The sequence below is a fragment of the Canis lupus genome, chromosome 15 (genome assembly GCF_011100685.1).
Source record: "Canis lupus familiaris isolate Mischka breed German Shepherd chromosome 15, alternate assembly UU_Cfam_GSD_1.0, whole genome shotgun sequence".
Lineage (NCBI taxonomy): Eukaryota > Metazoa > Chordata > Mammalia > Carnivora > Canidae > Canis > Canis lupus.
In genome coordinates, this window is record NC_049236.1 from 46,151,070 (window position 1) to 46,295,248 (window position 144,179).

The 144,179-nt window shown below is 38.7% G+C and overlaps 1 protein-coding gene across 1 annotated transcript; it reads left to right on the forward strand.

Annotated features, from left to right (window-relative positions):
* The first annotated feature begins 23,964 nt into the window (after nucleotides 1-23,964).
* Nucleotides 23,965-74,747, forward strand: EDNRA (endothelin receptor type A). The gene is given in 7 exon segments (NM_001031632.1): nucleotides 23,965-24,381; nucleotides 50,695-50,822; nucleotides 63,792-63,990; nucleotides 68,056-68,208; nucleotides 72,047-72,180; nucleotides 72,797-72,905; nucleotides 74,607-74,747. Coding segments are annotated over 7 exon segments (1,281 nt in total).
* Nucleotides 74,748-144,179: the final 69,432 nt, after the last annotated feature.

A 144,179-nucleotide genomic window follows, 5' to 3' on the forward strand; every position in this document is an offset into this window, starting at 1 on the left:
AAAGTTCAGGGTCCACTTCTGGGTTCTCTATTCTGTTCCACTGATCTATGTGTCTGTTTTTGTGCCAGTACCACACTGTCTTGATGACCACAGCTTTGTAGTACAACCTGAAATCTGGCATTGTGATGCCCCCAGATATGGTTTTCTTTTTTAAAATTCCCCTGGCTATTCGGGGTCTTTTCTGATTCCACACAAATCTTAAAATAATTTGTTCTAACTCTCTGAAGAAAGTCCATGGTATTTTGATAGGGATTGCATTAAACGTGTATATTGCCCTGGGTAACATTGACATTTTCACAATATTAATTCTGCCAATCCATGAGCATGGAATATTTTTCCACCTCTTTGTGTCTTCCTCAATTTCTTTCAGAAGTGTTCTATAGTTTTGAGGGTATAGATCTTTTACCTCTTTGGTGAGGTTTATTCCTAGGTATCTTATGCTTTTGGGTGCAATTGTAAATGGGATTGACTCCTTAATTTCTCTTTCTTCAGTCTCATTGTTAGTGTATAGAAATGCCATTGATTTCTTGGCATTGATTTTGTATCCTGCCACGCTACCGAATTGCTGTACGAGTTCTAGCAATCTTAGGGTGGAGACTTTGGGTTTTCTATGTAGAGTATCACGTCATCGGCGAAGAGGGAGAGTTTGACTTCTTCTTTGCCAATTTGAATGCCTTTAATGTCTTTTGTTGTCTGATTGCTGAGGCTAGGACTTCCAGTACTATGTTGAACAGCAGTGGTGAGAGTGGACATCCCTGTCTTGTTCCTGATCTTAGGGGAAAGGCTCCCAGTGCTTCCCCATTGAGAATGATATTTGCTGTGGGCTTTTCGTAGATGGCTTTTAAGATGTCGAGGAATGTTCCCTCTATCCCTACACTCTGAAGAGTTTTGATCAGAAATGGATGCTGTATTTTGTCAAATGCTTTCTCTGCATCTAATGAGAGGATCATATGGTTCTTGGTTTTTCTCTTGCTGATATGATGAATCACATTGATTGTTTTACGGGTGTTGAACCAGCCTTGTGTCCCAGGGATAAATCCTACTTGGTCATGGTGAATAATTTTCTTAATGTACTGTTGGATCCTATTGGCCAGTATCTTGTTGAGAATTTCTGCATCCATGTTCATCAGGGATATTGGTCTGTAATTCTCCTTTTTGGTGGAGTCTTTGTCTGGTTTTGGAATTAAGGTGATGCTGGCCTCATAGAACGAATTTGAAAGTACTCCATCTCTTTCTATCTTTCCAAACAGCTTTAGGAGAATAGGTATGGTTTCTTCTTTAAATGTTTGATAAAATTCCCCTGGGAAGCCATCTGGCCCTGGACTCTTGTGTCTTGGGAGGTTTTTGATGACTGCTTCAATTTCCTCCCTGGTTATTGGCCTGTTCAGGTTTTCTATTTCTTCCTGTTCCAGTTTTGGTAGTTTGTGGCTTTCCAGGAATGCGTCCATTTCTTCTAGATTGCCTAATTTATTGGCGTATAGCTGTTCATAATATGTTTTTAAAATCATTTGTATTTCCTTGGTGTTGGTAGTGATCTCTCCTTTCTCATTCATGATTTTATTAATTTGAGTCTTCTCTCTCTTCTTTTTAATAAGGCTGGCTAATGGTTTATCTATCTTATTAATTCTTTCAAAGAACCAACTCCTGGTTCTGTTGATCTGTTCCACAGTTCTTCTGGTCTCAATTTCGTTGAGTTCTGCTCGAATCTTTATTAACTCCCTTCTTCTCTTGGGTGTAGGATCTATTTGCTGTTTTTCTCTAGCTCCTTTATGTGTAAGGTTAGCTTTTGTATTTGAGTTCTTTCCAGTTTTTGAATGGATGCTTGTATTGTGATGTATTTCCGCCTTAGGACTGCTTTTGCTGCATCCCAAAGATTTTGAATGGTTGTATCTTCATTCTCATTAGTTTCCATGAATCTTTTTAATTCTTCCTTAATTTCCTGGTTGACCCTTTCATCCTTTAGCAGGATGGTCCTTAACCTCCATGTGTTTGAGGTCCTTCCAAACTTCTTGTTGTGATTTAGTTCTAATTTCAAGGCATTATGGTCTGAGAATATGCAGGGGACGATCCCAATCTTTTGGTATCGGTTCAGACCCGATTTGTGACCCAATATGTGGTCTATTCTGGAGAAAGTTCCATGTGCGCTTGAGAAGAATGTGTATTCAGTTGAGTTTGGATGTAAAGTTCTGTAAATATCTGTGAAATCCATCTGGTCCAGTGTATCATTTAAAGCTCTCGTTTCTTTGGAGATGTGCTTAGAAGACCTATCGAGTATAGAAAGAGCTAGATTGAAGTCACCAAGTATAAGTGTATTATTATCTAAGTATTTCTTCACTTTGGTTAATAATTGATTGATATATTTGGCTGCTCCCACATTCGGGGCATATATATTCAGGATTGTTAAGTCCTCTTGTTGAATAGATCCTTTAAGTATGATATAGTGTCCCTCTTCATCTCTCACTACAGTCTTCGGGGTAAATTTTAGTTTATCTGATATAAGGATGGCTACCCCTGCTTTCTTTTGAGAACCATTCGAATGGTAAATGGTTCTCCAACCTTTTATTTTCAGGCTGTAGGTGTCCTTCTGTCTAAAATGAGTCTCTTGTAGACAGCTAATAGATGGGTCCTGCTTTTTTATCCAGTCTGAAACCCTGCGCCTTTTGATGGGGTCATTAAGCCCGTTCACATTCAGAGTTACTATTGAGAGATATGAGTTTAGTGTCATCATGATATCTATTCAGTCCTTGTTTTTGTGGACTGTTCCACTGAACTTCTTCTTAAAGGGGAATTTTGAGAGTCCCCCTTAAAATTTCTTGCAGAGCTGGTTTGGAGGTCACATATTCTTTTAGTTGCTGCCTGTCTTGGAAGCTCTTTATTTCTCCTTCCATTTTGAATGGGAGCCTTGCTGGATAAAGTATTCTTGGTTGCATGTTCTTCTCATTTAGGACCCTGAATATATCCTGCCAGCCCTTTCTGGCCTGCCAGGTCTCTGTGGGGAGGTCTGCTGTTACCCTAATACTCCTCCCCATAAAAGTCAGGGATTTCTTGTCTCTTGCTGCTTTAAGGATCTTCTCTTTATCTTTGGAATTTGCAAGCTTCACTATTAAATGTCGAGGTGTTGAACGCTTTTTATTGATTTTAGGGGGGGATCTCTCTATTTCCTGGATCTGAATGCCTGTTTCCCTTCCCAGATTAGGAAAGTTTTCAGCTATGATTTGTTCAAATACATATTCTGGCCCTCTGTCCCTTTCAGCGCCCTCGGGAACACCAATTAAACGTAAGTTTTTCTTCCTCAGGCTGTCGTTTATTTCCCTTAATCTAGCTTCATGGTCTTTTTATTGTTTGTCTCTTTTTTCCTCAGTTTCCCTCTTTGCTATCAACTTGTCTTCTATGTCACTCACTCGTTCTTCTACCTCGTTAACCCTCGTCGTTAGGACTTCTAGTTTGGATTGCATCTCATTCAATTGATTCTTAATTTCTGCCTGATTAGCTCTAAATTCTGCAGTCATAAAGTCTCTTGAGTCCTTTATGCTTTTTTCTAGAGCCCCCAGTAGCTGTATAATAGTGCTTCTGAATTGGCTTTCTGACATTGAATTGTAATCCAGATTTTGTAACTCTGTGGGAGAGAGGACTGTTTCTGATTCTTTCTTTTGAGGTGAGGTTTTCCTTCTAGTCATTTTGCTCAGTGCAGTGTGGCCAAAAGCAAGTTGTATTGGGAAAAGGAGAAAAAGAGAGGAGAGAAAGAAGGAAAGAAAAGAGAAAGAGAAAAAAAAGGAAGAAAAAAAACGAAAAAAAAAGAAAAAGAAAGAAAAAGAAAGAAAGGAGAAAAAAGGGGGGTGGGGGAAGGAAGCAAATCAAAAAGCAAAACAAAACAAAACAAACAAACAAACAAAAGAACCACGGGGGAGTATCTTCTGATTCTGTGTACTTTAAGTCCCTTGACTTCCCCTGGAACTTGTCCGTCTAGCTGGTCTTCTGGGGGAGGGGCCTGTTGTGCTGATTTTCAGGTGTTAGCAGTTGGGGGAGCTGCTGTGCCCCTGCCTGGTGCAGGGCTCAGTGGGGGTTGTTTACCCCGTGAGGCCCCAGGAGGAACAGCCCCAGTGGCGGGGCCAGCTCTGGAGCCCTGGAGTCAGCCCCGCAGTAGCTCCAGAGCTCTCCGTCTGCAGGGCCTGGAGGCTCCCAGGCGGGGCCGCTGCTCTGCTCAGCTCGGGGCAGGGGCGTCCTTGCTGTCCTGGGCCCTCCCGGCCTCTGCCTGTCCGGGGAGGCCGGATCCTGGGCTGTGTCCCGGCGCCCTGTGCTCCGGAGCCTGCGCTGTTGGATTCGCTCCCGCCCCGCAGCCCCCTCCGCGGAGCCGCCGCCCAAGCCCCTCCGAGCTGCTCTGGGTCCCGCTGCGCGCTGCAGCCCTTAGGGAGCTCGGCGCACTCTCCTGGGCGCGCAGTTGCTGTTACTGTCCCAGGGAACCCAAGGGCATCCCCGCCCTCCTGGGTCCTGCTCCACCTCCCTGCGAGCCCCTTTCCGCCCGGGAAGGTCGGTGCAGCTCCTGCGTCTCCGGGACGGGGCTCTCCTGTCCTGGGGACACTCGCCCCGGCCTCAGCCTGGCTCCTCGCGGGGCCCCTCCCCCTTGGAGGCCTTTTGTTTCTTTATTTCTTTTTCCCCGTCTTCCTACCTTGATAGAAGCGCAAACTCTTCTCACTGTAGCATTCCAGGTGTTCTCTCTTTAATTCTCAGGCCGAATTCATAGATTTTCAGGATAATTTGAAGGTTTTCTAGGTAATTTGGTGGAGACAGGTGATTTGGGGACCCTACTCTTCCGCCATCTCGCCCCTCCTCCCTAAATAAATAAAATCTTTAAAAAAATTATTCTGAGTTACTAGATAATGTAATAAGACAAGAAACCAAAGGAAGCATAAATTATTAGAATGAAAATAGACAAATGTATTTTATAATCAATGGAAAATTATCAAAATAATCAACGGAAAATTATATGACTAATGGGTTTTCTGAAAGATCAAGATACAAGGTAAGTATTCCGAAATAATGACATTGCTATAAATCAACAATAACCCATTAAATGCAATAAAAATCATATTTGTAATGATTAAAATTTTATATATTCATATATTTCAGAATAGTCAAACCAGAAAAGTGTAAGAAAAGTATTAAATATTTTAGAAAAAAACTTTTTTAAGCTTGAGTAAATATCAAAATATGTTATTCGTTTTTATATTGGAAGATTCCATTGCTATCAGTTTTTGCCAAGTTGATAGTTTCAAATTGAATATGATTCTGACAAAAATCTAAAGTATCTTCTTTTATTTTTTTAATATTTTTTATTGTAGTTCTCAAAGTATCTTCAATGGAATTTGAAGTTGATTCTAAAGTTTACTTGTAATAGTAAATATGCCCAGAAAAAAAGGGCTTAAAAATTGAAAAATAATGCAGATGGAAATTTTTCCCTTGCAAATATCAAAACAAAGTATAAAGCCATATTAATTAAAACCAAGAATTCACATTAAAATATAGATTTATAGGCATACACAAAGATAGAGATACATATACACATATATACACACACACAACACACCTCCAGGGTACATCCAGAATCAACAAGAATGAAGGAAATATATGAAAGAAGGAAATAAATGAGTGTTCCAGAGTTTTGGATCCTTAGTGCACCACCATGAGCCAGAGTAACCATTAGAAGCTAAATGTCTATTAAAATGTGCAGCTCTGGGCCACCTGGTTGGCTCAGTTGGTTAAGAGTCTGCCTTCTGCTCAGTTCATGATACTGGGGTCCTGGGATTTGAGCACCTCATCAGGCTCCGTGCTCAGCGGGGAGTCTGCTTCTCCCTCTGCCTGCCGTTCTGCCTGTTTGTGTGCTCTCGCTCTCTCTCTCTCTCTCTGTCAAATAAATAAAATCTAAAAAAAAAAAAAAAAAAAAACCAACTGTGCAGTTCACACTTTAAGTGCATTGTATTTATAAAGACTAAATGCCTATAACCTGTAAGTAATTTTACCTATAAACTTAATAGTAATAATCTGGCTAAGGGTGAGCATTTTATTTTTAATCCTGGGTCACAGTTGGCTTTATTCTATAGAAACACAAGGATTATGACCCAGTATCAAGGGTCAAAAAACAGAAAATGCTGGCACTATAAACCTGAACTTCTCATCTGAACTGCTGGAATATGGAAGTGTCTAATCCTCAGCTGTGGGGTATTTCCCTGTGCCCTATCAGATGGTTAGCAGCATCCCTGGCTTCTAGCTAGGCCAGAGTGACATTTTCATAAAGAGATTGGATCATCTCTCCCCCTTATTCAAAATTCTCCAATGACTTCCCAACAACTTACAATGAAATCCATATTCTCTACTATTCTGGCTGCCAGAAGAATGTATCACACAGACCCACGCCCACCCTCCCCCCACACACACCTCATTGGCGATGACCAAAAATGTCTCCAGACACTGCCCCTCTTTGGGGGCGACATTACCTCAGGCTGAGAGCAACTACTATGAACAATTGAGGTCTAGCCTCTGCCTCCTCTGAGCCTAAAGAGTACTCAACAGTGTGCAGCCCCATTTTGATATTGCTAACACAAAGCTCTGACAAGGTTTCTGTATTGCCTTCCATCCTTGCATTACACCCTAGTAGACCACTTCCCAAGAGCCTACGACAAGAGACCATAATTTCAGCCCTTTCCATCAATTCATCCTCAATCCTCACTCTTGTCAACCACCAAGACAAAAGACACAGGCTCTAAAATAAAATATGTGCATTTATTTAGGGTCTTAGAGATTGCAGTTGGGAGACACAGACCCCACCAAAATCAAAAGCATGCTCCAGAGAGACAAGGGAGGTTAGAGCTTTTAAAGAGGAAAGAGAGAATTTACATAAGTTGTTTCACACAAAATGTGATTGGCACTGGTATAGTTATACTAATCTATACATGATTGGATGCTAGGGCTAGTGTTAGGCAGAAAGTTCATTTGTGTCCATTTTAACATATAACAGATGCCTAGGCTTTCAGCTAAGTTCAGCAAAAATTCTGAGAATTTGAGACGAAGACGTGCATAAGCCCTACATGCTCAATGTCCACCCAGCTCCATTTTAAATTAACCCTCTTAAGGAAGCTTACTCCATTTTATTCTCTCTGTTGTTACTTTCAACTAATGGTTTTACTTCCTATTTCACTGAGAAAATAGAAGCAATCTGAAAATAGCTTTCTCACCTTTTTATCACAAATTCTGCCAGTATTCATATGGCACATCATTCCCACTTATTCTTGGGGATGCGTTCAAAGATCCCCCAGTGGCTACCTGAAACCGTGGGTAGCACCAAACCTTGTATATACCAGTTTTTCCTATACATACAAACCTTGATAAAGTTTAACTTATAAATTAGCACAGTAAGAAATTAACAATAACTAAAAATAGAACAATTATAAAAATGTACTATAATAAAACATATGTGAATGTGGTCTCTGTGTCTTTTTCAAAATATCTTATGTACTGTACTCACCCTTTTTTCCTGTGATGATGTGAGATAACAAAATGCCTGAGTGATGAGATGAAGTGAGGTAAAAGGCATAGGCATTTTGACACAGTGTAGCATCAAAGGCTACTAATGACCTTCTGATGATTCTTCGGAAGGATGGTCAGCTGCTTCCAGTTGACCACAGTAAGGGGAAATGCCAATAAATGCCACAGGTGAAGGGGGACTACTGTAACTCTATATTCCACCATTTTTCCTGAACAATGAGCGATCCCTCCCTGCTCCTAGCTATATTCATGGAATGATAATTAATACACACATTAATTTTATAGCCTTTAGTAATTCGTATTTGTCACCATCAAAAGGATATGTAGTTAAATTAAGATCCTATCTTATTCCAGTCATAGCACTACTGTGATATTGTTCCATTTTTAAAATTCTGAGCTTGTAGCCTGGTCACAATATTTATAGGTATCAGTGAGGCAGGAGAATCCTGATATCGAATATCTGTCAACAAAGTATTCAGAAGTCCAATGTCTTTGAAGGAGGGAAGCTTTCAAATATCTAGTATCAAGTAACCATATTCATAATTTTGGGCAAATTGAGGATGTTGAAGAGAGTAAAGATTAATCTTGGTTTTTATTTTTTTAAGAACATTGTCGACGAGAAAAAAAGTGTGAAAAGATTTGTCAGGTTTTTTATTGAACAGCTATTACACTTTTTAGAATAGCTCTAAGATAAGTGAGAGTCTTTAGTAAGGTATGTAACCTCCAAATGTAACATTGTTCCTTTGGGGAAAATGGGATCTCCTTAGAACAATTTACCTTATGATGCAATTTCCAAAGAAACTGGTAAGGAAATGAAATTTGCCTATACCTGCCCTACTTTTTTCACGGGAATACTCTGAAGCTTAAAAAAAATGTTGGCTATAAGTGCAATTTGAAAAAGGTAAGTAAGTTAAATGTAAACTATTATCGAAAAACAAAATCCAGTTCTTTTTTTTTTTAATCCAGTTCTAATCACAGAAATATTCTGTCCTAGGGTGGGCCGCATGATTACTACCCACAGTCATCCTTTTATTTTTGAATTTTGTGGGACTAGGGACTATATCTTTTAAATTCTCTTCCATTACAAAGCCTAAATAAGGACAATTTTAAAAAGAGATAAAATTAAACAAGCATTTAAGGAATCTAAAAGAGAAAATGGATGCATGCTAACCCCTGGAGTAATAAGCTGAGTGGACTCAGCTGGCTGAGTCTGATAAGCTGAGTGATGCACCGGCCAGGTGCATCAGAGGCTCTGATGGAAGGACAATGAGAAGGTATTTCTGAAAAGGAACTGGGAGGGTACTCTGGTCGGAGTGAGTGGCACATATGGAAGGCTTGCTGGCAGAAAGGGTGAAACTGGATAGCACTTGCTTGAGAGTCGTCAAATATATTTGTCTGACTATCCTTGCCTGTATGGATGATAAACACAGACTAGTCAGATTCCATTCATAATGCTGAGGATGGACAGACAAGACACTCTGGAGTTTCAGTTTCCTGTAGTTTGGGTAGAAGACAGTGAAGATCCTTGAAGAACCCTGGGATGGGACCGTAGATGCGAGCAAACAACACATTCTCAGTATTCTAGAACTAGCTCTGAGTAAAGATAGAAAGAGGGGACAAGACAAAGTCTTTCATATGAACTCAAGTTAGCTCCTTACCAGCCACTAAGGATAAAGAAAAGAAATGATCTAGAAAACTATTACCACAGACCAGAAATGGAAAAAAAGAACATTAAAGAATGTCTCCAAGGATTAAAGTAGGTAAGGGCTCAAAGCAAAAGAGCTTAAAATGTTATTAAAAACAATCTCTAAAACTTAATAGATTCAAGGCATGAGTCTATTTTTTTCTAAGTCTCACATAGATAGAAATTACAAAACTATAGCATGAATAAGTTTTACCTGAAATGACTAATATCAACATAGTATTACTAAAGTTAGGAATAATGACACATAACCACTTCCTTGAGACACCTACATCACCATTCCCTAATGTTACGTAACCACAGGACGCTTTATGAATTATGAAATGTTGATAGAATACCAACATTTTGATAGGAGATATTATGCACACTTGATTAAAAGAGAACAGCAAAAAATAAGTGCTTCAGGAAAACATCAAAATTGAATTCGTATGCTTGAGAAGAAATAAACACATAATGAAATCACAAATTCAATAAAAATAAGTATTTAATAAAATCATCAATATATTCAATAGAAAAATCTTCTTATATTTTAGAGATGATCAAATATCTAGAAGCAAATGCTATGATGTCCATAACTTACTTTAAAATACTTCCACAGAAATAAGTACATTTGTAAAGCACATTAAGCAAACTGAACACTTTTTTTAAGTCATGCAAACCCAAAGGTCAGTACATGAAGCGGCAAGTTGGAGCAGAGCTACGGAGCCTGGAGTGTAGTGTATGTGCTCACCATGTCTACAAAATCGAGGCATTTCAAACCATGGGGTGCAAATGTTAGATTCTTCACAGCACAAAACCCATCAACCAGTTTTGGATATCAATTTCAGAATAGCAGTTTTAAAGCTCTGGTTGACAAATTAAAATGAAAAAATTCGAACACTTTGCTACAAAATTAAATCAATAATCATATATGGCAAGCTGGAAGTCTCAATCACTGTTTCCTTAACTCAGAATTCAGATGAGGTCATGAAAAATATCTTAGCAGCATTTTAAAAATATAAATTAAAGAGATTAGGAAGAGGCTTTGCCTCAACGTTCACCTTACATGCCAGCTTCCTTGTCTCTTGTTCACCTCTACCTAAATAATCTAGGTAAAATTATTTCCCCAATAAAATTCTTTTTCCAGACTTACCAAGAAGTCTTGAAAAAAAGCACAATGTAGTATATGCTAATTGTAGATGGTGTTGACTTTTCTTCCACATATTACAAAAGTAAATTTAGCAGAAAGATTTATACTCACTACTTAGCAATGTTCCTGCATATCTTTTTGTGCTGTTTCTAATTACAAAGTTATTTTGAATGTGTGTAAAGCAGGAGTTTGCCTAAAGGCCCAACCTGACATTCTTAGAACAATATCCCCCTTATTGCCCATCTCCCCGTCCCATTCTCAGTCTTCATTCCCTTTGACCTCTTGACCACTCACTCATTGCCATAACTCACTTCTTTCTTCCTGTCACAGATGTGGCCCTTCCCTGGTTCTTTCTCTGATGCTTCTCTCTCTGTTTGACAAGCAGACCTGCTTACCCTAAACTGAATGCTTTGTACAAGGCTCATCCTGGCTTCTTAGCCCTTTCCTTTTTTCACATTCAGTCTCCAAATGAAATGCTTCCAGTTCATGGCTTCAGTTACTGCTTACTACCTTCGTTCATGACCAAAGGCCTCACCTAGGCCCAGGCCTATTGTTCCATACGCCCTTAGATATCCATCACATCTACTTGAATGGATCTGATGCTTAACAGTTTCCAAACTGTTTAAAAACTTAATTCCTCTTCTTCCCACTTATATAAACCTCTCTTGACCCCTCAAAACTGGCTTCCTTTTCCTGGTACCCTAATGGATTCACTGTCCATCTTCCTCATCTGGCCATTTTGCTCACATTCTGAGATAAAAGCAAAGTCCAGTAACTGTCAAAGCCAAAGTATTTACTAGATAACCCTTTACAAAAAATGTTCCCTGAACCGCTAGCTAGCATAGCTCTATCCTAACCCTTGGTGAGCTGTTTTTAAGCTGTTTATATATTTTCCCCCACTCTAGACTTCTTTAGAATAGAGTTACATCTTGTTCGTTTTGTTTTGGGTTTTTTTTTTAAGATTTTATTTATTTATTCATGAGAGACAGAGAGAGGCAGAGACAGAAGCAGGCTCCCTGCAGGAAGCCTGATGTGAGACTTGATCTCAGGTCTGGGATCACACCCTGAGCCACTCAGGCGTCACTGTTGGTTTTTAAAATCTGTCTTCCTAGCACAGAACCTGGTACATAGTTTTAATTAATAAATATTGGTATAGAGTTATTTTTTTTATTCTTCCTGCTTCTTCCTCTAGATCTACTCTGCACTCTTTCCCACAAAATAACTCTTGGTTTAGGGACACCTGGGTGGCTCAGCAGTTTTGAGCCTTTGGCTTGGGGTGTAATCCTGGTCCAGAAATTGAGTCCCTCATTGGGCTCCCTGCGAGGAGCTTATTTATCCCTCTGTCTATCTCTTTGCCTCTGTGTGTGTCTCATAAATAAATAAATAAATAAATAAATAAATAAATAAATAAATAATAAATAAATAAATAAATAATAAATAAATAATTTTTTTTTTTTTTAGCTCTTGGTTTCATTAGATTGTTTGCAAAAATGGCTAAAATAATTCTCTATTTCCATGCTCTTGGTTAGTCTCCTCTAATACTGGCTCTGGCCCTGATCATGTTACTTGCTTTGGCCAATGGGATGACAACAAACATGGTGCAAGATGACACTTGAAGACTACTTGGTTATTGGGGCTTGCCCTTGCTTCTGCACTTGGAACCCTGACACCACCAGATCAATGAGCCAGGCTAGCCTGCTGGATGATGGAAGACACATGGCCCTGAGAATCCCTTGCTCCAGCCAAGAGCCAGATATGTGAGTGAGGCCATCAAATGCTGGCTGACTACACACACATAAGGAAACTCTACTACATAAATGAGCCTGCCCAAGACCAGCAAAAGAACTACCCAGATGAATCTAATCAAAACTGCTGACTTACAATGTCATGAGCTAATAAACTATTGTTGTTTTAATCCAATATGTTCTTTTGGTGGAAGGGTTTGTTATATAGAATATACTTCCTGCTATTTTGGTGTTCTTCATTTTAAATATCTCTAGGATTTGTGCCTTAAACTTGACCACCAAACCAAAGCTGTGTCTACCACCACTTTACTCTCTACACTTATGCTTTATACTAAGGTAACACCATGTAGGAGAGGAAGAAAAAATTTTCCATCTATCTTTCTTCTAAGTTCTCTGGCTGGTTGAATAATCAAATTAACAAATAGATTCTATATGTTGGAAAATTGAATTTAAATTTAAAAACTAAAAAAAATAGAATAACTAGAGAAAACAATTTCAATTATGTTCATATGGGGGCCCCACAAAAACAATGAGACCCCAGGACAAATCAGACAATTGAGGCTTATATGCCATCTTGAGCTAAGGAATGGATAAGGGCCTGGGGCTTCAAGGAGGAGGAGGGTGATTCACAAGAGGATAAGAAAAGCAGATGTTTGGTAATTATGTTCGTCTTGCCATTCAGATAGTTCATTCTGATTTTAAAAAGAAGAAGAAAGCAAGCAAGCAAGCATGCAAGGTATCTCTTGGTAGTAGCTCTGTTTCTTGGTCAGCCCCTCAACTAAAATTTTTTAGGCAGTTTGAGGGAGAGGTAATAGTTTCTCTTGAATCTGTTGAGTCTTAATTGCCTTCAGCTGAAAGTAGTCTACCTGCCAAAGTGGCACATTTGGGGGAGACTTGTTCCTACCTCCTTCAACACTAACCTGTCTTCCTGCTTCTAGTTTCTAGTTTCTAGTTTTTAGATATGTAAATTATAAGCTCCAGAAGAAATTCATCACAGATCCATATATCCCTTGATATCCTTTGATATCCTAAAGATGATGTGATCTTAACAATTTCCTCTTATATACAAGCAAATTGTCTATTCTATGTATGTCCCACCATTATATTTTGGAGGCACAGTTTTTACAGGTTCACGGCTGGAGATGAATTTTGCCTTAGGGATGAATCATACCGCCAGTCTCACTCATATCTGATTTAGATGATATTTAGATGAGACTTTGGACCTTTGACTTTAGAGTTAATGTTGGAATGAGTTAAGACTTTTGGGGGCTGTTGGGCTAGAATGAATGAATTTTTCATGCAAGAAAGACATGAATTTAAGAAATGTAGGGACAAAAAAAAAAAAGAAATGTAGGGACAAAATGTTATAAACTGAATGTTTTCCTCTCAAATTCATATATTGAAACCTATATTGTGATTTATAAGGAATATATATTTGGTCATTCTAATGAACAGAGTATATGTCTCACATGTATTTCATCTTCATCAACAATTCCTGGGTCACAGATCCCAACACTCTTGGAATCTCCTGAGCAATAAGAGTATCTTTGGTTAAAATATTTAGTCTCTTGACCTCAGTGCAGAAAAAACACTTCAGAACCATAAAGGTGAAGTGAATGTCTTATTCATGACAAGCCCCTTTCCAACACAACGGGACTATGTTAATGAGATGACTTCTGGAAAGCAAGTAAGGATGGGGGCTAACTGTCAGGGGAACCAACCATGAATAGAGGGTTGGAACTTTCAATCTCATGCCCTGATTTCTTGAGACTGTATCAATGATCAATGGCCAATGATTTAATCAATGATGCCTATGTAATGAAGCCTCCATCAAAAAACAAAAAAGAGAGGGTTTGGAGAGCTTTCAGTTTGGGGAACCAGATGGCTTCCATGTACCACCATGCCAGGCCCCAAACTCCACAAAGACAAAAGCTAATTTGTTCAGGACCTCACCCTGTGTATCTTTTTACTGGGCTATTGGTTAGTATCCCTTGATACCCTTTGTCATAAATCAGTAATCCAGTGAGTAAACAACTTTCCTGAGTTCTGTGAGCCACTCTAGCAAATTAATCAAACCCAAGGAGGAGGGTGTATGAACCTCTGATTTACAGCCAGTCAGTCAGAAGCACAGACAACAACCTGGGTTTGTGATTGGCATCTTAAATGGAGTGCCATCTCTTGGGACCAAGCCCTTCACTTGGAGAATCTGATGCTATTTCTGGAAAGATAGTGTCAGAATTAAGTTGAATTGTAAACATCTAGCTGGTGTTAGAGAACTGGTTGGTGGTGTGGAAAACTGCCCCCCTCAAATATGCCCCTCCACACATTAGAACTGTTGATCAGAACCCATTAAGTCTTAACATCCTATGTGATGGTATTTGGAGATGGGGCCTTGGGATATAACTAGGACTTGATGAGGTCATGACAGTGGTGACTTCATGATGGGAATAGTACCCTTATAAAAAGAGATACCAGGGTACATATCTTTTCTCTCTCTCTCACTTTCTTTCCCTTTGCCATGTGAGGACCCAGCAAGAAGCCAGGAAGAGAGAGAGTTCTCACCAGAATCTGAGCATGCTGGTGCCCAGATATTGGACTTCCAGCCTCCAGAACTATGAGAAAATAAATATCTGTTGTTTGAACTATCTAGTCTGTGGTATTTTACTATGGCAGTTTGAGCTAAGACAAGTGGTCAATATCCACAAGGCAAGAATCTCTTGCATCTCTACCAATCGAAATTGTTATTTCTATGTTCAAGAATCTCTTGTATTGCTACCAGTTTTCTGCAACCTACAGAGTTGTAAAAGAGCTCAAAGTTGATGGAAGGCACAGATAACAGAAAAATGCACTAGACAGGACACCTAGTGATCTTCCCTGCCAATTTCAAGTTTTCCTGACATATCTAAAGCAGAGACTGTAAGCTATTGGTCCTTACCTCTACTCGTCCGAACTTATTCCATGGAACACCTGCTGTCACCTCTTTCAATTAATTCTGTTTATTCAAGCTCATGCATATTTTGTTTGTCATCTTATATTACGAGTGCAACCTGCAGCTCCCAAGCCCATACCAACCTAAAGGAACATTCAAAAGTCAGAGTCACAGTGATGTCCTCATAGCACCCATCCTGGCCTCTAGTCCTCACCAGCAAAATCTTGAACCCTCAGACCCCTCCTGTGTCATTAAAGGGATCCCTGGGGCCATGTTGCATAAACTCTGCTATGGATAATTGTTCTCCTTACAGCCACTTCAAGACACCAGATAACCTTCCAGCTTTTAAGTTCTAGCTCCTTAGATGCCATTGATCACCTTGGCCTTCATCACTGCTACTATGTCACTTTCCTAAGGTCACTCAAGGTGCCATGTGAAGCTGCTTATTCTGTTCTACCATTCTCCTCATGGACAACTAAGAAAGGAACAAATGAAAATAAAAAGAGTTAAGGCTTATTGAGCTCTTATTATGTGCCAAGCCCAGGTACTTTACATTCTTTTCTTTTTCTTAACTCATATCATTTTTGTTTCTGCTTTGGTAGTTAAAGGTAAATTATATATCCCCGAAATAGCATTTCTAAAATATAAGACTGTTCTCCTATATGCCAAAAGAATCGCATTTAATTAAGTTCATTTCACATTTGATAAATTTAGTAAATCCTTCACTGCATCCAATATCCAATCCAAATCTAAATTTTCCCAGTTGTCCAAAAATGTTCCCCACAGTTGGTTTCTCCAAACCAGAACCCAATCCAGGACAGTGCATCTGGTGGTCGTGCTCCTTTATGTCTCTTTTAATCTAGAAAAATACCCATTTTTCATCGACTGACTTGTTAAGGAGCCGGGGCCAATTGTCCTGTAAAATGTCACACTTTCTGGATTTGTCTATTTGTTTCCTCATAGCATGTGTTTAACTTGTATGTCTGTCTCCTATCTTTCCTGGAAACTTGTATAGCTAAAGCCTTAAGTTAAACATCTGTGGCCAGATAGAATATGTCATCAGAGGACAACTAATATCTGCTTGCCTAACCATTAGTGATGCTAAGATAGAACAGTTTCTCAGCCCTCCAGTGAGATTACCAGTGGTCTACAAAACATTGGGCTACATTAGGCCTTAAGTAGGTTTCAATGAGGTAACCTGCAGTCTTGACCACCATGAGCAACATTATTGCAGTGAAAAAACACTTTAGAATCCTTAGCAACCCATCACAGGCTAACATTTGGAAACATTTTCTTTTAAAAACAAACTGCCTGTAGTGAATTTCAATTAAAAATGGAACTTAAGAGCACCTGGGTGGCTCAGCGGTTGAGTATCTGCCTTTGGCTCAGATCATGATCCCAGGGTCCTGGGATCAAGTCCCACATCGGGCTCCCCACAGGGAGCCTGCTTTCCCTCTGCCTGTCTCTGCCTCTCTCTTTCTGTGTATCTCATGAATAAATAAGTTTTAAAAACTTTAAAAAAATGGAACTTAAACTCAATGGGCTTGCTTTTTCTTCTCCAGGCCTGTGATGTATGTTGTCAACAGCAAGTCCTGACCATGGCACTGCCCAGTATGAAGGCTACGGTGACAGGTCCAGGTCTCTGATGTGCAAGTCCCCAGTTTCTCCCCTTCTCCAAGGGTTCCTCTCTGACCCCTTCATGTTTCCTATCCCCCAGGGGGCCCTGAAGTGAACACAACATTTTTAGCAAATGCTGTGAGACACAAATCCTTTATTGCACTTCAGGTTTGAGGATCTTAAGAATTAGCAATTGTGAAATGGATTTGCAAATTTGAATCAAAAATCTTAAATTCATAAGAACTTTTATCTGAAAGACACATGAGAACTGGGCTTTTAAGTGCTATCTTGAGTACTTCTTGATCTTCAGCAATTATTCAGGAAATCAATAATGATAATATGATGCTGAGAAAAATCAGTGTAACTACCATTATAGTAATGCTCCACTTATGAGCTGCTTGAACCAGAAGTCAAGTGTGGTTAAGAAAGTCTGGAAATTCCAAAGACCCGAAAATCTGCTTTCAACCTACCTTCCAGGGGAAAGAAATAATCCTTGGAAGTAGAATTGAGAAACTTAGTTAATATACTGATTATATTTTCATTAAAAGTACAAAGCAGTGGCGGACACCTGGGTGGCTCAGTCCGTTGAGCATCTGACTCCTGGTTTCAGCTCAGGTCATGATCTCAGGGTCGTGAGATGGAGTCTCACATCAGGCTCCATGCTCAGCAGGGCGTCCGCTTGAGATTCTTTCTCTCTCTCTCTCTCTCCCTCTTTCTACCCCTACCCTTGCCCCCAATCTCTCTCTAAAATAAATAAATAAATAAATCTTTTTAAAAACTTAAAAAGTACGAAGCAAAAAAAAAAAGTACAAAACAGGGAATATAGAAATGGAGTAAGTATATAAAGTCCTGTATATGGGGAGAGGGGTTAGTGGAAGTAGTTAATTTAAATGAAAACAGATTTAAATCTATTGAAGTCATTTTTTCCCAAAGCAGAGAAGACAAGAATATAAATCTCTAAAAACTAAGGAAAGTTTGTGTTGTTCTCACCTAAAACGAGTAAGGCAATCCCAATCCCTTACAAAGGCAGATCTATGCTGGTGATCCACATAAAAAGATCTTTGTTAGAAGAAGCAGTAAATTTATTTTATGAACGTGTAGGGTAGATAAACAGGTAATATATAGAGGCAGATTTCATATCAATGTCAGGAAGAATTTTTTGTATGGCAAACTATATATAATATAAATTTATCACTTTAACCATTTTTAAGCATACAGCTGTGGCATTAAGTACATTCACATTGTTGTGCAACCATCACCACCACCACCATTTACCTCTAGAACATTTCCATCCCAAACTGACACTCTGAAACACATTAAATAGTACATCCTCAGGTCTCCCCCAAGACCAGTCCATGGCTACCACCGTACCATTTACTGTGTCTGATTTTGACTACTACTCTAAAGCACTTCATATAAGGAAAATCACACAATAGCTGTCCTTTTGCATCTGGCATGGTTCACTTAACATAATGTCTTCAAGTTTCATCCACATTGTAGCATGTATCAGAATTTTACTTTTTTAAGACTGAATAATATTTCATTTTATGCATGTGTGTATGCTACATTTTGTTTATCCATTCATCCATAGATGGACATTTGGGTTATTTCCATCTTTTGACTATTGTGAATAATGCTGCTATGAACATAGGTATACACATACCTGGTTTTATTCACATTGGGTATATACCCAGAAATAGAATTTGTTGGATCATACAATACATCATACATACATCATACATACGTACATCATTAATACAGTAATTTTATGTTTAATTGTTTGAGGAACTGCCATACTGTTTTCCAAGCTACTGCACTATTTTCCATTCCCTGAGCTGAAGGTAGATGCTTAACCAACTGAACCACAGCCAGAGAAGGAAATTTTAATAACTAGACCTGTGCCACCATGGGATGAGCTGTTCCCAGGATGTAGGGACTGATTAATGTGCTCTACCAAAGACTGGATAGACTAACATGTTCAGTTACGCAAGTTGTGCACTGTCCAAGTGTGTCTGGTTGCAGGGTGAGTAGGGACTAAAATCCAGCACATGTTTCATATTCCAAGGTGTGAACCCTGGTGTAGAACTGCCTCTTCTGGAAGGAAGCAATAATTTTTTCCTTCTCTGGAAATATTGCCAGCTTGCCAAGCCATATGCTTGAAAGGGTACCTTTTTTTCCATGAAAACTAAGGCATCCATTTATGGAAGCTATCAGTTATCTTGACTGACTGACCCTCTGTCATGAGAAAGCTGTAGATAGAATAGATTAATGCACAGGATAATACCTAGTCCAGTTGGACTACATGACTGTTAAGGCCTCATTCAATGATGATATTCTGTGCATCTCTCTGATTATTTTACATGATGCCCTCTTAAACTTCTTTGCATGCCTTGCATTGACAGGTGGAAGCAATATCCCCTCACCTTGAATCTGGGACCAGTGACTGCTTCATAATAGAGTTCTACAGAAGTGACACTGTACCAATTTCCAGGCCAGACCTTAAGAAACTGGCAGCTTCACGTCCCAACTCTTTGGACACTCCTTCTTGGAACCGGGCCACCATGCTGTGAGGAAGCCTAAACCACTTTGTAGAGAGACAAACATGGAGGGAAACCAACACTCATCACCAAGTGAGTGAACTGCCTTGCAAGTTGGAGCCTCCAGCCCCAGCAAAGATGAGCTGTCCCTGCCAAGCCCTGCTCAAATTGCAGAATGATGAGTAAAGTAAATGACTGCTGTTGTTTGAAGCCACTACTGTCTTGGGGTGATTTTCTTTAGCTGTAATAGATGAGCAGAACAGTCTGTATATCATGTTACCAGCACTCCAAACTCACGTTTCCATAATATGTCTCATACCAGCAGCACATTAAGTGACTCCAAGGGAGAACTTTCTCTAAGGAGCCCTCAAGTTTTTCTCGAATGTCACGGGCAATGGCCTTTGTCCCTCACGTCCTCTCCCGCTCTGCAATTTAGGATAAAACTCTCTATTACAGAAAGATTCTGAGAGCTACCTTCTGCAGTGTCTGCACCCCTCAGTGCTTGGATTTCTTGAGGAATCCAAAGTGTCTCTGAGCCACACACTGGACCCTTCCACAGACTCTCCTGCCTTGCCCTGGAGTGGTGTGGAGCCTTGGGGTGCAGGCTTCTAGGAATGAGATCAAAGCAACACTTGATCAGTCCACCGCTAGGTTGGCTCTTTCACTTGCCACAAGCTTAAGAAGGGGGGCAGACAAGGCAAGCCAAGAGGCGGGGACGTGGAGCCCCCCCCCCCCAGCAGCACCCTTCCGCTCGGGCTCCATCTGTAGTCCTTCCCTCTCGGATCGAACCCGCCTGCGCCCGCAGCGAAGGGAGCGGGTTTTCAGCAGGGCCTCCCTCGGTTCTGGGGCTTGCTGTTGCCGAACCCCCTTCACTTCGGGAGCGAAAGAGTTAAGACTCTCGCCCCCGGGGCCTGGGGGGGCGGCGGCCGGGTGCGGTCTAGGGGGCAGGCGGGGGGGGCGGGGGGCGCTCCTGCGGCCCCGGGGCCGGGCGGGCGGTCGGGGAGCGCGGCGCGCAGGGGGCCGGCCGCGCGGGGGCGTGTCCCCTCGAGTCTCCCGCGAGCTCGGCGCGCGCGCAGTCGTCCCCGTGGTCCGGCGGCCGCGCACAGCGGGCGAGAGGCTCGGTCCGCCGGCGGCCGCTGCGGCTCCGGGAGCTCCCGCGGGAGCGGGGCGGCGTGGGAGCCGGGCCTGCAGCACCGGCGCTCGGCTGCGCTTCCTCGGGCGGCGCGCGGACCGGGCGGCCGTCGCCCCGCCGAGCTCCACGGTCGGTGCACCTCTTCCCGTCGGGGGGCGGGGGGGGGGGCCTGCAGCCTGGCGCCCCCGCCCGGGGCTGCCCCCCACCTGCCCGGGGCGCCCCAGGCGGGATTCGGCCTCCGGGCTCTGCCTGGGGCTCCCTGTCCCCGACGCTGCGAGAGCGTGGAGGAACCTCACGCCCTCGGCGGCGGCCCCGCGGCGGCTGGTGAGGTTCCCTCGCAGCCTTTGCTCGCTCCGCGCGCCCGGGCCGCGCCGAGGGCAGGAGGGCAGGAGGGCAGGCGGGCAGGAGGGCGCGGGGCCGCGGGGAGGGCGCGGGGAGGGCAGGGGGGCGCGGGGAGGGCGCGGGGAGGGCAGGCGGGCGCGGGGAGGGCAGGCGGGGGCAGGCGGGGGCAGGCGGGCAGGAGGGCGCGGGGAGGGGCGCGCCGAGGTCGGGGAAGCCCGGGCGCCCCCGGAGCCCCGGCTCGGACGCCCGCAGGCCGAGGTCGGGGGCCGCTCTCCTTCAAAGGGCACTTGTTGCGTTTCACGTGCGGAAAACCCGGGCTGTGTGTAGATCACCAGCCCCTGCTGACACCACCCTGGGGGAGTTCCCGGACAGAGTTGTTGGCCGGCGGGGTGGGGGCACATCAAAGTCGGGCGTCGTCAGGAAGAACCGAGCAGAGCCCGCGGCAAACTAGTAAAAAGTTCCTAGTTTATTTGTTTGGCTCCCCCCCCCCCCCCCCCGCCCCTCCTCGGTTGCTGTTCGCGGCTTTCCCCCCACCTCGTAGCCCCCCCCCCCCGCCCCGGGGTTAACTATGGAGAAACACCTTGGCAATCATTTCAGTAAATTACCTGCTTTAAATTTATGCCATTTCGGTAAGATTGGAATTTCCAAATTACTAATTACAGGCGAACTTTAATCCTAAAAATCCAAGATGGTAAATGCTTACAGTGTAGGCCTAAGGATTCAGTCCTCTTCCTCAGTAACAGCTTTTGAACTCCACCAAATTCTTAGCCCCCAGATATGAAGAAGGCTGAATCTACAGCCCTTGGGCTGAACCTAAGAAGCTTCACTGGAGCTGGGTCTAGTGACTGAGGGTTTCAAGCACAGCATGACTTAGATCCATGGATTGGGCTACAGATTCATCCCTGGAGTAACATGTATATGAGAGGCCTTTTTTGTTGTTTATTTTATTGTATTTTTCACCCAATGATAACATGATACCCATGCATCTTTGCCAAGTATCCCTTAGCCCTGCTGCTTAATACACGTAGAGGGGAATCCCTGGGTGGCGCAGCGGTTTAGCGCCTGCCTTTGGCCCAGGGCACAATCCTGGAGTCCCGGGATCGAGTCTCGCGTTGGGCTCCCAGCATGGAGCCTGCTTGTCCCTCCGCTTGTCCCTCCGCTTGTCCCTCCGCCTCTCTCCTCTCTCTCTATCATAAAATAAAATAAATACACGTAGAGAGCTGATGGAGATGTCATCAGAAATGATGTGCTCCCAGAGGAAGGAAAGTGGTTTTGATGGTTTTGATGGTCACTAGCTCACCTCACACCTTGATAAGAACCCACAGCCTTGGCCTCCTTAGCTCCTACATCAACAGCCGACCAAGCAAACCAGCATGCTAATGTTCAACCACTAGTAGTACCTTTCCCCAGTGTCATAACCCCATGATAGCCAGATCAGTTCACTAAATACTCTCCTAGTGGACTCTGCTGGGCAAAGAGCCACTTCGTTTCCAGGAAAGGCTTTCTTTCTCTTATTTTTTAAGGAAACATTGCTGAAGGGTCCATTCCAACCTGGAAACTGGGAGACTTTAGCCATCAAATAGCACAAGGTATTGAAGGATTTCTTTTCTCCCATATCTGTGATCTGAAACGGAGAATGATGATCTGCTTTGTTCATAGAGTCCTGGTCTCCACTGTGGAATGCAAGTAGTGGCACTTCGTAGGTCTGTCAACATTCAGTCAGATATTTACTCCAAACTGTAAAAAGCAGGAAACAACTGCAAACTACTTATAATTAGGCAGAGCAAAGAGAGGCATTATACCTGTCCTGCCACTTCTTGATCACGAAGCCTTAACTTCTTCAAGACTCATTTTCCTCACAGTTAAAATGGGAATATTGCCCCTGCCTACCTAGAGTTGTAAAGCTCAGGTCAGATAACAGATGCATACATAATAAGCTATTAATATACATACGATGTCATTAATGTTTCAGGTTCCTGTGAAAAACCTCAGGGGAAGGCAAAAAGTATATGGTATTTGCACCTTGTACTTACTTCAGACCTTCCGTACAACCTGAATAAATCTTATTTCATCTACTTATTGTCGAAACCTAAGCTCTGTTGGTTTCCCAAGATAACTGTCCAAATTCTTAAAAGTGGTCAATACCAACCATAAATAGATAAAAAAAACAATGGGACACAACTTTTAAAAATTAAGTTATGAACTGGGCATATAAATCATAGACACATGCCATTGCATTAATGATCTTATGGTCTTCATTTAAAGAATCATTAAAAACTCACAGAGAAGAAAATTCACAAAATATTTAAAGGGGAAGAGCCATTTTTTTTAATTTACCTTTGATTGCTATGTGACCAGCAACTCCCTCAATTACCCCAGCATCTTTACTTTAAGGATTGAAGTAGAAATCTATGGGATCCCTGGGTGGCGCAGCAGTTTGGCGCCTGCCTTTGGCCCAGGGCGCGATCCTGGAGACCCGGGATCGAATCCCACATCGGGCTCCTGGTGCATGGAGCCTGCTTCTCCCTCTGCCTGTGTCTCTGCCTCTCTCTCTCTCTCTCTCTATCATAATAAATAAATAAATAAATAAATGAAGGTATTGATGGAGTTAACCAGAGTTCTGATCTTTAAAAGAGCATTTTATAACACTTTAAACTTGGCTACGTGTGCTACATTTTATTCTCATGTTCATTATCATGTGCCAAACGGAACACATTTTGGAATATTAAATTGTTAATTACAGAATTGATTAATTTTTAGTCTTAATACCATGTGCCTTCTACTTGTCAAATAATGCCTTTTCTCTTCCATTAATAAGTGACATTTTGTAACTCTTGAAGATTTTTGTGACTCAGGTTCTTACCAGCCTAGTTGAAACAGAGAGAAAAAAGTAACTTTTATCTACTAAAGGAAAAACTGGCATATCCTCATCCATATCATAATCTAGATAAAAGTATAGCTATGGATGGAGATGAGGGAGGGAAAGAGGAGAAGGCAGAGAGGCAGAGGGACAGAGACTGAGATAGAGAATTTGCCATAATGGAGCTTTTGTCTTCTCTCTCTTTTTTTTTTTTTCCCTGCCATGAGATAACCTGACACAGATTATTTTATCTAATTACCAAATATATACTACTTTTTACTGGAAGTGGTAAATAATCATTGACTATAATTTTATTGGCAGCTGGATTTTGTAACCAAGATTATTTTTCCTCCTTTCTTTTCCAGGTGAAAAAAAAAAAGTGTGGGTATAAAGACAACGCAATAAGAACCCTTTCCTCAGATTCGCATCACGATGGAAACCTTTTGCCTCAAGGTGACCTTTTGGGTAGCGCTGGTTGGATATGTAATCGGTGATCATCCTGAGAGCTACAGCACAAACCTAAGCACTCCAGTGGATTTCACCACTTTTCATGGAACAGAACTCAGCTTCCTGGTCACCACTCATCGACCCACTAATTTGGCCCTACCTAGCAATGGCTCAATGCACAGCTATTGCCCACAGCAGACTAAGATTACTTCAGCTTTCAAATACATTAACACTGTGATATCTTGTACTATTTTCATCGTGGGAATGGTGGGGAATGCAACTCTGCTCAGGATCATTTACCAGAACAAGTGTATGAGGAATGGCCCCAACGCACTGATAGCCAGCCTTGCCCTTGGAGACCTTATCTATGTGGTCATTGATCTCCCTATCAATGTGTTTAAGGTAGGAAGTAACCATGAATATATTTGCAGGTTTGAACATATGCTCTGATTCCACAGTAAGAGAGTTGCTGCAGACCTTTGGAATTTTAGTCCATGTTTTTACTGAAAGTGATTTCTGCAACCTTCTAACTCTGTGGCATTTAAAATTTTTATTATTAGTTAAATGTTACATTCACCTGGTAACTCAGTTGTTAACAAAATCAGATTTCTGGGATGACTATTCAAAGTCATGGTCTTTAACGAAGCAGATTCTTATGCCAGCCCTCAGCCTGCTGAGTGGATGGGCAATCTTGGGAAGCAACTGGATTTTTCTGAGATTTGGTTTGCAGGGTGAGATCTACTGAGCCCAAGGAGTACTTACAATGAGTATCTCTTCAGTTGTCATTACCTTTGTAAGGTGCTGCCGTTCAGCAGCCAAATATCCATGGTACATCTTGAAGTGAAAAGTACCTATTTTCTTTTGACTATCTGGATTGATGATGGAAGCCAAAGGGCATGCTAGCTTACCTCAGTGACCTGGGTGACTTAGAGACGACGGGGTCCACGTGATCGCGGGCTAGTGCTAACCTTGTTGAACAGTGTCACTAAAGCTCTTTAAAACAGGCATCTGTTTATTGTCACCCCCTTTGTTTTCTTTGGTATATGCAGTTTTTATGAAGGAACCACTGTGTGTCCAACCCTGAGTGAGGAAGGAAGGATTCTGAGACAAATAAGACAAGGTTGGGGCTTCTGCGGGAGAGGTAGATAACCCACTGTCGCTGTGATCACCTCACTTCAGCGACTGCTTAGTATCAAAAAAAAACTCAAGCCAGAAGGAGTTAGGTATTTCATATTTGGTCTAGCGGTTATGAGGGAAAATGGTTGTAGGAATCCAAATAACCTAAAATTCAAGTGAAATCATGTGGTCTGTGCCAGATGTTACAAAATGTCTTTATTCTAAGCCCAGCCTTTATTTTTTTTTCTTCTCATGTATTATCCATAAGAACAAAGCTATTCTGAGCAATAATATTCTGCAATATGACTTTAAATGGCAAATTTTGTCTGAAGACCTGATAAATTTTAAGTAAGTCTTGCAGTTTCCAATAGTTACACTTAAATGGCAAAATTATACTTGCCTGCCTATCAGGAAAAGCAGCCACACAGTGAAGTCCTAACAATATAGCCGAAAACAGTGATTACAATCTTGAATATTACAAATAAAAAACATTCCAGAATTACTCCAATATACTGTTTGCAAAATTGGGGAAGTTAGACAAAAATGATTTTTAAAAATATACCGTATCTTTTCACAGAATAGCATGAAAACATGTTTTGTTTCCTTTTTTTTAAGATTGTTTTTATTTATTCATGAGAGATGCAGAAAGAGCAAGAGACACAGGCAGAGGGAGAGGCAGGCTCCCTGTGGGGAACCCAAGGTGGGACTCAATCCCAGGACCCTGGGATCACAACCTGAACCAAAGGCAGATGCTCAACCACTGAGCCACCCAGGTGCCCCAAAAACATACATTTTCTATTTGAACTTAAAATGGGATTTTAGAACTGAACTATGATGCAAAATGAAAATGTGTAAGTAACTTAAAATGTTTAGCACATGCTACAGAACTTTAATTTTTGAAGGTTATTCATTTTTTCTTTATGAAATATTACATGTAAATACTTGACTTTCTCATGACATCTTTCTTTAATAATAGATTTAAATCTTTATATGACTCTTATTCAAAATTTGGCTCCAGTCAAAAATATAAAATGCAAAAAATACAAAAATACAAAAAATACAGTGTAGAGTATTAAATGTTGATTATTCACACATATACACTAGTTATCCAACCCAGCAGGGCTCAGGAGAATAATTAACTATCTCTGAATTAACTATTCCCATTTGACCATTTGCAAAGAAACTTTTTGGAAAGTCATTATCTACAACTGCTGGGCAGGAGACTTCCTTATCTCTTTGAGGTGCCACCTGCCAATCACTAGACTAAATGTCATTTGTATTCCATAGCAACATTTGAAATCAGATCATCTGGAATATCTCCAATTGGTGAAAAAATCAAATAAAACTTTGTTTTACCTTCATATAACAATGGATAATAACTTAGACGTCCTCATTTGACCATATGATTCTTCCCTCTTGGGAAGCCAATGCATAATATATTTTATTGTAGTTCTAAATAATGTGGACACTTTGACAGTTTTTACACCACAGGAGTAACTTTGTGTAGTTTCTGGTTTTCTAAAACTCATGTAATGAGTCATTTAACCAATATTCATTTTAGGAAGTAAATCTTTTGAGTTAAAAAATATATATAAGCTTTAGTTATTTTAATCTTCCAGAGGAAAAGAAGAAAACATGCGAGTAAGCTAGAAAGCCTCACAGTATTGGGGAGTTATTCCTACTCATTCTGTCAGTCTCTTCTCTAAGTTAGGAGACCATAAAATGATGCAGTTTCCCTGATTTCTGCCCAGGACAGTCCAGGGAAATCCTTCCAAGCAATGTGAGCTCTGGGCCCTCATGCCTTTTGTCGGCAGCTGCTCCTGCTTTAAGATTCTAGTGCTTTGGAGCCTCACGTATCAGACCTGTGGATTCCTCTGACCATGGCAAGCTGCCCTGTGTTGCAGGACAAAGTAGCAGCTGTCCATCTCACTTTACCATTTTGTTTGGTACTGAGTGGCTCTTGATGGTCTGTGAACAGGGAAGAAGGGGTCATTCTACACCTGATTTCCAAAAGTTTCCTAATTGATCTATCTTCAGACCAGCCTCTACTGGTCTTCACTTCCACCTACTGAGTGTTGCTTTAATTAAAAACACCCAAAAGTTCACATGTATGGTATTCAAGATCTTCCCTACTCCGACTACACTTCACCTACTTCTTACCAGCTCCCAATATGTATACACAGCTCTGGTCAAAAATGCCATCACTACCCCAAAGTAAATAACATTCTCAGAAAGGCTACATCTAGTAACTGAATGACTGCTGCTGAAGTTTATATAGATCCTAAATGGGAAAAAAAAAATGAGCCTGGAGATATATATGTTGCAGAGAGAAGAAATAAGCCAAAGAGTAGAGAGAGACTCCTCTGGCCCTGGCTTATACCTGCACACACAGGTAAGCTCCCAGGTAATACAATCAGAAAGTCTGAGACAATAAAATGTAAAGCAGAAGGAATCGAAGGAAGCAAATAAATGTCACTTACCTTGTTGGTTTTGGAGCATTCAAGGGCCTTCCAAATGGCAGCGTTGAAGAAAAGATTGCTAAGTTTATCAAAGGATTAACTCTAATTTTTAGTTATGCAAAAAAGCAGAACATCAGTAATTACATGAGAAGACTAACAAAAACAGGAGAGAGGAGGGAGTTACAGACTCCTTCAAATATACACACTTGTAACCTAAACTGATGATGGATTTGATTTGTCAAGAAATTGAATTATCTCATACGTGAATTTTCAAGAAATGCACAAACTTAGCCAGTAAATTAATCTGTATATAAGTTGTTTACATTCACTATAATGGCAAAAACAATTTAAACATTGTATCTGTGTTTAGGGTCTCAACCTCCAATTACTAAATGCCAAAATATATTAGAAGTACAGAATCCAATAACTGTACTCTTTAATGATTCATGAGATTCTGTTAATGCCCTGGAGTGTTATCTATAGGAAGATGGATTATAATTTTGAATACAATGAAAACCCTAAAAATGATGTTTGTGCATGGGTAAGCCAAAGTTTTCCATCATGTACTTTTAGGATAACAGTTCACGCATACGTGCACATGGATATGCCCATAAACCACTGTACCTCAGCCCAATCAGTAGAAACAGGATGTGGGGAAACATGTTTATGACAGAAGTAGATTGTAGAGGGTTAGAATGATGGCCCATGAAAGAGGGAAGAAGGTAAGCCCAAAGGCTAGCATAGAAATCTCTGATGTGCATATCTGGGAGTTGAAACCAGTGATGTCGTAGATAATACTGTAGGTGAATGAGGTCTCCATTCAGTATGTGGGGTAAAAGCTAACTAGCCAGTGACAGACTCCAATAACTGATTGTTGGTTGCTAATTTGGTCCACTCTAAGAATCTACCTCTTATTGAGGACAACAATGAAAAATAAACAAATACAATTTCTGTTTGAAATTATCAGGAATATTTTGCAATGGAAAATCAAGACTCAATATGTTGCTCTGGCAGAGGATCTGAGCAATGTGGAAACCAGAGATGTTCACTTGGAGCCAGTTATCTCCATGTTCACACAGCCTTTGACATCTTGTGCAACTGGAATCCATTCTTTTTTGGGGCAGCCATACAAAAGTTGTTTCTTGACACATCAGATCACCAAGGCAACTCCTGTCTCAAAAATAAATGGCCACAACTTATGGATTGTGTGTCTCAAACAAAGTAGTTAGTTGTTCATTAAGTGCTTATTGATATGATTTGATTTATTAGGGTCTTTACTGTTAAAATTAACTTCTAATCAGATTTCTCAGAGATCTTCAAGTTAAAATATTGATGGTGATGACGATGATGATGACAATTTGTCACAGGAAATCTCCATTTATGTACAAGATACAGGATATTACCCATGGTAATATTCGCCCAAATTGATGAAATTACTCACCAAATTATTGCATATATGATAACAGTGGTGTTTTCCTTTTACTCCTTATCAAACAAATAAAAGCAGATCTTTCTCATGCACTCCAGTAATAGTGCTATAACCATAAAATTAGGAATAAAAACTGTATTCCCTGAATTTTGCAAAAGAAAAATGTGTCCCTTGACTAAGATCTCTGCCCGTTGCTGGTGCATTCCATCCCAGCTAAACATTTCCTATGGGGTGGCTCTGACCCTGCCTTCCCTCCTAGCACTTCTCTGCACACTTTCCCTCCATTCACTCTAGCTTAACCTCGCCTGTCTGAGAATAAATACCAAGATGATCTTTCTACCTGGCATATTTTTCCTCATGCTGCTTCCAACTTATTCCACTTGATTCTTCAGATCTCCACCTAAACGTTTATCTCTTTGTCTGGCAAGTATCTATGACCCAAACTGTGTTATTGCCTTTCTGACGTGCTCCCATGACACCCTCTATTAACTCTGAAAGAGCATTTAACATATATTTCACTGTCTTTGCCAGTTCACTTGCCTGTCTGCCCCACTAGACTGCAAGACTGTTGAGGCAAGCTGCCATCATTCTCATTTATCATTGTATCTCCTGTATCCAGCATTGTACCCAACTTAAAAAGTATTTGATGAATGAGTAAAATAAGAAAATGTACTACTTGCTTCTCTGAGAATGTTTTTCCTCCCATACAATTCCAGATCTAAAAGCTGACTAGCTTTAATTTATTGAATTTCTACTTTTTTCCTACAAACCAGGAATGTCTCAGAGTCCATAAATCTGAGAGAAATGTGTGCAAAGCAGAGCAGCATATAACAACAGGATCATTTTCCCACTTTGCCTTTGTCCGGACATTGTGTTGTTTACCTTCCACTGTCTGGCCCATACAATCAATTGAATTCTTTTTTCAAGGTTTCTGAGCAATATGCATTCTTTGAGCACACTTGGATTTGTGATTTGGATTGAAATATTAAACCTACAAGTGATTTGGAATATCAAAATGAGCATTCATATTACGCTTTTTAGAGAACAGGAAATAGGTTGAGTTTATAGCATTGCTAAGACACATGTGCATTGCAAAAGTTCGTTATGCTAACTAGCTGATTTTAGAGTATCTGTACACATAAAATGACAGAGTGATAAATTTATTACCCAATTTTCTGTTTGTTACAAGGAAGTTGCTTGTCTGGAAAGGCTTCAGAGCCCTCTCCAACTCTACCTCCCATTCTGACTTTTCGTTTCCTGTGTCTGGGAACCTCATTGCTTTCTCTCATGATCATATTAAGTAATTATTCTCATGTGAGGTTACCCTGCTAACCCTCAGCATTTGGCTCACAGCACAGTTATTCCTACTTTAGGGGGATGGGAGATGGAAACCATCCATAACTGCAAGATTGTTCCCATGGCTAAGGAGGGAGAGATGGTTTCAGTCCTGTTCTCATTAGGAAGGTGGTGAGATGTAAAGCATCATGGCCAATGATATTCCTCCATCAAACACTTCAGCTCATAGAAGAGGCTGCTGTGTTCTAAATTTAACATAAAATAGGGAGGCATGAAAGTTTTACTTTTGAGAAACAATTTTCACATGATAAACTATGTGTATCTGTGTGTATGTGTAAATGTTGCACAGCTTCAAGCACTGGGATCGATAAAAGATATTTGGGTGATTTCATTTTGAAATATTTCTATGGTGTCTTCATCTCATGGGTTGCTAGGATATGAATGTTATTTCTTTATTATCATACAAGCTTATATAGTTGGTAGAAACAGTGTGGGCACTAAAATGAGAGGATGGGGAATCAACATTACTGTTTCTGAAGTTGATTCTAAGACTAGAGTGTTTAAGTAAGGACTGTTCTAAGAAATTCTGTCAAAATAAATTTGATATACTGAAAAAAAAATGTGAAATACTGCCAGAAATTCTACAACTGCTTTCTGGAGCTACCATATTCTCCCGGGAGTTAGAATAACTGCTTTCTATAGCTACAATTTTATTTTTAACTAGCTCTAGCTTTTCTTGGAAAAACTTTACATTATAAAGTTAATGGTTGAAATTGAATTTAGTAAGAAGACTAAATGTAAATATCACTTAGTATTAAATTTTGGTAGCCTTATTTTTAAGCTTGAACATCAAAAATTTTATAAAACCATGTGCTCTGACATGTTTACTTAAATTTGGAAGATTTGAAGTCCCCAGTGTTCCTGGACTCAGGAAGCAAAGATCAAGTGTTCCCTCAGGAAGATTTAATACCATTCTTCTATGTGCAAAAAAAGAAGTTACTTTTAGAGTTTATATCTCTAGGAGTTTCGTTGACAATGTTTGCCATCTCAACTTTTAAGACAATTTACTTATAGAATAGAGCATCAGTAATGGAAGTTGGTCAGATCTCATAACACTAATCCTAAACATAGGATCCCTATTATTTTTTTTATCAAATTTTATACTAGAAGATAATGGTGATGGCAGTGGATTGGCTAGTTGGTTATTCAGTGACATCAGATCTTTCTTCCAAAAAAAAAAAATCTTTCTTCTATAAATGTTCTTCCTTTATTCATTCAATAGATATTTATTGAGTTCCTACTATATACCAGTCATTGAGAAAATAGCAATGAAGAAAATCATCCTTGCCCTCATGGAGCTTACATTCTAATAGAAGAACAAGACAATAAGCAAGTGCAATAAGTAAATATATTGCATATGGGATAACTGCTAGAGAAAATTAAAATAGGAAAGAAAAATAGAAAGAAGGGGGGGAAGATATTAATTTCAGAGTGGGTGGCTAAAGAATGCCTCAATCAAGGTGACAGTTGAATAAAAACCTAAAACTTAAAAGGACCAAACTATGCCGCTGTCTAAGGCAAGGGCATTCCAGCCAGAGGAAATGGCAAGTGCAAAGGCCCAGAGGCAGGAATGTGCCTGGAGGGTTAAAGGCCCAGCAAGGAAGCTATTGTGGTAAGCAGAAGGGAAAAAGTGGTATCATGAGGTCACAGGGATAAGCAGGTAGGGCATGTGATGGGGGGAAGCAGATAACATAGGGCCTAGTAATAAGGTAACCATATATTTTATCCTTCAAACCAGGATACTTTGAGAGTGAAAGGAGATACTGTCAATCATTGCATCTGGACAACAGGCATAAACCCAGATTGTCCTAAAACTACCAGGGAACATGGTCACCCTACCTGTACATCTTTATAAAGCCCTTATCCTTTTCCTCTGAGTGAGATGGAAAGCTTTTAGACAGTTAAGCACAGATGAGTGACATGATTTGGCATTCTGGCTACTGCATGGAATAGCATGTCCTGAATCAACGAGGGAAAAATATAAAATCTTAAAATACATTAGAACATAGGAATAGTGTTACCTGCAGCTTAACTAGTGTTTGCTTTGTGCCAGGCTAACTTATTCGATCCTCACAATAAACCTATGAAGCACTGCTGTGGCCTGAAAAATGAAGAAACTGAGATGTTTAAGGGATTTCCTCAGGGTTACACAGCTGGCAAGTGGCAGAGCCAGGATTTGGATCCACTGTGATCTCAGAGACCATGCTGTTACACAAGCAGCCATACTGCTTCTATCTCATATACCTCATAAGGCAAACTTTGCAGTCATCCAGATGCAATCCCTTGTATAGAACTATGTTTTCAAAGACTGTCTTCAAAGATAGTCAGACCCTTTTCTCTCCCCCATTAAATTCAACGGCTTCTTTAGTTGTTTATTTAAGACAGAAGTAACACATCATAAAGGAAAATGTGTGCAATACAGAGATTGCTCTCCAGAATAGCATTTATGATGTAAATCTTGCAGATTACATTGGCACATCTGGTAAGCAGACTTTTGTATTCTATACTCATTGTCATGTCAGTGAGGTCAACCAACAAAAACGAGCCAGAAAGTAAAATAATAAACTGAAAAGAAAGGTTGAGTTCTTGATGAACTGCTTACCTAGAAACATGCATCTGCTTACCTGCTGAGAGAAACACATTTTACCAAATAGGTGTCGCACTCAGTTATTGCTGGGAAGGCTGGGCAATGTCTTTGTGAACATGAGACAGAAAATGAGTGTCTATGGCTAGCCCATAGTTTTATTTGGTGTTGAAACATCAGATTTTATTGATGAAACTAAATGCTGCATTCCTAGACTTTCCTTCCTAAGTTTAGTGGATGCACAAGAATTAGAAGGGGAGTGTGAAACACAATGGATGACATTTGGGAATATGTCTCAACTGATATTTATTTATTTATTCATGAGAATACACAGAGAGGAGAGATAGATAGATGAGAGAGAGAGAGGCAGAGACACAGGCAGAGGGAGAAGCAGGCTCCATGCAGGGAGCCAGATATGGGACTCGATCCTGGGTCTCCAGGATCATGCCCTGGGCTGAAGGCAGCGCTAAACCACTGAGCCACCTGGGCTGCCCTCAAATGATATTTAAAAAGAAGTCAGAAATCCTCAATTTCAAAAAATTTACATATGAACTATATGTTTTGTGAACTGATGCCATTGACTGTAAAACTATATAGGGGCGCCTGGGTGGGCTCAGTCAACTAAACGTCCAACTCTTGATTTCAGCTCAGATCATGATCTCAGGGTTGTGAGATGGAGCATCACGTGGGACTCCAAGCTGGATGTGGAGCCTGCTAAAAATTCTGTCTCCTCTCCCTCTGCCCCTCCCCACCGCTCTCTCCCTCCCCACCACTCTCTCTTGCTCTCTCTCTCTCAAATAAGTAAATATTTAAGTAAATAATTTTAATACCCCTAATTATAAAAGCAACAAGTAAAGCAAGCAATTATTGAATATGTTAAAAACGTCCACAACCATTACCTGCCAAAGTATGAAAGGTAATGGGCACACATCTCTGCGAAATACCAAACACTGTACTATGTCTTATCCCACATGGGTTTTCTGTCTCATGAAGCAATTCTGCAGAATGTCTGTACCAAGAAAGAAAAAAAAAATCTCTGACTGTTGTGAACCTTTAACTTAATTCCATTAAAAAAGTCTAGAACACTCCAAAATTTCTCCTTTAAAATAATGTAATTTATGTCATAAACACTGTTTTATTTCTGTTGTTTTCCCAGATTTGTTTTTCCTCTGAAAATTAGGAAAACCTAAAACCTAAAACCTATGAAAATTAGGGGAATATTACATAATTTAAGAGCCATAATACTGTGTGAAGTTTTTAAAATTTTTATTGAAACATAATATACATCCAGAAAAATGTACATGTCAGCTCCATGAACTTTCACGAAATGAACACATCTGTATAACCAGAATCAAGAAACAGAAGATTACCTGCTCCCAGAAGTCCCTCAGCCACTGACCACCCTAAATCCCAAGGCAACCATTTTCCTGACTCCTAATAGCATGAATTTGCCTATTTTTGTATTTAACATAAATGGAATCATATGATATATATTCTCCATATGGCTTCTTTTGCTCAACATTATGTTTGTGAGAGTAACTCACATTGTTGTGTTGTACCTTATTCATTCTCATAATTGTGTAGTACTTCCTTGTCTGAATATGCCACAATTTATTATCCACTCTCCTATATGTAGGCACTTAAATAGTTTCTAATTTTGAGCTAATAAGAATAGTGCATGTTCTCATATACATTTTTGTATGCATACAGATGCTGAAATATATATATATACATATATGACCTACATATGTATATAAAATATATGTAATACACATCAACATAGATCTATAAAATATATATTCTAACATGAATATTGATTATAAATCTTTAATATAAATTTTGATCAGTAATTTTGGAGGCATGGCAAGTTACCAAGGCATGGCACAGTATTAGGAATTAAGTACGATTTCCTAAATAGGAATTTTTTTCTAATTCTAAATGCTGTAAAACCTGTGTGGCATTATGTGTGAATTTTGTTCATTGTAATTCTTTGCCTTGTAAGCAAATCTGTTAACTGCTTCCATAATCCCAATGATTCCCAAATCAACTCGTACATTTGCTAAGTGTCTATAGAAAACATGAGTCTAGGATAACCATGACTTTGAGTGGCACACATTCTGTTTGAGAATACAAACATATACAATCAAGTTAGCCCAATGCCAGGGTAATTTTAAACTTTGGTGTTTGTTGCAGTTTTTGAGAGCACCAAACACATACACATGAAAAACATTTTGAATGCGAAACGCCTATTAACATTTTCTTTGAAAACAGAAACACTGTCATTTCTCCTTCTCCCAAAATAATATATGCAGCTAAAGCAAAATTATTCAAATTAATTTCAAGAGCTACATAAATAAAATTAGGTTTCAGCATTTTCCATTTCGGCTATAGTAAATGGTTATTTATTTTAAAATGTTAAAACACGGGATCCCTGGGTGGCGCAGTGGTTTGGCGCATGCCTTTGGCCCAGCGTGTGATCCTGGAGACCCGGGATCGAATCCCACGTCGGGCTCCCGGTGCATGGAGCCTGCTTCTCCCTCTGCCTATGTCTCTGCCTCTCTCTCTCTCTCTCTGTGACTATCATAAATAAATAAATAAAAATTAAAAAAAAATGTTAAAACACACCATGAAACAGAGATTTAAAAACCATGATTGCAGACAGTAAATGTTATGAGAGTTTAAGTTGAATTGATGAAATTCTCCACACAATCTCCCTGAGGTTAATTTTGTTAAATGACATATCTTGTGTTTGTTGCTAGGTAAAACTTGGAGGTTTAATTGTAATCTGGTTACTACATTATATATATACTACATATACTATATATACTACCTTATACTAAAATAAGATTGGTAAGGGAGGGTTGCTGTAGAAATTTACCAAGTTGGTCGCTTCTGAAACAGAATAAAATCCTTCTTAATGTCATCCACAAAATTTGTGGAACATCCCTAAAAAGAAATTTTATTCATCAAAACCACTGGCTCAATTTCAAATGGAACTTACAGTGGTCTTACAATGCATATAATATGTACTCTAAGAAGGTATCAAGAAGTATATGAAATGTGTGAGCGCTGGGTTTTGAAATCTTATGAATATGTATTTAAACTTAGTGATTTGTTGAAACTTTTCCTGCTTTTTGTTCCAAGGAAATAATTATCTTCACAGTAATATTTTCATTGGTGTTATGGAGTGACCTTAAAATTGCCTCCAGCTCCTGGGCCATCATAAAGGAAGGAAAGTGAATCTGGAAGTAGTATACACTGAAAGGGATATTCCAGGGCCTCATCTGCAAGCACTGAGTACTCAAGTCTTCTGCTTTCTACTGATTGTCTGACCCTGGGGTGGGAAAACTACAACCAGTGGGCCAAATCTGACCCAACGCCTTTTTTTAAAAAATGAACTTTTATTGGAACGCAGCCATACCCATTACTTACATAAATAGTTTTGACAGACACCATATGGTCTGCCAAGGCTAAAATATTTGCTATCTGGCCATTTACCAAAAAAGTTTATCAACCCTTGTGGCATCTCACCGACTACCCTGCACCTACTTTTCATCCCTGCCTCTCATTCTCCTTCATTTTGTTCCCTAGTAGTCAAAGCTCAAAACGTGAACTTCAAAAATATTACTGCATCTTCATAATCTTTGCTATTTTAAGTGGCTTAGGCCTCCAACTGCCAAAAAGTAAATGGGCATAATCCCAACAAATCAAAATATGTTTCTTTTTTTTAAATGGTCTGTGACTGATCCTGAAAAAAAAAATCATTTGATCTCTCAAATCATTATTTTTATATGAAAAAATAATGAAGGGCCCTCCAGCTCATGAAGTCTCATTAGGCATAATGATACCTAGTAGGCTTGTTCCTGAGGTGACTACTAACAGAAGAACAGCCAAGGGCTGTTACCGTCTCTGTCTTTGCCATTTAGTTATCACACATCAGAACTTTGGCCTCATTGAGGGTCTTAGTGTCCAGATATTCATAAAATCTATTAGACAAATCTTGCATTTCTGATTAAAATTGAAGAAGTTTTAAATTAGAAATGTTCATAGCATTACAAGAGCGATAAGATGACCAGAACTTTGGGTCACCAATTAAGGTGACCAGATCTTTGGGCAGCCATTCATGTTTCAGTTAAGAAAAAGAAGAAATAAGACTTTTCTATCTATTTCAGGAAAATTTCATACGGGAAAAAAAAAGGGACTGTCTAAAATTCTTAAAGACAAAACCTTTACATATTTGAAATTATTTTATCAGAAAATCACTACACTTTAGATCTTTTCAACAGGCCAATTTAAATTACATGGTCATAATTTAAAATAAATGAATTTTTTATCTCTCTGCTATAAAATTCAAAGAATGTTTCTTTGATAGTGGACCAAAGGGCCATGTCATAGACAAAGGAGAAGTGGGGAAAGGATAAGAAATACTGTGTTCATTTTTTATACACTCTGTGTGTGTGTGTGTTTGTATACATGTAATTGTGTGGCATCAGATATTTTCTGTGTATTTCTCAGTTGTTGAGGGAAAGAAGGAGGTGCTACAGGGGATGGAAAAAAGAAGACAGGGTTGGATGATGCATTCATCCCTGGGACTCAATTCTTAGATACTGTGTAATTCATCAGATACACACAATTCATATATATTTAGGAAGAGAAGAGGTGGAAGGAGGGAGGGAAAGAAGCAGGGAGCATAGACTCTCAGAATATGAGGAGTCAACGTCTTTAGTTCCAATTGTGTGAACCAGAACACTGAGCTATTTATTTTTTTTCTTTATTTTTTTTTTCACTGAGCTATTTATAATCTTACAGAGATGCTAATTCAAATTGGTCCTGCTTTCAGGCTGAAATAATACATGCAATCTCTCAGCTGATAGACCAGGATCCACCTCTACTGTGGTTTTGATATTCTTTACTTGTTTGCAATAACTCTTATAACTCTTAACTCAATAACTCTTAACTCTCATGAAATGATAAATGTTTAATAGGTTGTGGAATTGGTCCAGAAAACAAAGCTGGTACAGAATTGATAACATCTAATAAGTTGTTATTGCTTAGCCAGAAATTTTGGATAAATGAGTGAGTGGAGAAAGTAAGTGCCTTAGGGCTTAATATTTGTCACTTGATCCCTTGTTAGGTTCCTTGATCCTCAATGCCTCCCCTCATTCTGTTGAAACTACCTCTTCTCTGCTAAAGACATCCATGACCCATAACTAATGACCAATTTGGTAAATTTCATCTTATATATATTTTACCACTATTAAAAATAATTTGTTTGAAACTATGGACCTAAATGAAAATGTAAAAGTATAAAACTTTAGGGGCAAAAGAAAGAAAATCTTTGGGATCTAGGACTAAGTAAAGAGTTCTTAGAGTTGGTACCTGAAGGACAATCTATGAAAGAAAAAATTGATAAATATAACTTCATCAAAACTTAAAACTCTTACTCTGCAAAGGACCCTTTTAAGAGGAAGAAAAGAACGCTACAGAACAGAAAAGAATATTTGCAATCAACAAATCCAACAAAGGCTAATATCTAGAATATGTAGAAAACTCTCAAAACTCAACAACAAAAAACAGAAATAGAAAATGGGGAAAAGATATAAACAGAAATTTTACTGAAGAGCATATACGATGACTCAATAAACACATGAAAAGATGTTCAACATCATCAGCCATTAGGGAAATGCAAAATAGAAACCACAGTCAGATACCGCTACACACCTATCAGAATGGCTAAAATAAACATACGTTTCTGGTGAGAATGAAGAATTGTAGAATCACTGTAGCAAGGAGTTTAGATATTTATTATAAAACTAAACATGCAATTACTGTCAGATCCAGCAATTGTACTCTTGGGCACTTTTTCCAAAGAAATGAAAATTATGTTCATGCAATTATTTCATGCATGTTCATAGTAGCTTATTTGTAATAACCAGAACCCACAAACAATTCAGACATAGTTCAGTGGGTGAGTGGTTTAAACAAACTATGGTACATACATTTCATACAGTACTACTCAAAATTAAAAAGGAAAAAAAAAGAAAAAAAGATTTAAAAGGAACAAGTTATTGATATATACAACAACTTGGATAAACTGCAAAGGAACCATTCTGAATGAAAAAAGCCAATCTCAAAAGATTATATACTATATGATTCCATTTATCTAACATTCTTGAAATAGAGGCTGAGGACAGATCAGCGGTAATTAGGAGTTAGGAATGGGGAAGGGGAGGCAAAGGAAGTGTGGTTATAAGAGAATATCATTAGGCATCCTTGTGGTGAAGGACCTGTTCCATATCTTGATTGGTGATGGATACATACACCTACACATCAGAAAATTATGTAGAACTAAATATAAACAAATTACTAACATTGGAGGAATATGAATAATATTTCTGGATCATATTAATATAAAAAATGGTAGTACCAGTTTACAGTCCCACCAGCATTATCTGACAGTTCCAATTCCTCCACATGCTCACCAACACTTATTATCAGTCTTATTCATTATAGCCATTCTATCTCATTGTGGTTTTAATTTCTATTTCCCTAAGAGACTCATAATTATGAGTACTTTCCATTTTAGTTTTCTTAGCTATTTGTATATCTACTTTGGTGAAATGTCTATTTAAATCTCCTACACTCTTAAATTGTTATTTGTCTTTATATTGGTTTAATTGTAGGAGTTTTTTATACACTCTAGACTGAAGACCTTCATCAGATATATGATTTGCAAATATTTTTCCCACTCTCTGGCTTTTCTCTTCATCTTCTTAATGGTGTCTTTTGAGGAACAACATTTTTAATTTTGACTAAATACAATTTATCAAATTGTTCTTTTATGGATCATGTTTGTGGTGTCATATCTATGAAATATTTCCTAAGCCAAGATCCCAAAAAAATTATCCAATGTTTTCTTTAACAGTTTTACATTTTAGCTCTTACATTTAGATGTATGATCGCAATTAATTTTTGTGTAGGATATGAGGTAAGTATATAAGTTCATTTTTTTTTTGCATAGACATATACAATTGTTCCAACACCATTTTTTAAAAGATTACCCTCTCGTCATTGAATTGCATTGGCACCTTTGTCAAAACTCATTTGATGATTGGGATCCCTGGGTGGCGCAGAGGTTTGGCGCCTGCCTTTGGCCCAGGGCGTGATCCTGGAGACCCGGGATCGAATCCCACATCGGGCTCCCGGTGCATGGAGCCTGCTTCTCCCTCTGCCTGTGTCTCTGCGCCTCTCTCTCTCTCTGTGACTATCATAAATAAATAAAAATTTAAAAAAAAAAACTCATTTGATGATCAATGTAAGATATTATTTCTGGACTTTCTTTTCTGTTCCAATGACCTATGTGTCTATTGTTATGCCACTGCCATCCTATCTATATAACTTACTGTAGTTTATAGTAAATTTTTAAACACATGTTGTAAGTCATACTTTGTTCTTTTTTTCAAAATTGTTTTGCTTATTCTAGGTTCTTTACCTTTATATATAAACTTTAGGATGAACTTATTCATTTCCTTGATTTTAGACAGGAATTGTATTGACCCTTTAGATGAATTTGGAGAAAACTGTCATCTTAACAGTATTGATTCTTCCAATCCATAAACATGTATTTAAATACCTGATTTCTCCAATATTTTGTACCTTTCAGTACACATCATACAATTCTTGTGTCAAATGTATTCCTAAATATTTGACACTATTTTGAATAAAATTGTCTCTTCATTTTTGGATTTTTGGATTTTCCATTGCTGATATATTGAAATGCAACTGGTATTTGTATATTGCTCTTGTAGCCTGTGACCCTGCTGAACCCCTCACCATTACTCTTGCAGCAACAATTTTTTTTCTGCTATTGTGTCATGGTAAAGAATACAATGACTATTAAAACAGTTTGGTGCCACTGTTTGATTCATGCCAAGGCACCAGTGGTTTTACCCACCATTGCTTTTGTACAACAGGGCAAAAGGCACTAATCTGCTAGTGTTACCTTGATCTTGCAGGCCTCATGAAAGGTTCTCAGGGATCCTCAGGAGTCACAGACAGCAATTTAAAAAAACCACAGATCTAGAAGATCTCCAAATCTGAAATGATATGATTTTATAAATCTAAAATAAATATTGGTTATCAAACTTGTCTTAATAATATTTGGTTAAATGACTGATTTTCATGGCAGTTAATATTCCTTAGCAAGGACAAGTATCTCTAAGTAATCGAGTGTCTAGAAAAGGAACCCTGGCATCACTGTAGACTAATTATATTAGACTCCAAATTTGTATGTTTTCTGTTCTAGGTTGCACTAAAAATAAGCAAAATGCTTACACTAGAGATGTGGTACATATCAAATATCAAGCTTAGAAGCAAAACTAGGTTGTAACCTATATGTCTTGAGTAGTAGAATTTAATGTTATGCCATTTCCAAATAACCATAAATAAGACAAAGTTATATCAAACTCCTTTTCAAAATCTTTTTAAAAGCCTTAATTTTACACTATCATACTAACAGACTCTTGACTGGAAGCTTAAAATAGCTACTTATCTACTATTTTTTTCCTGCATTTATATATAGTCAGGACTACATTTTAAATATGATACTTTATAACTTACTGGACAAATTTACTAAATATTTTAGCTTTTTCCTAGAGAGTAATAAAATACTGTTGATTCATTCAAGGTAAATTCATAGGCTCAATGCTTCAATCTACAGGATTCCATAGGTTTTGACATCCTTAATCCTTTTGGGTAGAAAAAAGCGCAAAAAAAACCTAAAACAGTCACAGATGGGAAAAAGAAATTGGAAAAAATTAATCATATAAAATGAAGGGAAGAATTGAGGTAAGATTAGGGATAATTGGAGTTGATAATAGTTTCAGAGAAACCAGTTATAGACTGGAGTTCTGATGTGAAAAAAAAAAATCACATAATTTATGAGCTGGCAAAGAATTTAGAGATAAGAAATGCTGGGCCAGAACTAGAGAAGGAAAGCAAGGCCCAAAGATTTCTGATAGGACTGGAGCTGGAGGTCAGGATTTCCAACTTCCCCCTTAAGATGTTCCACTCTTCTCTCTTTCCATTAATTATAACTTCTGTGGTTTTAATACTCTGTATACCATACATAGCACTTCCCCAAAAGATAGCCAGTTTAAAACTTTAATGGTAAATTGTTAAAATGCATGTCATTCTTAGGTGAAGTATCATTACATGACTGGTAATTCAGACATCAGGTCTGTTTATCTATTTCAATTTATGTCTCAACTATTGGAAATCTTGAAGTTTTAGTGTCTAATGACTTTCTATTATTAAATATTCAAAATCCCCTCAACCTTATGTTCTATAATACATCAGCTTCAGCATCAATTATATTCTCCCCTCCCCCACCAAGACACATACAGTCCCATTTCTTTATGCTGCCTACCATTTCTTGGTTGGGTCATTATTTCTTTTTTTTATATATAAATTTATTTTTTATTGGTGTTTAATTTGCCAACATATAGAATAACACCCAGGGCTCATCCCATCAAGTGCCCACCTCAGTGCCCGTCACCCAGTCACCCCCACCCCCCGCCCACCTCCCCTTCCACCACCCCTAGTTTGTTTCCCAGAGTTAGGAGTCTTTCATATTCTGTCTCCCTTTCTGATATTTCCCACTCATTTTTTTTCTCCTTTCCACTTTATTCCCTTTCACTATTTTTTATATAATTACACATAGGATGATTAATTTCCTATGACCTCATGACATACTTCACAGTGAGGAACTAACTCCAGTTCTTAAGATTTTGTGTATTAAATCATTAAATAAGTGGCATGCCTTCTAATATGCTATTGGTTTTCCCTTTTTCCTACTTATCACAATTCTTGATAAGTCTTTTGTAGCTACTCCCTAAATCTATATGTGGGGAATTTCTACCAGTTTGTTTTGTTTTGCTTTGTTCTGCTTTGGTTTTGCCTACAGGTTTCTTTTGAATAAGTACCAGCATTTACTACCATAAACTGCTGATTAAAAGAAACAATAAGACTTTTTCATTAGGTTTTGGGCCTTATTGTGTGTCCAGGTCAGACCACTTATTTTCTCTGATTAACTATGCTTGCACTTTGTTACAAGAAAATATAAGTCTCCAGTCATGACACATATAAAGTCTTTTCTCCATCTGGGAAAAGCCAGGGTTCATTTTTTCCAACATAGATCTTCTCTCTGTTAGGAATGAAATCTTAAAGTATTGACATGTATATTTGGCACTGACCTGGTTATTTTAATATTGAGTCCTTCTAATGTTTCTTCTCCATTCAATGATCCTTTGGTTTCATGCATGCAAAATAAAAAGTCTCGGGTACCCTTCTTCTAGATTGGCATCCTTACAGCAAACAGAGTTACTCCAAAGACACATTTTTTTTCATTCCCAGCCTTCAGGTTAGTGAGACTGTTGAGGATAATAAGCCCGTATCTTGGGTGAACCATGTTTCTTCTAAGGAAGAAACCTTCTTGGCTTTGGATCACTGGTTTCAAAAATTATTTTACTCTTTTTTTCCCCCTGTCCTCCACTTGGTTGTTATTAACAGCTATATATTTCAGATTCTAAAAAAGTTAAGAGCTATGCAAAAACTGAAACACTGAATATTCAAAAGTGTAAGCTACAGACAGCAAGAAGTAGCAACAATCCCATGTTTCCCATGGGAGTGCAGTGCCCCACAGGAGCTAACACTTAGGTCTGTGATGGGCTAGGCCCTGTTCTAAGTGCTTTGCATGGATTAATTCACTTCAGACCCGCATCCACCATATGATATAGAGTCTCTGTTCATCTCCAGTATTCTCTTAGGTACAGCTAACCTGTCTAAGTTATGCCAGTGGACATCTGTGATTCTGGATCCTATGCTCTTTGCCATTGTACCATACCACCCTCTCCTTCTTTTGACTCCCGTGGAACGTTGCTTATAGCTTCTCTAGGAACTGTTCTGTCGTCCATCTTCCAGGTAGCAATTTCCTTGGGAACGAGGCCTTTCATTGTTTGTGCCATCTTCTACTGCCCTGTACCTCCTGACCTGGGGGATCATCCTTCACATTCTCATGGAAAAACAGGACAAAAAGTAGAGACTGATAACAACAGGCTGTACACGTAGCTCACTCTTCCAGATGCTTACTTCTGCTAATCCTTCTGTTTGGAAGGATTATTCTCATCTGTTGCTCTGAGGTAGCTGCCTTCATTTCCTGGAGGAGGGGACTGAAAAGCAATGAGGTTAATCAACATGCCAAGATCACACAGAAACATAGCAGAGCTATTAACTGCCATGCCAAGCCACTTGATTTAATAAAAAGAAGTGCTTCTCCATCCCCCAGGGTCACTGAGGGCACCCAGTACCAGAATTGAGAATATTTATGGGGTTGCTGCTTCTGCTCTGCCTTTTGTCATACACTCCAAATTTGGGGCTGGTCAGGAGACAAGAGGAGCCTGTCGAAGGAAAATGGAGGAGCCTGTCGAAGGAAAATGTGTGTGGCTAGAGTAGAAGCCACGGTTTTTACTTCATTTATCTCTATTAAAACTCTGCCTCAATCCTGAAGCAATTAAAACATAAAAGCAAAATCCATTCTCAGTCACGCACAGTGATTTATTTTATTGTATCCTATCTGAGATCTGCAATAGCCAGAGAGCATGTTCTCATTAACTGCCTGTCCTGGGCATCACAGGCATGATAATTAACTCAATGTGTGCTTTTGGAAGTTGTTCTTGTTTACTACTGATTTGACTATTCAACTTCTACATCCCAGCCCTTCTGCCAGCAAGAAAGAAAATCTTAGAACCCCACTTTTTGAACAGTGGTACCCGTTCCATCATCTTCAATTCCAAATGACACTACCATAATTCATGTTGAGATGAGGAGAACATTTAATCTGAGATTTACAGCTACTATAGACTGTATTCATAAATCCCTCATTCCTGTCTAGGATGGGTGGAGTGGCATGAAGGAAAGAAAAGAATCCCTCAGCCGCACCGGATGGGCTGGAAGGAAAATTAGCACACACAAAAAATGTGCCACTGGTTTTATTTATCCCATTATTAAGATGCCATGACAATAACAAAAGTAATGTCCAAGTAATAGCATTAAATGGCAGAAGATGACATCTGGAATAAAGAGGGATAAATTCATTCCTATTATCTTATTTTCCTTAAGCTGTACATAAATGGTACATTTCCATTTATGACTACAAATTATAGCAGTTCAAAATAACTAATGTTTGTGTGGGACAGATTCAGTGTGCAGAACTCTTTCATATGCATTTTCCTGATTGAACCCCCCAGAATGTCATCATACCATTGTTGGAGGTATGAGAACCACCCCATTTAACAAATAAAGAAATGAGACAGATTTACCCAAGGTTGCATAGTAACAGGTAGATCTTGGACTTCAACCTAAGTCTTCTGAGCTCACAACCTAAGTTGAATTTAGGGAGAAAAACAGCCTTGTTCTGTACTGCCATGCTGGTGAGGCCTAACACATTAGGCTATAACATTTGGGTCTTGCATAACAGCGAAGTCACCCAGTATTTAACTATACTTTTCTGTACTGATGACTTTAGGGACTACTGGGGCGAGGGGGTTGTGGGATGCAGGCCCTAAACTACTATGATTTTTTATTTCATATGTCTATATTTTATACTATTTCTGCTCCTCCTGCACTATCTGGTTGTCAGCTATCATATTTTGTTGATCATGGTGCTTCTAGAGCAGCGGTTCTCCAGGTACAGTTGATGAGCCAGCATTGTCTGCATCACCTGGGAACTCCCTAGAAATGCAAATGTTGTGTGTAAACTCTACTTTGATAAATAAATAAAATTAATACAATAATAAAATAAATTCACAGCCCCCACCTCAGATCTACTAAATCAGAAACTCTGGGAGTGCAGCCCAGCAATCTGGCTCCATGAACCCTCCATGTGATTCTGATGCTGGGAAAGCTTGAGAACCACAACAGTGGAGCAATGATTCTCAACCTTGGCTGTACCTTGGAATCACCTGAGAGCTTTAAAAACTAGTGAGGCTTGGATCCCAGCCCCAAAGATTCTGGCTTATAGGGTTTTCAACCTTAGTGCTATAGACATTCTGGGCTGCTAATTATTCACTGGGGAGGACTGCTCTCTACCCGCAAGACATTAAGAGCTTCTGTCCCCTAACCCAAATGTAATAACCAAAAATGTCTCCAAGCATTGCCAAATGTCCTCTTGGGGGCAAAATTGCCCCAAGATGAAAAGTACTAGTGTAGGGGCATGGCCCAGGGACTGGGATTCTTAAAAGCTCCCTAAATCATTCCAATGTACAGGCAAGACTGAGAGCTATGACTCTGGAGGGTTCCTAGTAACAAGCAGCTTCAGATGTATACCGGGCCAAAAACACAATAAAAGCCCAACTTTATAGCATTGTGTGTAAAGTAAGAGCAAGTCATCCTGCGATGAAGACTAAAGTAATTTGCCCATTAAGTAAAGTACATGAGCTTGGGGGCAGAAATTTTACATCAACGATTGGCTCATTACATTTTTGCTTATTTCTGGTTGTTATGTTCCAGAAAACTGACATAACCAGGTACACTGCACATATATGAAAGGTTCCAAAAAGTAGACATTGCTTTGTACTAAACATAGTGGTGGTCAGAGATCCTGCTTTGGGATCCAGTCATTCTAAACACAGGTTGCTTATGAATGTTCCCTGCAGTACAAAGTCCTTAGGTAACTAACTCTGCTCTTGACAGGTAAAAAAATGCAGCCTGTCAATTTTATATTGGTTTGGACATAATCCAAACCAGCCACACACATACATAATTTCTACATTAATTTCTGCCATTTAGAGGTACCATAGTTTTCAGGTGATGATCAGGAACTATATTTCAACTATAGAAAAATCCCCTAGGCTAGAATCAAGGAAAGTATCCTTCAGTAAAATCCGTACTCTGTAGATCGCCTTCTCCTGCCTCAGCAAGCAGTCTGTGTTGTTCCTTGTAGCCACTTGAGAATGTGATTAGGCCACAGAACATGCATCATGGCCAAGTATCTGCTCTGTGGTTCTTACCAGGCTGGACTGTCTCACAGCAAAGAGTGTGGCATCTCCTCTTTAACCTGACGTCTTAAACAGAACAGTATTCTCTCACTGTGTCAAATGACACAGTGCATGTGCACTGGCAGGTGCATGGTTTCTTTCAACATAGGAAATGGAAATACTGCTCTGGGATACTGATGAACAACTTTTAAATAAGAAGTAAATTACAAGATGAATGTGTTTTCAGGGCAAAATTGGCAGTATATGATTCAAAAGATGAGAATATTTTCCTGAATTAATGAGTTGGGATCATTAATTCTTTCAATACCTACTGTGTACTAGGGACCATGTGATGTCCTTGGAAGTTATAAATATGAGGGTTCATAATAGCATAGGGCCTTCTATGGCAAAAAGAAGCTATGATTACCTGGTGCCTGATTAACCCTTTGAACCATTCCAACTTGTCAGTTTGTCAGAGTAGTTTGGTTTTTCTTTCACTGAATTGATAGTAGCTTGTTAACATTAATGAAATCAACTAGTTCCTTTGCTGTGGTCTAGATTTATCCTGTACAGCTCCTTATTTTTTCCTATCCTAGCCTAAATTCTTTCATTGATGTGCCTTTAAAAATCAAAACCTTTTAATTAGGCATTAGAACTGCTTACCAAAAAAGTACTCTAGGCAAAAAAGATCATAAAAGACTGTTAAAAGGTATTATTTCCATATGTTCCCACTTTTTTAAAGGGCATATGCTTTTATGTACAAAGGAAGTTTTCTGGAAGAAAACATTTAACAATTAACAATGGTTGCCTTTGGGAAGAGAGTTTAGGGGCCTTGATTGGAAGGGAGATTTGCTTTTCATTATATGTTTTTATACAGATTAATTTTTTACCATTTTAAATACTGTTTTCAATTTTAAGTGCTAGTAAAGAACAGAAAGGATGAATTCCCAGTAGTCTTTCAGAAGTTCTAAAATATCTCTTCTAAATAAAAGAAAAACAGAACAACACTCTATGCCTCTTTGATTCCCTCTTTCTTTTGTATATGCTTTATTGCTAAAACAGAGTATGCTGAGACTTGGAATATAAAATTACTCCTACACTGGTTCTATGAAGAAAGAGATTAGCAAGCAGGACCTACCTGAGATTGGATGGGAGCTAGGAAGAAGTTACCCCAGGCAGTGGCCTAATTTCCCCCGGCTGCATTAGGACAGTTACTATCCATATATCCTTTCAAAATAAAGAGGATAGATTGGAAATGTCTCACTGTGATTGTCCAGAAATTTCCTCCAATTATTTCTTTTTTTATTTTTTTAAGATTTACTTGTTTACTTGCAACAGAGAATACAAGCAGTGGGAGGGGCAGAGGGGACAAGGAGAGAGAATCTCAAGTAGACTGTGCTGAGTATGGAGCCCCACTGAGGGCTTTATCTCAAAACCCCAACTGAGCCACCCAGGTACGCCCCTCCAGTGCTTTCTTTCCTTTCCCTTTGTCTTTAATTCCCAAGAAGAATCAATGCTCACTCCTGGGGAAAGGAAAAATAACAAAACTCTACTTATGCCAAAAAATAACAAAACTCTACATAATATCTTTTTGGTGCCCACCAATTCTATATCTTTCCCTTTAGTCCTTCCTCTGCATCTAACCTTAGTTGAAAGCTTTGGCAAGCATGAAAAAGGAAAAAAAAAATTCAATTGCAATTGGAAAGGCCTGAAACAATAGATGCTCAGTTGTGGTTTTTTCTGGATCATTTTTCTTAGCATTTGTCATTTAGACCCTCATAGGACTTCAGAGTCTCCCTTATTAAGCAATAAACATCTTTTTTTCTCATTATTGTATGTGTGAATTAGGAAATCCATCCACGTGGATTTCAGGATCCTCTGTTTCTGAAATGAACCAACTGTAACAGCTCAATCATTCCAAAGCATATCTTGCAACAATCCTTAGGCATTTTATTCACCTCTCTGTGAAACTTACATTTGTGGGACAAAATACTAAATTCTCATTCTATAAAAAGTAGTTTTCAGGTTTTCTTCTCTTTATGGAGGGAGATTCATCTCAGAAATAGTGTTTTATATCTTTACTTGCATCAAGCATTAACAACCAGCAATCAGCAGTGGTATCATTATTTGTTAGTTTCATGAAAATTGTCAGGAGTTTAGTGCAGGGTTCCTGTGAAAAACCCACCAATTGTCCTTGGACAAAAGTTTATGCAGAAATTATGAGGAGATACTAACCAAGACTCGTTAGAGTGCAAGGGAAAAAAAAGAGAGATGAGAGGCAGAATTGGATTCCTCAATTCAAAGGTCCTTTCAGAAAACTATTTAAAAGAATGGGAAATATACAAGAAACAAACTGAAAGCTGCTAAAGGAGAGGTGGGTAAGGGATTGGGTTATTGCCTGATTGGCATTAAAGACAGCACTTGGAATGAGCACTGGATCTTGTCTGCAGCTGATGAATCACTAAATTCTACCCCTGAAATGAATAATACATTATATGTTAATTAAATTGAATTTAAATGTAAACATTTTTTTAAAAAAGAAAGGGAAATATGTCTTAAGACTAAAAAGAGAATTTCTGAAATAAACCATACAAGGTTTTAGCCATAAAAATAGAATTTTAGAGAGCCCTACACTACTAAATTCTCAAAATGAGTATTATGTTGATGACCACATTGGCCATGAAATTAAACCTCACATAATCTTTTAGATAGGTCAGAACAGAAATTCAAAGCTCAACTCAGATCTACTCAGGCAATAGGTACTTTGCAGAAGAAGAAAAAAAAAGACAGGTTCATCAAGTTAGTTGGATAGTGTTTCCTATCGAGTGGAATAGATTTCAATTCGTCACTAAGCAAACCTTAGAAAGGAAATCAATACCATTTTTACTCTTGAAAAGGCATCATGAATTCAGCACGGATGTCCCTTTTAGGTAGCTGAGCTGTTATTTAAGCCCATGCTCCAGGTATAATACCTAATTAGATAAATATCAGCAACTCACAGGGGTCTTTGTGTTCCTGCTACTTACTGGAGCCACTAGAGGGTATCCATCCATTCCTTCCAGTAAAGGTTATAAATTGTCAACATGGAAGACTAGATTTTCCTGCAAATGCTACAAACAGAACACAGTAACCATGTTTCTGTATGATAAAGGGAAGTTTAAGTCTAAATAAAGAAAGGCCACTTAGGACACGCCTGGTGAAGCAGTCAGCCCCATATGCACAGAGGAAAAGCTAAGTTCAAAATTAGGATGTTAAGCACCTAAGTCAGTGCATTCCTAAACCACTTCCTTTTTCCAGGATTCATCATAACCTCGCATTCAGAGCCTGTGCTGCTTGTCAGGAGATAATATAATCCTCTGATGCTACTACTTGAAAGTTAGCTTTATTCATGGTTTAGTAAAAATAGATAAGAGATGACTGCTGTGTCTCTGTCAAGCTGTCACCCCAACCCTAACCTTTTGCTGCTCTCTGAAAAGTAGGCAGTATGACTACTTCACATAAGATCAAAGGTTCATCTCTTCTGTTAGTATATTTATCATTCTTTACATTTTTCCAGATTAAAAAAAATTGCTAAGGCTTTAAAATATTTTTAAAAATGATAATAATGCTGTATTGCTGCCATGCTAACTGGAAAGTATAATGAACAAGTTAGAAGTTCAGAAGATAATTAGAATTTTAAGTGTCCATGTATTCCATGCCAGCTCTGTTGTTTCTTACCACAATGTCTCCTTTTTTCAGCTTCTGGCGGGGCGCTGGCCTTTTGATCACAATGACTTTGGCGTATTTCTTTGCAAACTGTTCCCCTTTTTGCAAAAGTCCTCGGTGGGGATCACCGTCCTCAATCTCTGCGCTCTCAGTGTTGACAGGTAACTCGTGGTTCTTTCCCTCTACTCTTATTAGGTTTAGAAAAGCATTTTTCTCAAAAAGAGAAGTCAAGGAGCCTTGAGAGTTGGTGTCCAGGACAGTTGGTGTCCAGGACAGTTGTTAATTAGTTTCAAGTGAATTAAAATATTAACAATCTAGCCCTACTGTTTAGAATCACTTTACACATTTGCTAATCATCAACCATCTTTTAGCTCAGGTAATTTGTATCTAGAGCATTTTGCCAGTTATAGCCATTTGGCACCCAATGGCAACAAAGGAAAAATGAACATATTAGATGGAAAGAACTTTGGAAAAGGAGATTTTAGGACATGCAAGTCCTATATTTTCAATGATAGATTCCTCATTAGGAAAAAGAAGATACCATTCAATTATATGTATAATACTTGATTACCTGAACTGAGTGTGAATATATAATATTGTTATATTCTTCTCTATGTGTCTTTGAATGCCTGAAACTTTTTATAATTTTTAAAAAGAGGGCAACAACAGAAGCACTCCTTGATCAGATTCTGGAAACCCCATCAAGTATCACTAAGTTTTGGGGCACCTGTGTGGCTCAGTCGGTTAATCGTCTGCCTTTAGCTCAGGTCATGATCCCAGGGTCTTAGGATCGAGCCCTATGTCAGGCTCCCTGCTCAGTGGGAAGCCTGCTTCTGCCACTCCCTCTGCTTGTGCTCTCTCTCTGTCAAATAAATAAAATCTTAAAAAAAAAAAAAGTATCTCTAAGTCTTTCTAGAATTCTCCCCAAACAGGGCTGTCAAGGTCTTCTCTAAAGGAGTCCTTCTAGATGGTATTTTCTGCACCTCCTAACTTTGACAGCAGGAACTATAAAGAATGAAGTTAGGATCTTTATAACACATTCTGTGGTGTTCCTTTATATTGACTATTGTCCTATGCAAATTGTTCTTTAATGTCCTATTTAATTGATTTACTACCCTTTGGAAGAGGTTTCCCTTTTCTCTCTCACACTCTGGCAATCATTCTGTCAAAACACCTGAGTCCCATCATCATAGAAATAAAAGACTCCCTTTCTTAAAGAACATTGAAGTCTTTACAGACATTCTGTTATTTATCATCTGCAAATAATTTGGGGGCCAAATTGTTATTGTTAAAGCATAAAACTATTCATTCCATTAGTAGGTGAAAATTATAATGGCATCCTTGTCATGAATGTATGCCTGTAGTAACTGAAGCATAAAACAAAATGTTTAGCAGTGTTATTAAAAATAAGTGTATTGCAAAAAAAAAAAGTGTATTGCTGAAATGACAACACACAAAAACTTTCTTTAGCAGTTTAAAATGTAGTGATGCCGTTGACAAAAATGCTGCCACTGCAGTGGTAAACACAAAGATCGGAGAGCATTTCCCCCTCAGTAGTAGGATACTCGGTAGTTCCAAGGAAAATCTGCGGTCTGTATACTTTTCTTCTGCATCATATCAGACAGTGAGGGCTGCTGTTTTAACACATTTACTTAGTGTAAGTGGCCACTGTATCATTTCCATTTGATGAAATAATAGACTATGTTACTTGTGGCCATGTCCTAAAAAACTGAGTAAGCATTTATAATCTGAATTTTATTCACTAATGAATTCTCACTCTACTCTTCTTATTCCCAGCATCCCAATAACACCATTTCATCTTGGAAATGTACTCAAGTGTTGTAGTATCTAAAAAAAAAAAAAAAGCATTTAAATTATGTCTGTGACATTACTAATAATGTGTAAAAATTTTTTAGACACTTTTTTTTAAAGATTTTATTATTTATTCGTGAGAGACACAGAGTGAGAGGCAGAGACACAGGCAGAGGAAGAAGCAGGCTCCATGCAGGGAGCCCGATGTGGGACTCAATCCCAGGACCTGGGATCTCTCCCTGGGCCAAAGGTAGGCGCTATACCACTGAGCCACCCAGGCGTCCCATGTGTAAAATTTTTCCTGTATTTATCAAGTTGTATATTTAGAGATGTAGCTATGTATTCTTATTACAATATCCAATTAAATTTTTAATTATAACTCTAAAATCCATGTGGGGAAAATAAATTAAATAATTATGATAGTTAAAAAAATATGTTTCCTAAATGCATACTCTTTCTATATAATAGTGTTAAATATTATAAAGCTATAGTATTTTAAACAGTATGGCACAGGGGTACCTGGGTGGCTCAGTCAGTTACGTGCCTGACTCTGGATTTCAGCTCAGGTCATGATCTCATGGGGTGGAGCCTTGCACTGGGCTCTGCGCTGTGCATGGAGCCTGCTTGGGTTTCTCTCTCCCTCTGCCCCTCTCTCTGTTCCCTCTCCCTCATCTAAAGAAAAAAATATATATATATATATATGGCACATACATATAAATATACTGAGAAATAAATGGGAAAGCCAAAAACAGGTGTTATAGTATATGAGAATGTAATATAGGCACGTCACTTTGACTACAATGGGAAAAGGAAAGATCATCAATAAATAGTGCCATTTAGCCATCTGGGGAAAAAAGCATGTTAAAGTCTTTTCATTTACTATGTATCAATAATAATATTTATAATAATTACCACTCATTGAGTCTTAGTATGTACTGAGCCCTGTTAAAAATATTTTACAGAAGTTATTGTCCTTAGTCCTTATGACACCACCTTGTGATGGTACTGTAATGACCCTCGCTTTACAGATGAGGGAGCCAAGGTTGGAAGAGGATAACCAAGGCCACTTGGCAACCAAATGTCGGAGCCAGTAATCAATTGTAAGTGGTCTGCCTTGTAAACCACTATTCTCCAGCATGTAAAAACTCAAGCCATATAGAAGAAAACAGACTAATATCTCTTTGATCACTTAAAAAGTGATCCTTCAAAAAGATGATAGAAATTCTGAATATAATTATAAAAGGATTTCAGGACATAATATTTTAAAACATGAAGATCAAACATTCATAAATTTAAAAAAACAAATAAAGTAAGAAGCTGGGGGAAATATTTGCAGCAAATACCTGTTACAAAAGCTACAACATGTTAACATTCTTGGTAATTAAAGAGGCCATACAAATAATAATTAAAATCATAAGACTTCCATATAAAAAGAGCATGAATATAAAAATACCAAAGAAGACATTTAAATGACTAATTAACATATGAAGGATGTTCATATAATCAAAGAAATTCTAATTAAGAACATGTTTCTCAATATCTGGTGGGAGTAGAGATTTAAACAGCCCTTCAGGAAGATAAAATGCTACAAATGCTTTTTGCCTTCTGACCCAATAATGACAATTTTTAGGATTGATTCTAGGAAAACAATCCAAAATTTGAACAGAGACTTCATGCACAAAGAGGTGCTTTACAAGATTATTTACAGGAAAATACAGCAATTTTATTGCCCCATATTAGGCCAGTGGATCAGGAGGTTAAATATAGTTGACATGTGTAGGTATATGAATATAAAATTCCTTGAAGGAAACATGACCAATATTAGTAGTAGTTATATCTAGGGATGGGGTGATGGGTGTTTAAAATGTTCTCCTATGAGTAGAAAAAAAAAAAAAACTCTGAAAGTATGTTTCCTTTTTAAGCTACTAACCATTTTCCTTATTCACTCTATGCCGTTTTATAGATTTTATTTTTCTCATTTATGCAGCTTATTCCTATGAGCTGTGTTCCATAGCAAGACTAATTTTCTATGGACAGGATCTCTAAAGCTCAGGCATATACAGGCACATAAACATGAACACAAAAGCTCGTGTACATGGAGAAATACATGTACATGCCCAGCCCAGAGTTACCCTTATCCCTTTTGTTGCCTTTACAATAACACCATCATATTTGAGAAAATACCACTTTATTAAAAAATTAAACTTTGCCCAAAGGCTTTAAAAACCAGGATGATAATAAGCTCTGGGAAAGAGGAACCCAGCATCCTAAAAGAATATTACACCTCTGAGGAAACATCCAGCCAAAAGCCATAAGCCAAGTAAGATCAGGATATGACAAAAAAGAATGAGAAACAGAATGAGACTAGGACAATTCTTGTTCCCTATAAATAATAAAATATTTTTAAGACATTCAAGTATAATTCCCTGAGAGGCATTGATAAAAAGAGAACCCAAAAGAGAAGAAAGAACTCATCATCAGGAAATGCAAATCAAAACCACGATGAAATAACACCTCACTCCTGTCAGGATGGTTAGTATCAAAAAGACAAGAGACAACAGGTATTGGCGAGGATGCAGAAAAAAAGGAACCCTGTGCAGTGTTGGTGGGAATGCAAACTGGTGTAGCCACTGTGGAAAACAGTAGGAAGTTCCTCAAAAAAGTTAAAAATAGATTTACCATATGATCTAATCATTCCACTTCTGGGTATTTATCCAAAGAAAATGAAGACACTAATTTGAAAAGATACATGCAGCCCTATGTTTATTGCCACATTATTCATAATAGCCAAAATGTGGAAAAAACTCAAGTGTCTATCCATGGATGAATGGATAGAGAAGATGTGGTATATATAAACAATGGAATATTATTCAGGTGTAAGAAAGAATGGATCTTGCCATTTGTGACAACATGGATGGTCTTTGAGGACATATGTTAAGTAAGTGAGACAGAGAAAGACAAATACTTATGATCTCATTTATATGTAGAATCTAAATAACAAAACGAGCAAAACAAAGCAAAAAACAAGCTCATAGATACAGATTAGTGGTTGCCAAAAGGCAGGGTGGTGGGGGCAAAATGGCTGTGGGGGAGGTCAAAAGGTACAAACTACCAGTTTTAAAATAAATGTCATGGGATGTGTTGTGCAGCATGATGACTCTAGTTAATACTGTAATACATATTTCAAAATTGCTAAGGAAGTAAATCTCCAAAGTCCTCATCACACACACAATTCTGTAACCATGTGTGGTAAGGGATATTAATGATTATTTTGGTGATCATTTCACAACATACACAAATACTGAATCATTGTGTTGTACACCTGAAACTAATATAATGTTTTGTGTCAATTATACCCCAATAAAAATAAATAAATAAATAAATGCTTTAAAAAGAGAGAAGAAAGAATTTGCTTGGTTTGGTAAGCAATGTAGGCAAATTGTCATCCTTGTGATATATTTTCTTGTTACAAAATTCAGAATATATTTTGTGAATCGTATTATGTGGCCTGGGTATGGTGGTCCCTTTTAATATTTTATAGAAGTCTATGTACTAAATTATTTGCCAAAAAAAATTTTAAGGCACCTATTCCTTAGTAACATACTTCATAATAAATTATCCCTAGATTGAGAAATATAATTCATAATTTAGTTTCACAGGGGTTCAGGCAGGAAGGGGATGATGGACAGATGTTAAGAATTAGGCCTGGCTATTGTCCCTTAGGAGTCTTCACACTTGTGAAGATACCAACCTGAGGACAAGGGAGAAGGAAATACATAATGAGGGTATTTAGGCTACCTATTTAGGGATTCCTAAATAATCTAAATTGTCAAAACCCTCTGCCCTCTCTTTCATCCTTGGAGGAATCTCAATGAACCATTTTGCACAATTTCTCCACAGTAGAAACTCTACCTGTCATGGAGTGGGTTGGGCGTGGAAGGGATGGAGGGATTTGGTCATAGGTTCCCACGTCAGGTGTATGTTCACCTCACCTCATCACCACTCCCCACTCCTGTCTCATGCATGGAGAAAAATGAACTAAATGTTCAATCATGATTTATCAGTTATATATTTGATGAAATGTTCTTCCTTTGAAAAAGGAAAAAATGGCATCAAGTGTCTATTTCATTAAGACTTGGGCTCAGTTTTAGATCAAGATGATGAGCCATTTTAAAATTCTACTCCCACAAAAATTTGCCTTAATTCAGAAGGTTTTCCTTGGTAATAAATTCAACATTCTTTGTTGCCTGGGTCCATTCTCTGTTATTTTTACATTTCAGTTGGTGCTGACTCTAAACTTTGGGACCTGAATGTAGGGAATCTATTTTGACATAGTTCTATTTCAAAAGCTTTCACACTAGAGAATGAATCATTAACACTTAACTCCAGAAGATAAGATACCATTTGCTTTGAGTCTTGGTTTGGTTGCATTATATTCTACTAAAAATAAGACAATCCCTCTTTATTTATTTACTTATTTATTTTAGAAAATCCAGTCTTTAAAAAAATAAAAATAAACAAGAGGGAAATTGGAGCCTGTTACTAAACAATTGCAGTTTGGGAATCCCTGCCTTCCTCTTCTGAGCTGGATGAATCAATACGGTTCAGGAAGAGTTCCCATGATTTTTTTAAAATATATTTTAAATATAATTATCTCTCATTTCAGAGTTGTTACTTTTGAGAGAAACTATATATCCAAGTTCTATATAATTTCTTTATTACTTTATTGGTTATTCAATGAATATGGAATACTGAAAAATGAAACAAAAAATCTAACTGTCCCATTTCAGCTTTTAATCTGAATAAGGTTAACAAGAGAGTAATAGGATGCCCATGACTGTCCTGGAAAAAAGGAGCTTTCATTGTTAAATCAACTATGGACTTGCCTCTGCTCTATCTTCTCACTGATTCCTCCTCAAATCTAACTTTTACTGATTTTTGACTCGGCATCATCACTTAAGGAAAAAGTAAAACAGGGCACCTGGGTGGCTCAGTCAGTTAAGCATCTACCTTCTGCTCAGGTCATGATCCCAGGGTCCTGGGATGGAGCCCTGCATCAGGCTCCCTGCTCCGAGGAGAGTCTGCTTCTCACTCTCCCTCTGCCCCTCCGTGTGTTCTCTCTCTCTCTCTCTCTCTCTCAAATAAATAAAATCTTTAAGAAAGAAAATGATAAAACAGGAATTTCAGAAAAGACTGAGGAAATTTATAAACAATTTTGATCCCTATTCAGTGAAATTTCAGCTTTATCAGTGAAATTTTTTTTAATGCTAAAGCAATACACTTCTAACATAAATAAATTTTTCCCAATAAAATAAGAATAACCCGCTATTACCAACAATTAAAATACTTATTTTTGCATGCCATAAGTGACACACTTCACGTTACTTTAGGTTTTCTTGGGGGGGAAAAAAAAAGAAGGGGCAGAATGGGAGGGGAATTCAGTGCTGTTCTTTGTAAAGTTAACTGTCATGTTTAAAGTGGAAAATGACGGGGTCAGACCAGTAAAAAAACGGTCTGAGTACAGATCTAACTTGTAGTTAAAAACTGCCTGGGGAAGGAGGCTGTAAAAAGATAAAACTCTTTTAACAACTGCTCCAGCAATGATGTATAATCAGATACCTGGAAAAGTTGCAGAGACCCATTAAAAAGACAGTTTTGTTTGATAAGCCTCAGACTCAAAAGCCAGTATCAGTTCATCCCAGCATTTCAAATAATTGCTCAGTGGTCTCTACGATGTTCTCAAAGGTTTATCCTAAATCCAGAGACATGACAGTGGTTTTCTGGAAAACTTCATTTTTAGAGTCAAACTTGGTTTCTCCTTATTCTCCCAGTGTTAGGATTTCCTTTTGCTGCATGACAATAAGGAAGACATGAAAGAATAGCGGAGCCAGAACAGAGAACCCAGGGACAGGACAGAGACAAAGCCAAACCCTGACTGTAAGGCAACTCGGGATCTCATTTGGGGCCTGTGCTCCATTGCACATAGTTACCTGTTCTTTTATCTTAATTCCATTGACAAGATCAAGCGACTGGTTAATTTCGCTACCTTATTTTTCTTTGATACCAATCTACCCCAAAACTTAAAACAACCACCATTTTATTATCTTACCATATGGTAGGGTAGGAATTTGGGCAATTCTTCTGCAGCTTGTCACTTCGAGTGGGTATTTTGGTGGATTTCAGCTTGTGGCTAAGCTTGGCTCTTGAGACCAAGACACATGACTATCCCATTGGCAAGAACAGTGGTAAGTCTGAGCTCTGCGGAGCCTAACTCCCTCTTCTGGAGTTAGCACCTCTCAACATGTTGTCTGAGGCAGGCGTAAGGCTCCAGGGTGGAGCTGCTGCTCTGCTCAGAGGCCAGGACTGAAACCCATAAAGCATCTTTCCAGCTCTACTGAGTCGGTCCAAGTAGTCACAGGCCAGCCCAATTGAAAGACTCAGTTGAAGAAATGTGAAAGAACTCACTACTGTCTTTTAATCCACCATGCCTGCTTTCTCTGTAAAATTCTTCCTGCTGGCATTTTGCCTCCAAACCTCTGTATGGCAGTTGGTTTGTCTATCACATAAAAGACATAAACAAACATTATAAATGATTGCACCTGCTGTTAGTTAAAAATGTGCATAGGTAAGGATACAAGCAGCTTTGCTTAATGGAAATGGCATAAGTGAAGGAAAAATAATAAATTCCAATGTAGGCAAGTATTGGTGGACACTTGATAGAAACTTTTTTAAAGTACTTCAGTTACCTTTTTGTTCTCTTGATTCGATAATCCCACTCAAGATAATTAATCTAGGAAAATCATTCAAAAAAAGAAAAAAATTATGTGTACAAACATATTTATAGATGTGTTATTCACATCCTTGAAACCCTAGAATTGATGTGAATTTAGGAGAAATACTTAAGTTAACTATATCAATATCCAGTTATATTGTGTAGCTATTAAGTTAATAAATGCCATGCTTCTGTAGAAGCATAAGGGCATTTTTTTAAAGGATTTATTTATTTATTTGAGAAGGAGAGAGCATAAGCAGGGGGAGGGACAAAGAGGGAGGGAAAGAATCTCAAGCAGACTCCCTGCTGAGCATGGAGCTGACATGGGGCTGGATCCCAGAACTCTGAGATCATGATCTGAGCCAAAATCAAGAGTCAGATGTTTAACCGACTGCCACCCAGGTGCCCCTAGGGGCATTTTTTACAATGAAAACTGGATAAAACTAAAATTAAAATTGTAATTGATATGATTGTAATATACCTAGATTATGCTTATGAGAATAGAAATGGGTGAAGAAGAAATAAAAATAAACTTTGTTGAAGTAGTATCTTTTGAATTTGTTTTATTTTATGTTGTTTTAAAGCACATTCAGTAATAAATAGTTTAAAATTTAGTGACCCCCTCCTAGACCATACCTCAGAAGTTCAAGAACATGCATTAAATGTCTTTGGCCTTGAAAACATATAAAAATCTATTTATAGACACATACAGTAACAAACATCTTTACATAAATAAAACATGTAATTTATACTTTTATTTTGGCATATCACATGACAGGGTACAAGGTGATGTCATGGGAAAAGACTCCCCTGGGAGCTGGCACAACAGAGCCCTGGTCCAGGCTCCCCACATTCACAGGAGACTGGAGGATATAGTACGACTCCAATCATCAGGCTCCCAACTAGTAGAACATGAAGGGGAGAAAGAGCCACCCAAGGATCCCTCGTGGTTTTTTAATTATTTGATGCCAGGATTCTAAAAGTATTAGCTTTTTATCTGTTGCCTAGTCAGGGATAGCTTGAACTATAAGATAATGCTTGAATGATGCAGGGCCAGGAAGCAGAGACACTTACTTCAACAGATACTGATTTGGCACCTATTGTTCTATGTATTATGACCAACATGTAAAACATCTGCCCTCATGGAGCTTCCATTGTAAAGAAAGGGTGGACATAGGCAATAAACAGAACAAATAAAATATTCTATTGGTCACATGGTAGTAAGTACTATGGAGAAAAATAAATTGGAGTGAGCAGGTCAAAGTAAGAGTGGAGGGGATTCTAGCAATTTCAAACAGCACATTCAGGGAAGACCCTGTGGAAAGATATAACTGAACAAAGAAGGAGACGAGGAAGCAGCTCTGAGGACACCAGCAGGCATCCTCACTGGGGTGGGAAGCCACTGAGATATTTGAACAGAGGGATGACATGATGGACTTAACGAGCTAACAGGCTCACTCTGGCTGCTGTGTTTAGGGTAGAGTACAGTAGGACAACGTGGATGCAGGGAGACCAGTTCGGAAGCTACTATAATAATCCAGGTGGGAGGGTCACAGGAGAGATGGTGAGAGGTGGCTGCATTTGGATGTATGGTGAAAGGAAGAAGTTACAGGGTTTGCTAAAGAATTGGATTTGTGGTAATGAAGAGAAAAAGAGGAGTGAAAGCTAACTTCAAATTCTGGGTCTGAGATGGTAAAGACAGGAGAGACGGTAAGATAGAGGGGGTCATGGAAGAGGACCAGGAGTCTGCCTTGGGTGAGTCCCAATGCCTACTGGATATCAAGTGGCCATCTCAGTTAAGCAGTTGAATAGACAAGTCTGGAACTAGAGATGAGGTTTGAGACTAGAGTTACAAATTTGGGAATTAATTATCAGTATATAGAAATTTTAAATGATATTGAAGCCATGGACTGGATGGATCACTAAAAGAAACTGTGTCAATAGAATGGAAAAGAGATCCAAAGACTAAGAAGGAATCCAATGCTAAGAGTTTGAGACTTGAGCAGGATCCAGCCAAGGAGATGAGATGGAGTGGCCAGTCTTATCAGCTGAAGAAAATCCAGGAGAATGTAGTAGAAGCCAAGTGAAGAAGGCATTTCAAAAAGGAGACATCATTTCTGGAATATCAGTTGTTAGTGGTTGATTCTGCACTTGCAGAATTTCTATGGCAAGTGAGGATGTCATATGTATACACCAACTCCATTGAAGGATATTTCTAATCACACCTAGTAAGGATAACATATTTGCATATATGTATGTTGTATCATAATATTCGAAATAGAAATCATTTTTGGAACATTCCAGTATTTCTTATTTTCCATACATTTCCCCACCTCCATCACCACAAATGATTGTTTCTAATTGCTCTTTTGGTTGTTGTCTCATCTCATGGAAATGTTATCAAAATCAATGTGCTTACAAATGAAAAATAATATAATTCTCGGTCATATGGGTTTGCTATACAACACACTAAAAATCACTTCTATTTATTTAGAAATGTTGAATTTACATTAGATTATAGATGTGTGGTATTCTGGGAAAACTCGTGGCACATTGTAAAATGAAGCTGCTCTGTGAATGTATTCATTATAAGAACATGTTGACCACATTTTCTTACTCAAACCACCTTCTATTCCAGTCCTTCCTAAGAAATCTGGCTTTCTTACTTCCTTAGGAGATAAAGCATTTTATTTAAATCACCTTTCCTAATAGTTGATCTAAGAGAAGAGGGAAAAGAAATAGATATAATTCATTGACAGCCTCAGGATATAGACATCCTGTCTCCATTCCTTTTAGCTTTTACTGGACATCAGGCTGCCATTCTAATAAGGCAACAAAGAAAAGTAAACAGAAATGAAAAGCAAAATAAATAGCAATCTTTATCCCACTGGAAATAACCATAAATCTGCAAATGCAACCTTGGCTATAGTGTGAGAGGATTTTCTTGGTCTGTTTGCATAGCTGTATTTTATTCTATTCTGAACTCATCTGGACTCTTTTTAAAGATTCTTATTGTAAAAAAAAAAAAAAAGATTCTATTGTACAACAATCTTATTTACCCTCAAAATCTTTTGCAAAATACATTTCTCCAGCAAATCATGCTATATCTATGCCCTGTGGCATCATCATGCATACCAAAACTATAGGTTCTAACCTATAGTGAAGAACAAGGTAGCATAATTCCTAAGACTTGTGTTTTAATAGGTTTACTGAGACCGAACACTAAATAGAAGTGATAGGGACAGCTTGTCCTGGCTTTGTCCTGACAAATCTTTGACACTAAGTCACACATCCTACAAACCCATGTGCACCTTTCCCCACTACCTTGGTCTATTTTACAGTCTTCTTCTGGCACTATCTAATGAAAGCTATAAAAGGAGAATGTTTCCTTTCCATTACAACAGCAAAAAACATTCCAAGAATGAAGCCACAAAAATACCATACCACGTCACAGGTCCCATCTTAATAGTAGATCTAAAAGTAGTTAGCACCAGACCATAACATCAGGTCAAAGCAGAATTTCTGAAACCAAACTTTACTTAGACTTAACATCAAAATGTGATTATTATCACAAAAAAATATTGAAGTAAAAAATAAACAATTTGTTAAACCAGTTTGTTTTTTGATTGACCTAATTGTTCTGTTACATTTATGTTTTATATTTTTGTATAAACTGTTCTTTTCTATTAGGTTGTAAACCCCAAAGATTAGGAATCAAAGTATCTTTAACTCCATTTTATCTATTCTAGCACAGGACCATAATGGAAGAGATATAGTCATTCTTTGATATTTACCAGAAATATTTACCTACTAAAACTGTCACCTGGTATAAGCCCACTCTGCCAGGTATACAGTGAGAGTAGAAAAAAAAGAGAAGATGATGGGTTACCAATGGTTACTATACAGTTAAAGATATCTAGATCCACCTCATAGATAATGTTTCAAGTTTTCTTTTTTTTTATTTAAATTCTAGTTAGTTAACGTACATACAGTGCAATGTTGTTTCTGGAGTAGAACTCAGTGGTTCATCACTTACATACAACATCCAGTGCTCATCACAAAAAGTGCCCTTCTTAATACCCATCACCCATCTAGCCCATCCCCCATCTACTTCCCTCAAGTTTCTTTTTGAATATATAAAGGAAGAATAAGATATTACTTTAACAAGTAACAGAAGCTTTCACTACTCTTTCAATCATTCAGTTTTTTTCCCCCAGCTTAAAAAAAAAAAAAAAACATGAGCAAATCTCTCTGATTCTACTACATTATAAACTGTCACCAGATTTTGCTGAACTCCAATTGAAGATCCAAACTTAGGCCTGCTGGGCAACTGATTCTCAAAGGGGTAGAATTCTTAACGGTTCCACTTATTTTTCATATCAGAACTCAAAGAAAGTTCCTAAAAAGCCAATGATTTGCCACTGCCCAAGGGGAAGATCTTCCCAGCATTTCTAGTTTCTTCAATTGAAATAAATTTTAAATTTCCTAATGGCTGTGTTCCACCACCACAATCCTTTTTTTTTTTTTTTTTTTTTTTTTTTTTCAGGTACAGAGCAGTTGCCTCCTGGAGTCGTGTCCAGGGAATTGGGATTCCCTTGATCACTGCTATTGAGATAGTCTCCATCTGGATTCTTTCTTTTATCCTGGCCATCCCTGAAGCTATCGGTTTCGTCATGGTGCCCTTTGAATATAAGGGTGAACAGCACAAAACCTGTATGCTCAATGCCACATCAAAATTCATGGAGGTACGGAAAGTATAAAGGGAATTAAATGGCGGGAAGAGGAGGTCTTCATTTATACTTTACCATCACCAAGACTTGGTATTTCGACAATGCCCAATGGGGTTTACTCCTCTTAATTCAGGCATGTAATCTTTAGCTGCATGAAAAGTACATGTTACAGGAGAGTTTAGCTTCTTGAATAAAACAAGACCCCACTGGGTGGTTCAGTGGTTCGGCATCTGCCTCTGGCTCAGGTTGTCATCCCAGGGTCCCAGGATCGAGTTCTGCATCACACTACCTGCAGAAAGCCTGCTTCTCCCCCTGCCTGTCTCTGCGTCTCTCTGTTTGTCTCTTATGGATAAATAGATAACATCTTAAAAAAAAGAAAACTATTTTTCACTTTTATAGCACAATTGTAGACACAATTGTTGTTCTACATCAAACAACTCAGAATCTGAAACAAGCTACTCAGTGTTCACTTCAATAGCACATATACTGAAACAAACTTACTCAGAAAAAAAGATAGATGTGCTATTTGTTTTTATAATAAATAATACAGGGGATCCCTGGGTGGCTCAGCAGTTTGGCGCCTGCCTTTGGCCCAGGGCACAATCCTGGAGTCCCAGGATCGAGTCACATGTCGGGCTCCTGGCATGGAGCCTGCTTCTCCCTCTGCCTGTGTCTCTGCCTCTCTCTCTCTCTCTCTCTCTCTTTCTCTCTCTCTCTCTTTATGTCTATCATGAATAAATAAAATCTTTAAAAAAAATTTTTAAATAAAATTAAATAATAAATAAATAAATAAATAAATAAATAAATAAATAAATAAATAAATCAAACAGCACAACAATGTCCATCCGGCAGGTATGCTGATATGTATTTTATACTACTTGGTGAAATGCACATTGCTCACATTTTTTAGAAGATAGATTTATTGACTTTAAGTAGGAAGCCATAATTACATGTACTTATAGTAGTACAAATTCTACATGTAATATACAAATAATATAAATTTGCAGAACTTTTTAAAAGGTGTTTTAGTTTAACAAAATCAGCTATTGTTTGGGCAGCCCCGGTGGCACAGCAGTTTAGCGCTGCCTGCAGTCCAGGGCATGATCCAGGAGACCCTGGATCCAGTCCCACGTCAGGCTCTCTGCATGGTGCCTGCTCTCTCTCTCTCTCTCTCTCTCTCTCCCTCTCTCTGTCTCTATGAATAAATTTTAAAAAATCAGTTATTGTTTAATACACCTGATCACCTTAATGTTTCTCTGTAAAGTTTAATTATATAACTAAGTGTATTGGAAAACATGTTGAAAATGCATATTTCCTTTGCCAAACTAGTCAAATGTGGACTGAGGAGAAAAACCAAATGGATAACTACTTCTCTTAAATCAGCATAATTTAGTGCTTTGATGTAGGTTTCATGCAGCTCAGATTCCACATTTAATCATTTACAGACATTTTCAGGTATGTTTTCCTAACTTGGAAAATTCACAAAATTAGTGTTTTTACATTTGACCAGTTTTCCTATTTGGAAATTCGTATTTTAAAATTTAAAGTGCTGGGATGCCTGGGTGGCTTGGTGGCTTAGCAGTTAAGCACATCTGCCTTCAGCTCAGGGCGTGATCCTGGAGTCATGGGGTCGAGTCCCACATCGGGCTTCCTGCATGGAGCCTGCGTCTCCCTCTGCCTGTGTCTCTGCCTCTCTCTCTCTCTCTCTCTCTCTCTTTCTCTCTATCTCATGAATAAATAAATAAAATCTTTTAAAAAATAAAATAAAATAAAATTTAAAGTGCTCATGAAAACTGCCACACTGGCAATGTTAAAATTAAGGTATTCTGTTTATCTACTGACCTTTTTATTAAGTCAATCTCCATAGTGAAAAAACAAAGTAGATAATAGGAGATTATTAGAATTTGGACAGTGAGAATAATCAATCTGGATACTCCTGACTAAATGAAGTGTTGGAGAGAAGAGGCTCAATATGGAAAGGAGCTTACTAATCATTCAAACTAGATGAACTGAAATGGGCTCTTTGGCTAACTGAGTGTCCCTTATAGAGCGGGCAAGCAAAGGCTGGCTGGCTACTGTGGGCGGTTTCAGTAAAAGATGTGAGTTTAAACTGATCACTTTCTATACTCAATTTCAAGTCAGAAATTTTAAGATTCTTTTTCTCCTCCTGTTCTTTTTTTTCCCTCATTTTATTCCCCAGTTTGTGTTCCATTCTTTCCTCCTCAGCTTTGCTCTAGCTTTAGACGAGAGGGCGGTCCCTCCATACCCTGGCTGATGACATTAGTTCAAAAGAAATGTGTGACCCCTTTCTCTACAGGCCTCTGCCATGGAGGGGGCAGGGGACTCCCGCCAGACCCCTCGGGGGTCAGCTTCCAGGCCCTCTGCAGCTGCTTCTGGGGCATTCACACCAGGTCAGCAGTGCATCTGGAAGACAGGGGTACAAGTGAAGGGAGTGCTCAAAGGAGTGTTTGTGTGCACTTAAAGAGTTGGGTTTTTGTCTGTTTTTTGGTTTTTAGTTTTTGACTTCAGTACTAAAATCTTTCTATAGTGTGATGCGGAGAGGGGGAAATTTATATGAACACATCTGAGTAAACCAACTCCCTTAGTAGTCTGCACTAACCTTCGAATAGAATTCAGGGGTCTATGAACTTAAATGGAAAAGAAATTACATATTTATTTTCACTAACTTCTGACTGAAATTTATCATTTCCTCCTATTATGAATGTAGGCAACAAAGCACAATCATATTTAACAGGACCATTTTGTTTCCACTAATAGAAATAATAGACACTTTCATATCACAAAAATCGGATAATCTTGAAATATCATTTATGCTCATCATTGTTTCAACTTATGATGGTTATTAGAACCTCCATTAAATGTTTAATTTAATTTGTTAATAAACACCTATATTACCATATCAGAATTTTCTTTTTAATATTTCAATAGCTGTGTTTCAATGTAATTGGTTACCACTGTAATCTTATTTTATCTTATGCATAGAGAAGTGTTATTCACAGGAAGGATTACAGTCCAGACATCCAAAGGGATCCATGGCATAAGAGCAGTTAAGAACCTCTGCCTAGAACTTTTTTTCTTCAGGAACCATTTATAGATTATTTTAATAGACATGTTACAAATGTAGCCTACTGGGCCTCTTTCTATATTCAGCAACTGTCCAGTTTTTCACAGAGCAGCATGATTATTTTTTACTGTGGGAACTGAGATGATACAGGAGACTGCATTATCCTTCGTAAATAAACAATCTGGAGAAAAAGCATAAGGAAAGCATTTCTAAGTTGGTGATTAATTTAGCAGGAGGAAGAATGTAGATATAATTTCCATTTTTATAGGGCACTAAATTTTCTCCTTTAAAAAGACATAAAACTGAATAATCCTCCTATTTACAAATCCTGCCCACAGGGAGATAATGCTAACTATGCCTGCAGATAAGATACTCTGCTTCAATAGTTTCCAGGTGGTAAGTATTCAAAGAGTGAGAAAGGGCATGGTTATTGATGGCTCAAACTGGCTGGGTGTGAGGTCACATAGCAGGCATACCAGGCAAAGGGTTAACTCCCAGTTACCAAAGCTACACAGATAAGCCATTCATAACCTTCGCTATTGCCAAACAAAATTCACAGAAAGTACGCTTAACCACAAGAGTCCAAAGGAAACCAGGCACTAGCAAAATTTTGAGGCTCATCAATAAGAAAAGATAAATACATATTCTGTGTATCTCAAAATCCTGCTTTATGAGTTTTAGAAGGGAATTCTTTTTCTTGATTAGGGCTCTCCCATTGTATAATTAAAACCAGCTTTGGTTTATAAAAAGTATCTTTGTCGGGATAATTTATTTTTAAGTGCAATGTCTTTGGGTGCTTTTACAAATCCAGGATAATTTTTGGAGCTTCCAGATTAACTGAGTATTGAGCATCACCCACAAGCCCTTTGCCACAACCAGAGAGCGTGAACATAGAAACAGACCCGCAAGCATGAAGATTTTGAAGCTACTAGAGGCACTGCCCAGTAAATTTAGATATAATGCCCCTCTTTTCTCTCCCTTTTCTTCACCTACAGTTTTACCAAGATGTAAAGGACTGGTGGCTCTTTGGGTTCTATTTCTGTATGCCTTTGGTGTGCACTGCAATCTTCTATACCCTTATGACCTGTGAGATGTTAAATAGAAGAAATGGCAGCTTGAGAATTGCACTCAGTGAACACCTTAAACAGGTAAATCTAGTAAGATCGTGAAAATTTGGCCATGACTGATTTGTCCCAGACAACAGAAAGCCCATATTAAATACTGGGTTTGGCAGATTTACTGTGGTTTCCTAAAAATAAAAATAAAAATAAAAATAGTGTCTTATAACCGTTTTCTTTATAGTTATAATATTAGAAATTTATTTTATGAATATGGAGAGCCTGCTTGTATAACAGGTGGCCCTGGAGGCAGGGCTAAATAGAGATCAACTATTCTCTTAGTTTGCCAAGAGTATATTAAACATGTGTGTTTGTGTGTCTGTGAATTGAATTGGGCTTGGAACTGTGCCATAATACAAGGAGGCATATGACTTTCTCCCCAAGCAGGCTTTGCAGTCTTGCTGTGCAAATAAAATACGAACATGAAACAATTGGAAAACAGAATCACAGGGTATGGTAACAGTAGCCTATGTCTTGGAAAACCAAGGAAAATGTAACACAAAGTCACAGAGACACTTGTCAGAGAGACTGAACTGTTCATAAAGGATAAATGGGTTTGATGGGGAAGAAGACAGGGCATTTCAGGTGGACAAGAGTCCAGTTAGGACATGGCATAGGCACCATGCATTTGGGGAGTGGGAAAAAGAGATCAAACTCATTAGAGAAACATCTAAGGTAAGACTTATGATAGGAAATGGGATTGACTACAGAAAAAGAGGTCAAATTTTGGAGAGTCCCCAAATTGTACATATCAGTAGGAAGCTGATCTTGGTTCCCACACCCCCCTCCCAGGTAGCAAACAGAACAGATACACCCATGGCTTTAGAGGAAAAATCTTTACACTTATACGTGCTGGCTCTGTGATGTTGGGCAAATTGCTTAATCTCTCTGAACCTCTAGTTCTTCATAAAACGTCTATAATAATGCCTGCATCTTTCTATACAAATATTGGTTCAATTTTAAGTCTTACAAAATTAAATGTATAAAATAATACATCAAGGCAATTACTTAATGCATGTACAGTGCCTCTAGTGCCTAGATCCCAACTCATAGTAAGTACCCAGAAAATATTTGACATGTATTAATTCAAAGAGTAAAACTAGAACTACAGGTAAGTTCTCAGTCTCAGCAGAGTATATAAGAACACACAACCACACCAAAAGTTAATGAGTTGTTGATGGCACCTGTAAATCTGCCCTATACAGTTGCCATACACAAGCACCATTCTTCATCATGACTCCTTTCAGATACTGTACTAATTTTTCTGAGCTTCAGCTTCTTATCTGTAAATTGGGCATAATAGTATATGAATTGATATTACCACAGAAATAAAGGAATTAAGTGCATATGTGTACTTTGTAAAATCTAACATGCCATACAAATCGTAGCTATTATCTTTTATTAAAATTTAACTGAAAAATCATATTGAGAAAATTTAGTATGACTTTGTCCAGGCATGAATGTTTCAAGTGCTCCAGATGTGAAATATATCAAGCAATTATTGCCTCTCCTACAGGGGAGGTAATTAGTCAGAATAGATTTGCAAAAAATAAAACTAATGTTTTTCAGTGTTGAATTTTTCATTAGTACCATGATTGAGCCTGTTTAAGCTATAAAAGTTACCTGCTCTGAAAATAATTAAATAGGGACTGGTTGCAATAATAACAGGATGCTGCTTCACATTTACAATGTGAAGACAAAAATTTGTCTCTGAAGAGCATATCATCTGCTTATTTGATTCTTCCAAGCACCCTGTCTTATAGACAGGACAGGCGTCCCTATACAGTTGATTATCGAAATGGAGATTAAAACCGAAGTCTTCATCCTATGAGGCATTGCCTAGTGTCATACCCGAAGCTGTAACACATTCTAACAGCAGGAGAGCAAGCCTGGCTGGATGGCCTTCCATTGGGGCTGTGGGGACCTAAGCTCACAGGGAAAGGCCCTGTCACCCTTGGACTATATGGCTCTATATGGACTATATGACTATACAGCTCTATGTGGACTATATATATGGCTCTCCTTTTTGCTTTCTGAGTGGTTTTCTCAAATTTCTCTTCATTATTCTGACAACAACTTTGATCAGTTAGGGTTTGTGTTTGGATACTGGTAGTGGAAAACCCAAAATAACATTGAGTAAAACAAGTAGAGGTTTCTTCTTTCTCTCACAGCAAAAAAAAAAAAAAAAATCAGATGTCACTGGTTCAGTGCTCAAGGGACCCAGAAGCGAGGGCTCTGCTGTTTTGCTGACTTGTCCTTTAATTTTGGAAGACAGAAGCTACAGCTCTACCTTTATATCAGATTTCCAGGCAGCAAAAAGGGAAAGAATATAGAACACATTAGTGTGTGTGCATCAGAGGAATATCCTCCACTGTTTAGTAGCTTTTCCAGAAACCTCACACAACAATTTCTGCTTGATCTCAGTGGTCAGACTGTCAGGTGGCCATGCACAGATGATTAGCCTAAACTCCCCTGCTGCAGTAACAAAATCAAGGATCTGACTGATAGTAAGGAAAACAGGAGAATAGATATTGGTTAGGCAAATACCAGACCACCATGGCAACATATTAATATTACTTTTTGAAGGATCATCCTCTTTGAGGATGTACTCAAGGGGAATCACCTCTCCCCCAGTCCCCTCCTTTTCTCTTTTTCTGGTCATATTGTCTTTTCAGTGTCTTTCAGCACAAAAGGACCCTTTAAAATGATCCTCTGTTCCTACAGATTGGAACTCTTTATTTTCTCAATCATTGCTCAGCTTGTATGTTCTCTGAAGCCATAGCCCAGCTATCCCACCCAATAACTCTGAAAGATTAAAATAAAAAATCCAGTCCTTTGGGCTAGAGCAGCAATTTGTGACAACTGCCTTGAAATCTTTTTAAATGGCTCTATTAATCATGTGGGTTTATTGCAGGCTTCCCATACTTAATGCTATATGCTTTGGGTTGAACCAGCATTTCCCTTCCAAATCCTGTTTTCAATCAATTTTATTTTGACATTAACTGATCCCAGTTACAGATAAGTTGCATTTTATGTTCCTAGTTAGGCTTTCAAATGCATGCATTGTAGTAGTCAAGCATGATGCACACAAATGACTGGTCTGGTTGCAGATAATTCCTAACCTATGATTTTTCTGGTCCTACACAAACTCTCAAGTATGTAAACCTTCAAATAGAAGTCAGTCCAGGGTCAACATGTCCCAGTTCTTCTAATCATCATTGCTGATAATGCTTTACCCTCATCCCTCTGTTTGCAAACAAGATGTCTTTGGAAGCTACATGTCATTAGTAAAGGAATTTTAAAAGCAAAAAACTCCCAATGCTAGCTTTCTTCAACATCAAGAAATGGAGAAAACACATTCTATTGGCTTTTTCTCTTCTATTTTCTACTTCTGTTTTCCAAATACCTTTGTGGATTTGTTCATTATTATGCTAGGTTCAGTCACCTTGACTGCCATGCTGTCATTAATGCTAGTTATGCATTATTGAGGCTTTTAGCTAGCCCTTTCCTCCTTACACACACACACACACACACACACACACATACACACACACAGACACTCAGCCCCAGTGTTGGCTCAGCAACAGCCAGTTCCCATTTTCCTGACTTCGAACTTCTGTCCTGACCCTAATAACCAGCTTGAGGCCACCATCCTTCCTGGCAGCTGCCCAAAAGAATCATTAGCAACTCCTTGATTAGAAAGTTGGACTCCAAATTGTGAAGAGAGGGAGGCACCATGAGGCATGCTGCTCTGGCTCTTTATAAAGTAATTCTTTCTCTGCTATCTACAACTTCCTTTGTATAGTTCTTTCCTCTGGTAGAAAAACACTAAACTTACTGTACTTTTTTCCCTCTCACTTTCCTTTAGCGTCGAGAAGTGGCAAAAACAGTTTTCTGCTTGGTTGTAATTTTTGCTCTTTGCTGGTTCCCGCTTCACTTAAGCCGTATTTTGAAGAAAACCGTGTACGATGAGATGGACAAGAACCGATGTGAATTACTTAGGTACGGTCCTGTATACTTGTTAGGAAGTCAGAGTTTCTCTGATTGTCATACTGATAATACTTTTACAAAACCATCTAAGTCTACAGTCTCGTTAGGCCTGAAAATTAAAACTGCAAAGTTGAGGGATCCCTGGGTGGTGCAGCGGTTTGGCGCCTGCCTTTGGCCCAGGCGCGATCCTGGAGACCCAGGATTGAATCCCACGTCGGGCTCCCGGTGCATGCTTCTCCCTCTGCCTGTGTCTCTGCCTCTCTCTCTCTCTTTCTGTGTGACTATCATAAATAAATAAAATTAAAAAAAAAACTGCAAAGTTGATTATTTTTCTTTAGCTGACATAGCCCGTGACTGATCCTAAAGTTTGTGCAAGCCCTATCTGTAATTTTGTGGCTCCCCTCCTGAGGCTGTGCATGATGGTTTGAGCTAACCAAGTGGCAAGAATATCAGTAAATGTTCTGCAGAAGTGAAACTGCCACTTAAACAAGCACTTTAAAAAAATTCTGACTGCCACCTATAAGAAATGGCTCCCGGGCAAGAAAAATGCTTCTTCTAGGGATAAATGCTAGTTAGCAGATTTAAAAACATTGTCTTCTAATTATTCCACACTTTTCTTTTGTTCTAGTTTCTTGCTGCTCATGGATTACATCGGTATTAACTTGGCAACCATGAATTCATGTATAAACCCAATAGCTCTCTACTTTGTAAGCAAGAAATTTAAAAACTGTTTCCAGGTAAGACTGCTTTGCACATATTTTTTAAGGACAACCAAGTGAATATATTGAGTAGGCAACGAGCATGGCTAATTCTAGTAGAGAAGTGAAAATCATATTTTGTTACCCAGAAAGAGGGTCAGATTGTCAGCATAAAGCTATATTATGAGAAAAAATGTCAGAAAAGCAATACCAATTCAGACAATACAATATTCAGAGGTTCAATAAAAAGAACTATGTTAATTTAGTATGCTGCTTTAAAAAGAAGTGCTCAACTATGGAGTCCAGGCTCCAGAGAATACATACAACCTGGTCATGCCTCACATTATCTTAGACGTTAACCACAGCCTCAACAAAACATAAAGTGTGTCATTAAAAAGAGATCTTGCTAAACAATAGTATATTTAATAATAGCCTCTTCAAGGATAGTAAATGCTGATAGCCCTGGCAATCTGAAATAATGTATTTTCATTTAAAATCAGTTTCCTTCTGTTCTTCAAACTTCCTTACAGCTAAACCAACCCATGTCCTTTAGAAGCTCCATGTACTTCTTCCTGAAGTATCAACTCTCCAGTTCCTGGGATGATTATGGAGTTAATCCTAACTGGATTTTGTTATCTTTGGCCAGGATGTTTCACTTCAATTTACGGCACATAATAGGAATTATAGTATAGAGGTCAAGGATGCAGGATCTAGAAGCAAACAATCTTGATTTACATCACAGCTCTGTACTCACTGCCTAACCCGGGTCCAGTTGGTACCCCTCCAGGCTCCTCAGTTTGATCATCTGTAAGATCAGACAATCACTGTATGTAATAGGTAGGATTCAATGGGTTAATATATGTTAAGCACTTGAGACAATACTAAGCTCTCAGTATGAGTTTACTATTATTATTATGAGGGATAGAGAAGAGAGGAAAAACACAGTGGCTGCCCTCATGGAACTGACTATCTAGAAGGAGACAGTATATTAGCTAAAAAATCTTACAAATCGATGAATCTTGGTATGGAAGTTATAGTTGTTACCCTTTTGAAGTCTACGTGATAATGTTTACAAGTCATGATGTGCTCTAACAAAGATTCTGCCCAAAGAAGGGTTGACTAAAATGCCGGTCATAACTAATACATCATATAATCTGGAGTTAATATCATTTTATTTAATTTACATATTAATTACAGGGGAAGGGAAAATCAAGGTACAAACTCTCAGAAATTAAACATATCTTTTGATCTTCATTCAAAGGCAGCATATGCAGGAGAACAGAGGGAATCTAGAGGGTCCTGGATTCTAATTCCAATTTTGCTTATTTGCCCTCTAAGACTTCCTGTCCTCATTAATAAAATGAGGAAAATAGCACCTACCACCTAAGGCTGTTGGGAGCATCAGAGGAGCTGCCCAATGCAGAGAGCCACATAGTGGCTCACACTGCAGAAATGCCAGGCCCCTCTGGACCCTTCTCCACGCGTGCCCACCCCAAGTTATAGGACATGCTCCCTTGGGCCAACAGTGCCTTCCCTTCTACTTTGATTTGGTGAATAAATTAAACAAGAAATAAGGCATCTATTTCTCATCACTAGAATGGACAGTTTAACTTCTACCTAGAGAATTCAGGCTCCATACTTTAGATTACCATTCAGGTTCACATTCTGTCCTCAGATTTTGTTGGCAGGTGCCACATGGGTTGGTAGGCTCCTTTATTTAGAATCTATTCCTTCTTCCAGTCTTGCCTCTGCTGTTGCTGTTACCAGTCCAAAAGTCTGATGACCTCGGTCCCCATGAATGGAACAAGCATACAATGGAAGAACCATGAACAAAACAACCACAACACAGAGAGGAGCAGCCATAAGGACAGTATAAACTAGACATCTTAAAAAACATTAATCAATATTCCTTCAAATTCTATTGGAGAAAAAAATCACACAGCAACTGTGTTTCCAGAAATCTTTTCTCCCGTCCTCCTGTGACTCAACCCCTACCCCAGAAAAATTCTTTCCAAAACATCGGAGGGTGGACCAGTTTATAGTCACAAATTCAATGAATCTTACTACTTTAATTTATCTAATTTACATAGTCTGCATGTTATATTCAGCACTAAAAAATGGTGGGAGTTGGTAGGGGAAAGAAGACTGGTCGATTAAATCAGAAGGATATTTACTAGTTTTGGATGAAAATAGAGTCTTCCAGTACATAACAGCTTCCATGGCAGTTCTGTAGAATGTTCAACGGGAACTGGTCACCATGAAAATTTAGGGATTATGACAAGGTTTTCTATGTTTTTTTATTGGCCAGACACGGTAGCATGAGCAATTAGGTTAATGTTTTTCATGTCACTTTTTTATTTTTAAAACATCAGTTCTCAAGCTGCAACAAATACAGGAACTTAAAGAACATACTCATATCCACATGTGGCAGTTTAATAGCTGCCATTCAAAGAATTTTTAAGAACCTGTATTTTCTTTTGTAAGAGTGTTTCATTATAGAGATCTGGAACATATTTTTATGTTAAATTTTAAAATAATGCTTGAATCAGATAGTTCTATTTTTCACAAGCCCAATCTTTTTTAATGTAGTTAGATATTTTATGTAAAATCAGTATCAGGCACCAAAATTTAAATGTAAGTATCATTCAACTATACCCAAGACTTCAGTGGAATGTATCAACATGTAACTCACACCTAGTATAAAAAGACTAAATACTTTCTAGATTTGGAAATTTTCATTGAGATTTTTTTTGGTAATACTAACATGTATGTGTGTATATGCATATATATGTACAAATACATGTATGTATATATGTACACACATATATACGATATACATATCATTTCATATTCTTTTGATTTCTCTTAAAATGTTAGCTGTCGTTAAGACTTTTTTGGTCATTTCCTTTTCCATATAAGAAACAATTTCAAAGTGGCCAGCTGAGTTTATCATGTCAGTGAGATAAAATTACTCCCAATGCCACCATGAATTTACAGTTCTTCACTTCTCTGGGTTTCCAGTATGACTCTAAGCACCTCTCCCACCCCCACTCCTCACACGGTCTCCATTTCAAAGGGCCCACAATGACTTTTGCTGGGCATGTTCCAAGATGTTTACAGACTGTGAGTACAGCAGAAAACCTTTAACTGTGTGTGTATAAATATATATAAACAACTGTACATTTCTTTTAGCCAATTTTTCTGTAATTGTCTTTATGGAATGTACCTGTGTGCGTGATAGATGCATGGGTGTGATGGTATGTATGGACTTAATATAATCTAATAATAATGCCCTGTAGTCATACCACAGCATACACTCTAAAGTGGTTGTTTATCATGACAACTGGCCTTAGCCAGTTTTAATCTGTGTTCATAATTCTTGTGAACATGTCACCATTACAAATGGACTATGGGAGGCAGCATGAATGGGATAAGCCATGGGTTAACAATAGTGTTTATTTAGCTGGTTGGTTGGTTGGTCTGATAAAACAGCATTTGGGGTTGTACTTTTTCCTGTGCTAGAGCAAAAGTCATTAAATGTTGAAGTATTATATTGTCCTGGTCCCTCAACTCAATATGCTGACGAGACTGACAAGAGGTCTGATGTTTCCTATCAGACTTCACCAGAAAGATTGCTAATGATACATTAGCTAAGCTGATTTGTTAGGCTATATTTTAGCATGGTCACATATAAGTGATATCAGGTTCCAGTTGATCCAATTGCAGGGCTCCTTTACGTGTTAGCAGTTGAATACCATAACTTAACTGGTGCATCACGTACAATGATATATACCTATAATATTAAGCCATAGTTCACATCATTTTGTTTAGACAATTGTCTTCTTTTTTAAGATAGTTTGTCTCCTGCATATGAAAAAATGCATTTTACAAGTTCAGAAAGCCATAGGTTTCTGAATAACACACAGGCTTCAATGCACATTTTGTTTATGGACCAGTAAGTAGCCATGGTTTATAAAAGGATTATTTCCAATTTCTGCCTTTATCACATCTTTCCAAGTAAATCTGTAGAAGTGAGCCAGAAGCCAAGGCCCCTGCATTGGCAGTGGCCCATAAGTATGAAATAAAAGTTTACAGAAGCCTTGCAAGTGTCTCTTCATTTTTACATAGTTCTACATAGGAAATGTTGATTACGTGATGCCTATTGCTAACCTCTCCCTAGTAAGAGCCCAGCAAGCATTTTACTTTCAGATACTTCCTAACTGTATTCTATTCTCAACCTACTTTGTTATACTGAACACTTAACGCTTTCATTCATTCCTTAATTCACCTTTCCAGTATATTTTACTAAGCATCTGCTTTGCACCATTCTTCTAGGTATTGGGGACACAGCAATGAACAGAACAGGCAAAGTTCCTGCTCTCATGGAGCTGGCAGTCTAGAGGAGGGAGCTGGATAATAAACAATGCATCAGGTGGATACCTGGAGGAAGAGACTCATATATATCCAAGTGCTTATTTGACATCTCCAACTGAATGGCCTACAGACATACTATATCTAAAACTAAGCTACTCATATCTCTCTAACCTGCACTGCCCTACTGTTCCTCTGCTCGTGTATTAGTCAAGGTTCTCCAGAGAAACAGAACCAACAGGATATATAGATAGATAGATGATAGCTAGCTTGCTAGATGGCTAGATAGAAAGAAGAGGAAGTTTATTATGGGAATTGGCTCATATGATTATGGAGGTAAAATATCCCATGAGTTGCCATCTATAAGCTGGAGAACCAGGAAAGACAGTGATATAATTCAGTTCAAGTCCAAAGGCTTGAGAAAAACAGGGGAGCCAATGGTATAACTCCCAGTCTGAAGCCAAAAGCCTGCGAACCATGGAACAGCCTGCTGGTATAAGTCCCAGAGTCCAAAGGCCCAAGAACTAGGAGCACCAAAGTCCAAGGGCAGGAAAAGATGGATGTCACAAGTCAGGAAAAGACAGAGAAGTCACCCTTTCTCCACCCTTTTGTTCTTTTCAGGCCCTCTATAAATAAATGATGCCAAGTAGATTTGCTTTACTCAGCCTCCTGATTCAAATGTTAATCTCTTCTGGAAATACCCTCATAGGCATACCCAGAAGTAATATCTTACTAGCATTCTTTCTGGATGTCTCTTGGGCCAGTCAAGTTGACACATAACGTTAACCATCAAAGTTCAGTTAAAGACAGCTCCATCCTTTGAGCTGTCCAGATGAAAACCTTGAGGGGCACCCAGGTGGTTCAGTGGTTGAACGTCTGCCTTCGGCTCAGGTCATTGTCCCAGGACCTGGGTCCAAGTCTCACATCAGGCTCCCTGTTAGGAGCCTGTTTCTCTCTCTGCCTATGTTTCTGCCTCTCTCTGTGTGTCTCTCATGAATAAATAAAATCTTAAAAAAAAAAAACCCTTGAAGTCATTGTCCATTCTTTCTCTTATATCCTATAATCAATGCCTCAATATATCCTGACAGCCCTGTCTTCAAAATAGATTCCTAATTTTTTTTTTAAGATTTTATTTATTTATTCATGAGAGACACAGAGAGAGAGGCAGAGACATAGGCAGAGGGAGAAGCAGGCTCCACGCAGGGAGCCCGATGCAAGACTCAATCCCGGGACTCCAGGATCACACCCTGAGCCAAAGGCAGATGCTAAACCACTGAGCCACTCAGGGATCCCAAAAATAGATTCCTAATTTGACCATTTCTCTCTCTCTGCCTCTACTTCCCTATTCTGAGCCACCAACACCTCTTGCCAGAATAACCACAATAGGCTTCTATTATGCCTACTTGTTTCCAGCCTTGTAAATACTATACTCTAATTGAAGCCTGTCCCTTGACCCGCATAAATGGTCTAAAGGTATTCACATTTCCAAGCTAGCTTGACCAGCTCTCCTGGGGAGTTTTCCAATAACAACTAAAGTAGGAAAGAGCCCTTTCCCACTGTGGCACACTGGATAGGACATGAGTCTGGGAGCTGTTGGCCACCATGGTTTGGCCACTATGAGTAAAGTAAACCTAGAGTGTTATAAAGATGGAAAAGGGCATATAAGTTCTTGGTGCCAGTTTTCCCTGATGCATTCCCATGGTTTGAGTAAGCGAACTAACATATTTACCTTTCGTCCTATGCTAATTAAACTTGGTTTTTCATTGCTTCCAATACATACATTCTAAGAACATCTCATCTAAACTATCTTGATTTATCTTTCCTTATTGCTTAAATTAAGAGACTTTATGTTTTTTAGAGTTTTAGTTTATTTATTTATTCATGAGAGTTGAGTGGAAAGTACAGAAAATTCCCATATGCCCTCATTTTCCCTTTCCCTACAAAGAGTTCTCCAGGGCTTCTGGGTGGCTCAGTTGATTAAGCATCTGCCTTGAGCTGTGGTCATGATCCCAGGGTCTGGAATGGAGCCCCGCCATTGAGCTCCCTGCTCAATGGGGAGTCTGCTTCTCCCTCTCCCTCTGCCCCTCCCCGCTGTTTGTACCCTCTTGCTCACATTCTTTCTCTTCCTCACACTCTCTCTCTCAAATACATAAATAAAATCTTTAAAAGAGAGAGAGAGTTCTCCCTATTATTTCCCTTTTGTGTTAGTGTGATATACGTGATGAACCAGGATTCATACAGTATTATTAAATAAAGTGCATAGTTTACATTGGGGTTCACTGTGTTGTACATTGTATGGATTTTGATAAATGTATAGTGACAGTTATCCACCATTATAGCATCATTCAGAGTAGTTTCACTGCCCTAAAAATCCCTTGTGCTCTACCTTTTCTTTCCTCCTTCCTTCTCCCTCTTGGTTCATCTCTTCACCCAATATAAATATAGTGAACATGCTCCATTATTACGCTGTGTGAGTTGCTGGGAATACAATACAAGATGTATAAATAAATAAATTCTCTGAAGTGCTTAGTGATGACTCAGTAGATGTCGGCATAGGGGCCAATAAAGGCACAAAGACAAAGTAGTCAAAATTCTTTCAACTTCAGCTGGTGACATTAGTGAACAAACACAGTGTGACGGTTCTTGCTTCTACAATTCTTATTTTAACGCAAAAATATGTCACTGCCTGGAGAATGGCATAATGAAAAGCAATATACTATTGACTCTACCTTATGAACTTGTTTAAGCTGTAAACACATGTTATTCTCCATTCAAAAATAAACCTAATATCAGTGCATTTAAAATTATTAAAGTAATGAAACAAATTGGAGATTAAGCCAGGAAATAGCCAAGACAAATATGAGTCTTTGCTAGCCTATTATCTATATCATTATTTTTAATAATATTACTAGTCTATAATATAGTATTAAACAATATATACCAGTATACAATACTACCAGTATTCCCAAGCCTCTCTAGGCCTGAAATTCTGAAACTACGATTCCTTCATTTGTAACATAATCAAATACAGCACTCTATTTATTGTTATCTCAAAAAAGCAAAGTTAAATCAGGGCACAAGTCCACCATATGCAGTTGTCTCTGAAATTCCAGTGGGGTCTTCATATTGAAAACCATTCCATGTTGTGGTTGTTGTTGTTGTTGTTGTTGCTGTTGTTGTTTTAGTAATCTTACATTTTGGAGAAGCTTCTGTCACACTTTCCTCTAAGTAGTTACAAAGACAAGCTAGTGTCTATATTTGGTCAGCACTGATACTCTGACTTTTTTTGTTTCCAAAACTGAAAGGAGAGGCCACAGTTCCTAGAACCAGGGAATAATCGAGAACCAAAAATAACACTGTAACTGGAAAGCTAGGCTTTCCCCATAAAGCAAACTAGCATGGATCACTTTTGATTTGATGAAGCCAGAAGTCCTAACATTCCATACATTCCCCCCCGCCCCCCGCCCGAGCTTTTAGCATCAATGTTATTTGGTAGATTTCTTTGTTTCTTCCTCATAGGTAATAAATTAGGAACAACGTTGCCAAACCTAGGTATAAGAAGAAGAATCATGGAATCTCCTGAGGGAACATAGAGTATTCCACAAATTTTTCCTTTTTGGCCTTAAACCACAGTCCTTTCTTAAATTATCTACATGGAACTGATCATCTTTCATTTTAACTTGATTCTATGATGGATACAATTGTCTACTTGGTGCTGTGTGACAGATTTGTCCCAGAAGGGAGACAGTATGTAGTAATGTCTGCTGTCCGGACTGCGTAGCAGTCTGATATGGTCAGCCAAATCACAGGCCCCAGTGCCCAAGGGCACAGCTCTGACTTACTCCACTTAGGCAATTTTTACAGAATAAAGCCATTTCTCTATGAACGTCAGCTCTAGTTCTCTCAAAGTGTGACAATTGAGATTAACTACAGTTAAATACTTCTGGGTTTTTTTTATCATCTTGAAATGAGAAAATCTACTGAATATGATCAGGTGAAGGGAACATGTGCGTAAATGTATTTTTTAATGTATAATGAAAAACTGGTCTCTCAGATCCAGTCTTTACTTTATGAAACCTAATGGAGTTAGACCTGGATCACTGCTCTTCATTTACAATCCACACCTGGTTGGGAGGGAGGGATTTTTGCTGACCAGTTCAGGAAAAACAGGGCCAAATGGGCTGGGATGGAGGGTAGGGTAACTTCCCAAAGGAAAACCCACATGGCCTTAGAAAGGGGAAGGGAGAAGAACTACATCACTTCCTTTCTTCATCTTTGAGGATATTGTCCACATATCCTGCTACTCCTTATCTCTGCTGTTTTTTTACATTGTTAGCTTAGTTAATTCTTCAACTTTTAGTACTTTCTTTAAAAAGAATTTTTGCTCTTTAAATTATAAAAATAACATACAAAATAGATCTGTAATATATTTAAAGCCCTCTCAGAACAAAACAATAATTAATGAATAATCCATGTATTCAAGGGCAGGAAATCTTTGTACATGAAACTTTAAATACAATATAAGATATATTTAAATACATTATACTTACATATGTATCTTACATTTATCTAATCCTTGTGCTACAATAAACAAGGCTACATTGTACTTCCTTATACAAGTCTTCATGGAGATTTGTCTGATTTCGCTGGGACAAGTAAAGAGGAGTAGGATTGCTGCTGGATCACAGGGATTTTGCACAGTTAATATCTTTGCATACTGCCAGATTGTCCCCACCAGGTCTGGGTGGAGCCATTATTATTTCAGGGCTTGGGGTGCCTTGCAACTAACTGCTCCACTTTACACTGGCCGGTAGCATATACCTTTCAGCATATGTACAGATGCTGTTAGAGATCTGACCACATCCTCCTGGATCCCTTGTACCAGCTCTGTTCACCCATCCCTAGCTTCGTTGTTTTTGCTACTGTTTGCAACTGCCCTTGGAGCCCCCTAACTTATAAGGAGAAGAGGAAGTGACTGTGAATTTTATGTCCACCTACAACCCCCACCATGACCTGTGAACAACAAATTACTGGTGTGAGAGTACAAAAGTCCAGCTCTTATGCCTCAGGTGGGGCTCGCACCAAGAACCCCAGGAGATGGGGCTGAGTCTACGACTTCTGAAAGCTCATCTTTCACTATGGCCTGGAAACTCTCTGAGCAGTAAGCTTCAGGCAGTTGTAGGGCTTACCTCCTCTGTTTTCCTTCACTTTTCTGAACTACGTTTTCCCAAGTCTGCTTCTAAGCCCATACTGGCTTCTTCTTCAGGGGCTGTGCATTAACAAACCAATTACGCACAAATCCTTGGCTTGAGCACTGCTTCTGGAAGAAGCTAACCAAAGACAGCACATTTTTCATTACACTGCTGAATGTGATTCACAAGTTCTGACAATGAACATGTTAGATTCTTTAGCACACTGAACTGGGGCTCATATTTGAAATTACACTTTTAATTTCTCCTCTGGGACATCTTAGGATGTATGAGCTCTTCCTACTAATTGGTAGTCCAAATTTCCTCATCCTCAACTTTCGTCCCATTTGCTATGAAAGAGCATGGCCTTTCTGTTGGATACTCACACAGACCACTCTAGGAGCTCCATTTCAAGCCCTAGGTTTTTCTGCATATCTAACATTATATCTAATGGAATTTGACTGTACTTACCCTTAGGAGAACATGCCTCTCCCAAGTGTCTGACAGATGAAGGTGTCAGTCAATTATGAAGCTGGAAATCAATGAGAGGTAACAATATTAGTCAGCTGGGGGTTGGGAAGTAAGGTAGCAAGTACAGACCACTCTTTCAAAGGATTGAACAATGAGTGTACCAGAGAAATGGGATGGCAGGTTGAGGAAACAGCAGGGTCAAAGAAAAGGCTGTTGTTCTTTAAGAGAAAAACAACTTCAGCATTTTTAAGAAGGAAGAATTGAGGCCAGTGAAAGGAAAAGATCATGGATGGGTGAAGAAAAGAAAGTAATTGATGGGTCAAGCTCCCAGAGAAGATGAAAAGAGTCAGAAATGGCAGTCTTTAGTAGAAGGAAAGATTTTAAACTAAAAAACTTTGTGTGTCTACTACATGTAAATGAAGGAAAAAGGAAGGAATGGGGGAAGGAAGGGAGGAAAGGAGAAAGGGAGGGAGGGAGTGAAGGGAGGAAGGAAGGAAGGAAAGAAAGAAAAAAAGAAAAAAGAAAGAAAGAAAGAAAAAAGAAAGAAAGAAAAGAAAAGATGGGAAGGAGGAAAATTCTTCCTCACCGACTAATCAATAGCATTTGGTTCTTCAGGCATGTGGTTTCCTATATTTGATATTTAATTTATGCTGTCCTTTGCTACCACAAAGCCACACTGTACATCTTCCAACTCATTGAATGTCCTTTGTCTATGTTTTACACTTACAGAAAAGAACAGAGCCTGTTTGTACTGTAGGTAGAAGAGTGTCATTTTTAAATTAGACCTTACAAGAACATCCTGGAAAGATACCAAGTGCACCTATATGAACGAACTCTTTACTTTGGTCAGTTCCTAGCTAGAGGGACTCAGAGAAGACGACTTCTAGCTAGAGTCAGAGGGATCTCATCCACACTCTTCAGGCTATCTATAGGTGCCAGTGAAAACCATACCTGTACAATTTTTTTTGTAGTGAACATATGTAACTTGCTCTGTAGAAATAGTACATGCATAAAAAGAGAAAACTTATCTTTGATTTTTTTGTGATGATAGTTAAACCTTCTTTAGTTTAACAATTAGTTAATGGGTTCTCCAGAGAAACAGAACCAATAGAAAGCACATATATAGTCATATGTAAGAGATTTATTGCAGGAATTGCTTCACATGATTATGGAGGCTGAGAAGTCCCACAGTCTGCTATCTGCAGACTAGAGAACCAAGAAATGAGATCAGTCACTCCAAGTCAATAGACCCTAGAATCAGGGGGCCAATTGCACTAGTCCTGGTCTGCAGGTGAAGACCTGAGAACCAGAAGTTTTAATGGTCAAGAGCAGAAGATAGATTTCTCAGCTCAAGCAGAGAGAACAAATTCGCCCTTTGTCTACTTTCCACTTTATTTTTCTTTCCAAGCCCTCAACAATTGGGTGATGTTCAACTGCAATGGGGAGAGCAATCTTCTTTATCATTCAAATGCTAATCTGTGGGACACCTGGGTGGCTCAGTGGTGGAGTGTCTGCCTTTGGCTCAGAGCATGATCTGGGGGTCCTGGAATAGAGTCCCTCATCAGGCTCCCTGCAGAGAGCCTGCTTCTCCTTCTGCCTATGTCTCTGCCTCTCTCTTTGTCTCTCATGAATAAATAAATAAAACCTTCTTTTAAAATTGCTAATCTCTTCCAGAATCAGTCTCATAGACACACCCAGAAATGTTTTATCAGCTGAGTATCTCTTAGCCCAGAAAAGTGAAAACAAAATTGACATATAAAATTAATCATCACAGTTATACAATAATTACAGAAGAAAAACCAAAATCAGTTCATTACATGTTTATATTTTCTTAAAGAACCTATGAGGGAAAATAAATTTCCAATAAGCTGGAAGATGCATACCATCTACATAACTATGCCTTAAAGCCTTTATTTTATCTCCCAGTCTCATAGCAGTTCCAGATTAAAGAGTCTTTCTCGCTGTTTCAAATCTCTCAGGCAGGCTAGCTGGTGGAGAGTAAACCCTGAAGCACTCCAACATGTGTCCCTTCCCTTCCTCTGTGTCTCCATAAAGATTCTATAAAATGGTAGACTGTTTCCCAACTCATCCCCTTCCACTGAGTGCTCCATTTCCAAAAATACCTAGGCCTAAAATCTATCAGGAAGAAGGGAGCCTGAGTTCATTACTTCCTCCGTGTTGACCCTCTGTTTCTCAGATTCTACATCATCTGCAGATATTCAGCAATTGCACTACAAATTGCACAACTCCTTGGGCTTGGTTACTGGTATAGTCATCCACTTTTGTCATCATCCCAGCATCCAGAATCTCTTTCAATCAAAAAGTGGAAGGGTCATGGGAACTTAATATGCTACTGCACCACGAATTGGTTCGGGAAAGAAAAAATGGGGTAATTTCTAACCATGCTTGGGATCACATAGCATTCCACCAGGTTGTCCCAGGACTCCAGGGAACAGTGTGTGGTTACGCTCGAGTACTCTCATCTAGGAATTATGTTGCATGATGCACAATCTTACAAGCTCTTGCCTCTGTTGATTACACAGTATGCAACAAGTAAAAGATTGTTACTCTGATTTCAGCTTAAATGTCACATCCTCAGAGAGACCTTTCCTGACCACACAATGTAAATTAGTCACCCAGTCACTCTACCATATCATTCTGTTTTAATTCTCTGCACAACACGTATTACTAAGAGATACTTTTTTTACTTAAGTTTATTTGTCTACTGCCTGCCCCCTCCCATTAGATAAAGGACCTGGTCTATCTTGTTTTTTGTAATATTTCTAGTGCCTGGAATAATGTTGGATGGCACATACTTAGCCCTCAATATGTATATGTTAAATTAATTAATTACATCAAGGCAATACGATAGAAAAAAATGGCTAAGAGGCTACCTTGAAGCTACTTTTAATATAGGATGGTCAAAGAAAGTCTTTCCAGGAGATGATTTTTGAGCCAAAACCTGTATGACAATTAGAAAAGAGTATAAGGTTTTGACTATTACACTGGCCTGAACATTTTTATTGTTGATATGAGACTGTTCTTGTGAAGAAAGGGCTTTATAACTATTGAAGAATGACCCAAAAAAATTATGGTATTGGCCCAAGATTTCAACAGAACAAGTACAGGACTGGACCCACAGAGTGGGTTTAAAAGAAGTAATGAGAAAAATCATTTTCAAAGAGGTAATGAGAGAAATCACTGCTTCCAGAACATGTTCCTTTTCAGTAACCCAGAATTGTTCTTCCTTGAAGCTCCTTCCACTATTAAGGCTTACTAACCTAAGAGAAAAGAATAGCTGATAACAACTAAAATAAAAGTTCCCAGTGAAAACATAAGAGAAGTTCAACCAGATTAGGAAAAATACATGCTTTCCTACTGAGCAGTGGGAAAGCTTAAGAAGGAATAATATGCGCATTTCACCTAGGTTCTCTTGGGCTTTCACTGCCCACACCCTGTACCCCTAAGATTTAGCCAGTGGAAGGGTTGATTGTGGAAACAGAAATCAGGTAGAAAAGAGAGACAAACCTCAGGCTGGTAAACTGTGCCCTGTGTAGAAAAAGGTTTGAACACTGCAGTTTCTATTTGTAACACATGAGCAGACCATCTCACAGAGCATCTGCTGACCTAAACTAATATGGGTGTCTGCAGCTACTGAGAAACAAGAACAAATTGTTAGAGAGGGAGAATTGTATTGGCTATCCTCAAGCCTTCTATACTTTTCCGTGCAATGTGGAAAAAATATAGATGTTCCTACCAGCTCCTGGAGAAGGTCATGGAAGCCAGCCAAGAGTTAAGATCCAGAGAGCTTGCCTTTGGGTTACTACAGAGAAAGGTGAGATGACACCAAAGGCCATAGGCTAGACGGGTAGGGCAGAGAGCCAATCAAGGACAAGACTAGACATTTCAGCAGTGGATGCAGTGAGGACAAAAGTCACTCACTGGAGAGGTGTGAATGTATCCAACTGGTGATCAACAGAAAAACAGAGAATGATATCATCTGGTCAAGAATCCCTTTCCCAAACCTATGAGGATAAATAAGCTTCTCCCTGCACACAGGTGCCATCTTGGGCATAAGGAAAAGGAAGGGAGATATAGAAGAGAAACAACTCTGGTGGGGCTTATCTTATGAATTTTAAATTCCTTGAACATATACAACCATAAAAACGAATCTATACACTAGAATAGATGAAATTACCTTTTAATAATAAGCTTTAAATAATGATTTTCTACAATCACCAGGAATTTTCTACAATCACAAGGAACATGAGGTCAGTTACAGAAATACATACTTAAGATTGTTTCAATTTTGATCCTACTCTGTTTTGTATTACTTAAGTGTCCACTTCTATTGTGTTTGAGATGCTCAAGTACGCTCAGTTCAATTGACAAACCTCCACACTGAGTATCCAAGGATACCTTTGGTCTTATAGTTGTCCTAGAGACAAAGGTAGGGTACAAGTAAGAGAGTACCTTCCTCTATTTGCCTTCGAGCCAAAGAAAAGAAACTTAGGTAGGTATTGCTTCCATACCTACAGTGACTATATGATTTATTGGCAGGACACTTGAAGCTAATAATACAAAACTCCTAGTAAAAACCTGGACAATCAATGATGTGACTTTGAACTTCTCTGGAAGTGATCATTCTCTCTTTGTGTTGACCTCTACATTCTGATATACACTACTTCTCCTGCCCTCTCAACCTCTCCCAATTAAACCTATGTACCTCTTCTGTTGTCACTACCAAAAAAAGTTATATTTTCTATTTTTCTAAGTAGCTGTTAAGAAAAGATGATAGGTAGATTATCCTATCATCCATTAAACCATTATCCCGTGGCATTGGTTCCTTTTCCTCAAGAGCAGGAAAACCTTTCTCCAGAATATATTTCCAGATCTCCCACCCATAGAAGGGAAAAAAGAGCTTTGTTTTCCATGCTGGAGGAGGTTGCCCAAATATTCACTACTACTTTCCTCCTATTCCCAATAAGATAAATGACTTACACAAATGCCAAAAAGAAAAGACAAACCCAAAATGAATTTTGGGGACAAAAGTGACTGACTCAAGTAAAAAAAGGTGGCTAACCAAAAAAAAAAAAAAAAAACAGAAAATGTAGGATCCAATTAAAATGGAGGCTCTAACACAAGAGAGAGGCAAAGAAATTCCCCAGAATAATAAGGAACAGCAGCAGGCCTAGAGCAACCAGTGCAACTAGAAGCAGGAGAAAAGAAAGCTTGAGAAAGAAGAGTTTGTCTGCAGGGGAATATTGAGATAGAATTAGTGGAGTATTTTATACTGTCCAAATTGTGACATTGTTCCAATGGGATAATCAAAGAAGAGAAGATGTCTCTGTGTGTGTGTGTGTGTGTGTGTGTGTGTGTGTGAGAGAGAGAGAGAGAGAGAGAGAGAGAGAGAGAGAGAGAATGAGAAGGAGAGGGAGAGAAAGAGAAGGAGAAAGAGGTAAGACTTTATTTACCCAGAAAAATTAAATACCTAAAAGTTAAAACCTAAAAGTTGAAAGTGCTAGCCTCTGGGGAACAGATATCAGGAAAGGTAAAGGAAAGGGACTTCCTTTTCTCATTATTAGCTATAGTAGATTAAAGATAACCATAAATTCTTTGACACTCTCCCCCACAGAGGCTCTATTTTCCTTGCTCATGAACAAATTTGGGTTGACCTGTAACTGCTCACAAATAATGTACCAGTGGATGTGACATTCTACTACTTCCAGTTCTAGCTTTTTAGAGGATTAGAAGCTTCCACTGTGGTCTCATGAATTCCTGAACCAATATGTAAGAAGACCAACCACCTCCCTTGAGAGACCACATGGCCTTTAGACTGCATTAAAGAGAAATACCAACGGAGACCAACCTTCTAGCCACCTCACCAAGACAGAAGACATGGGAATGTAGCTGTTTTTGAATCATCAGACCAGCCAAATATATCTAGTTAGTGCTGTATGGAACAGAACAATCACCCAGCCAAGCCCTGCTTGAATTCCTGATCTAGAAAATCTTGTGACATAAAATTATTGTTGGTTTAAGCCATCACATATTGGAGTACTTTGTTATACAGCAGTAGATAAGTAGAAACTAAGTCTTTTAGTCTTCAAGAGTAATAAGTCTTTGGTACTAAATTCTTAATATGTATATATATATAATTTTCATAAAAATAAAAATTATTTTAAATAGTTTGACCCACAGTCACCTGGGTGGCTCAGTGGTTGAGTATCTGCCTTTAGCTCAGGTCATAATCCCAGGGTCCTGGCATTGAGTCCTGCATCAGGCTCCCCATGGGGAGCAGGCTTCTCCTCTCTGCCTCTCTCTCTGCATGAATAAATAAATAATACCTTTTTAAAAAATTAAAATAAAATAAAATAATTTGACCTGAAGAAGTTCAATGGATTATTCTGAGGTCAAGTTCATGGTTGCAATATTGCATTATAATTATACAAAATGTTATCCTTGGGCAAAACTGAATAAAGGGCATATGAAGGGGTCTCTCTATATTATTTCTTTTTTTAAGATTTTATTTATTTATTCATGAGAGACACAGAAAGAGAGGCAGAGACACAGGCAGAGGGAGGAGAAGCAGGCTCCATGCAAGGAGCCTGATACAGGACTTGACCTCGGGAATCTGGGATCAGGCCCTGAGCCAAAGGCAGATGCTCAACCACTGAGACACCCAGGTATCCCTCTCTATATTATTTCTTACATGAGACTCCACAGTTATCTAAAAATGAAAAGTTAAAAAAATAATTCAAAACTTGAATGTTTGTAACTTGTCATGCTTATTTATTTTTAACAAAAAAATCTTAATACCTTAGATATTATCCTACATTTTTCCACTTAATATATTTGGTACCTATTTCCAAGTCAGCATTTATAAGTCTAGATTATTAATTTTAATGGCTACATTATATTCTTCTATGTGGATCTGCTATAATTTGTTTAGCTAGCTAGCATCTTACTGATGGATATTTCCCTTTCTAGAGACTATGTACTCTATCAAACCACATTTCTAAATTCCTTTTGAGTAATAAAATTAAAAACTGGGGCAATCTGGCATTATTCTTCTACTATAGACTGATATAATTTATTTCTATCATTCTTATGATAATTCCTTTCCTGTCTTCACATCTTCCATAAGCATTTCTAGAATAGGTAAAACTACTTCTAAATCCAGGAAGTGTCCACAATCTATATATAGCTAACTCAACTTCTGGGTAGCAGACTGCAACTCCAACTGCTAGATGTCAGGGGAAAAAAAAAAAAAAAAAAAAACCCAAAACTAAAAACTCCAGACCTGAGTCATCCAGTTTAAAGGGGTTTCAGAAAAAAATGAAACCAGTAAAGAATACAGAAATATAAGAGAAAGAACTGATCTTCAAAACTAAGTCTCAAACACACAATGCTTCCAAAATCCATCATCCCAAAATAATTCTTTAATCGGACTAGCATTTTCTACATTAATGATATCATTAAGATCAAAAGAAAAAGTAAAAAGGATGTTCTAGGTAGATACACTGAATTTCTGCCCAAGAATAAGTCATTTTATCATCTAGACTCTCTGTACTTTTAAGAAGGTATATCTGAAGTGTATTATTTGCTCATTTGCTCATTCATTCCACAAATATCTAAGTGTCTGCTAGTATGTCAGAAGCAGACAAAGGCACCTCTTGCTCCTTGGAAGAGCTCATACTCTAGTGGAAGGACCAGGAACTAAGTTAGTAAGTATAACAAAGTGGCAGAGGGTAATAAAAATAAGCACATGATAGCACAAGGTTACATAGGAGGACATGCAAGGCTTTATGAAGGAAAATTTTAAAATCTTAACGTAGGGATAAGCAAGCATCATCTGTGGGGAAAAGCAATTATTCCAGGTGGAGAGCAGCATGGACAAAGTCCTAGAAGCAAGGATAGAGTTGAGTGTAGCTTGCAGGAGGGGGTGACTCTACAAGCAGTTACATACGGCCCAAGTATACAATGGAGCATGGGGTTCTATGAGAGGTAGCCTGGGTTCCGATCATATATGGCTGGGCGCCTTTCTGAAGAATTTGACATGTATCCCTCAAGTAAGGGGGATCTAATAAAGAAGAGCTTTGCTTGGGGTGAGCATATTTCCCAGTTTGACCAAGACTATTCCAGTTCATGCTTGTTGTCCCAGTGTGATTATAGTAGTGCTCACTTTCACATTCACATTTCACATTTCACTAGGGTTAAGATGATAACCCTAATTATCACTGTAGTTATGATAGATCTACTTCCAGTTGTACTCAGATCATTGAAAATCTGCTTATGTGAGAAATAAGAGACAAGAGAAAGAAAGAAGGAAGAAAATCTATTCCCCACCCTGGAGAAACACTGATCAGTACTAAATTAAACAGTAGTGAAAGAGTAAATGCAAAATTTTCATTAAGTACATGCAGCAGCAATTTTTGTAGTCTTTTGTGTTGTGAAACCCAAAAATATGTGGTCTGCAACTTGTACTTTTCTTTCTTATACTCATTCTTAGGATTTTCTTTCCTCTGGATATGATACTTGCTGATTTATAAAAGGAGTATATAAATATGATAATAATTATAAAAATGTAAAAGGAAAAATTAAAGTCTATATTCTTTCCCAAACCAAGGCCCAGCACCCAAATGACACCATATGAATTCATCAACTTACTAAATAGAATAAATCTAATTGGGCAAAATAAGAGAATAGTTTTTTTATTCTTCCACTGCCTTCAAACACGTTTGGACTGCCCTTCTCAGGGTTAGCTAATTCCTAAAATAGTCAACTAGTCTGCAAGTGCACTTTTCATAAGCAAACCAACGAATCCATAGCACATACCCCAACTACCTCCTTTATCCAACTGTCACACTTAGGGCCACTATCCCCCTGCCCTAATCACTCCAGGGCCAGGTGCCAAACAATGAGGCACAGTCCCTCCGCCCCAGAGCTTCTCAAAATTATTCAAATTAAGCGTGATACCAGAGAGATAACCAAATAAGACATCCCCACTAGCATCTCCTCAACCTCAACAATCTGGCATCCATACACAGTGTCTATGGCTCCCAAAATTGCCTTTGTGGGAGCTGCAGGACTCAGAACCATATGCTAAGGGATCTAGGAGTCTTGCCACATCCTACACCCAACCCTATGCTATGAGTTGCAGGATACAAAATCAACGTATAGAAATCAATTTTGTTTCTTTATACTTATACTTACAATGAAATATCTGAAAAAGAAATAAAGGAAACAGTCCCATCCACAACAGCACAAAAAAATACTTAATAAATTCAATCAAGAAGATGAAAGACCTGTACACTGAAAACTGTAAAACTTTGACTAGAGAAATTAATGAAGACACAAATAAATGAAAAAATATCTTATGTTCATGAATTAGAAGAATTAATATTGTTAACATGTCCATACTCCCCAAAGCCGCTCTAGATTCAGTATGATCCCTATAATAATTTTAATGGTATTTTTCACAGAAATGGAAAAAAATTTTTTTAAATTTATATGGAACCAAAAAAGGACCCCAAATAGCCAAAACAACCCTGAAGAGAGAAAAAGCTGGAGGCATCACACTTTCTGATTTCAAAGTATATCACAAAGCTATAGTAATTAAAACAGGATGGTAATGGTATAAAAATGAACATATAGACCAAGCGAATAGAATAGAGAACCTAGAAATAAACCCTTACATATATGGTCAACTATTGTTTGACAAAGGAATCAAGTACACTCAATGGCAAAATGATACTCCCTTCAATAAACAGTGTTGGGAAAACTGGTTAATCACATGCAAAAGAATGAAATTGAACCCCAATCTTATATCACTCACAAAAATTAATTTGAAATGAATTAGACTTAAACATAACACCTGAAACCACAAAACTACTAGAAAAAAATTGGAAAAATGTTCTTGATACTGATCTTGGCAATAACTTTTTTGGATATGTCTCCAAAAGCACATACAACAAAAGCAAAAATAAACAAGTGGGACTAGACCAAACTATAAAGCTTCTTGCAGCAAAAGAAATGATCAACAAAATGAAAAGGCAAACTATGAAATGGGAAAACATATTTCCAAGCCATATACCTGTTAAGGGGTTAAAATCCCAAGTACATAAGGAACTCCTACAACTCAATAGCCAAAACCCAAATAGCCCTAATTAAAATAGGGAGGACCCAAATAGACACTTATCCAAAGAAAGCATACAGATGGCCACAGGTACATGAAAATATACTTAACATCGCTAATTATCAGAGAAACAAGATATCCACAATGAGATACTACCTCACATCTGTTAGAATGGCTATTATTAAAAAAGTCAAGAGATTGTGGAGGAATCACAATGTCAAGGATGTGGAGGAAAGGGAACTCTTGTGCATTGTTGATGGGAATGTAAATTGGTACAGTCACTATGAAAACCAGTATGAAGTTTCCTCAAAATAGTAAAAATAGAAATACTGCAAGATCCAGCAATCCCACTTCTGGGAATGTACCCAAAAGAAATGAAATCGGGATCTTGAGGAGATATCTGCACTCCCATATTCACAATAGTCAAAAAAATGGAAACAACCTAAGGGTATATCAACAGATGAGTAGGTTAAGAAGATGCAGTATATATATACATTGGCTTATTATCCAGGCCTGAGGAAGAAGAAAATCCTGCCATTCATGACAATGATGAACCTTGAAGACATTGTGCTAAGTGAAATATCTCAGAAGAAGATAAGTACTATACAACCTCACTCACATGTATAATCTAAAAACATCAAATTTACAGAAACAGCAGGATGGTAGTGACCAGGGGGCCGAAGGCTGGGGGAAATGAGGTGATGTCAGTAAAAGGATACAAACTTCCAGTTATAAGATGAATAAGTTCTGGGGATCAGGTGTACAGCATGGTGACTATAGTTAACAATATTGTATTATATACTTGAAATTTGCTGAGAGTATAGATCTCAAAGGCTCTTACCACAAAAAAAGAAATGTAATTATGTGAAGTGAGTTTGGAAGTATTATTTAACCCTATTGTGGTAACCATTTCAAAATATGTAAGTGTATCAAATCATCACATTTTATACCTTAAACTTACATAATGTGTCAATTATATCTCAATAACTTAAAAATAAAAGAAATTATTTAAACTAGCCAATTCTAAACCTACTTATCACTCCTCCAGGCTGGGGGAAATGAGGTGATGTCAGTAAAAGGATACAAACTTCCAGTTATAAGATGAATAAGTTCTGGGGATCAGGTGTACAGCATGGTGACTATAGTTAACAATATTGTATTATATACTTGAAATTTGCTGAGAGTATAGATCTCAAAGGCTCTTACCACAAAAAAAGAAATGTAATTATGTGAAGTGAGTTTGGAAGTATTATTTAACCCTATTGTGGTAACCATTTCAAAATATGTAAGTGTATCAAATCATCACATTTTATACCTTAAACTTACATAATGTGTCAATTATATCTCAATAACTTAAAAATAAAAGAAATTATTTAAACTAGCCAATTCTAAACCTACTTATCACTCCTCCCCCTTTCCTTCCCACAGACACCACAATAAAGGCTCTGCCCACATTTTCCCCCCTCCCTCTGCCTCCTGATGGATCCTGGGTTCTCTATGTTCTCCCCCACAGTGCTGCAGGGTCTCTCTTCCTCAGGTCTGTAAGTATAACAAACTATCTTTTCAATGGCAATCACCTCTTGATCTGTTTGCCTTGCTATATCTGAATAATAATGAAAGCTACAAGCAATCTAAAAGTATGTTTCATCAGATTTGCCCTCTTCATACTTTAACCAATATCCCAAACGGATCTCATGGCTTTCCAGCCATGTTTATTAGAAAAGCTTTGTTTTCAGATGTTGAAATATTACTCCAGTTTAAACCAAAATTTTCACTCCTCATCCATCTTAAAGTTTTTCCCCCTTCTCCAGTTCAGGCCTGGCTCAGCCCAGAGAGGCAGTGAAGAAAGGCAGAATGATCTTGCTCTTTCACTTATCCTTTCTTCCTGCTGCTGGATCATCTCCTGGGGCAGAGGAAGGGAAAGGAAGTAGTAGAGGAGAAAGGAGCAAAGGAATTCTTGTCTAGACCATATTGCTGGTTTTTGGGCAACACTAGTTGCCATAGCACAGCCTCTGTTGTGGCAGGTGCTCATAGGGAGAATTCATAAGCAAAAACCATACACAAAACTACAAATATCCCCAAACTGTACCATTTCCTGATTTTTTTAAAAGATTTTATTTTTTATTCTTGAGAGACACATAGAGAGAGACAGAGACACAGGCAGCAGGAGAAATAGGCTCCCTGTAGGGAGCCTACTTGTAGGACTTGATCCCAGGACCCCAGGATCACGACCTGACCCAAAGGCCAATGCTCAACCACTGAGCCACCCAGGCGCCCCCACCATTTCCTGATTTAATTTGCCTTTCAGCTGACATCCTATCACCCGCCTCCCCAACTCTCCCCCAGGCATTATAGCCTGTAGCCTCTTTCTTCTGATGCCTGGGCACTCTGGGAGGCAGCTCCTTCAAGATGACTGGAGCTTGGCTACATCCACAGCATCCACAGGACCCACAATAACTCAGATACTTTTGTCCTCTGAATGATGGAAGTGTAGCTTGCTCCCGCTGCTTCAGCCGGCCTCTTTGGGTGTTCAAAATTCTCATTGTAAGAAATGAGTACCCATCTATGGAGTCATCTGTAACCTCAAACTCTGGCAAGCTCTCCCAAGAGAAAACACAGGCAAGCTCTCCCAAGAACTTTCTCAATGCACTGCTCTAATTCCATGGAGCTGACCCAACAGTTGAAAACATCAAAGATGGTTCTAATCTTGATTATGGGAGAGGAAATTCCCATGAGTCATCACAGTCATCCGTACTCTCCCCCAGGTAGCCTTCTCTTACGTAGGCTGCTGGGGGAATGATTACTATACCCCGTCTGGGCAAATTCTTAGCAAATGACAATGTCCCTTATACCTCTCTTTAGAATGCGGAGATTCTTGACTTTTCCTCCACTTTGAGAGTTTAACCAAAATTCTGAGCCACTAAGAAAATTCTCATTCTATATCCTGTTTTAACAGAAATGAGTTACCCACTTTGGAAGCAATCGTAAAAACCGTATAATCGTAAGGAGTAAAAACTGAAGCTCCTGTCCAATCATGAAGACCCAGAGCATGTTTGTACTTTTCTACTCCCAGAAACTAGATGAGATTGGGATGGGGAGGAGGACAAAACAAAGGAAGGGGCCAATCAAAAAGTGGAGGAAGAACAGGACAAAACTCAAAAAGAGGGTGGGGGAAGGTCCTTCCACCTCAATAAAAGAACTCAGATGAATGTGATCCAACCCAAGCTATCACTCACATTATCATCCAAGAAGCATTTGCCACTCTCATTAAGGAGTATCCAGTTTTCAGTAACGCTCATCAATCTCTGGAGACTTTAATTAACCCTTTGTGGGGTGACAGCAACACGAGGGGAAAAAATTTCATGTTCAGGCCAAAATGGGACTAGGTACAACCATCTAGACATGCCCTACAAACCAGAGGAGTGGAACCTGCCTCGGTTTGTATTTGGACTATGTATGCCATACAGCTTCTTACCTTCTCATTGTCTTCTTTTTACTATCTTGACAACTGAAGAGAAATACGCTTTCATGATGCTAAGATGCTCTGTGTTTTTAATCCCACAAGTTATGGAGCAAAATAATTTTCTTTTAAAGATATTCCTGACAGAGCCTCTGTCTTCCTCTCCAATTTGAACTATTCTTTCTGAGCCTCTATGCAACTGTCATCTTGTAATTGCTTTACATTGAACTCCTGGCTTTTTACTGTTTCTGAATTCTGGATGTTCTTCTAAAGTTTTCTTTCTTTCTTTTTTTTTTTTTTTTTTCCTAGTGAATATCCTTGGGTAACTTTTTCAGATGGAAGATGTCTTTCTGTTGCACATACTGGAAATGTATATCTTTCCTTCATACCAGAATGATAATTCTGCTTGTGATAAATTCTAGGTACAAATTCTTTTCCTTCAAAATGTGGATGGTTATGCTTGTGTCATTGGTACCCATACTTGTTGAAGAGATATTTACTAACAGTCAAATGCTTATTCATCTGAGATAACCTGTTCTTTTATTCTCTCTGGTCACATTTAAGATTTTTCTCCTTTTCCTTAGAATTTTGAGGCTGCATGAGATATTTTCACCCATTTATTCATTTAACAAATTCATCCTAAACAAGTAATGTAAGAGCGCAAGTGATGCAGCTGCAAACAAAACAGATTAGAATGTTGTTTTCTCACTTGTTTTTGTTTTGTTTGTTTTCTTTCCTGGACCTCTGTGAGCCCTTCTAGGTCCTTCTGAAAACTAGAGTCTTAAAATTCACAGAAATGGGTTAATTATCATTTTTTAAAATTTTATTTAAGGAAGCAAGGAAAAGATCTCTTTATATTTACCATCTCTCTCTTTTTCTTTTCAGCTCTCAATTCTGATGAGCTAATTTTATCTTTTGATTATGGACTTTATCTTTTTTCCCCATCAATTTTGTAATTCGGCTAGTCCATACATTTTTTTTTTAATTTTGCCATTCTTGTTTTTTTTTTTTTTTTAATTTCTGTGTATTCTTTCTTCAGCTCTGCGTTCTCCTTTTATGGCAGTCCAGTTTTACTTAGTGGATGCAATATTTTCTTAAATATCTCTGGGGATAGTATTTAGAATTTTTAAAATCCTCTTCTGTTCCCTGAATTATGTTTTCTCCAGAATCTATTATTGTTTCAAATTTGATCTTCCATTTCACATGTTTTGCTTTCCCCTGGTGTCTGATGAGCTGTTATCTTTTCATATCTATCAGTGATGGATGATATAAGTTAACACAAGTTGCTGAGACAAGTTTTCTATCTAACTGTGTAAGTTTCAATTCTCCAGTGGTCTCCCCCTTGAAAACTGACAGTAGATAAGTGGACATGGTTGTGTTTCCAGGCAGCCAGTATGGATGATTGACCAAGAACTCTTCCAAATATCAGATTATGAATGACTTTCTAGCGTACTTTTCCCCTGAAAACCCTTCACCTCCACCTCTCCTCCCTTTCCCTTCCTCTTCTTCTTCATTTTGTTTCATTTTAGAAGTCTGGAGTTACCATAAATTCTCTGCGACTTTTTTCTCAGGCATGAGTAATCTCTCTAGGAGCCTCATGCAAGCCTATTGTTGCCTAAAGTAGTTATTAACTTGCACCTAAGGGTAAAAGCAACTGCTCCCATAGTCCCAATTTAGGGCGTGGAAAAATAGTACTAGCAATTAGGAACCAGTATATAATTTGCAGGCCTTGGTGCAAAATGATAATGCTGGGTCCCTTATTTAAAAATTATTAAGAATTTCAAGACAATGATAGAGCATTAAACCAAGTAGAGGCCACTTCTGAGCATGAGGCACTATGCCACTGTACAGGTCACATGCCCATGAGGACAGCTCTGACGTGCCTTTGGAATTTCTCCAAGTTCTACCAATAAATACCCTTAAAGTCCTCGTCATTACCCTTGTTCTGTTTTTCTACTGTTCTGTTTTTTCCATCAGTCGACACGTTTTGCTTTCTACCCGCCAGGAATTCCCCAGATCTTTTGGTGGGCTGATGGTACTTTGTCTCACTTTCCAGTGATTTTTTTTGGGGGGGTGGGGGGGTTATTCTCTTGTAAAGTGTATTCTCTATTATTTTGGAACTTTGAGAAGAAGAGGACGTAGATGTCCATTTAAAACAAAACCTGGGGCAGCTCCAGTGGCACAGCGGTTTAGCGCCGCCTGCAGCTCAGGGTGTGATCCTAGAGACTACTGATCAAGTCCCACAACCGGCTCCCTGCATGAAGCCTGCTTCTCCCTCTGCCAGTGTCTCTGCCTCTCTCTCTCTCTTTCTCTGTGTGTGTGTGTGTGTGTGTGTGTGTGTGTGTGTGTCGCTCATGAATAAATAAAATCTTAAAAAAAAAACCTGGTATCTTTTAATGACAAATAATCAGAAATATATAGGTGATAACTGATTTTAAAACCATCCAGTCCCCTATAATTTATTAACCTAAATCATTAGCTTAAGGATTAACTAGTAGAACCAGAGCCTAAGTTTAGAAGCACTAAAATACTACCTTTCTGGGCATACTTGTGTATTTCTCCTTCAAATGTTTCACATTATTTCCTATACAAATTCATTTTAAAAATAATATTTGAGGACTGCATGGGTGGCTCAGTGGTTGAGCATCTGCTTTCAGCTCAGGTCATGATCCCATGGTCCTGGGATCAAGTCCCACATCAGGATCCCCACAGTGAGCATGCTTCTCCCTCTGCCTATGTCTCTGCCTCTCTCTGTGTGTCTCTCATGAATGAATAAATAAAAATCTTTCTTAAAATACCAACAGCATTTTTAAAAAATAATAATAACCTTTGATATCAATTAACTTGTCAGACTTCAAAGTTGGTAGGAGTTTCCCATTATATAAAGGAACATCATTTTACTGGAAAAGTCAACTATTTTTAAAGACTACTTTTCTTCAGCAAAATGATGTAGTTTATAGACAGAAAGATGAATGAACACTATAAATCCAAGGGAGGAGAAGGAATTTTCTGATTTTAGCTTATTATTTTTTGCTTTTTATACGTATATCTTTACAAACTCCACTCCCATCAAAAGAGAGAAGTTTTAGCTGATACTTTATTACCAGGTAAAGCCTTTGAATGAGAAAAGACCTTCATTTGCCTGTCTAAAGCCTACTACAACTTTATTGAAATGACTTATCACAAAGTGTTCAGAGTCCTAAGATTTCCTTGTACATTAACATAAGGCTTTTTTCTGTGAATTTTCTTTTGTGTGTCTAGCATTTGGCTATTTATAGCTATACTCTGTCAGTTAGGGAGAAGTGGACTTTATTAATGAAACATCATTTGAGAACCACTGCTCCAAGTCACTCATGACTACTACTTCATGACTTTTGAAACAAATTTTCTTGTTTTCACAAAAGTTTTCTCACAACCTATAGAAATGAAAATATACCAGGAAAATGAGACATAAAGATATCATATATTTTCTAGAAATAATACAAATAGACACACTGTTTTCAGTGGATAGATAAGAGCCTCAACCACTACCCACATATTTTGATCCATCAAATCCAATTCAGGAAATCTACTCTGAAAATGATATGAAAATCAGGCTGTATGCTAAAGATGTGAATTTTCAGGGTTTTCTTCATAATAGCAAAAAGTAGTATGTCCTAAGAAGTGTCTGAGTATGGCTTCCCTCTAAAACAGAGCCTAGGACACAGACTTGAGTAGGTAGCTTATTTGATAGGTGACTATGAAATAGTAAAGGAGATGGATGATTAAGATAGAGAAGAAAGAAAAAGCAACAGATAGTCTATTTTGAGCTGCTTACATCTATAGGTAACTGAAGTCTGGTCCTGCTGGGGACCCTCTGAAGAACCTGGCTTTGGGTATCTCAAAGTTCAGGGGCAGAGCCTCAAGCCCACAGGATGATGTCTCCAGCTCTCATTGTATCTGAGCCTTTAATAGGCCATTCCAACATTGTACCAAGCTGTTGTTTCCAAGTAATATGGTATATTGAAGTACTCATGGACTTGTGGTCATGAGTCCACAATAATATATCCTTTGCCCTCAAAATGGGTCACTTGGTCCAAGGAAATGTTACAGAGGATCCATGTCAGTAAGTCAAGTATAGTAGATAATAAGACACTCATGATGGCAGAGGCACTGTGGACAGGGAATATAAACCCATATTCTGTTGCACAAAAGCATGGGCTAGACAAATGAATGATGAGCCTGAGTCTGAACTAAAATAGAGGCCTCACAGAGAAGCAACAATGCACTGAGGTGCCAAATATATGAGTAAAGTCTTCTTGGACCTACAAACCAGACCAGCCCCTAGCTGAGTGTGGCTAAATGAGTGGCTAACTCTATGTAGAGCAGAAGATCCCATCCCAGCCTGGCCCAAATTCTGACCCAGAGAATGATAAGAAATAATACATCATTTTTGTTTTGAGCCACTAAGTTGTGGGATAACTTACTAGCAGCAAGAAGCCAGTAGCTTCTGTTTTCATACTTTTGGAATGCTACCTCTTAGAAGCCAGCTACCATGTAGTGTCTGACTACTCTGAGATGACCATGCTATGAGGAAACCCACGCTAATAAGTAGAAGGACTTTATGGAGGAGCTTCAAGTCTCCCTAGCCAACAGCCCCACTCAGTCAGAATCAAGTAATGCTCCCCACCCGCCACCAAACAAACAGAGTCAACTAATGCAGAACTACCTATGCAATCCACAGAATCATGAGAAATTTAAAAACAAAACAAAAGAATCATTCTTGTTTTAAGTCCCTGAGTTTTGGTATGGTTTGTTATGTTGCAATAGACCATTGAAACATATGGCTAGGGGAGCAGGGCAAGATGGCGGAAGAGTAGGGTCCCTAAGTCACCTGTCCCCACCAACTTACCTAGATAACTTTCAAATCATCTTGAAAACCTACGAATTCAGCCTGAGATTTAAAGAGAGAACAGCTGGAACGCTACAGAGAGAAGGGTTTGCGTTTCTAACAAGTACAACTCATTTTAAGCCACTCAGCACTGAGCAAAATGAATAGAAACAAGAACTCACACAAAAGAAAGAATCAGAAACAGTATTTTCTCCCACAGAGTTACAGAATATGGATTACAATTCGATGTCAGAAAGTCAATTCAGAAGTACAACTATAAAGCTACTGGTGGCTCTGGAAAAAAGCGTAAAGGATTCAAGAGACTTCATGACTGCAGAATTTAGATCTAATCAGGCTGAAATTAAAAATCAATTAAGTGAGATGCAATCCAAACTGGAGGTCCTAATTTTGAGGGTTAATGAGGTAGAAGAAAGAGTGAGTGACATAGAAGACAAGTTGATGGCAAGGAGAAAAACAATTAAAAGATCATGAGGAAAGGTTAAGGGAAATAAATGACAGCCTCAGGAGGAAAAATCTATGTTTAATGGGGGTTCCAGAGGATGCCGAAAGGGACAGAGGACCAGAAAGTGTATTTGAACAAATCATAGCTGAGAACTTCCCTAACCTGGGGATGGAAACAGGCATTCAGACCCAGGAGATAGAGAGATCCCCCCCTAAAATCAATAAAAACCGTTCAACACCTCAACATTTAATAGTGAAAATGCAAATTCCAAATATAAAGACAAAACCCTTAAAGCAGCAAGAGACAAGAGATCCCTAACTTACATGGAGAGAAATATTAGGTTAATAGCAGACCTCTCCACAGAGACCTGGCAGGCCAGAAAGGGCTGGTAGGATATATTCAGGGTCCTAAATGAGAACATGCAGCCAAGAATACTTTATCCAGCAAGGCTCTCATTCAGAATAGAAGGAGAGATAAAGAGCTTCCAAGATAGGCAGAAACTGAAAGAATATGTGACCACCAAACCAGCTATGCAAGAAATATTAAGGGGGACACTGTAAAAGAAAGAGGAAGTCCAAAGAAATAATCCACAAAAACAGGGACTGAATAGGTATCATGATGACACTAAATTCATATCTTTCAATGGTAACTCTGAATGTGAATGGGCTTAATGATCCCATCAAAAGACACAGGGTTTCAGACTGGAAAAAAAGCAAGACCCATCTATTTGGTGTCTACAAGAGACACATTTTAGACATAAGGACACCTACATCCTGAAAATAAAAGATTGGAGAACAATTTACCATTCAAATGGATCTATTCAACAAGAGGACCTAACTAAAAATCATGAATATTTATGCCCCTAATGTGGGAGCTGCCAAGTATATCAATCAATTAATAACCAAAGTTAAGACATACTTAGATAATACATTTATACTGGGAGACTTCAACATGGCGCTTTTTGCAAATGACAGATCTTCTAAGCACAACATCTCCAAAGAAACAAGAGCTTTAAATGATACACTGGGCCAGATGGATTTCACAGATATTTATAGAACTTTACATCCAAACACAACTGAATACACATTCTTCTCAAGTGCACATGGAACTTTCTCCAGAATAGACCACATACTGGGTCACAAATCAGGTCTTAACTGATACCAAAACATTGGGATTGTCCCCTGTGTATTTTCAGACCATAATGCTTTGAAACTTGAACTCAATCACAAGAAGAAATTTGGAAGAAACTCAAAATTAACGTTAAAAATGTTTTAACGTGGAGGTTAAAGACAAGCCTGCTAAAAGATGAAAGGGTCAACCAGAAAATTAGAGAAGAATTTATAAAGATTCATGGAAACTAATGAGAATGAAGTTACAATCATTCAAAATCTTTGGGATACAGCAAAAGCAGTCCTGAGAGGGAAATACATCGCAATACAAGCATCCCTCAAAAAACTGGAAAAAACTCAAATACTCAAGCTAACCTTGCACCTAAAGGAACTGGAAAAAGAACAGCAAATAAAACCTACACCCGGCAGAAGAAGAGAGTTAATAAAGATCCGAGCAGAACTCAATGAAATTGAGACCAGAAGAACTGTAGAACAGATCGACAAAACCAGGAGTTGGTTCTTTGAAAGAATTAATAAGATAGATAAACCATTAGTCAGCCTTATTAAAAACAAAAAAGACTCTAATTAATAAAATCATGAATGAAAAAGGAGAGATCACAACCCATACCAAGGAAATACAAATGATTTTAAAAACATATTATGAGCAGCTATACTCCAATAAATTAGGCAATCTAGAAGAAATGGATGCATTTCTGGAAAACCACAAACTACCAAAACTGGAACAGGAATAAATAGAAGACCTGAACAGGCCGATAACTAGGAAATTGGAGCAGTCATTAAAAACCTCCCAAGACACAAAAGTCCAGGGCCAGATGACTTCCCAGGGGAATTCTATCAAACGTTTAAAGAAGAAACCAAACCTATTCTACTAAAGCTGTTCTGAAAGATAGAAAGGGATGGAGTACTTCCAAACTCATTCTATGAGGCCAGCATCACCTTAATTCCAAAACCAGACAAAGACTCCACCAAAAAGGAGAATTATAGACCAATATCACTGATGAACATAGATGCAAAAATTCTCAACAAGATACTAGCCAATAGGATCCAACAATACATTAAGAAGATTATTCACCATGACCAAGTGGGATTTATCCCCAGGATGCAAGGATTGGTTCAACACTTGTAAAACAATCAATGTGATAGATCATATCAACAAGAGAAAAAACAAGAACCATATGATCTTCTCAATAGATGCAGAGAAAGCATTTGACAAAATACAGCATCCATTCCTGATCACAACGCTTCAGAGTGTAGGGATAGAGGGAACATTCCTCAGCATCTTAAAAGCCATCTACCAAAAGCCCACAGCAAATATCATTCTCAATGGGGAAACACTCGGAGCCTTTCCCCTAAGGAACACAACAGGGATGTTCACTCTCACCACTGCTATTCATCATAGTACTAGAAGTCCTAGCCTCAGCAATCAGGCAACAAAAAGAAATAAAATTGGCATTCAAATTGACAAAGAAGTCAAACTCTCCCTCTTCACAGATGACATGATACTGTACATAGAAAACCCAAAAGACTCCACCCCAAGATTGCTAGAACTAATACAGCAATTCGGCAGTGGGGCAGGATACAAAATCAATGCCCAGAAATCAGTGGCATTTCTATACTGACAATGAGACTGAGAAAGAGAATTAAGAGAAATTAGTCAATCCCATTTACAATTGCACCCAAAATCATAAGATACCTAGGAATAAACCTAACCAAAGAGGTAAAGGATCTATACCCTAAAATCTACAGAATGCTTCTGAAAGAAATTGAGGAAGACACAAAGAGATGGAAAAATATTCCATGCTCATAGATGGGAAGAATTAATATTGTGAAAATGTCAATGTTACCCAGGGCAATTTACACATTTAATGCAAACCCTATCAAAATACCATGGACTTTCTTCAGAGAGTTGGAACAGATAATCTTAAGATTTGTGTGGAATCAGAAAAGACCCCGAATAGCCAGGGGAATATTGAAAAAGAAAACCAGAGCCAGGGGCATCACAATGCCGGATTTCAGGTTGTACTACAAAGCTGTGGTCATCAAGACAGTGTGATACTGGCACAAAAACAGACACATAGATTAATGGAACAGAATAGAGAATCCATAAATGGGCCCTCAACTCTATGGTCAACTAATATTCAACAAAGCAGTAAAGACTATCCACTGGAAAAAGGACAGTCTCTTCAATAAATGGTGCTGGGAAAATTGGACAGCCACATGCAGAAGATTGAAACTGGACCATTCTCTTACACCAGACACAAAGATAAATTCAAAACGGATAAAATATCTAAATGTGAGACAAGAATCCATCCAACTCCTAGAGGAGAACACGGGCAACACCCTTTTATAACTTGGCCACAGCAACTTCTTACAACATACATCTATGAAGACAAGGGAAACAAAAGCAAAAATGAATTATTGGGACTTCAAGATAAAAAGCTTCTGCACAGCAAAAGAAACAGTCAACAAAACTAAAAGACAACCTACAAAATGGGAGAAGATATTTGCAAATGACCTATCAGATAAAGGGCTAGTATCCAAGATCTATAAAGAACTTATTAAACTCAACAGCAAAGAAACAAACAATCCAATCATGAAATGGGCAAAAGACATGAACAGAAATTTCACAGAGGAAGACATAGACATGGCCAACAAGCACATGAGAAAATGATCCGCATCACTTGCCATCAGGGAAATACAAATCAAAACCACAATGAGATACCACCTCACACCAGTGAGAATGGGGAAAATTAACAAGACAGGAAACAACAAATGTTGGAGAGAGGGGAACCCTCTTGCACTGTTGGTGGGAATGTGAACTGGTGCAGCCACTCTGGAAAACTATGTGGAGGTTCCTCAAAGACTTAAATATAGAACTGCCCTATGACCCAGCAATTGCACTGCTGGGGATTTACCCCAAAGATACAGATGCAGTGAAACGCCAGGACATCTGCACCCCAATGTTTATAGCAGCAATGTCCACAATAGCCAGACTGGAAGGAGCCTCGATGTCCATCGAAAGATGAATGGATAAAGAAGCTGTGGTCTATGTGTACAATGGAATATTACTCAGCCATTGGAAACGATGAATACCCACCATTTGCTTCGACGTGGATGGAACTGGAGGGTATTATGCTGAGTGAAGTAAGTCAATCGGAGAAGGACAAACATTATATGTTCTCATTCATTTGGGAAATATAAAAAATAGTGAAAGGGAATAGAGGGGAAAGGAGAAAAAATGAGTGGGAAATATCAGAGAGGGTGACAGAACATGAGAGACTTCTAACTCTGGGAAATGAACAAGGGGTGGTGGAAGGGGAAGTGGGCAGGGGGTGGGAGTGACTGGGTGATGGGCACTGAGGGGCGCACTTGACGGGATGAGCACTGGGTGTTATGCTATATGCTGGCAAATTGAATTCCAATAAATTAATTAATTAATTAATTAATTAAATTTAAAAAGAAACATGGCTACTCCATGCTTGTGCCCATTGTGTAAGCACTGACAGAGGTTGACTAACATCCACCAGATACATTTGTCCATTCTATTGACAAATAACTCCTCTGTCATGGATGCTTCCTAGCAGATACTGTTATAAGCCTAAAGATTTTTATGCCTACACTCAGTTCCATATGCCTTACTCTCTCCAGATCTTTACTAGTTGCCTAATTGCCTACCAGTTAAAAATTTAAACTTCAGTCTTCCCATCTTGTTCTGCTCAGGCCCCTGACCAACAAGCCAAGACATTTGCCAATGCTCAGACTATTTCCGTCATACAAAAATAACAGAAGTGTACTGCTGAAAGCTCCACCCACAAGAAGGACTTCATTTCATTTCTGCCTTATAGGGTATGCTCCAAGGAGGGACCATAGTGTATTAGTAGTAGTCCATCTTCAGATATCACCAGGATATTGAGCCAATCCATCCGTGAACCGGGCTAAATGATTTTTTCCTGTTTTGGTTGGTCACAGGGAACTTCTCAAGAAGCTATGCGGCAGGGGGCAGCCCGGGTGGCTCAGCGGTTTAGCACCGTTTTTGGCCCAGGGCCTGACCCTGGAGACCTGGGATCAAGTCCCACGTCAGGCTCCCTGCACGGAGCCTGCTTCTCCCTCTGCCTGTGTCTCTGCCTCTCTCTCTCTCTCTCTCTCTCTCTCTCTCTGTCTCTCATGAATAACTAAATAAAATATTTTTTATAAAAAGAAGAAGCTATGGGGAGGGTAACTCTGTCAAGACTCCTCTCACTCTTGAGAGCTTTTTCTGTATTCTTGTTTAATAAACCTCATTGCATTACTTACAGAAGAAGGAGAAGAAGAAGAAGAAGAAGAAGAAGAAGAAGAAGAAGAAGAAGAAGAAGAAGAAGAAGCAGCAGCAATGGAGTGAGCTGAAGAAAAGATACAGGTACAAGAGAAGCAGGTAACATCGAGAAAGCAGGGCTAATATCCCTGTAAATTTATACCCTCTGATTAGCTCTCAGATGTTCTATATTATCACACAATAAATATTTCAACTTTCTTTCCAACATTATGATTGGGGGCTCCAACTCACGACAAAGTTCATGATAGGCAGTTTTAATAACATAGTTATTTGATACCCCATTGTCAGGCATTAAATTTCTACTACAGTAGCATTCTAGAAGCTTGTCCTTTCCTGTCCATCATGGTACTCCCTACCAGGCAGTCTTTGCCTTGGACTCCCCATTGGTCTAACAAAGACTTTCTCAGAGACTCTTAATTATTGTAATATTACTACCACCACCAGTAAGGTTTCATTGTCATCTGGTTGTTAAGTGATTTAGTCCTAATAAAAAATCACAGCCTGATTGTCTAGGTTCTAAAAACACCTTTGCACTTCCTGTCTTAGATAGAGACTTGAGTGCAAGTTTATTTGGGAAATGATCCTAGGAAGCAGAGTAAGGGAATGGGAGAGAGAAAGGAAAGGGGAAAAAGTCAAGTAAGGGTAAATTTTTAACTGGTGGGCAATTAGGGCTCAATCTCATTATGGATTCTGAAAGAAATCATGTAAATGCACTTCAGATTATTCTCCCAAAGAATAGGAACTGGAATATGTGCCAGCTCCCACTGGAGCTGTAATATTTAAGTAATATTTATTACGTTCATTCTTCCTGCTCTTAATACTTCTATTGAACATAAGAAACACCTTAAAAACACAAGTTTTTTTCAAGCTCAATACCCTGGCTCCTTATTCAGGGCTTTTCACTACCAGAACCAACCTAATAAAGGGGTAGAGGTAAGTGTCCACTTCTCGCAGGCACTTTCAGAAAGGCATTAGAAAGCCTTCATGACTAAACAATGGACCTGCCCAACAGCTTGGGGATGCTGGAAATGATCTTCACTCAATAGAAATGAGACTTCAAATGCAAGACCTCTTGGAAACGAATCTGACAGAGTCAGCACAAAGCTTGAACAACCTAGCAGAGATCCCTATAGATGGCAGAGGAGGGACTGTATGGAGGAACTGGATGGAAGGGTATCATGGAGAGGACCAAGGAACTAGGAAGAAATTGTTAAAGATTCCCGATTTGTTCCTATGGCTTCTGTAACAAAATATCACAAACTGGGTGGCTTAAAACTACAAACATTTATCTAGATGCTACAAATCCAAAATCAAGATGTTGATAAGGTTGTTTCCTTCTGGAGGCTCTAAAGGAGAAACCGTCCCATGCCTCTCTCCTAGCTTCTGGTGTTTGCAGACAGTACTTGACATTCACTAGTTTGTAAATACATCACTCCATTCTCTGCCTCCGTCTTCACATGGTGTCTTCCCTTCATACGTCTATGTAGCCATGTCCAAATTTCCCTCTGCTTATATGAAAAACAGCTATTTGATTACAGCCTAATTTAATCCAGTATGGTTTCCTTTTCACTTGATTACATCTGCAAAAACATTACATCCAAATAAGGTAACACTCTGAGATCCCTGGTGGACATGGATTTTGGGGGGGACATTATTCAACCAAGTGTAGTCTCCGAAGACAAATAACTAACCACATAGCTCTGTCCTTTTGGCCACAAGGATTTGTGGCTCCAGGAGCCAACAGAGTAGCTATTATTACACACCATGGATCATTGGTTAACTGGACAGTCATTGGATAACTGGACAGTCAAAGTCTTCCTTTTGCATGTGCCAGAGCCAAAGTATAGTGGTAAAGCATGCCAAGAGCATTCACTAGTTCAGTGGCTCCTAAATTCCTTTACCCATAGAACCCTTTGTTCAAATGAAATTTTACAAGAGTGTTCAGAGAAATATAATAGATAAAAGCTGCTCTGATAGAAGTAGGGCTGGCAGGACCAGGGTCTCCCCCTCCTGGATTAGATTATGAGGAAAAGGAGCTTCACAGAATATTACTGGATATCCACTTATCCACTTCTCTGTTTAGTTCAAGAAGTAATTGATAAGTACCACTAACAGCAAAATAAGTACATAAGGGCTAAGAGAAGAGGTAAAGAGAAGAACAAGGTAAATTTAGAAAGGGCTAGAGAAGAGACAGTTATGGCCGTGTTATGTAATTGGTTGCAAAAGGAAAAGGAAAAGTCATGAAATACCAGCCTATGGCCTCCTGGTAAAAACAAAAGAGAGGGTAAAAGGATGACAGGAAGAGGAAGAAAGGAACTCCTTATACAAGGATTTAGAATGGTAGCTAGTATTTTATGTTCCTATGATGGACTCATGGAGGAAGCCCCAGAGTGTCCTGGGTCAAGTTTGAGGCAAATTAGCTACAAATTGCAGGCAAGTTTACACTGAGTGACTTTGAGACCTTCTGTTTCCCAAATAAGTGAATAAACAGAAGACTTTAGTCTCCAGACTCATTAATCTAATACCTTCTGTGAGTACTCAGCATGCATATAAGGTCAAATAAAAACATTCAATATATAAATAAATCAATACTAATTTATATATTTTGATTGCTCCAAAGAGAATTGTTTATATGTGGAGAAGAAAATAAATAAAATGACATTTAAAGAAAGACCCATCCCTACCCACAAACACACAAAACATTGAAATAAGTGAGACACTAAGCCATTTGATGTGTCTTTAGAGTCTTCACCAAAGGGGGGGGACTTATCTGTCAACAAGCCAAGGCATGTGAGTCAATGGGTTGGTTAAGTTTTTCTAGAGTCATGCTCCCAAGAAAGCACTTTAATTCGTTTTCTTAAATAATTTAGTTGTTTAACCTATTACTCCTTATATCTTAGAACTAGCTGAGTCTGATAGAGGGTGAAGTGGTAGGTGGAAACAATTCTCATATTAAAAAGTTCTTCTTTCCTCAGTGCTCAGAAGGGCCTGGATGAAGAAACACACCTTCAGAAATCCCTCCTTTTATTTTTTCTGCTAACAGCTCTCTGAATAAAGATTATTCATCATCTAATCCCCACCACCTTGGCTAGGGCTCTGCACCTCAGAGGCTGTCATTCCTGAGGCACAGAGAGAAGGGTTGTAGTTATCATTTCCCAAATGGTGCCCTGAACCCCAGGATACAGTTTGTAAAAAGTGGGAGAGAAGAATATGAGGATGTACCGAGAACCTAATATGTTCCTGGCACTCTACTGTAGGCACTTTATAGTTATTACCTCGAGACGCCCTCAAGAAAGAGAAAGAAAATGGGTTGGAGTGGATAAATGGGCTGTTGCCAGTTAGCACATGACTGTCCTTGGTTTTGAATCCAAGCCTGTCTAATTCTAAAGTGCACAATCTTTTTTTAGTACATTATGTGTTGCTGACACTGGGCTGGCCTCTTGACCATTCAGAATCAGTTTCCTTATCTGGATATAAGATATTGTGAATCATTTGAGAATCTATATACAAGTATTCTGTAAACTATAAAACACTTAGCACACATTACTATTGTTGTAATCATGTCACTGTTGTTATTATTAACATCAGAAATTTGGCATAACTTCTGCAATCCTTGGGCACCAGGACAATTCTATAATTAATGAGCCAAAGTAAGGAAGATTATATGACAGTAATGTGGGGAATAATATTCTGATTCTTTCTGGTAGTGATATTATTATTTAAGGAAATTAGGTATTTTCTAATGAGGAAAATAATTTGCAAACTAAGTCCCACTGAATATAACACTCACTTTCTAAAAACTTACAAAAAAGCAAAAAAAAAAGTAATAAAATTAATAATCTAAATATGATAAGAAAATATCTTATTCAACACTGGCAAGTTAAGCTTTATACAAGCGGTCAAAATTTCTCATAATTCTTGAACAGCAGCTCTGTGAAAATGGATTTGTGATATCTTCTCAATTACAAACTTGTTCTTGATTTTTTTTCCCCAAAGGCTTCATTGTGATATGCATTCACTTAAAATAAAAGTTTGTTTTACAATTTTTAATATTCTCTTTTCCTGTTTACAAAAACATCTGCTTATTATGGAAGGGAAAAAGAGAAATGCACATAAAAATTAAAATACCAGAGATAACCTATGTCAATTTGCTATGTAAAATTTTCAGGCAGTTTTTAAACCTTTCAATAAATTCAAGATTTTTTTTTTTTTTTTTAACTCTGACTCCTTTTAGCAAGCAGGCTCCCTTTTAGTGGATTTAGCACCAGTGACTTTCTAGATAGGGGGCAAAAATCTCTTCCCTGATAAAAGGAATAGGTTCCAATGATCCAACTATGCTAGCAACAGTTTAAAAATATAGAAGATCCACAGATCTTTTAAAAAGACCCTTATTCTTTAAGAAAAGCATTTATCCTTTAAAAAATATATTTACCATCTGAAACTCAAACTAAAGGAATATGATTGTGTCAAAATATATCTGAGGGGACAGCCCGGGTGGCTCAGTGGTTTAGTGCCGCCTTTGGCCCACTATGTGTGTGTGTGTGTGTGTGTGTGTGTGTATAATCTGAGGATCCTGGGGAGAGGCAAAGGAGGACAGAGTTGGTTAGGAGGCAGGGAAACGCTCACATGCCCCAGGCCTGTGTCCTATTTTTTGGGGCCTCCAGGTGGCCCTCCAGTACTCCCACACTAGCAATCTGAGGAGAGCTAGCTCCCCACCCCCGTCTTCATTGTGGGGCTGTGAAAAATGAGGTGCCCTAGTCTTTCTGAACCTCCTTTTTCTTACTCTGCTAAGCAAAATTGGTATTCAGGTCCTCATGATCCATTGGGTTAAATAAAATGTAATTTCTGGGGACCACAGAGCCCCACATTTTCTCACCAGTTTGCTAATGCTGGCATTTCTTTTAACCAGGGCTAAATCTTTCACTTCAGAAACAAGATTCAGTTCCCAAGTCCGGCTTAGGTAATCTTGCGGCATAAATAGGTTTTAATGAAAATGTAATCAGGTGAAATGGGAAGTCATTTTGGACTACGTGTGGGGGCAGGGTACCCTGGGCAAGAAGAGACTGGGAATGAGGAAATTCATGGAGATCTGATGTTTCCCAGAATAAACTATGTTTACTTTTAGCTGATGGAAAACAAATAAAAGCCAGGCCAAATTATTTTTGTCATTCAGTTGCAAACATAAATAATACTGCATACATAACTCCGAAGATGTGTCCCTGTGTGTAATACTGCCAGCCAGCACACAGGGTGTCCCTTGTAGTTTATTCATCAAGAAACCAAGATTCTAGAGCTGCACATGATTTTTAAAAATCATCTAGTCCAACTCCCTCATTTCCAGAAGAGGAAAGCAAATCCCAAAGAGTTAAATAAATTGCGAAAAATTTGATCTCTAGTTAATAGCTAGCATGCAGGTCCCTAGGAACTTCTTACAATCTTAGTTTTATTTTGGTAATGGTCCTTCTGTGTAATTTCAACATTAAGAGCTCACACATACACTAGATGGGGTTTACCTAAACAAAGTTGCTGACCTACATCTGTTTTTACTCAAGATGTGGCCACCTTCTGTTTCCTTATAACAGCAATACCATGACACTAAAGAATTAATGGTGGATACAGAAGATAGAGTGGCTATGCTTAATTTTATATGTCAACTTGACTGGGCCACAGGGTATCTAGCTATTTGGTTAAATATCATTGTAGGTGTTTCAGTGAGGGTGTTTTAGGAGAGATTAACATCTAAATCATTAGACTTGAATGAAACAGATTGCCCTCCCTAGTGTGGGTGGGTCTCATCTAATCAGTTGAAGGCCTGAATAGAACAAAAATACTGACTCTTGACCAAGTAAGAGACGAATTCCTGCCTGACAGTCTTCAGACTTGGATACTAATTTGTTTCCTACTGTTGGACCCAAACTAAAATAGCTTTCCTGTGTCCCCAACTTGCTAGCCTTCAGATTGGAACCACACCAATGAATCTCCTGGTTCTCTGGCCTAGACTCAAACTAGAACTAAACTCTTGGCCTTCCTGGGTCTCCAGCTTGTCATTTTACCCTACAGATCTTGGGACTTATCAGTCTCTATAATCATGTGAGTTAATTCCCTATAATAAATAAACTGTGAATAAATGAATATCCTATTGGTTCTGTTTTTCTGGAGAATCCTAATACAGAGACTTTCCTAATGTTCTTCTGTGGTGTTTCTCATGTACCTCAAAATACACTTTCAAGGAAACATTATGAGCTTTTGCCCAGCTATCAATATAAACCATTTGGTGCCACCACCATAGTTCATATACATTAAAGAACAAAGGAATGTAATGATCGTGAATTCCCAAAAGTCATTGCTGTAATGAATACTGCAATATTCTGGTTGTCTTATGTGATCATCTGAGAAATATGAAGATAAGTGCTTAGAGTGATAAAACTTTATTACTAGATCAGAAGTTCTCTAGGAAAGTAAATCAAACTGCTGGTGATTGGCCAGAAAATGGGAAGAGTAAGAAGACTCTGATTAAAAATAGCAATAACTAGGGGCACCTGGGTAGCTCAGTTGGTTAAGTGTCTGCCTTCAGCTCAAGTCATGATCCAGAGTCCTAGGATTGAGCCCCACAGCAGGGCTCCCTGCTCAGTGGGGAGCCTGCTTCTCCCTCTACTCCTCCCCTGGCTCATTCTCTCTCTCTCTCTCTCATAAATAAACAAAATCTTTTTTGAAAAATAGCAGTAACTAGCGTATATTTGGAACCCACTGTATTCCAGACACTTTGCAATCATTTATTCATCCAACAGATTTTACTGAGCACTTTTTATGTGCCAGACGTTGCTCAGGGTGCTAGGGATACAACTCTGTAAAAACAGACTTGATTTCCTGTTCTCTTGGATCTTAACAGTTTAGAGAAGGGAGATAGGCAAGTAACAAAAGTGGTGGAGAAAAACAAAGTAGGGAGGTGGGAGAGGGAGTACCAAGTAGAAAGGGTTATAATTTTTGGTAGGCTTGTCAGAGAAGGCATTACCAAAGCTGAGGTAACACTTGAGAAAAGAGCTGAATGAAGGAAGTGAGGGAACAAGTCACATGGATGGGACTCAGGAAGTGCAAATGGCTTAAGGCAGATGGATGTTTGTATACTTGAAGAACAGCAAGAAGACTAGTGGGGCTGAGTTTTTAGCAAGAAAAAAAGTAGTGGAAGACAAGTTATAAAAACAATGATGAGCCACATCATATAGAGTCTTGAGTATTTGTGAGATAGACAGTAATGTTGGTATACATGAGATAACTGGGGCTCAGCGTGGTTTATAATTCTTCTACAACTTAGCTAGTAAATGATGGAGCCTAGCATAGACCTACATATATCCATCTGGGCCTAATGCTTTTACTCTTTCCACTTCATTACATTGTTTCTCCAGAAAAAGCTTCAAGCCTCTCCAATTGTATTGTATATTCCTAATACAGAGTTTTCAGTAAATATTTGCCTTTTTTTTTTTACCACCGAACATATGACATATCCTTCTTACTTGGAAGGAAATCCCCATTGTGTGAATCTTGGCTTGTCATAGTAAAACTAAATGGTCCACACAGTCTTTCTCCCTAGCCCATAGCATGCTGGAATGAGAGCATGGGACTCTGCCCTAGACTTTGAATCATGAGTGTGTAGTCCAAAAAGACAGGGTCAGGTGGCCATATGAGGTGTCTAGCAATGCTGGTGGCAAGGGTCCAGCAGAGGCAGTGGTAGGAGTAGCACTACCACCAGAGGTGCCTACGGCAAGACCTCGGTGGTATTCCTTGATTCCTCCCACTTTCTCAGCCTGGTTTCATCACTTTCTAACAAAGTTGTAAGACAAAAGAGGTGAGGGAACATGTCCCTCAGCTCCAATGATGTACTCATGTCGGGAAAAATTGTGCAAGGCTTTGGAAAGGAAAAAAACATGACCGAGTGTCCTCTTTAACATACCCTTCCCAGCTACCTCTGCCTTTTATCATTTTTGAGTGATTTTATAACTCAGTAATTTGTAGAAAGCTGAGAATAATACAAATGATTCTTCTCCATGCAAATGCAAATTAGTTGTGTCAGAATGCATTCTTACTTTCCTACATGATCATGTGGTACTGTAAATTTACCTTTCAACCAGTTTTAAGTTCTCATCACACTCCCTTAGTAATTAATGAGTTAAAATCTATGTTGCTGCATCCTATTTACTTGTCAAATCATTTCCATATTCTTTAGCTGCCTTTATATATATGTATGGTATCATGGAGCTTTTCAACCAGTAACATCTTACTGGTTCCCTTAACAATTAATAAGTTAAATAAAATCCATGATGTATGTTCATTTCATATTTGTATCAGAGGCATGATTTTTCCACTCGAAAATATTACTCTTTAACAATAGTAAATAATAGGAAAATCACACCACTGTCCTATCTTTAGCTTGGTGCTCTCTCCTTCTCCTTCTCTTCTCCTTCTCTCTCTCCTTCTGACCTCCACCCACCACAAACAACCCCATACCTCCAGAGACAGGAGGCCTAGATCCTGGTCTTAGCTCTCACCTTAACCAACTTGTTAACTCATATAGCCTCTCTGGACTTCAGTTCCCTCATCTTTGAAATAAAGAGGATAAATTCTAACTCAGCTCTGACTTCCCATGACTGACTGCATCACATGCCCTTAGATTTCCTCATTATCTTTTGTGAGTTTCTCATCCCTTTTCCCAGATACTCTGCTGTATTTACTTCCCCTTATTTCTCTTTGTGCCTCAGCATGATGCCCTACTTTCCTTCTTACTTTCTCAAGGTTCAAATTCTCAGTATTCAGCTTCCTGTCTCCCCCCACCTCAACACACAAACACACACACACACACACACACACACACACACACACACACACGAATATAAATGTCTTTGTGGGAACCAAAAGGCAATAACAAACTTGTAGTTATTATAGGATTACATGGAAGAAACAAGTAATTTCCACTCTGATTTGCTCTTAATCCTTCCAAAGGAACTACCTCAAAACAAAACAAACAAGTGCTTCACTAAAAAACAAACTAGTTGAACAAACTACTGCTCTCACTATTCAGAGGTAGATAATAATAGCATCAATGATAGGCTTTCTTTTTTCTTCTCCATTTCCCTTGACAGAACCACAGACAGGCTTCCCCAGCTAGGTCAGGAGAATGTACATTGTTTGTAGCTTCCAGACAACTTCTCCGGCCTACGTGGGAGAAGTCAGGAGTCCCTGATTCTTTCCCTGTGCTTCATACAACAGAGCCAGAGATCTTGAGGCCTGCCATCCTCAGGGAATCTGCTCTCACAAATGCTTTCATATGCGTTTTTCTACCAAGTTCAATTAAGAATTTAAGTGGATCTTAAGAAAAGATCCAGGAAGAAAGCCAAATTAGATTCTCCAGAGTTGTTTTTAACAGTAATTGCTGGCCAGCATGATGTGATTCCTGAGCTTTCTTATAGCTCATAAACTGTCATGGGGTGTTTGGAGGTTGAAGGGATTGTGCCAAACAGAAAGGCCAGAAGAACTTCCAGGCCAAGGATATCCCTGTGCAAAGTCAGGACTCTTTAAAGAACCCCAGGAGTTCACTATGGCTGCAGCAAGAGGGCATGTAGAGGCAAGGAAGGGAGCTGGGGAGAGGATGAAGAGGAGGCAAGCCCTCGAAGATAAGGTGAGAGCAAGACTACAAGGGCCAAATTGCTGCCTGTACTACCAGGTAGCTCACAAAGATTTGTCTCACAAATCTGTCAGATTTGCTACCTTGTTAGTTTATAATTCAGCAAAACATGGCAGTGTGACTTCTGAAATTTACCCTTCAAGGTAGTCATTCAAACCAATAGCATTTCCCCAGAGACAAATACCAAGTAGCCATTTGACCCTAAACGTTTGCTGCAAATGGATGTGTAGTTGGGAGTTTTTGTTTTTCTCCATGCAAACATAGGTGAGTGACATTCTCTCTCCCCCCACACCTCACCTTCCAGAATCAAGAACACATGGAGCAGTCATCAGTAAACATGCATAGTTGCAATAACTCCAAATACTTTATGGTGCATTAACAACCCAGGAATTTGGGTGGAAGAACATGATCATCTTCTGTCAAAGAATTTCAAACACGGGGCACCTGGGTCGCTCAGTGGTTAAGCATCTGCCTTGGCTCAGGTCATGATGCCAGGGTCCTGGGATCGAGAGTGACATCAGGCTCCCCGCAGAGAGGCTGCTTCTCCTTCTACCTAAGTCTCTGCCTCTCTCTATGTCTCTCATGAATAAATAAAATCTTTAAAAAAAATAATTTCAAACATATATTCACTTGATCGATTTTGCTCTCCTAGGGATGATATGGACAGGTGCTGCTTTGTTTAATGACTAGCACTAGGGAAGGCATGCCTCCCATGCCTGGTGAATTTATGATAAGGAGAGGCCAGGAAAGAGGGAATGACACTTTGATAAACTCACCCAGTTGCCTGAATCTAAAATCTTCTGTTCCAAGGCCCTGAACAGCCCTGAACAGACTCAAGATAGCAGGTTTGCCTTCAATGTGTTCCTACCTCACACACACCTTCATCCTTGCTCTGTCCGTTTCCTACTGAGACACACCAGGCATCTTAGTCAGCTCAAGCTGCCATAACAAAATGTCATAGACTGAGTGGTTTAACAGAAATTCCAGTCTGGAAACTGGGAAGCCAAAATTAAGTTCCTAGCAGGGTCAGTGAGCGATGACAGCTGTCCCTCCTTGAGTAGCAGACTGCTGCCATGGGCTGCATCTTCACATGGCCTTTCCCGTGCTCAGAGAGAGAAAGAGATTTCCTTTTTATAAGGGCACTAATCCCATCATAAAGTCCCCACCCTCATGAATTCATCTAATCTACATACCTCCCAATGGCCAAAACTCCAAAGGGGGTTACACTGGAGGTTAAGGCTTTAACCTTTTGTCCCATCTTTAATCTTCAGAACAAATTAGTAGTGTTTCTTTTATAATCCTATAACTTTTATTGAGTGATAGTGCATTTGTGCCCTTGGTGTTCTTTTCTTGGAAGAAGCTTTGTCATTTTTCACAATATGGACCAGGTGAGAATTTTCCAAATATTCAAGTTCTTATTCCTTTTTGCATAACAATTCCTTCTGCAATTCATTCTTCTCTTCTCTCATTTTATTCTTCTCTCACCTCACTTCTCTCATTCCTCAGTGGTGGGGTCAAGCCACTCCTTTTTTTTTTTTTTTTTTTTTGTATATTTTTTTATTGGAGTTCAATTTGCCCACATATCGTATAACATGCAGTGCTCATCCCATCAAGTGCCCCCCCTTAATGCCCCCCTCAGTGCCCGTAACCCAGTCACCCCATCCCCCCACCCACCTCCCTTTCCACCACCCCTTGTTTGTTTCCCAGAGTTAGGAGTCTCTCATGTCCTGTCTCCCTCACTGATATTTCCCATTCATCTTCTCTCCTTTCCCTTTAATTCCTTTTCACTATTTTTTTATATTCCCCAAGTGAATGAGACCATACAATGTTTTTCTTTCTCCAACTGACTTACTTCACTCAGCATAATACCCTCCAGTTCCATCCACGTTGAAGCAAATGCTGGGTATTTGTCGTTTCCAGTCAAGCCACTCCTTCAACACTTTCTTAGAAATCTCCTCAGCTAAGTATCTAATTTCATAACTCACAAGATCTGCCTTCCACAAAACACTAGAACATGGTTCAGCCAAATTCTTTGCCACTCCATAACAAAAATTATCTTCCCTCCATTTTCTAATAACATGGTCCTCATTTCCATCTGAGACTTCCCAGAATTGCCCTTAATGTCCATATTTCTAGCATGCACGTCAAACCCTTCCACCCTCTACCCACTTCCAAAGTATCTTATCTTCCACATGTTCAGGTATTTGTTACAACAGCATCTCCTACTTAGTATATTCATATATATGTGAATGATATGGAGAGATTGATTGGTTGATTGATTATAAGGAATTGGCTTACACACTTATGAGGCTGAGAAGTCCCAAGATGTGCAACTGGCAAGCTGAGAGACTCAAGAGAACCAAACATATAAGTTTCATTCTGAGTCCAAGTCCAAAGGCTGGAGAAGACCTATGTCCCAGCTAGGAACAAGCAGAGAATCCTTTCTCAGGCTTTTTATCCTAATTCAGGCCTTTGACAGATTGGATGAGGCCAACTCACACAGGAGAGGACAATCTGCTTTACTCATTCAAATGTTAACCTCATTCAGAAACATCCTTACAGACATGCCCACATATAATGTTTAGCTAAATATAACCTCGGGGCCAGGTCAAGTTGACACATAAAATTAAGCATCACACCAAGGCAATCTATCTAGACCTGCTTTCTTATTTTTTCCTTACATGTCTTACTCTAGCTTCACCTGTTTATCACAATTCTCTGATTTTGTCCAATAATCAGAGCTTTTCTAAGAGACTGCTTGATTGCCCTAAAAATTACTACTAAGATATTGATGAGTGCAAATGACTTAACAATTATTTGGCCTATTCCATTTAACTTGTACTTAAGGGGGAAAAAAATTCTGTTGTGTTGTGGTAAAATACATACAGCATAAAATTTACCATTTAGCCATCTTAAAATGAGATTAAGTAACCTCACAATATTGCAAAGCCATCACCACTATTTCCAGAACTTTTGCAACACCCCAAAAGGAAATCTCATACCCATTCCCTGCCCCCTAATCCCCAGCCCTGGGCAACCACAAATCTGCTTTCTATCTCCATGCATTTGCTTATTCTGGGTATTTCATATAAGTAGAATCATACACTATGTGATCTTCAGGGTCTGGCTTCCTTCACCTAGCTAAGGAAGATTGTTAGGAGGTGAAAATGGACAGTGGAATATATTTTGTAATATAAACATTTTGAAGTATCTTTAAAATTACACCAACTTTCTTTTTAACTATTTTATTTTACCAAGATTTAGGAAACTCATCTGTGATCCATCTCCCCCAGACATTCCACTTTATGTTATTCTTTCTTTCCATGGAAGTTTGAGGCAGCCAAATACCAGCTAGCAGCAGGCCAGGATGGAGGATGTGAGTGAGGATGCTTCAGAGAGCACATTTCCCTCATCAGAGAGGCCCTCCTTCCCTGCAAGCGACCTGGCAAAACCATGAGAGTCATAAGGTCATTCAGCCCTAAGGGACACAAGAATGTTTGTCCCCTGACACTTTAGGTCTTGATGAAAATAAAAGCAAGCACATCTCTGGCAGCAAAGTAAATTATTCATGGGCTTTATTTAAAAAGAAAGACAATATTTACAGGAAAAAAAAAGTAGACACCACTTCAATTCCAAAAATCATTTCAGAAAAAGAACATTCCTAAACAAATGTGAGTCAAAGATACTGCCTTCATGGTTCGCACAGCACAGCTACTGAAATATCAAAGGACCCCAGGTTTGCTTAGATACTGGTTTCTATAACATGGGTAATTTGAAAGGATGCATAGCTTTACTGGGAATGTGCTGTGCAGATGGCCAGCCCAGACTTCAAGTCTGCTAACTTTTGTGGGAAAAGAGCAGTTTGGCAGCCCCCCAGTCTAAAGGGTCTGAGAATGGCATGCCAGCAGGGCTCGGGCCTCAGGAGTTGTTCTAAAACACTGAAGCCCTGGAGGCCCCACTTAAGGGTTTCAGCCTGTGTCACAGATTTTATATGCTGCAAACTCCCACAGTTTTATTTGGTCTAACAAACATACCTAAATAGAAGCTTTACTTTCTCAGCTCTTCCTTTCTACCAATCTCCTATTTTTATTAATAACCAAATGCAAATAGGTGGCAAATATTTTCAGTCTTTATTTCAATCCTGTTACTATTTATATTTTTGCCAAGATCAAAGTCTAGATTCATCCTCAAATGAGTTCATGTTGTTTTCCTGCTTCTGTTTCAAAATATGGACCACGTAGTCTTTATAATTTTATTCCATGATGACTAGCTTAGATTTAATCATATACACAAGCTTTGGTAACTCTATAAACAAATCCATGTGAGGATAAAATGAAGACCATAGGCCCAGTCTGAGCACAAAAGCCTTTTTTTTTTCTTCTTCTTTTCAGAAGTTTCTGAAGTCTGTAACCAAACACAGTGGATTCTGGTTAAAAATTCACAATTCTTTTCTAAATAATATCATTTCTCTTTTTATGGGGTCTGTCAGCACAAAAGGATCCCTATTTAACAGCATAGATATTTACATTCAAAAGACATGATTACAAGGCTAGGTTATTGGATTTTAAAAATACACCTGAATCTATCCATACAAATAAATGATGTCTCCTTTAAATAGATAGCAACATTCCAGGGATATTGCTATTGTTCAAAATGATTTTGGAACTCCAATTAGGAACTGCCTTCCTTCACACACTGAGTGAATTGTTTCAAATGTCCCCAATGGTTAAAAAATATATAAATACAAAATAAAAATAAACAAAAATAAATATAAAAAATATTTTTTCTCATTTTCAGATACAACCAAATCACTCAGTAGAGCAGATGGCAATTAACTGGATAGAACTACTTTAGCCTAAATAAAATGTAACTAAAATATAAGACAGCTTTTCTTTAATATGATTCCTTAATTATTTTCAATGAAAATTCCAAAAAAGTTCCTAAAACATTTAGAACAAAAGCAGTATGGTTGAAAGAAGTTGTCTAGACCTCCAAAGCAGCTCCTCTGAAAAGGAGGACTTTCATTTGAATATATGGAGGTTTGGGGTTTGTTTGTTTGCTTTAAGATTTTATTTATTTATTTGAGAGTCAGAGCAGGAGCAGGGGGAGGGGGAAGGAGAGGGAGAAACAGACTCCTTGCTGAGCACATAGCCAGACTTGGAGTTTGATCCCAGGACCCCAGGATCATGACCTGAGCCAAATGCAGGCACTGAACTGACTGAGCCACCCAGGTGCCCCATGGAGGGTTTTGTTTTGTTTTTAAGAAAAATAGGCTATCTTATTTGATTTTCATAGAAACTCCATGTTATTGGTGACTGGATAAGGGAGTTGGCTGTTTACCCCAGGATATAACTTACCCAATTTTTGAAGGGCAAAACCTGAAATACTTTCATAGGACTCTGCTTTAGTTATGTCTTCCAAACCAAAATGTTCTTATGGATATACAATCTAGAAGTCAATATTTGTGCTATGCAGAACAGATAAAGGTATATTCAATGCACACAAGAATATTAACAAAATACTAAAAAATTAAGTCTGCTCTTTAGAATTTATACTTTTGGTTTCAAAATCTTGTTTCCAAAGTTAATTTCATTAAGCACGTTGATGACTGGGTTGCAAGAATAGCATGTATTGGAACGTTAGACACTATACAAATTAAGCAAGTTTTGTATCTCACCCACATAGAGATAAATAATATAGGTATAGGTATTGTTTGCATTCCTGTTGATGAAAGGGAGAAGGAAATTCTTGCATGCTGACCACCTATTGTACACAAGGACTGAACATATTACTAATCTTATCCTCTCCACATCTCTAAAGTAAATATTTTTAGCCCCATTTATAGCTGAAGAAACTGAGGCTTGGGAAATTTAAACAGCAGAATGATGGCACATCACTGGCAAGTGGGAGAGAGGCACTCAGAATTAGCTGCCCAGAGGCAGAGAAAAGTCAAAGATCATACTCATGTGGTTTTTTTTCTCCCCTCCCCCAAAATTAATGTGCTCATTCCTCCTAATGTTTTTCATTAATCTCAATAATTCTTGTATCATACTTTTCTGCAGAATGAAACAGTGCAATTACCTCCCTATCTGGGAAAACAAAATGTTCGACGAATTTTTATCATGTTATTTATACTAGGAGCCTTTGGAAACCAGTTAAGTGCTTGAACCGGTTAAGTGTTTGGATGGGACATATAAAAATAAAGCAAGCTAAATAAAGAATTGTTGAAGTGAATAAAGCAAAGGCAAAAATCATGATTCTGAGTTAAAAAACACTCACAGCCTTAATCATCTATGGAGCTAATAGGTTAAAGATTTAACTCAGGAAAAGGATAAAGAGGAGATCCTTCAAATAAAATATAAGAGGAAATTGAGAATTAACAGCGGGCATTTCACTTGACCTTAGAGACATATTTAACTCGTGACTTTTTTTGTTTTTAAGAATGTTTCTGATTTGTTGTTGTTGTTGTTGTTGTTGTTGTTAATGGCCTCAATTTTCCAGTTTATCTCTCAGCTTACTTGGCATGGTAAAGCTTGTTTCATTTTTACCTTTTATTTTCTTGTTCAGCCCTTACTGACTGACAATTAGAAAGGAAACACTCTAAAATAAAGCACCTGGTTTGAGTAATGAATTTTTTCATTATTCTGATGGATAACAATCTATTTTTTTAAATATTTTATTTATTTATTCATGATAGAGAGAGAGAGAGAGAGAGGCAGAGACACAGGCAGAGGGAGAAGCAGGCTCCATGCCGGAGCCTGATGTGGGACTCGATCCCGGGACTCCAGGATTGCGCCCCGGGCCAAAGGCAGGTGCTAAACCGCTGAGCCACCCAGGGATCCCCAACAATCTATTTTCAAAATAAATACAGGCTCCATAATTTACTAATATTTTATGAGGTTCTTATTCCTGCAGGGTTTCACACTCATTGTCTTCTGTCTTTACCATTCATCACCCAAACTAACACCACCCAAATCCTAAAAGGGGTTAAACCTGAAGTGACTGATGTTTTGACAGCGATGTGGCCAAAATATTATCTTACCCAGAAATTTAGACTTGTGAATATGTTATCTGAGGAGCTCTCAAATCTCAAAATTAATTGCATAACTCTGGCCTTTTTTTGTTTGTTTTCTGTAAGTCTGTGTCAGTTTCTATGCTAAAAGAATAAACAGAAACTCATATGCATTGCTCATCTTAAATTGACATCTTATGAAGCCGAGCTGAGTACAGAATTTTCTTTTACTTCAAAGGACCTACCACGGGGTATAGAGAAAGAAAGGATTGGGTCCTTCCAGCCAAACATTGCCCTCTGGCACTCATACTCAACTCCCCTGGGATTAAAAAGGGCAAATTCTGGCCCCTTGTAGCCCTAGGTAACATTTCCCACAACCCCTGACTCGTAAATATTGACATTTGGGAAAAACAAGAGCAGGAAAGAAAAAAAAAAAAGCTTTACCCCAGAAAAAAAGTTGCTTTCAAGTTGAAATGTTCATATAATTTTTCTAAAGCCTAATTTATATCAAAAATACTTCTACAATTTTAAATAAAATATACCTCATCTTAATACCTTAAAATATAGTCTTATCCATCAATAACTAGAGAATATAGAAAATAAAATTTTTTGACAGTTTTAAAATTTATTTTTCCATCAGGAAAATAGTTCTAACTAACAGGACTGGGTTGATGCAATTTTGTAACTATAACAATATTCTCAGAGAAAAACTTTTTTTGCTGAATACTAATTTTTAAATCATAGTGAATTTAAATTATTTACTTTCAGCAAAATCTTTCTTTACTTTTACGTATTTGTCCCTTCGTCCTGTGCTTCAAAAAACATAAATAATACGGTTAGCTAAGACCTATGAGAAATTTTCCCAGGCCCTAGCCGGCTTGCTTCCACTGTGGAACTACAGCGCACCCTGGTGGTCATTACTGTTTTTACAACGGTTTATGTGTGTGAATGACGAAAATTACAAACCAAATAAAAGAAGGCCTAGTGTTCAGGCTTTTAGAAAATAAAGTATCAAGAAAAAGATCTGTAGAGTGGCTCTCTTAAATCAAAATTATGAATAGGTCTCCTTATAGTTCCTAAAATAATATACCTTAAGAATGGTTTAGTAAAGTTACTGATGAGTCATGGACATGCACTGATACAATTTTAACATTCATCTATTTTCATAATATCCTTTCTTATGAGTTTTCCAATTATCTGAAAGCATTTCAAAAGCATTTAAGGGGGAAAATAGTGATAAAGTAAACTAAATATCTTATCATCCCTGGGAGGATTCTTTTCTGCACAATAAGCACCATCAAAAGACCAAAAAGAAAAGATGCACCCATCATAAGATTTTTTCCTAGCTGTCAAATTTTAGCCAACATGAACCTAATTAATCAGGTTCATTTCCAGTCTTAAAAGGGAAATGTATTTTTAATCTTTTTTTCCCCTAAAAGCAATGACAATTTCATATGCTTTTCTTTCACAACTAACAATACAATTGATGCAAGACCTTGTGGACAAAATGGCGATTCACAGTAACTAATAATTTAGTATGTGTTTTTAGGACTTTATAGCCATTCTTTTATCTAATCCTTTCAATGGCCTTATCAAATTAAGGATAAGTATCTTTCTCTTACAGAGTATGACACTAAGGCTTAGGGATATGAAATAACTTACTCAAGGTCACTCAGCTGATGAGTGAAAGAAGGGACCGAACCCTTCTCCAAAGCCCATGCTCAGGCTCTGGCACATAGTAGGCCCTCAAATGTTGGTTGACCCAGTGAACAAAATATACCTGCTGCAGGATAGTAGAGGTAAGCCTGTATTAGATCCAGTCTTTTGAATCTCCATCTGGTAATTTCTCCAGTAAGGTTTAGACATACTTTAACTTTTCTCTTGCATCTGCATGTAATTATACTCTTCTGAGCCTATGAAGTACCTTCTATTTTTCAGAAAAGAACAAAGCCGCACTAGTAGGCCAGAATCATCTGAGTCTCACACTTGAGTTGTTTTATACACAAGGCACTAACAGGATATTTATAATTTTTGTGCCATAGATCTTTTTGGAATCCACTGGAATCTACATCCAGTGAAGTTTCTTGGAACCCTTACCAAGATAATCATATTAAACATATTACAAAGGCAACCAACTATTTAAAATATTTTTTAAAAACTAATTGGTAATATATGTGGTCATTTATTAATCCATTAATAATGAGATTAGCATGAGTAACAGATTTAATAACCATTATATTGACATAAATGGTATTTTGAAATATCTGTAACTATTGCAATAAATTAATGTATCTGTAACTTCGAATGGTAAGAGATATTGTTATATTAATGATATGTGACACAGATTCATAATTAAAGAAAAAGTCAAATTTCAGTTTGAAATTAATGAAAGTCAATTTTTTTTCATCCAAGTTCATGGGCCCCTCATTCCTCAAATTAAGAAATCATTAAAATAGTTACCTGTAGACAAATCTTTTGAAAAACTAAATTATAAAAAATTTATTAAATTCAAAAAATGCTTTCAGAAAATATGGTTATTTACATTTATATATATTCCCATCAATTACTATGTGAGATATTCACTTTAATATGAATGGTCTGATGTGAGACGAGTCTCCAAAAATAAGCATGGCTGATTCTGGGAAGGCATTAAAACAGCTTTGCCTGAATCTTATGACATTAATTAGCAAAAAACCACTTATCAATTGCCTATAAAATCCTATCTGATTTAGCAAATATTTGTTGAGCAGCTACTATGTACCACTTCTGGAAGTGTTAGTAAATACATAAAAAATGAATAATTTTGTATTATTTGTTTGTGTAGCACTTTATAATCTTCAAAGCAGTTCTATATACATCCTTCATCCAAGCCTAATTACAACACTGAGAGGTTAGCAAAGTCTGGAGACATTCATTAATTCTGTATTTCCACAATAAACACCACTTCAAATACATAGTAGACATTCATTAAGTGCTAACATTGTGCTCTGCTCTTATCCCTTAAACAAGCCGCTGTATTAGGGTTGCCAGATAAAATGTTGAACACTCAACTAAATGTAAATTTCAAGTAAACAACAAACATTTAGTAAAAGTGTGTCACATGCAATATTGTAACACACACTGTATTCATTTAGTGGAGCTGCCATAACAAAGTACTATAGCCTATGGGACTTAACACACAGGAATTTATCTTCTCATGGTTTTGAAGGCTAGAAGGCCAAGATCAAAGTGTCAGTAAAGTTGGTCTCTTCTGAATCCTTTCTTCCTGGCTTGTAGATGTCCATTTTCTCACTGTGTCTTCCCATGGTCTTCCCTCCACACTTGTCTGTATCCTAATCCCTTCTTATAAGACTCCAATCATATTAGATTAGGGCCGATCCCAACGACCTCACTTTGTCTTAAATGTCTGTTTAAAGGCTCTATCTCAGGGTAGCCGGGTGGCTCAATGGTTGAGTGTCTCTCTGTGTGTCTCTCATGAATAGATAATTTAGGAAAAAAAAAAAAGGCTCTATCTCCAAATACTTTCACAATCTGAGCTACTGAGGTTTAGGGATTCAACATAAATTGGGTGGGGGGACATAAATCAACCCATAACACAAACTAAAATATTCTTAGTTTTTACTTGACATTCAAATTTAACTCAGCATCCCATATTTTATTTGCTAAAGCTCTGCAGTTCTCTGGATTTCTCTACCTCAGAGCTCTCTCTACGGCAGAAACTCAACCATGGGTAGAAAAGAAGCCAAAAGTGCAGGGAAGTTAAGTGTAGTGCCAGCAGCCAGCAATCAATGCTGGATGTAGTTTAAGGGATAAAGACACCAGCTTCCTCTCTCCATCTCTCTCTGGGAGATAATTCTGAGCATGTACTACAAAGTCTTCTAGAGGTTCCCAGTGGGTTGGAGCCCCAACTTCCCATTAATACCCCCTAATCCCTGCCCCTCCCAACACACACACACACACATGCACACCGTCTTCCTTCCCTTCCCTACCTCTCCTTTCCACACCCATTCTGCACCTCCTGGAGTCACCTCCCAAATAAATTTTCATATTTACATCTTTGCCTCAGCTTCTGCTTCTGAGGAAACTCAGCCTAAAACAAAATGTTTATTGAGCTAAATCCTCATTTTCAGATGAGAGCTTTGGAGAGTATAGCAGATGCTGATGAGCATGGGGATGGAGAGTGCTGGGCCTTCTTTCCTTTATTCAGCACTGCCTCAAGTATCAATCATTACACTCCTGTCCTGTACCAGGCCCTGCAAGAGTCCCTTTAGAGTATCTCGGTTAATCCTTTCAACTACTCTGCATGGTGGCTAGCTATTGTTACAAATGGGGAAATGAATGCTCAGAGAGATTTTCTGAAGTCATGTAGCTATGGCAAATGTCTTTTGCTTAAAAGTGAGTTGAGAACACATAATGTCTATATATGAAAAGATAACTACAAACATAAGACAGTACGTGGAAGTACAGAATGGTACTCAGAGAGGAAGTCCTACGGGAACCCAAAGAGAGATAAGGGTGAACAATAGGGAAGTGTTCACATGGGAGCTTAGACCCCAGCTGAGTCTTAGCAGATATGTTGGATTCAGCTGTGAAAGGAAAGGCCGGGAGAGTGTTCTGGGGTGGGTGAGCACAATGCAGAAGCAGGGCTGGGCAGGTGTGCTGTGACTATAGACAGACAGATGGCCTGAGGGTAGGGAATAGAGGACAAGGCCTTATTGCAGACCCTCCCCAAAGGGCCAGGGAAAAAGAAAGGATAAAGAAAATTCTTTTACTGCACCAAGGTAATGGGGGAAATAGCATCATGAACCAGAAACTGGGAAGCTGGGTATAAGAAGATGAGCAAAATAACTCCCTCAGGGTATTCCCATTTCTCTAAAAATTATACTCTTAAGGTTTTCTAAATGATCTGGAATTGCCACTGTTCCAAGCTCAATAAAAGTAACTCAAGTGGGTGAGGCACTTATTTCTTCTCTACCCTTCCTATCCCACACCATGACCTTGCCTAGTGCTAAAGACCACAATCGGTCAATTGCTAACTGTAGAGGACATCGGTTGTTTCTGCTTGCCCAATATCGCCCAGCCCCCCCAACTCACCTGGTAAGGACATTCGTCTTTGTCATAGCTGTGTCATTCCATGCAGTACAGGAGAGTCTGAGCCACCCTCTATCCCACTTCACTCCTCCCACCAACTCCCCCCTCCGCCTCGCCCCAGCCCAGCTACAAAAATAAGTACAGAGCCCAGACCTGGCCAATTAGACCATCCTATACCTCCTTCACAGCACAAATCAGGAACAGGCGAGTGACTGGAGCCAAGCCAATCATTAATTGTAACTGTTATTAAGAAATAACAAGAAATACTTCTTTCTACTACAATTAAGGTCCATAGTAGGAGTTAGGGGTTATAAATTAAGGGTTAAAGATCAAAAGATGAGAGGAGGGCTGGGAAAAAAGCAAAATCATTTGAACCTCTGGATCCAGCCACATTTGAAGTTAGCTGAACTCCAGAACTTTCCAACTACATCAACAATTTTTTTTTGCTTTGAGAAAAAGAAATTAGACTTCAATAACTTGCTACCAAAAAAGTTTTTATATAGTTAATTTTACTAGCTTTTTATTAAACGTGTCCTGCCTGTACCAATAGCCCACATCATCTTAGAGATGATTTTATTGAAATCCCTTCATTGGCCCCCCTAGGTGTATATTACTCCTCCTCTCAACTCTCTGCCTCCCACATCTAATTTATTTGCATTTACTTTGAAGAACTTTTAAAAGTTCTAGCAGCACACTCTCCCACATGTGGCCACTAACAAAGGAGGATATCCAGAAAAGCTTCCAAAAAGAAGAGAGCAGCAAATGGCCCAGCCCAGATAACAACTGAAGTGCTAGCAGACACCTTGATTTCAGCCCAGTGCATACCTGAGCAGAGAATCCAGCCATCTGACCTATCAAAAGTGTGAGATAATCAATGTGGGTTAGTGTAAGCCACTTTCTGGTGATTTGTTACCCACAATAGAAAACTGACACAGGCCAGATGCAACAACTTGTTTTTCACCCTAGAAGGGATATGTTAACATGCCCTAAATGACTAAGTAGGACCTTAGAAAACTGAAATGGAGACATATGGGCAGTTTCCAATGAAGCAGGGTAGCTGGAACACCTATATTCTGTGGAGCCTTCTTTACCAAAAAAAGTAGTTCTCCCAACTGTGCTTAAAGAGTTTAGGGATCCCTGGGTGGCGCAGCGGTTTGGTGCCTGCCTTTGGACCAGGGTGTGATCCTGGAGACCCGGGATCGAATCCCACGTCGGGCTCCCGGTGCATGGAGCCTGCTTCTCCCTCTGCCTGCCTCTCTTTATCTCTCTCTGTGTGTGACTATCATAAAAAAAATAAAAATAAAATAAAAATAAAAAGAGTTTAGTCTCCCTCTGCCTGAAGAACTTTCCTGGAATACTGCAGAGAAAATATCTAAAGGCTTAAGAAGATTGGAACTTAGAGCTCCAGCCTCAGACACAAAGACAACAGCCTTACAAAAACTGTCAAACCAGCTCCACAATTTTTGTAACAAATTGTGTGTGTGTGTGTGTGTGTGTGTGTCCTAGTGTTTCTGCTTTTCTGGTTGAATCCACAGTGATAAAGGAGAGGTCACTGTTACTAATTCCATGTTCAAGGTATGTCCTCTCTGGGGCCCCTGGGTGGCTCAGCAGTTGAGCATCTATCTGCCTTTGGCTTGGGGCATGATCCCAGGGTCCTGAGATCCAGTCCCAAATCTGGCTCCATGCAAGGAGCCTGCTTCTCCCTCTGCCTACGTCTCTGCCTCTCTCTCTTTCTCTCTCTCTCTCTCTCTCTGTGTGTCTCATGAATAAATAAATAAAATCTTTAAAAAAAAAGATACATTATCTTTGTCTTAGGCCCTGGTGTTAGTTGGACAGTAAGGGTCAGGGCCAGGGTCTCTAACAAGAAGATATGGAGTAGGGACAGCTACTAATATTCCATTTTGCAGCTTAGACAGGATCACACTAGCATTCTGTTTTGCAGCCTTCCCAGAAATGACATTGGCAAAACATCTTAAAATAAGACAATTAATCACAAGACATTTGTCCCTATAAGGGCAGTTAGGACATAAGCCACCAGATGTCAGCAAACATAGCATCAACACATTGACATTAACCTAAAAGGTAGACAGATACTTGACCAAAGCCCTGATTGGCATGACTTGGCACACCTTCGGCTCAGGACATGATTCCAGAGTCCCAGAATCAAGGCCCACTTCGGGCTCCCTGCATGGAGCCTGCTTCACCCTCTGCCTATGTCTCTGCCTCTCTCTCTCCCTCTGCGTGTGTCTCTTGTGAATAAATAAAATCTTTTTAAAAATGGGGTTTTTTGCTCCAAAACCTATATTTTTTTCAAAAGTGTTACCTTGATATTTCTCTTTATTCTCAGGGAGAGGCAGGAAGGCTGTTTAAGGAATGTGAAAAATCTAAAAAAAAAAAAAATGTATCCATTTGGTTTATATCTAAAGGAAGAAAAATAGGCTGGCTATAGCAATCAGGCTTCAATCAAAGAAGCAGTTACTAGAGTATTATGAGAATAAGAGATTTATTATAGGAAATAGACCACACACAAATGTGGGAGCAGCTGAGGAAGTGAAGGTCGAAGGATTTGAGAAAGTCATTAACTAGTTCTCAAAAACCCCTGGCATGAGTAAGTAAGTTGGAGCTTGCAGGAAAATCTGAGAAACAACTATACCCAGCTGTTTCAGTGGGATCATGAAGGGGGAAACTATTCCCTCTGTGGAGCTATAACCTCTGTGGGCCTGCAGTCAAGTGTCCACATAAGGGAATAGGAAAGAACTAAGCCTGTTTTGGGTGAGCAGGGCTAGCAAGTGGAAACCAGAGAGTATGGAGGAGAGTAAAAGTAAGATGGGAACGAGGGAACCCCTATGTCTGACACTGACCAGGATGCTCTTCTGAGAATAATGGTCTTCCCTTCTCTTCAACATTCCATATCTCTTAGAAGCTCCCCTTTGGCCAACTCTAACTCAGAACTGTGCCTAGAAGATAATTCTGGGAAACATAATTCCCAGCTTAACAAGAAGTCATAGCATCATCCAGCACATTAGCTTGGGAAAAGAGTAATTTATTGATCCTAGGATTCCTCAAGGAAATGAAGACAGGAATGAGATTAGGTATAATCTAATATACCTTGAATACTTGAAAACAGTAATTCCAACACCATCACCTCTCTCAGTGTCTTGCCTCTCTTGGTGCTCGCCACTTTCCTGTTTCTTTATCTGACTCCCCACAGACTGATTTTTTCCCCTGCAGGAAACCTGTGCTAACTGCTGACAACTCCCGAGTTTCATTTTTTACAGCTTCTTCAAATGTGTTAACTGGACAGACTCCCCAAGCTCTATCTCTTAGTGCCTAGTCCAAGACACGGTGAGAAAGGACTCATTGCCCAGCAGACGAGGTCATGTTATTAATATTGTTGCTTCTGCTGTACCATGTGGATGGAGAAGGAAGGAGCAGTTGTCAGTGGAAAATAGACTATTTTGAACAAAGCAGCTCTGAGATGTCTACTGCATAAGGAAGTACTTATAACAGGCTCTCTGCTAAGAGCTTTGCATGTGTTAACTCATTTAATGTCAACCCTCTGAGGTCGTTTTCCTTCATTTCCACTTTACAAATAAGGAAATTGAGGCCGAGAGAGATTATATCTTTACTGTGGGTCCCAGAGTGCAGAAGTAGTAAGATTGGTCTGGCTCCAAGGAGGACTCTTTGTACTACACCAGTGGCTTCCTGTGTTTCAAGGAGCCCCAGTAGCTTTATCTGAATGTCATTATTTGATGGGCTTTCCCCCAAGATTGCATTTCAACAAAACTTACCATTTTTTTTAAGTTCTTAAAAACCACTATGCCATATTTTACTACCTCCTTTCCCATTTCACAAGTAGCAGAGACACAAAATAATGACCTATAAAACACACATCTGGCAAAAAGCTCTGACTCCTGGTACAGATCTCTTTTTTTTCTATTCCATAAAGTCCCTGCACTCTTGATCATCCACTACAGTAAATATGGTAAAAGCTATTTTAATTTCTTACCTGTAGCAAGAGAAAAGCTGTGTTCACTCTCAAGTTCATCTGGTTTAGCATAATCAAAATAAAACCCACAATTGATCTAATCACATAAATTGCTACTGATACTACTTCAGACTCAAGAACCTTCTACCACAAAGAAAGGTCAAAACAAAATGGAACAATGGCTTCGAAGTTCACTGTTTCCTTCCAAAATTTCATTATCAACAGCAACTATTATATATTGAGTCTATTATAAAGCACTGACCATGCATAGTAGAAAAAAGTGAGTGGTAAAATACAGTCTTAGCCTTTAAGTTTTTATTTAAATTACAGTTAGTTAACAGATAGTATAATATTAGTTTCAGGTGTACAATACAGTGATTCAACACGTCCATATATCACCCTGTGCTCATCACAAGTGCCCTCCTTAATCCCCAACATCTGTTCAAACCATCCCCTCCTTCACCTCTTCTCTGGTAATCATCAGTTTGTTCTCTATAATTAAGACTCTATTTCTCGGTTTGCCTCTCTCTTTATTTCTGCTATGATCATTTTTCTTGCGTCTTAAATTCCACATATGAGTGAAATCATATGGTATTTGTCTTTCTCTAATTGACTTATTTTGCTTAACATTATACTCTCTAGCTCCAACCATGTTGTTGCAAATGGCAAGATTTCATTCTTTTTTTATGGTTCAGTAATATTCTATTGTTTATATATACACCACATCTTCTTTATCCACTCATCAATCACTTGGGCTGGTTCCATAATTTGGGTACTATAGATAATGCTACTATAAACATCTTGCATGTATCCCTTTGAATTAGTATTTTTGTATTTTTGGGGTAAATACCAAGTAGTGTGATTGCTGAATCGTAGGGTAGTTCTAATAAGTCTTTATAAGAATAAATGCCCAAACAGCCCTTGTTGAGGACAACCAGGACTACATCACACAGAGCAGACGCAAAGAAACAGCACAAGGAAAACAGAATGCACCCAGCACCCCCAAGTTCTTGCCATCCAGCTGCTTATGAGGAACATAGCCAGCCACACCATGTTGTGCTCCAGGAAAAAGACATAAATCCTCTTCCACCTTGCATATTTACAGAAGTGATGAAAGGGGCAGAAATTACTCAACTGATTTGGGAAATTCAGCCTACCTGGCATAAGAAACATCCTATGCTGGGATGTTAACTTACATATCAGCACTAATTTTAGGAAGAGGCCTTGAAATTTATATCCCCCCCTACTCAGCCAATTTACTGCTGGGTGTCTGAGGGAGGGCTGCTGTCCTAATCCAAGAGAGAAATTGTCTTCTCAGAACTGTAAGAAATCAGAGTGAGGTGTAATGGAAAGATAGATCCACAGACAGGCTTTGAACAGGTGGAAAGAAAGAGAGTTGGTCATTCTAACCAAGGGTTCCACAAAGGCGAAGGTGCAGAAGCAGAAATCAAGATGCCAACATTCCCCATAGTAACTGAAGTGCTTAGTTCAGTGGCAAATAATAATAGGTAAATATTTGTTGGGTGACTGAAGATGTTTAGGAAATCTGCATGCCCAGTGCATCTCAAACTTGGTCCATAAAATAAGTGGCAATGTCTTGGGGTATATTCAAAGCCACAAGAAAAAAATGGCAAAAATTTTACCACATTTACTGATACAGGAATTTAAATTATATGTGCTGACATATTTAATTTTCTATACCCTATATGTGTGTGTATATATGTATGCATATATGCATGTACATATATATATATACACACACATATATAACCAGATTGCAGTTTCAATAAATTCTTCAAATAAAACCTGAAATGAGATTTTTAAAAAGTGAAATCTTGCCATTTACAACATGAATAGAGCTAGAGAGGATTATTCTAAGCAAAATAAGCCAGTCAGAGAAAGACAAATACCATATGATTTCACTCATATGTGGAATTTAAGAAACAAAATAAACAAGCAAAGGGTAGGGGTGGGGGGAGAGACAAACCAAGAAACACTCTTAACAACGGAGAGCAAACTGATGGTCACCAGAGGGGAGGTGGGTGAAGGGTTGAGTGAAATAGGTGGTGGAGACTAAGGAGGGCACTTGTGATAAGCACTGGGTGTGTTTGGAAGTACTGAATCACAATATTGTATGTCTGAAACTAATACTATACTGTCTATTAACTAACTGGAATTTAAATAAAAACTTATAAAAAATGTAAAATGACAGAAATTTCTTCCTGCAGTACCTTCAGGTGCTATTTCAGACTTGTGGGAAGGACACGTCCACTCTTCACTACGAGGGGTATTGTGATAAAAAAAAAAAAAGCTTGAGAAGCATGGGTAATGGGTTCCTATTAGGCAAAAGTAAAAGAAAAAAGTGATGAAAATAGCAAAGTGATGAGTTGTAAGATTCCTAACATTTGGAGCACCTGGGTGACTTGGTTAAGCATCTGCCTTCAGCTCAGGTCATGATCTCAAGGTCCTGGGATAGAGCCCCACATCAAGCCCTGCGTCGATCCCCGCATCAGGCTCTCTGCTCATTCAGGAACCTGCCTCTCTCTCTCCCACTGTCTGCTGCTCTGCATTCTTATGCTCTGTCAAATAAATAAATAAAATCTTAAGAAAAAAATAAGATTCCTAACCTTTTCTTGAAGAAAGAGTTGTTAGTTAAGACTAAGGAAATCTTTTTCTTTAAATCTGTAATAAACTGAATTATGTGGCCCCCAACAATAAATTTTATTATAATATGTATGTATATAATATATATCATATATGATATGTATTACTATATAATTTTACATATAATACAACTAATTTAAATATAGTTATACAGGAGCACCTGGGTGGTTCAGTCGATTAAGTATCTGCCTTCAGCTCAGGTTATGATCTCAGGGTCCTAGGACTGAGGCCCACTTTGGGCTCGCTGCTCTGAAAGAGTCTGCTTCTCCCTCTCCCTCTGCCCCTCCCCTTCCCCCCTCCGTGCTCTCTCCCTCAAATAATCTTTTAAAATAAATAAATATAATTACATATAAAATATACATAATATATAATATATATTTATAATAAATAATGTTAGAAATATTAGTTCATACCAATAGGCTTCCATAATAAGAAAGCGTCTAGCTTTATAAACCATCTTCGGGGAAAAATAAAAACAAAACCCCACTAGATACAAGAATTTGTAACTACACACACATACACACACAATCTCCCAAATTTAAAATAATCTGAATAAGGGACACCTCGGTGGCTCAACGGTTGAGTGTCTGCCTTAGGTTCAGGGTGTGATCCCGGGTCAGGGAATCGAGTCCTGAATCAGGCTCCTGTGAGGAGCCTGCTTCTCCATCTTTCTATGTCTCTGTCTCTTTCTGTGTCTTTAATGAATAAATAAATAAATCTCTAAAAAATAATAATAAAATAAAATAATCTCATTAAGAGACCACAGTCTCCTTTTAAAGCTGAAATTTTTTAGGACCATGAGAGATGACAATAGTACAGCTAACATGGTATATGGTAATAGATCATTATTAGAAATTGTAAGGATTAATTATAAGTAGAAAGAAAACTGGACCACCAAGATTCACTTTTTTTTTGCATAAAATTTTACTAGTCTTCAGTTTCAAAGTTTGCTCTCACTGCCTTACTTCACCTCTTTCAGAAAATATATGTTGTGCAATTTGAGGATTCCCTGAGGTTAACTAGTATGGTCAGTTCAGTGTGGCTGTAAACTTCAGATCTGGATATTGTCCTCCATTTGCTCTTTCCAAAGATGCAGGACACTTATTTCAGGACACCTGTCCTACTGTATTAGCTTAAAAATGCAGGTGACAGTGTAGCTGAAAAGTCAAATGGAAAAGAATTTGAAAGGCTCAGCATCTTCCCTTCTGCTGATTTTTTTAGACTGATTCTTGAGAAGAATGTTCCTGTGCAGAATGACCAGGCTGTGGCACCTCTAATCCCGTCACCACAAGCCCCTTCATAATCAGTGTAGATGGCCACACAGTTCACCCCATATTGATGAGAATCAAACGTGAAAATGGTTGAAATAATTGGGTCAAATCTGCAGTGGGCCAGCTCACTGGTCACATAAAAATGAGGGCATATTCAAAAATCATAATGGGTCATACTGTCTGTGAGTAAAATAGGAGTGATGATGGTAAAGTATCACCCAGTTTCAGAAGGACACTAGCAAGTAAAATGGTGTAAATCATTAATATTTATATAGGTATGGAATAAAATAAACAATACTGTTTATCATATAAATTTAGGCAGATTTAGGTCCCAAACATCTAATTTCCAGCTCATTCCCTCTCGTAGTAAAAAAGTTAGCCAGCAATGGAAGCATTGAGGAGTCAGAATATTTTAAGCTTAAGTATTATTTCTAATACTGTTTCATTATGTTGGGTTGGATTTCTTCCATTTGTCATTCTAAATCCATCCTCTGTCCTTCTCTGCTGTGTTCTGTGCCCAGGGAGTCTGGTTTGTTTGGACTATATCAACAGGCTTCCCTGACCTCTGGCTTCCAGCTTGGCCAACAGAGGACATGAATGAAGATCAGAGAAACAGAGGAGAGTGAGGTTGAGCATTGTTTCAGCACCTCTTGATGAAGTCATCCCTCCACAGAAGATCATGGCTTTTTTTAGATGACCTATTCTTCACAGTCTATCTTCGGATTCCTGCAACGATTTCCTCCTCTTTGCCCTGTTACTGCACCACCCCAAGAAGTTTCCATACTCCTTGTCCAAACTTTTGTAAACAATCCCTCTATCAAACTCTCCTCAAAACACCAACCTATTTGACCATGTGTGACCCTGACTGAATCATATGACCAGTAATCTATCAGAAATTAAATCAAAATAATTGTCTAATGACAACAAAAGATGTGGCTGTTTCCCTTCACCTTTTGCATGCTTTCCTTGATAAACCTGAGACAAGATTCGTGGAATGTACCTTCAATATTATCTCAGATCTTCCTCAAGGGTATACGGCCCTGCCTTTACTAAAAGCTCTAGGTCTAACAGCTGTCTTGGGGATGGAAAGCAAGTAATTCTGTCAGGTTGACTCAAACCAGGACTATGTTCACCAAATGTATAATTTTTTGGTGCTACAAATCAAGTAGGTCTAGTTATCTAGTTTAATCTTTATTAGGGGACAATTCATTCATAACATTTTTGACTGCTTCCTATCAGCTTTTGTTCTGAACTATCTTTTCAAGAATTTATCTGGCAAACAGCCTTGGAAAGTAGAAATAATATATCCTTCTAGAGCAAAGAGCACATTTGTTTCGTGACCAGGATAATAAAGACAAGTTCTCCCCCCAGGCAAAAAGTTGGACAGGTCATTATAAAAGATTGGGGTTTTCTAAGTTTAGAGTTCCTCAATTATGATGTAAACCCACTATGTTCACAGCATCTACTTGGATCTTGACACCTCACCCATAGGACTTGGAAGGCAAGGGAACCAATGCAGACGTGAAACTCACACTGTGTGCTATGAGTAAAAAAGTCCTTTGTCTCTGATCACAAGGTCTCATATCTTCTATTGGCATTGATAACTATGGCAGGCTCATCTGTTAGTTTGCAAACAGAGTAAAAATCTCATACCCTTCACAGTTCTTAACAGTCCAAAGACTCCCACTGTAACCAAACTTACTTGAATTCACGCTTTGATGAGTCACGGACAGAAACTCACCAAGTGGAGTTATCATACAAAGTAAACTTTATTTGCAGCAGAGAAGATCATGAGGAATAACTTCAAAGCCACGACTCCTCAAGTAAGGGTGAATGTGTTCCTTTTATTTTGGGTTAGGATGAATATTTAGACAGGGGAGCCTTGTATCATATAAAGAGGTAGACGTAGAGTAGGGCATGTGCCTTAAGGAAACATGCCTACACATACAATGTATTATGTGAAGGAGGCAAAAGCTGCTCCTTGGGCAGAGATTTTAGTACTATAATGAGGTAAAGGTAACTGTTGGTCCATCTGTGCAGGTGTGGGTCAGGGTTAAGTTAAAACTGGTCTGGGGGTGCCTGGGTGCCAGTCGGTTCAGCTTCTGCCTTTGGCTCAGGATGTGATCTCAGGGTCCTGGGATTGAGCTCTTCATTAGGCTTCTTACTCAGCAGAGAGCCTGCTTCTCCCTCTCTTCCCACTCATTCTCTCTCTCACTATCTCTCTATCTCCATCTCTCTCAAAGAAATAAAATCTTTTAAAAAAATCTGGTCTGATGCTGACTGATGTTGAGTACTTTCTCATGTGTCTGTTGCCTGTTTGTATGTTTTCTTTGGAGAAATGTTTGTTCATGTCTTCTGCCCATTTCTTGACTGGATTTTTTGGGTTTTGGGTGTTGAGTTTGATAAATTCTTTATAGATTTTGGATTCTAGCCCTTTATCTGATAAGACATTTGCAAATATCTTCTCCTATTCCATATGTGGCCTATTAGTTTTGTTGATCATTTCCTTTGCTGTGCAACACTTTTTATCTTGATAAAATCCCAGTAGTTCATTTTTGCTTTTGTTTCTTTTGCCTTTGGAGACATGATTAGCAAGAAGTTGCTGTGGCCAAGGTCAAAGAGGTTGCTGCCTGCATTCTCCTCTAGGATTTTGATAGATTCCTGTCTCATTTAGGTCTTTTATCCATTTTCTGTTTATTTTTGGTGTATGGTGTGAAAAAGTGGTGCAATTTCATTCTTCTACATGTGGCTGTCCAATTTTCCCAACACCATTTGTTGAAGAGACTGTCTTTTTTCTATTGGATATTCTTTCCTGCTTTGTTGAAGATCAGTTGACCATTGAGGTTAGGGTCCATTTCTGGGTTCTCTATTCTGTTCCTTGGATCTATGTGTCTGTTTTTGTGCCAGTAGTATACTGTCTTGATGATTACAGCTTTGTAATAGAGCTTAAAGTCCAGAATTGTGATGCTTCCAGCTTTTGTTTTCTTTTTCAGCACTCTTTTGGCTATTTGAGGTCTTTTCTGGCTCCATACAAATTTTGGAATTGTTTGTTCCAGCTCCATGAAAAAAATCATCTTTTTGCACCAGACGTCTCAAAAATTCTTTCTTGGCCTTCAGCTCCGGACCTCACCAACATTCTAAAACTTCATCATCAGTAAGCAACCCTGAAGCCATGCATTTCTGTATCAGACCCGCTGCCTTTTATGCTAACTGTAATCGCTTTTCCTCTCATCATTAAGTACTGCTACTTCATTTATATCATGTCTGGATCCCTCTTCCCTCGGTGAAATTAGGAAACCTATGTTAACTGTACTATTTCCCAGTTAGCAGCTACAATTACAGATGATAGCCATGAAAGCATTTTTCAAAGAGTGTGGTACTTCTTTTACCAATGTCTTTACCTTAGGCCCCTTCTGAGGATGACAAAGTTAGAGGGTAGGGGACTGAATGGACTACACATGAAAAATCCACTCTAGCGCCTGTAGTCCCAAATTCTTTAGATTCTTCCCTCCACATTATGCCAAGGGAATTTTAGTACCTTGATTTCATTTAGTGTGGCCCCATCGAATCCAGGTTTCAGTTATCCAGAAATATTCTAGCAAGATTTGTGGAAGTAAAGGAACAGAGTGCCAGAGGGTCTTATCCCAGCAATGAAATATTTCAGCCTGGAAGTGACACGCATGACTGTCCCTCATAAGCTGTTAGCCAAAACCACATGAGCCCTCCTGTAAGGGGGACAGCAAAATGTAATGTTTTAGGGTCCTAGGAGGAGATTTAAACTGGATATGTGTCAGCACCACACTAATTAATTTAGGGCTGCTGTGAGTGATGAAGAGCAGCAATATCACAAACTATTGGTGCACCCTGATGGGACAGTCCACTTGGGTACACATCCTCCTCTTATTTCTTCTGAACCACTACCAGAATCAGTTTCCGAAATCCTCAACTTGGAGGATTGTAGCAACTGTGTTATGTAACTATTTCTTTGCTCTTTCCCAACTACCCACATCTTACATGTAAAGCACCTGCAGTGACTAATACTTTAGGTTGTACGTGGGAATAAGTCTGAACAGAAGTCTGAGCCTTTTGCTTGTACAGTTCATTGGTGCCTTGTGGACCTGCTAGGGCCAGGTTTTGTGAGTGCCACTTCTGTTTTATAATTGAATGCTATTGCACATACCCAGCATTATGGTTCAGTGATGAGATAATAGCTGGATGCTTGTTTGTTGAAGATTTTATTTATTTATTTCAGAGAGAGAGCATGCACGAGCAGGGAGGAGAGGCAGAGGGAGGAGGAGACTCCTTGCTGAGCAAGGATCCCGATAGGAGGCTCAATCCTAGGACCCTAGGAACATGACCTGAACTGAAGGCAGACACCTAACCGACTGAGCCAGCCAGGTGCCCCAGATAATAGCTGGTTGTGATGTGTGGATTAGGTTGTTAGTCACTTGGAGTACCAGTCAAATGTTGAGTTTCCATCAGGACTTAGTAACAATTTAAGAACTGCTTTTCAAATGAGTGACAGTTATAGCATGAACTCCTCCAAAACACTGTCTAATCTGGGGCTTGCCAAAGTCTCCAAACAGCAACTCTGCTGCCAGACACTGCTAATGCCATTATATCTGCTATCCCATAAGGCCCAACAGGCATATCAGCCTAGACCTGTTGCAGAGCTCATTCTTGTTCCAGGACCCACTTAAAACTGGAAGCTGTTGGGTTATCTCATGAATGGAGTGGCGCAGCATGCCCAAATGTGGTATAGGTTGTCACCAAAATCCAGAAAACTTCGTCATACACTGTGCCTCTTTCTTTGTGGTGGCCGGTGCAAGGTACTGCCACTTGTCTCTCCGTAGAAGGAATTTCCTAATATGCCCCAAATCGTGGAACTCCTCAAAACTTCATCAAAGTGGCAGGCCCTAAACTATCACAGTTTATCTCCTTCCTTCTCCTTCCTTCCTCCTCCCTGCTCACTAGGTTCAATTAACATGGCAATAATCAATATAAAAAGAAAACTGATGTTTCATAGAATTCAATAAAAGCTAAACCTCTGTCTCAGCTATATAAATGCAAACTGCTCCTGATTTGGTTGGAAAATAATGTATTTGCCAAGTCACTGGTTGCATGTCAGGTGCTAGGATGGTGACTTGTTCCAGTCAATATACATCTAAAACTATAGCTAATGAACATCACAATCTGATTAGGTCTGCAATAGCCTATCATTTTCCAAGCCCTTCAGGTTTTTGCTCTGATCACACAGAAACATTTTATGTAGGTTTTTGTGGCAGTGGTAATTTCTACAATCCCTTCTGAAGTATCACTTACCAATTAATACTAGTGTATTGTGTGGAAAGAGTTCCAGAGACTCTAGATGGTTTTTCTTTTCATAATAGTTCTCATTCCAGACAGGGAACCAGAATGGTTCTTTGTTAGTTATCAAGTATATGTGTGTGCATTCTCACCATATATTCTATAACTCTAATAATAAACATAGTATGGATCTGCAATTCCACTAGACTCACTGTTAGCTAAATTTGGGGCAAGACTTCATGTAAAGCCTGACATCCATAAGCACCTACTTTGGTGGACTTTTGTAGTGTTTGGGGTCTCTGGGGATCAGTGTGAAATTAAGAGTCAGTATGTCATAGTTGCAAGAAGTTCTGGGTATTTCCCTTTCCTCCACGCACAGTCCCCTGGGTAAATAGCTGCAGGTTACTCTGGAGAAAGCTCTTTCCCACTCTGTGGAGGAAATTTGCCCTATAAACTAATAGCTGTCTTACCGGGTTTTTTCTGAGGCATGCAGCCCCCACCTCTGTTAAGGGGCTTCAGGTCTACACACTGCTTTAGTTCTGGGAACCTGCTATGAAGTCATGAATCCAAACAGTGATGTCTAGTTTCTTCCCAGCTGGCCTCAAAGTATTCCCTCTGTGTAAAACAGAACCTGGGTAGGCTGCCCATTTATTCCAGAACACCCCTATTACTATTCTCATTGATTCATTGTACTGACCACACCAAACATGTCTTTGTTAGGATCTACCACCTAGCCTCTACCTCTCTGAAATTCCGCTTTCCCACTGTAATCAGAAAATGCAATTTTTGAGGCATTTCCCACTGTCTTCTCTGGATGTCAAGAGAGTCACACAGAGATGCCATGCCCTTTTGCTCCCTTACCCAAGGCTTGGTAAAGGAAACAGCCTCTAGGCTTTCCCAGAGAGCATAACTAGGTGGTAGAAGAGCTGGTGGCCAATGACAGAGTTTAGAGAATCAAATCAAGAGACTGTCACTGCCTCGTTTCTTCACTATGAACCCTAGACTGCTGCTAGAAGACCAAGCCATGCTGGACACCTCATTCTGCCTTCAACACAACAGAGAATGCATCACTGGAGGAACCTAATAACTCTTCAGAACTTTAGCTCCAAGGAGTTTGAGAAATGTGCTTTCTAGCTCAGTGGCCTTGTGCCTAACCACAAGTCTTTTACTCTGGCAGAAGGGAAGAAAAGATAAGTGTGGGAGAATTACTTCTAATCTTCTTCTCAACTGGTTCCCCCTCATTACCATTTAAACATGTTCAAATCACTGTTGTTTTCTGTCATTTCTGGAAGAAAAAAACTTTCCCTCATCTCCATATCCCCCTTTTCTATATGGTTCTATATCAGGAAAGAATTGTCCTCAAATACTTATTTATTGGTGGATGTAAGAAGATCTAAATTCAGCATAGGAAAGAAAGCTCTGGATATCAAAATGCAATGTACAAAACTGACAGCTCTGGACTGACTAGAAGTTGAAGACTGTTCCAGTGTCCGGCCATTTATTAACCTCACCAGGTATGGTATGCAGAATAATGGGCCCCAAAGGTGTTCTTGTCCTACTTCCAGAAATTATGAATATGTTACCTTGCATGGCAAAAGGAATTTTGCAAATGTGATTAAGGATCTTGAGATTATTTTAAATTATTTGGGCAGTACCAATCTAATCACATGGGTGTTTAAAAGTATAAGATGGGGGTCCCTGGGTGGCTGTCAGTTAAGCATCTGCCTTTGGCTCAGGTCATGATCCTGGGGTCCTGGGATCGAGCCCCATCTTGGGCTCCCTGCTCAGCAGAGAGTCGGCTCGTTCCTCTCCCTCTGCCCCTATGCCCCCACTCATGTGCTCTCTCTTTCTCTCAAGTAAATAAATAAAATCTTTAAATAAATCAAAGTAAAAGATGAAG